The following is a 141,459-nucleotide window of genomic DNA, read 5'->3' on the forward strand; positions in this document are numbered from 1 at the left end:
GTTGAGGCCACAGAGAGGGTTCTCGCTGGATGGCTGTCTTTCCTACACCACTGCTGCCCCCTCCCTCCAGCACAGCCTGGCTGCAGGGACAGCAGCATCGGGCGCTCGGACTCCACGACTTTGTGGGAGCAGCCCCGTAACTGGCATCACGGGCAAAGACATCTGAGGAGAATGCATTTTCGCCTTAAGTGAAGTGAGGAATCTTTTCTCCAGACTCTACATCTCTCTGTGCTGCCTCGTTTCCTGGGGCCATCTTAGCCCAGCTCTTCCCTCGTCTGTGCTGTGAATATGGCAGCCCTTTTGGACAGGAAGGCAAGACGGTGAGAAAGAACAGTGTTCGAGCTGGAACCTGAAGACTTGGGATCGAGCCTGGAGACACTCCCTAACTGTGAGACTGTGGGTTAGTCCCTTGGTCTCTCTGACTCTTAGTGGGCTCATCTGTTCAATGGGGAGAAGAATGCCCTTCTTGTGGGGCAGTTAAGCTCTTAACTACCACTCAATAAACACGAGTATGTAAAAGTGTTTTGTAAACTCAAAAGTGCTAGGTAGGATGAAGACTTATTCTTATTCCCCCACTTTGTCCACTGGTCTCTATTGCAGTCAACAGGATACGCTCCCCAAGGGATCTACTGCAGGGAGGGGGTGGTTGACGAGGATCCCTTGGCTGCAGAGTTAGAGCAACACTCAAACTGCCACCGCCTGTGGCTTGGCTCCTGGGGTTCCAGGGATGAGAGCCCAGGACCCCCCACAGGTACTCCAATGCCTCCAGCACCACCCTAAAGAGCCAACTCTCACCTGGCTCAGTGCCACTGACAAGTCACATGTGGGTGCATCTGCTTGGGAGAAGCAGGGTGATGAACCCTTAGCTGAGAGTCTTGGAAATAAAGACTTTAACTTTCCGACAAGCTAGAAGGTGGTTGGCCTGGGAGAAATTCTGTGGAACATCGATCCACTTTTTTCAACAGGAAACAAAAAGGGGGAGGGAACTCTGGATGGGGCATGGGGAGTGGGGGGTGGGGCTGCAAGTGATAGTTTCTCCTGAGAAGGGAGGCAGCAGCCGTTTTGTAGCATACACCCCCCCCATCTCCCCATTACCCAATCAAACGCTAATCTAGGTGCTGCGGTAAAAGGGATTTTGCACACGTGATTCAAGTTCCCAAGCAAATGACTGGAAGGTATGAAGATGACGCTGGGTGGGCCTGACTCAATCAATTGGAAGCTTGTGAAGAAATGGTTTAGGCTTTCCTTGCAGGGACTCAGGCCTGTGACCAGCAGCTTCAGCTCCTGCCTGTGGTTTTCAGCTTGCCCATGACTTTTCCTTCCTTCCTGCCTGCCCCACGGCCCTCGGCCCTGCTTAGCCGGCGCCCCCACACTCACGTAAGCCAATTCCTTGTGCTAAACCCATGTAATCTACTGTCTGACAGAGCGGGCGCCTGCTGGAACACAGTGCAGGCGGAGGCATGGTGTGAACTAGTGGGGAGGTGCATTCAGTGGGAGGGGCCCCGTGGGAGCCCCTGAAGAGGCACCCAAGTCAGGGATGCGTGGGAGGGTGAGCTCTGCCTCTGTCTGCACTTCCCAGTGTTTCTGGAACTCCTGCCATTTTCTGGCTCAGCAGTAAACACAGGTCCCATCACATTTAAACAGTGGGCGAGACAGGCATGGTGACCCCCTCTTAGACACTCAGAGAACTCAAGTGACTGATCACGCAGCCCATAAATGGCAGACCAAGTCCTGTCTGACCCAGCCCCCAGCTGCACTTCCTGTCTCCTAGCTGCCTTTGTAACTATTTAGTGCCTGTGTGTCAGGTGCCTCTCCCCTGTGCCAGGCACCAGTGCTGGGCTGTGCTGGGGACCTAACAGTGAGCAGTCAGATCCTCCCCCCACCTTCACGGAGCTCTGAGTCCAGGGGCCCTCTCTGGAGCACACGCTGGGTAAGGGCTCATGCTGGACCTTCAGAAAGCTTCCAGTTGGAGTCAGCTTTCCTGGCCAGACCTGGTCGTCCTGAGCAATACCCAGGCTCGCAGCCACCAGAAGCTGCAGCAGAGGTAGGTGCTCTGGGCCTGCAGGAAGAGTGGAGAACTCTCGGGACCAGCCAGAAGCCTGGTGGCAGTCCCCAGGGAAGCTTGTTTGGTTGTGTTCCGTGAACGTGAGTCAAACCCCCCATCTGGCTGGGCTAAGCTGAACCCTGATGGTTGTGGAGACGAGCAAGGCTCCTCTCTGCCTGGGAGGAGCCCTGCAGGAGGCAGACGTGTCCATGACACCCTAACGTGCCATGTAAGGAGACCCCTCTGTGGAGAAGCTCAGGGGAGAGAGCAATTTGGTGCTGGGGGTGGGGAGTGAGGTGGGGGGATTCGGAGGGTGGACAGCTTCGGAGCTGGGGGTTAGAAAGAGCATCTGGGGGGCCGGCCTGGTGGCTCAGGAGGTTGGAGCTCCGTGCTCCTAACTCCGAAGGCTGCCGGTTCGATTCCCACATGGGCCAGTGGGCTCTCAACCACAAGGTTGCCGGTTCAATTTCTCGAGTCCTGCGAGGGATGGTGGGCTCCGCCCCCTGCAACTAAGATTGAACACGGCACCTTGAGCTGAGCTGCTGCTGAGCTCCCGGATGGCTCAGATGGTTGGAGTGCGTCCTCTCAACCACAAGGTTGCCGGTTTGACTCCCGCAAGGGATGGTGGGCTGTGCAAGGGATGGTGGGCTGTGCCCCCTGCAACTAGCAACGGCAACTGGACCTGGAGCTGAGCTGCACCCTCCACAACTAAGACTGAAAGGTCAACAACTTGACTTGGAAAAAAGTCCTGGAAGTACACACTGTTCCCCAATAAAGTCCTGTTCCCCTTCCCCAATAAAATCTTTAGAGAAAAAAAAAAAAGAGCACCTGGAGGGGCACACCAGAAGAGGGAATGAGATACAGTGATACGAAAGTGTGTAGAAGGTAAGAATCTCAATCTCCAACTCAGGGCTGAGGTGAATCCAAGTTTCTCTATTTTCTAAAGCAGCTTCAATTCTCGTTTGTCTCTATTGCCACCGAGTGGTGAAAATTTAACCTTGTTCACCTTGCGGGGATGGGGGGGAACCCTTATCACCTTCCCTGGGACTGTTTTACGTCCTGGGAGCTTATGGAGATCCAAGAGGTGAGGGTGGGGGTTGGGGGTTGGGGGCGTGGGGTGGTAAGGGCAGGGATGGGGGCAGGGACCTCTGCCTTTGACAACGCTGGTTATCTCAGAAAGCCCCATTCCCAGGCTGGCCCTCAGCCTGGGGCGCCTCTGCTCCTTTCACACCAGTGTGAGGGGGCCACTTGGATGTCTGAGAGTGGCAGGCAGTCTGGTCTCTGAGCACCATATGCTCCAGAGGTTTCCAGGGCCCTCCCTGAGAGGGACTGCCTGTGGAGTAGGCTCCAGGCCACCAAACAGCTCTGGACTTCAGTTTCTCCTGTAGTAAAGGGGACACCAATAAGCATGTGGGGAGAGGAGAGAAAATGAGATGGTAATGATACAGGCCAAATGAAAGGCCTTCTCACTACAGAAATTCTCAGTCTTCTTTCTTTAGTGTTTTAACTCCGTTAGTTTCTTAATCGTAAATACTAGATTGTTTTTAACCTGAATCATAGAAATCTCCTACGCCTGCTTTAGATAATGACCCTAACACTTGTGATTCATACTTGTTGATTGTAATCATTGAAGTCTAGTGTTCTCTCCTACCCACCCGTTCCGGGCCTAACTCATGGACAATTAACAACACCCGAATGACTCCTTGCATGGATTAATTAAAATCTCTTTTTCCTCATTCGGGGGCCTTGGGGATGTGGAGGATGCCACAGCAAGGTTGCCAGTAGCAACCAAAGAAGCCAACACTGTCTTCTAGGCAGATCTCGAGACTCCTTCCTCTCATCTGAGATCAGATAGGCAGAGAGTTCCATGAATCCCCCCAGTAGGTAGGGACAGCTCTACGCCCCTGTCCAACAGGAAGCAGATACAGAAGAAAAGACCTCCTGTCCCTCAACTTCCCATAGAGATTTTATGGGGATCACATCTCTCAAGGGGAAAACAAGGCAGACAGAGACAGGCATCAGGTCTCTGCATTCCTGCATAATCCACAGAATGCCGCCCAAAAGACCTCCCCTCTCCACCCAAAACTTCCCCTTTTCATTGTAATTATCTGTCTCTATAGATAATTACAAATGGGTACAAAATACCCAACTAGATTAGACCAGTCATTTGCACCTGGGCAGTAAAGGTCACAACGACCTTCATTTCACCTGGGCCTCATTATACCATCATTATAATATACATATGCCCGGAAGTTCATTAATATTATTGCAACAGACTGAATTCTGGGAAGGAACATGCAAAGTTTAAAAAGATGAGGTAATTGCCTCTTGTCAATCAAGTGGTCCCAAGCCAGGAAAGGAACAGCCCATTCTAGAGAAAAAAGGATAAAAACTCCAAGTCCTCGCCTGTCCAAGCCCTTTGAGCCTCTCTTGAGCCTTGCCTTTGCTCAGGCCCGCTCCAAAGCTCCAAACCCTTTGGAGTGTACTTTCTCTTCTAATAATGGCCCTTGAGCCATTCTCTGTTGCTCGGGTTCGGTCCTATTTCTTTGGAGTGTACTATCTCTTCTAATAAACTACTCTTTCACCACTGTATTTCGATTTCTCTTTCAATTCTTTGCTCGAGACGCCAAGACCCTGGAAACCAAGCTGAGAAGAGCCTACTCCCCATAACTGTAAGGCAAGGGCTGCAGAACTTAGTGCCGGCTGGGACCTTGGTCCCCACAAGGGGTCATTGGTCCCAACTCGCCGGGCCCTCGGGGTGTGGTTTGAGAGGTCTTGTCCCTCCACGCTGGTGAGGGGGAGGGGTGCTGGGCCACCCCCTCTGCTCCCTTGGTGCCTCTGTTCTCAGGGCACTGGTTGCTCTTAGGAGTGTGTATGGGGGGAGAGAGGGTGTTGCAGGTGCCCTTAACGGGGTGTTGGGGATCCCGAGACGGCTCAGCAGGCATTCTAGCGCCTTGCAGTGGCTAACCCTGCTGTCTGGAGACTCTAAAGAGCTGGAGTTTATGTCTCTTCCTCACACTCCATGTTCCGAGCTGGGAGAGTGGCTCATTTGTCTCAGTGCCGCATGACTTTCCGGATTATATTTTCAGCCTCGGTTTGACGTCAGTCTCTCGCTGGGTCCCTAGGGACAGGCTTTGTACATTTCCAGGCCATCGGAGCCAGAGCCTCCCCAACCCCGGAGACTCTCCTTGTCCCTACTGCCACCTCTGGCAGCTCCCGGGGCAACAGTGGGCGGGGCTCCTTAGGAGGCCCCTGGATGTAGAAGCAGGAAGGGGCGGCCAGCTGGTCCTGAGGTGGTGGGCTGTCCTCTGTGGCCCGTGAGTATGAGGGTGGGAGGGGGGCTAGGCTAGCTGAGCTGGGAGGCAGCAAGCTGTCTCTAGGCTGCTCCTTTGCAGACGCTCCATAGACGGGGCCCTGTCCCACCATCGAAAAAGATGGAAGGAAGATAAGGAAATGTGAGGACAGAGCGGGAGAGAAGAAGATGGGGGAGGATGGAAGGTATGAGGGAATAGTGGCAGAGGCAGAAGAACGAAACAATAGCCCAACCATAAATTAACATTTGTGCCTTGCTTTCCCATTTACTTACCTCCTTTAATCCTCAAAATGACTCTGCTGTGGATATTGTTCACAGATGGAGAAAAATTGTTGCAGAGAGACTGTTCTTGGCTCACAGTACTTAAAATTCAGCCCAGCTCTGCCCTCAGCTTTTGTTTTCAGAGTGGAAGGGGCAAGATCTGCTCAGAGCTGACTGTAGGAGCACCTAAAACTTCATCACACAGTGGCCCCAAAATACTGACCAGGGCTTGTGTTTGGGGGTATCTCCATCTTGAGCCCATCTTTGAACTTAGACAAGGGGGTTGTCTGTGCCACTCACCCCAGATACAGTCAAGAGTCTTCAGTTCCAGCTTCTGCCCTAACACCTACCATCTGTGTGACTCCAGCAGTCACTTCACCTCTAGAGCTGGGCCTCTGTTTCCTCTCTGTCTTGTACCTGATAAGTTGACCATGGAGAGAATGTATCTTCTCTCTCCGACCCCCCACACTTGGGGCCCAGACACCCATGCTGCTCGTTATCCCAAAGGCTCTCTGGTTAACACCGCCCTCCGCCTTCCCAAACCAGAACCCTTCGTCCGCCTTTACCCGTCTCTCGCCCTTATCCCACATTGTGGGGACAGAGCCAGGAGTGCAGTTTCCAGGCTCTCGGCCTCACATAGAAAGCTGCTGGCTCAGGTAGTAAATGGCCATCAACTGTGATTGGATGGCCATCAGCTGTGGCTAGTTGACCATCAGCTGTAACCCGTGAGCCATTGGCCACTAATATAACTGCTGTGGCTACGCTAGCAGGAAAATGGGGGCTAGCAAGGAGATGGTGGCTGAGCCTGCAAGCGGTGTAGTGAGGATTGCGAATGGTGTGGCTCCTGCTTCCTGTGTCTCCAACCCAGTCGCCAGCGAGAATATAGTGGTATGACTCCCCTATCTATGGCTCCGTGGGTGTTCCTTTTTGGCCTCACCGTGTCCTGCGTTCTTATGTGGGGAGCGGGAGCAGAGACCCTGCAGGCCACGCCACGTGACACATGGCGCAGCGAGCAGGGTCTCCCTGCATGACACATCCAGCAACTACCATGCTGCTGGTCGTGCCTCCTAAATGCCTCCAGAGTCACTGTACACCTGCTTGGTGTTTGGTAGAAGCTGAAGTGTTGGTTCTTTTTCTTTCTTTTTTTTCTTTCCCTCTTTCTTCCACCTCTCCGCACCTCCCCCTCTCCAGTTCAAGCTGTTGTTTCTCAGTCTAGTTGTGTAGGACACAGCTCCCTGGCCCATGCTGGTGTTATGAGCCTTGCGCCCTCCCCTACCGTCTGAGGCAGTGGGTAGCCCGTAGTCAGTCCGCCAGGGTTCTTTTTCTTCTGAGCCTGTCTTCCTGCTTTGAAAAGTATCAAGTGATCTGAACATGTGAATTGAATACAATGTGATTCCTGAGCCTCCCTTCTCACTTCTTTACTAGTTACAGTATCCCAACACCCAGCCCAAGGGCTTCTAAACAGCTTCTGTCATTCAGTTCCCACTGCCTGGCCGGGTCAGGCTCTCATTGCCCCCAGGGGTATGTTGCAGTGCTTAGACATGTGATCTTGGGACTCCAATCCCAGTTCTGCCACTAACTAGCTGTGTGACCTCAACAAGTTATTTAACCTCTCTGTGCTGCAGTCGCCTCACCTGTAAAATGGGAATGATACTAGATATCACTCCTTGTTATGTATGAGAATTACATGAATTTATATACACAAAATGCTTAGCACAGTGCCTGGCAAAAAACAAGTGTTCAACAAATATTAACTTTTGTAACTATTGCCTGGAATATAAAAATAACCTCCTAAACGGTCTTTTGCTTCCTGTTTTGTCCCCTCCAATACATTCTCCACTCAGTGGCCAAAGGGCTTTCTCTATTACTCCCATGTAGGGTTGCCAGATAAAATACAGGGTGCCCAGTTCAAATTTAGCTACATGTCTGGTCTTTTTTATTTGCTAAATCTGGCAACTCCACTCCATGCTTAAAAATTTCCCCTGGTTCTCCATTAGCTTTAAAAGAAAACCTAAGCTTTTTAACATGACATTCAACTTCTGTGATTCAGACTCCTGCGCTCTCTGTTTAATCTCTTCCCTCCCTATTTCTTATCACCTCCAGCCCCTCATCTTATGCTCCAGCCACCTCCAACTGCCTTCTTAAAAACCCATAGGATGGATCTTAGCATTTTGGAGCTAAGAAGAATCATTGGCCACATTTTTACATGAGGAAATTGGGGCCCAGAGAGGTTAAAGACCTACCCAAAGCCACACAGCAGTAAGTGAAGCCTGTGTCTCCCAGGCCAGCGTTCTTGCTAGTACCTTAAACCTTGGTTCTGAAACACTGAATGCCGCACTCAGGCCAGAAGACCCTCTTGGAGCAGCAAACGTTTTAGGTTTAAAATTCCTGACCTCGGAGGACGAGCATGTACTTCATTTAGGGTTTGGGGGATGCGGGAAGGCCGGTCTGCTAGCGCAGAGCAGTTCCCAGGGGCCAGCCTCCGCAAGCTGTGATGGCTGAGAGGCTTTGGGGGGGCAGAGTGATGACCTGGAAGTGTTTGGGGCTCATATAAGGAGCTCCTCAGGGTAAAAGGAAAGTGTTTCTGAGCCTCAGGGCTGGGGAAGCAAGGCCCTGTTTCCAGCTCTATTCTTGGGGTTTGGCCTGGAATAGCCATTCCTTTCCCCAAATCGAGGCAGCTAAGAGTGAGGACACATTAGGCTGGGGATTCTAAAATAAGCAGAATAATCCTGGCTGGCCCACAGCTTGTGATGGCCCCAGGGACAAACCCAGAGTGAAGGCCATCATGAGAGGAGTGGGGGACACCTTCCCTGCTAGGCTCCCAGGCAGTTCTCACCACTGGACAGTCACCCCCACATCAAACTTCAAGTGGACCCAGTTCCCAGCTGGATCCCCGGGAGGCTTTTTGGCTCTGTTACAACCACTCGATGAAAATATCTCTGTTCATTGCTGGGAACTTGGTCCCACTAATTGACTTGTATCCTGTCCAAAGACTGTGCACATAACCAGCCCAGAATGATGCATCATCTTTAGCAAAAAGATTTATCATGGAATCTGCAGCACCTTCCCATTTGTCTGGAGCAGAAAGAACGAGTCTCCTTGCCAGGAGTCAGTCATCCTTTGTATTCAAAGCAAATTCCTCCATGGTTGGAGGCTTCCTGGGCCCAGGATGAGGCCAGAGGCCAGCTTCCTGGCCATGTTCCCAGAGTCCCGCTGTCTCCCTCTCAAGAATCTCAGCCACAGGCTGCAGGGAGCGAGGCGGGAAGTGGAGCACTAGGTTTACCAGCCCTGAGTTCTAGAACTGACTCTGCCACCAGCTGGATTGTGACCTTGGGCAAGTCACTTAATACCCTCAGGCTTTTGCTTCTCCGTCTGTAAAACGGAATTGGTGATTCCTGCTTGAACGATCTTATAGCAGACATGGGTGAGGAATCGTTCATCACCTGCCTTGTAGAGAGGCCACATGAATCATGGTTGGATGGATCTGGGTCAAATCCCAATGCTGTTGCTTGGTTATGTCACCCTGGGCAAGTTCCTTAAGTTCTGTAATCTTTCGTTTTGGACAATGAGGATACTAAGAAGTGTCTACTTCGTAGCGTTGATGTCGGGAAGACAATGAAAAGATGCACAGGAGCCCTTAGAAGGGGGCTGGTGCAGGTCGGGAGTCAAGTCCTAGCAAAGGCTTTTCTTATAATCCCGCCTCCTGGGGAAGACAGGATGTCTGAGTGGTAATGTCGGTTGTGATAAGATCGGCCCTCTTCTCACTGAACTGCTCAGAGCTGTAGGTGAGGAAACAGATTTGCAGAGGACTTAGTCACCCAACTTGTCGGTGGCAAAGGTGAGCTTCCAACCCATTGCTAGCTGACTCACGGATCTGTGGTTTTTCTGCCACACCACACTGGCTTATAATATTGTTGGAGAGAGTGAAGATGGTCAAGTGAGAGTATAATTGACAGTGAGGATGCAGAAGCCATGGGGCCTGGTGTTTCTCCCACCCATGCCACCTTTTAGCTGTGTGACCACAGACAAGTCACTCACCCTCTCTGTCTCATGTATGTTAGGTGCTTAGTGCAGTAAATGGTGCACAATGATTGTTCTTGTCGTCATTGCCATTAATGGCAGGCTGTGCTGTGTGAAGGACAGCACCATGGCCAAAAATAAGTACTGGCAGAGTTGCCCCAGGGCATCTCGTGGGCAGGAGGGAGTGGCATTGAAATGGGGCTTTGAAGGACAGAAAGGCTTCTGAGGAGCGGAGCCCAGTGGGAGAAGCTTCTAGGCAGGCGGGATGGGGCACAGGAAGGTCCCAGGTGGGACGACTCAGGAAATTCTGGAGCGAATGACACGGAGGCTGGGGACCCGCAAGGAAATGTACACATTCATCTACCCCCAGAGACCACTGCCATTTAACATCACTTTCTGTGTGCCAGACACTTGGTAATCCTTACCTCTAATTTTCACAACTGTAGGTAACATTGTCCCCTTTTACAGATAAGCAACTGAGGTCTCAATAAGCTCCCCAAGGTCACATGAGGGAGGGACAGAATCGGGTCTGTCTCCAAAGCTGTGCTCTGTCTGCACCACACACCTAACACTGACTAGCGATGAGTGAATTTGTGCTTCCACCTAATGCCCCTGCTATGAGCCGGGGGAGGGGCTTATGGAAACAGATTGGGCCCTGTCTCTGGACTCCAGTAGCTGGTGGTCTTGGTAAACACACAGCGTGGGTGCTCCGCTGGTGGTGAAACCCAGAGGAAGTGCGGCCTGCTCACGGGCCTGCACAGGCCTCCCTCGTCAGACTAACTGGTCTCACCTTTGAGGTTGAGGATGGCTATTATGGCCAGTCCGCAGTTGGTGGGGCAGGGGCAGGTGGGGCGCTGTGTCCACAGCTCCATGGAGACTGTAGGTGATGGATAAGGAAAATGGAGCCCTGGGCCACTCCAGCTGCTACCAGCCTCCAGTACGGTGGGTTTCAACCTCCGTGGAGCTTACAGGATATCTGTCCCAAGGCTGGGTGGTGACACAGCCCACTGCTGATGTCTGTGTTTGTTCTCTGTCTCTTTCAGGAATATAATATTTCAAGGCAAGAGTTTCTTTGTCTTCTCTGAATCCGTCTCCTCTGGGACCCTTCACCACTGGCTGCTTGAACCCATGTGACTGAACCATGTGAATCAGCTCTCTGGTAGGCAGCGTCCTATCCTAAGACTTGGCCAGCGTTGCCCCTTCAGCCCACTTCAGTCAGACCACTATCCCCTCCTGCCCACATACCTGGTCCTGTGCCACAACCTGATATCCCCGAGAATATTCCTTCCCTTCCACGCACCAGCTTGGGCCCTCCTCTGCACCTCCTCCTGGAAGCCTTCCCTGACTTCTGCAGCCCACCTTAGACTGAAACATCTCTGGAGCAGACCTTTAACTAGATTCTCTTCTATTTGCTTATCCATATATACCTAAGCAGGGCAGCTCTGTGAAGGCAGGACAGGTCTTTTCCTGCCTTTTCATCACATCCTCAGCACCAAGCAAGAAAGGACGAAGGACTGGGTGATGTTGGAAGGATTCAGCCGGATGGGGGCAGATCTGGGACATTTTGAGCAAAAAAGATTTCCAAGGATTACATCTGCCTTTGCTCGACGCTGCAGGACTTGTCATGATTTCTTAGCCCCTCTCTCCTCATTTATCAGCCAGGGGTCAGGGGCCAAGGCCAGTCCTGGCACAGACTAAATGAGCTGTTTTCACCTTCTTGGAGGCCCTAGGACTCCAAGCAGGTGGGATAACCTGGGAGCAAAGGTACCTGAGTCCCACTCACCAGTCACTCATCTCTGTGGCCCTTGCAGCCACCGCCCAGCGCTGAGGCTGAAATATGTGCAGAGGAGGCTGCTGATGTCACATGCCATCGTTCTGTCCCTAGTGTTGCAAATGACTTGCCATGTGACATTGGACAAGTCACTTTTCTGCACCTGATTTTTTTCGCCTGACAAAGGTAGCGGCTTAGAGGTGCAGGGGAGGTGCCTTCCAGCTCTGAACTTTTGCTTCTCTGACTCAGAATCAGGGATGTCTCAATCTTCCCAACTAAACATGTCCCTCCCCCGAGAGGCAGCTTGGGGAATCAATAATTCTGTCAGAGCATCCTTGCAGGGAAGCTAGAATGCTGCAGTCTCCTCCCAAGACTGGGCAATTTATCTTTATTCATTGTTCATCCTCATTCTCCCTCTCCTCCCTCGTCCCTCCCTCCAGCCCCCTTCACCACCCCACCCCCAACCCAGGATGCTGCAACTTGCGGTGAATGAAGAGTGGCTGGTCATGTGGTCTGGTCACCATGGTGACGGATCCCCGCAGACAAGAAGGTAGGCATCAAAGTCACATGAGAACCCTGGAAAACTGGCTGAGGTATTTATAGTAGCAGGCTGGTGCTTTTATGGAAATGGGTCTATATTTGACTCTGGTATGGAAAGCTCCATGCTGGCCCTGGGGCAAGGCAGGTTTCACATCTGATTCTCCCTCCCGTATCCTGCAGTCGCGGCACACAGCCCCCTCCCTTCCTCTTATGACCTGGCACATTCCCCTCCCCACGCCATACCCAGGTGCTATTGCTCCTACAAGAGCAGACCCCCCCCCCCTTCTCTTTACATTGAACAGGCTTCCTTCACTCTGGGAATTTGGGGTCCCAGAAGGCTGGGCTTGTGGGCAATTGGGGACACCCTCCTTCACCTCTCCCCTGAGTACCAACAAGAGGAATGTTCTTGCGGCTCTCAGTAGATAGTAGAAGATACTCTGATTACTCAGAGCAGTTGCCACTTCTTTCTTCCTTTGAAGTTGGGAGGTAGCTGCTAAAGGGAGGAAGAATACATTCCAGCACAAGACTTGGAAGGGTTCAGCCACCCAGCCCTCCATGGGTGTTATAGCCATGTTCCAGAAAAGCAAGCTAATGCTAACAGGAGCTGTCATTCATTGAGCACTCACTGGATATATGTTATCTCATTTAAGCCTCACCACACCCAGTAATACAGTTACTGCTGTTATCCCCCTGTTACAAATGAGGAGAGGAGCTCTGAGTCAGAATGAGAATCTGTATCTGTCTGATTCCACCGTCCAAGCAGAGTGTGTCTGAATGGAGGGTTGGGAGGGGAGGTGGGGACCCAGGAGAGAGAGGTGGAGAGGGGCAGTCCAGAGGAGCAAGGAGAAATACGTTTTGCTATTTTAATGGATGGGTAAGAATTGCACATCGCCAAAGAAATGAAAGATTAAAACTAAAGTAAGTCCAATACCAAGTTTCCCTTTCCAGGTCCTCCAGCCCCAGTCCACTCTGCAGAAAAGTCACTGTGGAGTTTCAGCCACTCCCTTTCTAGAGATCTCATGTGCAGATAGAAGCAGATATAGATATATTGAATATACACGGTACAGGTATAAAATTCAAAAGGTATATGATGAAAAGTAAATCTTTTTTTCCATACCTGCCCCCAACCCCGTAGTTCCTTGCTCTAGAGGCAAGCACTAGTATCAGTTTCTTATGTATCGTTCCAGAAATATTTTATGCCTCTGCAATACACAAATGGTCACACCCTCTCCACACCATTCTGCATGTTTTTTTCATTTAACAGTGCATTTTGGAGATGTTTCCAAACCAAGAAAAAGAGAGCATACTTGTTCATTTCGATGGCTGCAAAGAATTTCAGTGCATGGAGGTACCATAAATTATTTAAAGAGTTTCTTGTTGATAGACATCTAAATTGTTTCCATTTTTAAAAATTACAAACACTGCTATGAGGAATATCTTTGAAGAATGTCTTTAAACAAACACATGTGCAAAATGAGTCTGTGCTTTTGATAACTATGGTCAATGGGCCGTGGGTATGTGCCTTTGTAATTTTGATAAATATGGTTTAATTATCTTCCACAGAGACTGTACAATTTAACTCTTCTCCCATTAATAGCATGAGTATTATTGATCTTTTTTTTTTAGTGTATTTGCCAACCCAATAGGTAAAAAATTGTATCTCAGTTTTCAATTTGCATTTCTGCATTATGGATGAAATTGAGTATCTTTTTATGTGTGTAAGAACTACTTGTATTTTATTTTCTATGAACTTTCTATTCATATCCTTCTCTCTTTTTCTTACTGATTTTTAGGAACTCTTTGTATATTAAAGAAATACCTCCCCCACTCTTTAAGCAGTCACTGAACAGATATCTCTATCTAAACACCTACCATGTGGCAGGACTTTCTAGGTGTTGAGCATATAGCGTTAGTCTAGTTGGGGAGCAGACAACAAGCAGATAAACGGGAAAGTGAATTGAGTGCAAGATGGTGAGAAGTGATTTGGAGAACAAAACAGAAGGTTAAAGGGAGTGCCTGTGATTATATCATGCTTAGGTCTTCTCCATCCCAAATTATAGTGATTTTTCCCACATTTTTAAAGTACTTTTATGGTTTCATTTAAAAAAATTAGACTTATCAAAGGACAAACTTCTGACTTTAATGATCTTCTCTATTGTATGTTTGTTTCCTATTTCATTAGTTCCTACATTGTCTTTATCATATCCTTCCTTCTGTTTATTTTGGGTCTATTTTCCAAAGTTCTTGAGATGGTTGCCTGGTTCATTGATTTTCAATCTTTCTTCTTTTCTAATGCATCGACTTAAGGCTATAAATATCCCTCTAAATACTGCTTTTGATGCATTCCCGTGGCTTATTTTTGTACATGTATTAATCTTGATATATACACAATATTGATATATACACAATATTGGTATAAGGAAAGTATTTAAATTTACTTCCTTTCGAATGGCCAAACCAATACCATTTATTTAAAGTCTGTCTCCCCCTCCATTCACTTGAAATATAATCAGCAACATTTCCTAAATGACTGGATCTGGGTTCATTTCTGGACTTTGTGTTCTGCCTGATGCATTTCTCATAACTAGGCCCATATTGATTTAAAATTATAGCTTTATAATATGCTTTACTCCTGGTGGGCTAATTCCCCACACCGCGCCCATTATTTTCCCTCCTAATTTCCCTGACTATTCTTGTTTCTTTTTCCATAGATCCTTAGAATCAGCTTGTCTGGTTAAAAAGAAAGAAAGAAAGAAAAAAAAACTAACACCTGTTTGCTATTTTCATTGAGTCATTTTAAAACTATAGATTAATTTAGAGAGATTTGACATGTTTACTATGTTTTCTATTCCAATCTAAGAACATGTCTTTTCTTATGTTCAGACCTCTTTTGGGATCTCTCAGTAGCATTCAGATGCTTTCTTTATGTAGACTTTCTATACATCTTTTAATGTTTATTCCTAAGTACTTTTCTTTTTTTGTTTGTGCTATTGTAACTGAAGCATTTCTTATATCTTCTCACGGGTTATTGTATATCTGAAGGTTATGATATTTTGTATGTTAATTTTGCATCCAATCATGTTACCGAATTATATTCTCTTAAGTATTTTTAGTTGTGAATTATTTCTCAAATGAAGTTTTCAGTCTTTAAAAGGAGAGTGCACATTACATTGAAAAAAACCCCAGGATAGGTGGCTATTTCCTAATTCAATGAGTTAATAAGTGTGAGCTGCTTGGCACATTTTATGAGCTACTGGTCACAGCAACAGTGGTAATACAGCTTCGAGTTTACACAGGGTCTTATCTTATTTAATCCTTACGATAACCCCAGGTGGTTAGAGAACAGATTACACTTTCCATTTCCCAGATAAAGAGTCTGAAGGGCAGAGGTATGAAGGGCTTCGTGGAAGGTCACCTGGCAAGGTAGTGCTGGATCAGAACCTGAGTTTATCTGACTCTGTACATCACACTGTCTCAGAAAAAAAGAATGAGGTCAGTCCTTTTGTGAAGTGAAGGGTCCTTTGGAATCACTCATTTTGATTTGTATTCTGGGTGTGCATGCAGAGGTGTATTTAGTTGGGGCACGCCCCCCCCACCCCCCCCAATAAAGACTCTATGGAGTCAAATTCTCCGGGGCAGCTTTCTAGACCACTGAGAGCCAAAGAGCAGAAGACGGGGTCTGTTCTGCATTTGTGTGGCGCTTCTTGTTCCTGTGAAGAGCAGTCCTCTCCTCTTGTCTGTTACCTCAGTTGCCAGCCTCCTGTTGCCGGGGGAGGTGAAGAACCAAGTAGTTCAGAGATCACTTGAGTCACAACGAGGAAGGTGAGGTGGCCAGTGCCATAAAGAATTTGGAGACCTCTCTCTGGTCGTCCAGGGTCTCTGACCCCTTGCTTCTTCTCTCCTCAAATTCCTCCTCCAGTCTCCCCTACCTCCCCCAACCTTGTTCACCACTAGGTTCTGTCAGACCCTAAAGTGACACATCTATTTTACTGGTGAGGGAGTTAAGGTCAGGACTCTCTTGAAGCTGCTGTGAGGTGAATAGAAATTGGGGTCTCCTCTCAGGAAACAGAGATGCTTCTGAAGGGTTCTGGATTGTTACCTCCCATGGAAGCCTACATAGGAGGTCATAATCGTGCTCTAAAACTTTCAATGCCTCCCTATTACCTTCCAACATAAGTAGAGGCTTTCCATCCCGACATGTCAGGCTTCCACTTTAGAGAATCCAACGCACCTTCTGGCTTTATCTCCTGCTGGTCCCCTAAATGACCCAATTGGATCCAGGCCTGTGAGGTTGGCGACACTGCGAATTCCTTCAGGAGCTTGTCCCCGCTTGCTCTCTATTTCTTTACAGTGCTCCTCTAGCTCCAGGGAGGAAGCTAAATGGACTTGTGAAGCCATCCCTTCACCTGAAAATTATAATTCCATAAATGCAGCTCCAACTTAAGTTAGCTGTTTCGGCAGCCATTTCACATTGTTGCTTCATTTTCATAGCTTAAAATAAACTAAAACTCCAGTAATTTTTCATGTAAACTCTGATGAAGCCGAGCATGATGGATTTTGAGAAAAAACAGAAATGTAACAGGTAATGAACTCAACTGTGCTATTTCTACAAAGATTCTTCCTTGAATCTTTAAATATATATTGAGAAAGAGAGAGTGAGGTAGAGAGACAGAGAGAATCCTATTCCTTGTTCTAAGCAACATAATACGCAGAGCAGAAATCGCACTGAACACCAACTCCAGGTGCTAACAAAGTCCCGTTTTCATTTGCCTTCTCTTATATCTGCATGAAGGCCATCGTTGTCTCCTCACCCCTGGGACTGCTTTGGGGCTTTTGTTAGGCTCTGGCCTATACAGAGGAATGTTATTTAGCTCTGTAACACCTTCCAAATTGTCCTCGTCTGATTTAGAAACCCTGACTCTGAACTCGGCTATAAGCTGACTGAGCTCAGTGCAGTACATGACACAGACTAGTTTTCCCTAAATATGATTTACTTGGATTTCAAAACCCAACTGCTGCCTGTAGGCAGGACCGGGAAGCTCAGAGCTGTAGGAAGGGCTGCCATCCCCCAAGGCTGGCACCTTCAACCAGAGCTGGGTTGAAGGGGCAGCTGCCCACCGTGTCCTGACTCTGCCCTGGGAAGTGCCTTCCCCATTCGTTCAGGTTCTCACGGCTCCCTTCTTCACATATGGCTCAAGTCTGGACAGGTGACTTTCTAGCCAGTGTGCTTTGCAAGGCAGAGCTTCCCCCTTGGGTTCAAAGTTCTGTTCATACTACCCAAGACCCCAGGACAAAGAGTTCTAGCCTGAAGCACCTCCCCACCCCCCAAGCTCCTGGCCCAGCTCCTCACTATGGTACCATCACCATCATCATCATAGCAGCAAGAGTTTACATGTATTAGGGCCTCACTATGTCCCAGATTGGCTGTTATAAATGCAAAAATCTTTTCATATTGTTATACGTGGAAACTATAAAAAATATAAAATCTGTTATATTTGGAAAAAAATCTCATATAATGCTCAACACTCTATGAGTTAACCCCATTTGTATTGTTAACCCCATTTTACAGGCAAGGACACTGAGGCCCTGAGAGGTCCCAAGCTACTGCTAATGGGGTGAGACTAGGAATCCTGGCACCGTGACTGCAGGGGCCCAAGTTTTTAACTACTGCACGGCACTGCTCCCTCACCTGTTTCTCAGGGCTGAGACCTCCGTTTCTCACTCATTTCCTAAGTCAACACCGCACATATGCTCCATGTCTTCTGCTGATTCCAGTGGATTGTAGCCAAGTGGAGTATCAATGGAAAAGCAAATCCCAATTTATTAGGGATGGCAGTCAGGGGCTAGGAAAGAGAGGTAAGGAAAGTGCCATGGATATGGGCCAGCCCTGGAGAAACTTGGAGCTCATGTTTTCCCTTCCAGTTTCCATCTCCCTCAGGGACTTACACCAGCATCAGCCTCTTCCTTCAGGTAAAATTCCACAGGCCCTCGGGGACTGGCTTTCTCCTCAGAGGCCACAACAGGATAACCATCTCTGGCAAAGAACCGCAATCAGCGGAGCATGTTTTCTAAAGATACACTTATCCAGTAACAGAGGCGGGTGGGTACTTTCTTGGCAGCTGACTTTTACTTATTTATTTTTTTATAGGATAAATGCAATTGCTTTCTTTTTTATTATTAGTTTCAGGTGTACAAAACAACATAGCGATTAGACATTTCTGCTGTCAGCTGTGTTTAGATTCTGCACCCTAATTGGATGAGTTTGCCCACCCTCTTTGATGAACTAACACAATTCGTCTGGGAGGATGGGGACCCTATGATGGCTGTGGGAAGAGGCCCGTTTACAGCTCCTACGTCAGGGGTGAGGGCATTCTCGAAGGTGTGAGAGAAGTATGGGGTCACAACCCTCCTGCTACTTCCATCATTATTCAGTAATTTCAGGGCTGTTCCGGTTATTTATTGCTGTGTAGCAAATCACCCTACAGCTTAGCGGCTTAAAACAACGATTATTTTTCTCTCTCTCTCTGTGGGTCATGCATTTGGGAAGGACTCAGCTAAGCAATTTGTCTCTGCTCCATGCAGCGTCAGCTGGGGAGATTTGACTGGGCTTGGAATCTGCTTCCAAGAGGACTCACTCTCAAGGCTGGCAAAGTGGGGCTGGCGGTAGGTCAGGCGCTCAGCCAGGGCTCGGGGCTGGGGGCCTCAGTTCCTCTCCATGTGGGCCTCTCCATGGGCAGCTTGGGCTTCCTCACAGAATTGTAGTTAGGTTCTAAGAGCAAGCACCCCAAGAGAGAGATTGAAAACTACCATTTTCTGATGGCCTGCGTTCAGAAATAGACATGCATCACTTCTCTTGTTCAAGCAGTCACAGATTCAAAGGGAGGGGATATAGCCTTCCCTTCTTGAAGAGAACATGGTCAAAGAATTTGGGGGCGATTTTTAAAGACATCCACACTGGAAAAACTAATAATTGTGCCATGGAGAACAAAGGAAAAGCCATATCTTAGCATCTGTGCGTTTAAGATACTCAGAAACACAAACACAACTAGGTGAACGGCAACTTGGGTTGTTTCCCTGTGTCCTGAGAAAAGCCACAGCCAACATGTCCTTGTACATCTCACTCCTCAACGCATCTGGGGGTAGTGGTCCTGAGGTTCATTTTGGAGAAAGAGAAAAACTAGGAGCATTTCTTCAGGGCCTTTCTTATCAGGAAGGCAGACTTGGGGAGAAGGCAGAAGGCAACGAAGCTAAGCCTTAGTTCCCCCATTGGCGTGATGGGGAGACTAATCATACTTACCGCGTAATATCATGTTGCACAATTTAAATATATTTCTACAGGCTTGGTAAAAGGAAGAATCAGTTTTCTGGCTGTTCAGAGGAGAGACGGTCACTGAGAGCTGCAAGGTTCAAGAAGCCTTTGTGGTGGGAGCCTCTCTTCCCGTTTCCGTCTCAGGGCCTTCACTATGGCTGCATGCCCACTTCTCCATGCGCGCTGTCATCAAGAACAGCTTCCAGGCTTCATCCCCTTTAAGGTGGCTGCAGATTTGGACACTGAGGATTGCCAGTTCCTTCTTGAACTTTTCAGTTTCTTCTGTGATATACATTGTCCTCTCACCTCTTGACTCTTCCTGTCTGTCTCCTTTCCTGACCCTTCTTGCTCCTCCGACACCTTAGAAGTAATCACTGCCCCCTCCCCCCCGAGCTTCTGTCCTCTTGACCATCTTCTGGGTGCCTCCCCGGAGGGCCATCTTTCCGTCTGCTTCACCACCCCCTTTATATTAATATTTATGACCCCAAGTCTGTATGTCTCCAGCCCTCTTTCCTTGGCTTTATACCCATAGTTCTAACCACACGTCATCTATTCTTTCAGCAAATCTTTATGGAGCGTCCATTCTGTATTGAAAATGGGCATGGTCCCTGCCCTGTGGAACTTACCCATACGCCAAGGTGACCATTATTCAGCAGCCAGTCACACCATTATGTACTTAGTTACAATCATGATAAGGGCTACAAAGGAGAGGAAATGTGTACCTGGGAGGCTGACTGAGTTCTTCTCCGTGGTCAGGAGAGGCACAAAGCATTAGGGTCCGAGGGGAACTCTGGGTGAGTGTGCAGGGAGCCAGGGAGGAGGAGGAGGGCGGTGCAGAGGCTTTCCGGCGGCGGAGAGGGCAAATGGGCTGAAGGCTGAGTCAGGAAGGAGTGGGCGAGTAGGAGAGCTGAGAGAAGGTCAGTGCAGGAGGTGGGCTGCAGGGAAGGCCATGGAGAGAGGAGTGTGAAATGAGGCTGAGATGAGGCGGGCCTTTAAAGGGCCTGTTAGAGACGGGGGCAAAACTCTGTAAGCTTGAGAAGGATGCGATCGTATTTGCGCTTCTAAAAGAAGGGACTCTCTTTTTGAGGATGTTTGCATAGCGACCAACTTTGGAGGATGGAGGCAGTGTCTCTCCTGTGGAGGACAGGTTTATTTGATAATAATGATAATAAGTACAACGACATCTGGGGCAAAGGTTGGGCAGTTTTGCTTGCAGCCCATTATAAAACATTGGGGTTTCCTAAGCTTGGAGTTCCTCAGCTTGTGCAGTATCACCTGGGCCCAGCCCCACATTCCTCCCATGGGACTTGGGGGTTAAGGGAAACTGATTTGACTGTGAAGCGCATGCTGCCTGCTGTGCCACGAATAATAAAGTCCTTTGTCTCCGGTCCAGAGGAATCTCATGTCTTCTGCCAGCAGCCATGAAACTCGGGCAGGCTAACTTGTTAGAGTGCAAGGGCAAGCTCTCAGAGCCTTCAGCGTTCATGACAACCGTCCTATTGCCTTTCAGTAGGACTATTGGGACAGCCTGCACCTCCCATCCCTCCCAAACTCCAGTCACCAATGCCAAGGTCCCTTTAATGTCCTCTATAGCAGAGGTAATTCATCCCAGACTCCCCAAACGGCCCTGCAAGGCCCTGGAGCATGGTTCCTACCTCCCTACCTTCACCTCCTATCACCTTCTCCTGCTGCAGCTCAGGTAATCATTCCGCCTGCACGCCTTTCTGTTCTCTTGTGTCTTTGTCCTTGTCATGCTGTCCCCTCCAGACGGATCATCCTTCTTCCCTTCTGTCTGTGAAAGTCCTGTTCACCCTTTGGGGCCAGGATCCTGTCTCACCTCTTCCATAAGGTCTGCCTAGAGCCCAGGCAGAATTTCCCTCTCTCTTCACTGTCCCCCACTTGCCTGGTCACAGGGTCTTCGTCCTTCTGCCTTGTAGTGTGGCTATCTGGGTAAACCCCACTCGGCCTCTCCCAGAGGTTCCATAGTCTCAATCCCTGCAGCCCATGCATACAGTAGGACCGCAATAGACGAGTGATGTACTGAAGTGATGGACTGCACAGGGAATGGTCTTGCAGGAAGGTAGGATGGAAGGGTGGTGGAGCGGCAAAAGAATTCCGAGAGGAGAACAGAGGGAACAAAAGCATGGAGGTGCAAGGGGAAACAACCACTTTGGGTGGGACCGCATTCATGAAGGGGGGCGGAAAGAGATGGGCCTGAAAAGATGAAAAAACAAGGCCCAGGGCTCACGAGGGCCTTGGTCATGGGGACCCCATTACTCTCTGAGGCAGAAGCCCTGGTGACGCCTCTCCAGGGTCTGGATCCCTTGGCCATAGGATTCAAGAGGCTGCTCCCGGGGCAGCCCCTCTCCCTTTCCCTGCCCACCCTCTCCGCCTGCGTCGGCAATCATAGCCTCACTCGCAGCCCCAGAGCCTCGCATTGACGCGGGCCCGCGCGTGAGTCAAGCCTGCGTCACGGCGCCCCGCCGCCAGGGTGGCCTTTCGGAAAGCGAGGGAACAGTGCGCGCTGCGCTCCGCCCAGCTCCGTTCCGCTCCGCAGAGCTGGAGGGACCAGGGAGCAGGGAGGGCGCCACTCGGCTCCGGCTCCCTCAGCCCCACGCGCTCCCTCCGCTGCGGGGCCTGGGTCCCCGGGCCGCTCCCCAGAGGGCTGAGCGCACCGCGGGCGAGAGCTGAGCCACGACCCGCGGCGAGGGCGGGAGCGAGGAGCGAGCAGAGTCTCGTGCACGGGCGCGCGGCTCCGGTCCCCTCCCAGCCCCGACCGGTGCCCGTCGTCGCCAGACTCGGGCTGCCAGTGGGAGGGGCTGTGCGCCCGCGACCCGCCGGGGACCGCAGCTGTTCAGCAGGAGTGCTCCGGCCGGGTCCGCGCGACGGTACACTCGGGACAGGTGAGTCGCCGCCGGTCGCGCCCCGCCCGGCTTTACCAGGTCAGCCACCGCAACTTTAGCTGTTCCAGCCCCGCCCCAGCCAGGAAGGCCTAAGAACCCGGGTGCGAGGCGGCGCTGCCCGGGTATCCGCCCGGCCCTGCAAGAGCTGGGGCTCCTCACGCCGCTCCAGCCTCCGTTGCCTGGTGACGGAGCCCGGAGGTGGGGGGGTTGGCTCCTCCGGCGCATCGGGGGTGCCTAGCGTGGTGCTCACGTGTTGGACACCCGGCTCCAGCTTCCGGGGCTCAGATGGGCCCAAGAACTCCGAAGGTAATGGGGCAGAGCTGTAGAGGCCAGCGCCCGAGGACGACCGGAGAGGAGGCCCGGCTGGTCTCGCCGCCTGGAGCTGCGCGCCCAGGGCGCAGTTCCCGCCGGTCGGCTCCTGCGCCGCTTGGAGACCCCAGCCCCAGCCGCTCGGCTTCAGGCCTGTGACCTTGACAGTAACATTGGCAGGAGAAGCAGAGTGCCCACGCCCGAGATGAATATTTAATTCCCAGCCCTGGGTCTGGTCCTCGCTGAATTCGGAGCTAACGGGGAGCCCGTGCACCCTCCAGGAAAGCGCATGTCAGAGATGGGTGACGTTCGTGGGGTGCAGGTCTAGAGGGGGCGCCGTCTCGAGAGACAGGCCTCAGCCACGTTTATACCTGTGCGCACGGTGCTCTCAGGCGATGCTTGCAGGACTCCAGGGGCGCAGCCGCGGTGGAAGGAAGCCTGGTGTTTCGTTTTAAAGCCCACACAGCCCTGTCAGGGCTCCAAGTGTTCAGAAATCCTGAGGCCACTCACCGTACAGGACTCAGTTGCTGTTAAGAAGAGTTTGTCTTTTTAAAATGAATTTGATTTCATCCGTCTTTCCTTCTTTGAGAAATTTTTTAATGGGCCCTTTGGATGATGGAATTTCTAACCAGAGCTACCTTTGGGGGCAATTCAGCTGTGAAGGCAGGCAGGTGGGGGTTGGGTTGGGAGATTCTTTTGAGGGCAATGCCCTTGTTAACAGGAACTTCCAGAAACTAAGATCCAGTAATGGCTCAAAAAAAAAAAACCCCAAAAGTTTAGTTAGATCCTGTTAGGCCATGCTGGACACCCTGACTGATGCCTGGAGAACAAGGTCTCAGGGTGTCGAGGTTAACAGTGGGGGGCTTCTTGTGTCTTATGTTGTGCTTACATTATCCCGTGGTCTGTGAGGTGGACCCATCATCTGGGCAGGAACGACTTTGAGGTCACATCTGATTGTCCTTGGCTGTGGCCCATCCACGGGGAAATTGGAGGCTCCAGCTCCTCTGCTGGCTTTTTCTCGAATGGAGCATCTGTGGCTAAGTAGGTGGTGAGTTTCAGCGAATCCCTACAGCTCCGCCTGGAGGATGAGTCAGTGCGGGAGGCAAATGGTGCCCACCAGCTCTGACTGGAGTGAGTTTGTTTGGCTGGAGTCACACAGTGAGTTGTGTCAGCTGCTTGTGAGTGGAATGAGGTTTGGTACCCGGACTTGTGAGTGGGAATGGCTGGAGATCCCAGTGTTTGGGGGCCACTGACCAGAGGTGGGCAAGTCCTCCGAGTGAGCTAAGCGGAGCTCAGGCTGCCTGTCTCCTGGGCAAGGGTCCTAGAGCTCTGACCCCCAGGAAGGTGAGCAGGGCCAGGTTGGGGGGAGGGATTGGAGGAGAGCCTGCCAGCGAGGCTCTGTGATTGTGGTCAGAATGGCCCAATACTCTGCCGTGAGCCAGTGTGGGGTGACCTTGGGCAAGTCACTTTACCTTTGGAGCCTTGGTTGCCTCAGTTGAAAAACAGGGATGCCTATGGTGCCTTTGCCGCAGGCTTATTTTGAGCCCAGTGTGGACACATAGCAAACGCGTATTACATGTGAGTTCCCACCTCTTTCTTTAGGGGCCTTATCCAGAGATGCTTCTTTCTCTCCCTGTCCTTGCGCCTTGGTGTGAGAGGGAGTGTGGAGACGAAAGAAAGTGGCAGGGCTTCACATGTGGTTGAGAAGGACCCGTACCTCAGCTTCAAACTGCCCTGCTTCCAACCCTCAGTTCTCCCCAGGAGACCCTGAATGGGGAAGACCGAGGAAGAGCAGGGCTGAAGGTAGAGGGTGGGGGCAGGGCTCGCTGCTGCTGGCTCTGCTGAGTGCCCTTGGCTATCTGGGATAGCTCCAGAGCAAGACTCCAGCACAGACCTTGACTCCTTAGGCTTGTTCATGACTGTGGCCTGGTCCCAAGTTACAGCACTTGCTGGGTGGGCTTCAGGGGTCCCTGCCCTTTGATCACGTCTTGCTATTGCCCTCCCCATCTGTACTATCCATATTGGAGTTGGAAGCTGCAAGACAACTGTCCAGGAGAGATGAAGCTGGCCTTTCCAGGAGAGGACAGGTGTTCCCTGCGTTCCCTGAAGGTCGTGGGTTCCTTGCTTCCTCCTCTGCTATGTATCTAGACTTGGTGCTGAACTAAGATGATGTCTGTGCCTCAAGAGTGGAAGAAGAAGGTGCAGGAAGAAAAGCCATGCTGACCCAGGGGACTCCAATCTGCTCCTGGAAATGCGTGCATGTGTGTGTATGTGGCACATGCACCCTGGAAATCATTCCCTTTCTGTTGGATCTGGCAAATTCCAAGGATGCTAGAGACAGAGAGGAGAGGATTCCTGAGAAGCAGGCCCCTTCTGCCTGTGCATCTTCCCTTCCCTCAGACTCCTCTCCTGTTCAGGATTGCTGCAGCAGGGCAATTCATCATTAATCCCTTTAAAGCTGCTAAGATAAGCAGCAGAATAGTTTAAAGGGAAGATGCACTGGGGCTTTCATTCTAGAACCCGGTCTGAGTTATCTCTCGCTCCCAGACTGGGCCTCAAGAATCCTCACAGACACATATTAGGAGCACTAGGGATGGTGGGGAAAAGCCAAAACTGTCACTCAGCCCCTGCAGAGTCCTTTGACGCTAGCTTCCCTTTGCTGGTGTCCCAGGCTTCCAAAGGTGAAAAGCACAGAACCACGGGTAAACCTGTGTAAATACAAGCTCCTGAACTCAGGTGGGACAGTTATCTGTGGGGAAATGCCTACTTTGTGAGCTTGGAGGAGGGGTGGGTATAGTTCTGGATTCTAGCAGCTCACGCCGTGCTTGGCATGTAGTGCTAACATCCAGCTTTTTACTGAGGCTTCTGCACTGTACTAAGTGCTTTATTCATACACCGTCTCTTTAATTTTCACTATAATCCCAGGAGACAGATACTACTCTCTGCAGTTCACAGATGTGGAATTTGAGGTTCAGAGAGGTTAAATAATTTGCTCAAGGTCACCCAAGGAGGGAGTGGTAACCTGAGAATTTGAACTCAGGTCTGTCAGATTGCAAACTTCCTGCTCTTAACCACTGTGTGTTACGTCTCTATAATAAGTTTTTTTTATAAATGTTTGCTGACCACGTAGGCATTTACTCAAATGAAGTTGTCTAAACATGTGGGTCCAGTTCTTTAAGCTAGTGCCCTGAGAAAGGGGGAACTGAGGCTCCCCCAATGGGACATTGATAGAGAATGAACATACCTACACTTCCGGTTTGGGGAACGTAGTTCATTGTTCCAAGTAGGTTGGAATCCAGAAGATCCCAGGCTCCATCTTGGTGCTTTATGGTCCTGTCCGCCTTTCTCTTCCTGACCTCTGTCTCCGCTGACCTCATTCCCTTCCAGTTTGTCCAAGTCAGGGGTCGGGGCTGGGAGCAGTGAGGGAAGTCAGAGCAGCAGACTGGATGTTGCCCTGAGGATTTTTGCACCTGTACGATCAGGATGGCCAGTCGCTGGTGGGAGCTCTCGTGTGTCAGGTTTCTCTGCTGGAGAGTATGTGCCAGGGACTTTCCAGCAGTTTCTGATGCGACCCCAGAGCAAAACTGCTAACACTCCGGGATTATTTACAGCAGCTGCTGGCATGAGCTGCTGAGAGGGACACTGCTTGCTACCTGGTCTTATCCCCTGGAGAGCCACTCTCCTCACCTTTGGGGCTCTGCCACTTGCGTCCTTGGCTATTCTGGGAAACTTGGCATCTGCTTCCTCTTGCTTCTCCATCTCTATCCTCACTGAGAAATCACCACCACGGAGGAACAGGCCCTTACTGTCCCAGCCTGCCTGGCACCTCCAAACCATCCTGATCTTGGTGGGAAGTTCCTGTAAGTGAGGGCGGATAATGGGCATGGAAGCATCAGTACGCCCCTCACCCCCAGAGGATACACAGAGGTCGTCCCAGAAACCGTCGCTCCATAGGTAGCCATTTTGTGGAGACAAATGGCAGTCCTTTGATAATTCCCCCACACCCACTCCTGCCACGAATAATTTTAAAAATTAAAACATTGTTCATCTATGGATAAATCCAGGTATCTAATATATGTATAATTAGATATTCACTGTGTACAGGAAACTTCCCTGTGAAAACATAATAAGCTCAGGTGCAAGATGGATTACTGCATGACATTATTCTCATGTTCAGAACCAGGTATATTTCGTTAGAGAATAAATCTGGGCCAGGTGAGCCTTGGGCAGCCCGAGTGCCCAACTTGGGGGGTGAAACTTAAAGCCCTGTTTGCTCTGGCTTTTTGCAGCGTGAGAGTGGGGTAAGGGTAGGGCCAGAGGAAATAACGGCCCCACTCCCAGGCCCTGGGGTCATCTCATCAGCTACATTTGTCCCACTGCGCTGCCACTCTGCCTTCCTGAACCTACGCATGGCTCATTTGAAGATGACAAGTGGCCTCTCGCTGTAATCCATCATTTCAAATTACTGCTTTAATTAGAATTTCTGCTGGATTCTGTGCACCACTAATTTGCCACCCAGTCTTTCGGTTGCAAATAGAATTCATTGGCCCACACCCCAAATTCCTGCTGGTTGCATTTTCTCTTTACTTATTAGACCCCTGGGTTCCTGTGGTTTTAAATCCCACGCCAGGTGGGGAGTGCTCTTTGATAAGAGCTACCTTTCAAGAGGTGTGAACAGTCACCTGGGGGCGTGGCTTCATCAGGTGCTGTCAGGTGAGTACATGGGCAGTGAGGATGTGGGCCTTGTGTTTGGGGGGTGGGGGCGTTCTAAAGGGAGGAGAGCCAAGCTCCTGCACTGGGCAACCCCGCCCTGGCTCCCAGAATGGCCCGGTGGGCACTGTCCACGGTCCTGGCACATCGCTGAGGCAACCTGCCTGCTGGTAATTTGGGGACTCCTTTTGAACAGATGGAAGGACTCTCCTTGACCAGTTCCCCAAATTGCTTTATATTGTTGGCTTTGGGAAAGAATCTGGCCAAGTGAGGAGGCTCCTGACCTTAGGGAGAAACGATGGTAGATGGACTCAGCCTCGTGTTGTCTTGGTGAATGAGACGCAGGTGTACCGCTTTGCAATGCAGCACAGCACGTTGGAAAACGTCCTAACCAGTGCCACAGATGGGCAGCTTGTGGACCACAATCGATGATGCCTCCATCCCTTGGAGTCGCCTGGAGTCGCCTAGGATGGTGGCGCCCCCTCCATGTACCCCAGTATGCCATTCCAGTATGCTCTTCTCTGTGTGTTATCGCATGCAAAACATTGGAAAGCACTAGTATATCGGAAAGAACATGGGCTGCAGAGTTGGGGACACCATGGTTGGAATCCCCATTCTTCCACTTCGTGGCTGGGTAATCTTGTACCTGATCATTAACTTCCCTTAGCCCAGGTTTCTTGGTTTGCAAAATGAGAATTACGTTTCATCCCAAGTTATTGGGGGTGTGAATAATATGTGTAAGCATAGTAGGTCTTCAAAAAAGCTTGCTCCCTGCAACTTGTTCCTGACAGGAGTGCTTTTCTTCCCACCCCTCCACAAAGCTGTACTGAGGCTGATGAGACACAAATATTTCTGGTTCTCAGGAAAGAGACATCATGTTGGGACTTTAATTAAGGGTTTCTGATCACTATTCCTTCAAGTGCTCTTCAGCAGTCTTGTGGGTGGCTCAGGTAATTGGACACCCTTGGTTCCCTCTGAGACAAGAGAGAATAGAGGCTTTAAGAAAATCCAGGTCAGAGGATTTAGGCAGATACTGTGAGGACCCATCTGTCACCACCATGGGCCTCCCATGATGAGGGAAAAAGGGAGTGAGGCCTTCACTTGTTGCTCCTGGACTTTTTATTTTCACATCTGATTTTTAAAAACAATTCATGTTCCAAACTGAGACAGTCTCACGGATCTTCTACCCGTCTGGGCCCTTGTGTGTCCTTCAGCAGCCTGGGGTCTTCTATCTCCCTCTTGTTTAAAACCTAATCCTCATCTAACTGTCTGGCCCAGGTAACCATCATCTCTTACCTTCGCTCCTGTTTCTTCAGTTGTACTAGAGTCATCCCTTTTAAAACAGTTGGGTCATACCACTCCCCCGATCGAAAACTGCCAATAACTTCTGGTTAGCCTTGACAGGAAAGCAAAAGTCCTTTCCGTGGCCTGCGAATGTTGCCTGCTTGGGGTTCTAGCTGTACTCCTGTCTCAGTACCTGCTACTCTTCCCTTGCTCAGGATGCTCTAGGCATGGTGCCCTTTTATCTGGTTCTTATACTCACCAAGCATGCTGGTGCTGCCTCAGGGCCTTTGCACGTCCTGTTCGCTCTGCCCCAAGTGCTTTCCCGGGATAGCAACATGGCTCATTCTCTCACCCTAGTAGGTCTTATTGAGAGTTGCTTTCCCGATCTCCCTATATATTGTAACATCCCTGCCTCACTACTTTTATATCCCTCACTACATCCCTCCCTCCTACTCTTTATAATTTATTTATTTGATTTCTTTATCTACATTATAAATATAGTATATGCCTATTTATACACTATGAATTATATATTTGTCTGATTTTTATTTGTCCCTTTGCACTAGAAGTCCTACAGGGCAAGGACTCTGTTTGCTCTGTTCACTGCTGTATGAGAACAGGGCCTGGTCCATAGTTAGTGTTCAGTAAATCTTTGTTGATAGAAGTAAAGGAGAGGAAGGATGGCAAGAGGGAGGGGAAAATACAGAATTTTTAAAATCCCCCACCCAAAGAGAACTTTTAAAATCCCACATTTCAGCAGTATCTCTAGTTCACAGGATTCTCTGGGCTCCATTCTCCTTCAGCCCAAGAGGGAAGAGGGAAATCAGTTGTAACCAAGCACCTGCCTCCCCTGCCAGCCCCCACCCACACTCTCGGGTCCCACGTGCATGTTTCACATCAGTTCTGGGACATTGTGGGACAGGGGGTGGAGGCGCCCCTGTTGCTGGTTGAGCGCATTTCTCCCATGTTCTCACGGGCTTGTGCTGTGCCCCCCGTGTTATCTCATTTTATCCGCATGACAGCCTCAGGAGGTCGGAGGCTCATCCCCGTCTTTTCAGGTTCAGAAGCTGAAACCAAGGGAGGCTGTGTGCTTTCTCACAGACTCCTAGGCAGTGAGTGGCCCCGGGACTCAACTCCAGGTTTCCCTGGATCCAAACCCCGTGGCTTTCCTGTGACAGTGTCGTGGTGGAGAGTCAGGTCCTAGTGTCAGATGGTTGGTGGGGACCCAGGGCCTCCACTTTTTGACTGTGTGCCTTATTTCGTCCATCCCAAGATACATATTTTCGCACATTGCACATCCTGTCCCGATTTTAAGATGTGACTATTAACGACGTCTTAAAGTGGCTGGTGGTCAGGAGGCAGTGGCGACTTCATTGGGTGAAAAACCTTCCATTGACCCTTTCAGGTAAGTTCAAGAAAATACCAGCATTAACAGGCCTCAAGTTCAATGAAAGATAGGTAATTAATCCCTCTAAGCCTCTACTTCTTCATCTGTAAAATGGGTATAATAGTGATACCAACCGCATACAGTTATTAGTGGGGTGAAAGGAGGTAACGGCTGCTCCACAGAGCGGCTCTGCTGTGATGGAGTCCACCCTCAAGACTATCGCCTGTGTGCTCTGACTGTCGTCGTTATTATTACCACACCCACTCTGCCTTCAGAAGTTCCCTCCTCACCTAAATTCAAGGTTAATGCGTCCGTGGGGCGGCCAGGTGCTGCTCTTGCTACATAACCCACGCGATGCATCCCCCCCCATGTGAAATGGTAAAATGGTTTGCCCTGGTCCTACCCGCATTTCCCAGTGCCAGTTCCTCCCCCTCGGGACCATCTGCCCCTTTTCTTACTTCCCTTCTTCCTTGGCTATGAAAACAAAATACCGACTGCAGAGAACACACTTGGAAAATGCAACAGGAAGGTGAGACAGGCAGCAGAAGATTCTACTGGCTCCTTTGCCGGAGTTGTTTGGAAAGGTCCCACCAGCCCCCGGGAACGCTCTGTGCCAAGGCTGGGCCCATCCGGTGTTTATGTCTTGGACGGATCCTGTCTACAAAGTGGAGAAAGTGAGGCAAGAACAGTGGCTCCTTGTAAGAGGCGAAAAGTCAATGAACAATGGCCGAGCAATACCTTAGCTGTAAACTGCTGCTTGGGGCATCCTTGGGGATCAGATGTTCTTGGGATCAGAATATCGTGGCAGAAAATGGGAAAAATTTGAAGCTGGGAAATTAGACTCTAGAAAATTTGGGGGAGCTCAAAAAGCATGAGTTCATCGATTCATTCATTCAGTTGATTTGTGTCACATTTACTGAGCATGCGTAAGGCACTGGCAAAGATGGTGTCAACGGAGATATGGGTGGGAGACCACGACCCAAACCTGGCAAATCTGTGAAATGGAGTCAGAGGTGACCGTTCTGTTTATTTGGCTTCTCAATAAGCTTTTCGTTCTTTCTCCTCCTATCCATGTGGTAAGCAGATGCAGTTGGTAGGTAGGCACTGTTCCCTATTTCACAGATGAATAAGGAACACAAAGCTGGCTTCTAAGTCCTGGGGTCTTCCCCACATGTGCTGCAGGGCTGTGCTCCATTAGAGTCCCCCAGCTGGGCATGCAGACTTCTGGTAGATTTAAACATCTCTCTAGTCAGATCGATTAGCTTTTTAGGCCTGCCTCTTGGTTTCAAAGGCGAAGGCAGTGGTTGGGACTTCAACATGGGGAGCAGGTTGTTCTTGGAGGGTGGGAAGGCATTGACCCTGGAACATCTGTAAGTCTCATGTTTTGTCCTGTGTGTGCCAGGCGCTGGCACTGAGAAAAGGAATCATGCGTGTAAACAAGTACCTATACTAGAAAGCCATATGGTAGAAGTGTAGAATAGTATATGTTACAAGGAGCGGACAGAGAAGGGGAAAGAAAGGGACGTTAATTGGCACGTAGACAATCGTGGAAGGTGTCATGGAGGCGAGATAGTGGACCTTGAGCTGCACCTTCGAAGACTGGAAGCTTCAGTGGGCAGAGGACGGGGAGGGATTCATGCAGGGGAGTAGCGGGTGGGCTGGGAAAGGGAGGGAGGCCCAGTGGAGGAGACGCAGATGTCACAGCAAGTGGGAGTGGGGCAATGTGGTATTTCAAGAAGCTGCCTCTGAAGGCCTAGAAGAAGCAGTGAGTTGGGAACCTGCTGTGGGCATCTAACCCAGAGAAGGTCTGAAGTAGAGCATGATGGTGAGAAAGAGGACAGACCTGAACACACTGATAGCACTTTATGACTTTTGGACGGACCATGAAGGAGGGAGAGATCGAGAACGGTGCTGGGCTCCTGGGCGAGAAAACCCGAGGAGATCCGCCACCAAATGCAGGCCAGGGCCTGTCAGGAGCAGTTTGCCCCAGGTGACTGCCAGAGGTTTCAATAAAACAATTAAAAATAATTTAGAAGATAATTTGTGTCTCTGATAACAGTTTGACCTGTTTTGGGCTCAGTGGAAGCACAGAGGCTCTGAGATAATTAGGAGAACTGCTTGGGCCACCACCGCTTGTCATGTGGAATCCGGAGGCTGTTCAGGTCTCTGAGAAAAAGGGACCCCAACCTTGCTTCCTTCTCACCACAGATTAGTCTAGAATTGGACCTTGGCTGTATGGCCTGGGTAGCTTCTCTGACGACGTAGAGGTTTGCATTTAAGAATGTGTAGCACTCTTTCCAGAGCCTCGAGACCTAAGGGTAGCAAAGCGAGGCACACCCCATGGGACTCGTAGAAGCAAGGCACTGTGGGGTCTGTAGTTACCTTGGCTGCCTGCTTTCCCGGAGATGGTGGCTTCTCATTCAATTCCTCTAGGAGTCTGACTTGGAAAATCAGCGATTCCCTTGAGTTACCTGATACAACCTTCCTGAGTGAGCGATACTCCAACCCCAGGAGGCAGATGCTCAGAGGGCCGGCTTAGCATTCCAGAAGGGCCTCTGGCTGCTGTGGGGTGGAGGGGCTCTGGCGTGGCCCTGGTCTCGAGTGAGTAGCCATCCCCACCTCCTTGAGGTACTCACTGACTGCTGTGCTTGAAAAGTTGTGGTGGCATCCTCAGCCGTCAGGCAGGAGGTATTTTTACCTATCTGCTTCCCAGTAGGGCTCTTTTTTTCTCTTTTTAAAAAGATGCACAGTTTGGCTCTGTCCTGCTTCTCTCACGTGTGCTTTTCTGCGCTGTCAGCTACACCCGGTTGCAAAGTGACAGACGTCAGGGAGTCTTTCCTGGCACTCCAGCCCCTCTGCACTGAGCTTTAAGTAATTGAGGCATTCCTGTCAGAGTGCCATGAGACTTTATCATCTCACGAGCTGCTCGTGAAAGCAACTATACAACCCACCCAGCAACTACCAGTGGGTACTTTGAGTACAGCTGGGCTGCTGTCAAAGCATCCCCACAATGCCCCGGTGAGCTCTCACGAAGCTGGTGTGACAGGCTGAAAAACCTGCAAGTCTAGTGCCTGGAGCACGTCACTTCTTGCTCGCACCCATGTGGGGGCACTCCCTGGATATATGCAGAGCTGAAAGGGACCTCCAAGATTATTCAGACCAACCTATTTTACACACAGGGAAACTGAGGCTCAGAGAGGTCAAGGCAATGGTGCCAGTTTGCACGGTTGGTGGTGGGTCAGGACCAGCAGCTCACTGGCCTCCTGAGGCCTGGATCATGGCTGTCTCCTCGGCCTGCGAAGGCAGGGCCGGAGAGAAATCGCCCCTCCTGGGTGCATCTCTCGTCCTGGTGCTTGTCCCAGGCAATGCTTTGTGGTCGTTGGCTGGGTACACATCACATCTCCACATTCTGGTTTGAAAGCTGACCTTTCACCAGCATAGAAACTCCAGGCTTCAGGGAACTGGGGAGGGAGGTGGAGAAAGGGGAGGTTGTTCCAAGTCGCTGCTGCCACCTCCCCTTTAAAAGCATGGAGCGAGCACAGGAATGAGGAGACCTGGGTGGTGACAGCTGACAGCTGTGTGATGTGAGCCATGCACTGTCTTCTCTCTCTTCTCAGCACGAGGGACACAGCAGCAAACAAAATAAGCCAAGTGTTTCCCCTTGTGGAGTTTATATTTCTAGTGGAAAGGCCGGGTACTAAAGAAATAGATATATAGAAGGGCCAGTGGTGATACATGCTATAAAGAGAAATAACGTGGGGTGGGGGGTGGGGATTGCAAGTGGGAGGGCTGCTATTTGATGGTCCGGAAAGGTATTCCTGAGGCGGGGACATTTGAGCAGAGACACTTGGGAAATGTACGTCAAGTGAGTGACTGAGTGAATGAATGAATGAATGAATGAATGAACTGGGAGCTCTCAAAACCAGGCCTGTCTGACTTCAAAGCCCCTGCTCTCCACCACCAACAACTGTCTTGTTCCTGTGCCCATTCCACAGCAGAGTCTGACCCAGTGGCTTTGGGCAATTCCCTGCCTCTCTCTGCGCCTCAATTTCCTCATATATAAAATGAGAATGTTGCTAGCTAGGGTCCCGTGGGTTTTAATATTTCTAAGTGTCGATTCAGGTGTGGTTACCTGAACATATCCACTGGGCATGGAAGTTTCCAGTCACGACTGCAGCCCCACCCAGTCCCTCAGCTTGCACGTTTGCACCAGCACTTTGCATCCTGCAAAGCTGATGGCACAGCCCTGGGCCCCGTCCCGCAGTGCAGGATGCTTATGTTCGTCAGTGACATCTTGGGAAGAAGGAAGAAGCTCATATTGAGCTGATGCCTGTGGTTTCAGCGATGCTGTTGTGGTATCCTCTGGCTTTACCAGAATGTGCTAATTTTGTCCTTGAGTCTTCCTAGTTTAAAATGACGCTCCCCCTGCCCCCAGCCCTTTCTCATGTTGGTGATCAGAGCTGCTGCACACAAGGCTATTTATGGGGAATCGTGTTCTCCAATGGGTCAGCATCAAGATACATTCTGCCGACTTGCGGAATCCCCTTTGGTTTGCTCCAGTTGTGGCAGGATGAGCAGTAAATCATACCTAATGCGTTACAGATTGTTCTGATCAAATCCTGCTGCAGGCAGAGGACTTAGAGAAAGGCTCTGAGCTGAGGCACCCTGCTGCTTGCAGTTCTTCAGCGGACCCAACCGACCCTTCTTCCTGGCTCTAGTTTTAATAAAAATTCTTGATGTATGCTGGAGGGGAGATGAGGTAGCTAGACAAGCAGCCATCACCTGTGCCTTGGGTTTTCTCCATCTGACTGCCCTAGGGACAGGGACCTGCTGACTGGGGGATGTGGGGCTGCTCAGCCCTGGCAAGACCACAACCACTAGGGGCACCATTTGCTTGTGTAGCATAGGCAGGGCAGCAACTCCCCGGGGAGGCCGAGGACTGAAGGGTCCACAGACACATAGTGCCACCTTGGGGCACCTCCAGGACAGAATGGAATGTTCAGCTGACCCCCTGTGAAGTGAGGTCCCAACAGAGAGCTGCATTTCTTGTAGGAAATTCTGAAGTCTTCCAGGCAGGCCGGCTCTGCCCAGTCACTCCAGAGCCCAAGACCCTGACTGTTCCTGGGGTGGAACAGTCGCTAAAGACTTATTGTCGCCCTGGAATGAGGAGGGGAGGGAAGTGTCACCCGTGAATGCGGTTCGAGGCCTGGCCTGGGGAGGGCTGGCGAATCCCACAGGCCAGCATGGACAGTTGTCCCTGTCTGCCAGGCCTCCCAGCTTTGGTAGCAGGATCTGGCTGGCCATGTACCCTCAGAGGTCAGGTTTTTGCTGGAGTCAGCCAGGAGGTCTGGCTGAAGCCCAGCAGGGAGGGCAGCCGTGCACGCTTCTGCTGTGCAGTGACCTTGCCCATGCCATGCAGGTGGCACATCCGAGGAGAGAACAGACTGGAGCATGGCTTCCAGAAGCAGGTCCTCCTTTAGTGACGTAATTACAGAGCCAGGTAACCTACATCTAGAAAGATGCAGGGCAAGTGCAGGACGGGGTGTACATGTGTTTGATTTGAGATCCTCCGACCTCCTCTTAAGGAGGAGATGCTTTGAAATCTAGCAGAATGCTGGGGTCCTTCAAAGGACTCACTTCCTTGGTGCTTTACTTCTTTAAGGGGAGGCATGAAAGATGGATGAGGCATAGCAGGAGTGGGGGGAGCGTGTTGCCTCCCCCGCCTGTGTTGTGGAGACATTATCTGCTGTAAACCTGTCGCTGAAGGATGGAGAACTGGCTGTTGGCTGCGGTGGCTCTCAGATAATGTCAGTGGTGAGCAATGACCCAGGATTTGTTGGCACCAAGTGAACTCCTCCAGGGCTCTGGTGCCAGAATCCTTAGTGGAGCCTGGTCAGCGCTTCTGCCTGGGGAATGAAGGCGCCAGAGGCCTCGTGTCCAGCGGCCCCACAGTGAGAGCGATAGCCTTTCCCCCCCTCCAATGTTAATAACATCTGGGGATCATCTAAAAATACAGAGAAAGATTCCGTCGGTCTGGAGTGGGCCTGAGCTTCTGCATTTCTAACCAGCCCCTGCGATGCTGCTGGCCCATGAATTACCTTTTGAATAGAAAGACCCTGGAGAAGGCAGACGCTGGCTTTCCTGGGTCCCACCAGGTGGTTTGAGCTCAGTAGAGCACAAGAGGGCTTGGACCTGGTCCCACCTGCACCACCCTGGGCGGGAAAGGCTGTGAGATCTCCACGGAGGAACACTCTTGGATGTGTAGGTAGGAAAGGGAGCACTTATTGTGGATGACCCTTGATTTAGGTTTAAGGTCTGGTGTGGCCTCTTCTGCCCCATTAGGTTTCCTCTTCTAATGGCGCTCGGGTAATCAGGTAAGGCCTGGGGAAACTGAGTCTGCAGACTTTAGGCTCCTCGGGGGCACCCCTGACGGGGAGGAAGGCCAGCTCAATATTCCAAGCCCCTGACCAGCTCCACGTGAGTGATGGGGTGTTGATTTGGTTGTGTTTACCCAAGTTTCCCACCTCGCTGGTGTTGCCAGCTAATTGTCTCCTGCTCACCTGGCTTCACAGGTCCCGGATGAGAAGGCGCTGAGGACAGCCGCGTCCCCCCTTCTCTGTGTGCTGGGAGCAGGGCCGTGTGGCCTCAGTGGCACCAATGCCAAAGAATAGCAAGGTGACCCAGCGTGAGCACAGCAGCGAGCATGTCACGGAGTCGGTGGCTGACCTGCTGGCTCTGGAGGAGCCCGTGGACTACAAGCAGAGCGTCCTGAATGTGGCCGGTGGGGCCGGCGGTAAGCAAGGGGCCGCAGAGGAGGAGCTGGACGCAGAGGACCGGCCAGCCTGGAACAGCAAGCTGCAGTACATCCTGGCCCAGATCGGCTTCTCTGTGGGCCTCGGCAACATCTGGAGGTTCCCCTACCTGTGCCAGAAAAACGGAGGCGGTAAGAGGCAGGCCCGCCGGCCCTGGGGGTGCTCTGCAAGCGGGCTGGGCTGGGAGGTGAAAAGGAACACCCCTTCCCTAGGCAGAATCGGAACCCTTGTCGGTTGGAGGTCAGGATTGCAGAGCAAGACTCCCCCAGGAATCGCTAAGAGCTATCAAGAACCGAGACGGCCTGGGTTCAAGTCCCAGCCCAGCTAGTCAGCTCTCTGTGCAAGTGTCTTCCTCTCTCTGTGCCTCTCTCGCTCTCTCATCTGTAAAATGGAAATAATAGTACTTCCTGCCCCTCAGGATAGTTGGCAGGATGAAAAGAGCTTTGCATGTAGAATACTCAGCACTGTATCTGACACATTGTAAAGAGCAACTGCTGGCCATTGTTTTTACACGCTTACTAGCTGCCAGGCACTGTTCTAAACACTTACTGGATATTAGGCTGAAATTCATGATACTGTTGATATTTGAGCGTCTTGGAACAACCAAAGCACCAATTTCATATGGTTCAACCATCAAATCCCCACCACAACCCTGTCTGAGGAAGGAGTTATTATCACCCTCATTTTAGAGACTGCAAAACTGAGGCACAGAGAGGTTAGATAACTTGCTCAAGGTCACACAGCTAGTCATAAAGTCAGGGTTGAAACCTGGATAGCTTGGCCCCAGGGCCTGAGCATGCTATCACCACACCTACTGCTTCCTAGGTAGGAGGGGCCCTTAGGCCACCCGCTCAGTTTGAATCCCTCTAGTGGATTCTTGCCCTGGTATCAAATCCCTTCTACTCACCAGAGTCTGGGTCTCAACCTGTACTCAGTATGCATCTCAATAGATGGAGACCATGGTGGTCTTTCAAATCCCAGGAATAACCTCAGGGTTGGCCAGAAATGAGACCCAGACTGTAGAGTAGAGGTCCTGGAATCCAATCCCTATAGCCATCGTCTGCTACATTTCCCAAGGCCCTGAGCAGTGCTCCCCACTGTTTAGACTGATGACCTAAGGCTCCTGGAAGCCACTGGAACATCAAAGGAAACCCAGGTGTGTCCCTAAGCTGTATTTTCTAAGGTGGAAGAGGGTGCATTTCTAAAGAATATCAAGTACCTCTGATTCACCAGAAGAGCTGCCCACCCCGCTCGCAGGCCCCCAGCATTGTGGTCAGGCACCCCTCAGTGTGGTGTACAAACCCGCTTCAAGTCAGCGTCCTGGGGTCTAGCTGAGGCGGACGGGCCTGAGTGACGGTGGCGGGTGGCAGACGGCAGGTGGCTGGTCTTTGCTGGGGGACCCTTCTTTGGACAGCACTTACCTGGATGCTTTCCCTGGTTCTTTGGTTAGAGGAGAGAAGCATCCACAGAAGACGCCAACCGACTTCTTTGACACCCTTAAACCCATCTCCCTGCATGTCTTGCCCCAGCAAGGACACACAGGCGAAATACAAAACCAGTGTGGCTGTGTCCCTTTGCTCTCCTGCAGGTCATTTCTCTTCCATTTCCCCGAGCCCAAGACCGAGAGACAGCTAGGTTAAAAGACAGAACCGGGACTCCTTCAGGCCCTCCCTCTTTTTAGCACCAGGATGGGGCTGCTTGTTAGTGACGTGTTTAATTTACATGTTCATGTGACTGAGCAAGTGTGTGTTTAGTGAACTAGATGCTGTTGTGTAAGGCTCGGAGGGTGGCCTCCCTTGGAAGCCTTTCCTAATTAGCTGCATTGGACCCAGACCCCTCCCTCAGCACGTATGGGCTCAGTTGGTTCTGTGCGACGTGAGTGTGTGTGAGACATGTGTGACGTGTGTGTACACACGTGTTGATGTTGCTCATGTGAATCTATGGGTCCTGCTAGCTCTCCCTGGAGAGCGTGTGGGCCTTCTGCTGCCCTGAGATGCCCCCACGCCACATGCCTGAGAAAACAGCTGCCTATTGCCAAGTGACATGTCTTGTGCTCAGGAGATGCTGATGCCCTGGGTTCGCTGGCAGATTGGGCACAAGTTGGGGAACATCTAGGATGCCATGTTATGGGGGGCAGAGCAGTGTGGCTGGGGGTCTTGTGGAGACCCCCAGCTTTTGGGACTTGGTCTGAGGGTGCTGGGTGACCATCAGGGCACGAGTGACTGGGGCTGGTCTGACACCATTTGCCGGACAGTCCGGGCTGTGCCAACAGCGTTGCTAACAGGACTAGGTCGTTGGCACAGCTCTCAGCAGGGATCACTCGTCTGTGTCCAGACATGGTTCTAATTCTCCTGCTAAATGGCCTGTCACTTGGAAACGAGATGGTGTCTGCAGTGAGGCCCAGGACAGCGAGTTTAATTTATCATCTGGAATCTTGAGCGAGATCCATTCTATCCTTTATGGTCCTCGTAGCTACACTCTTCTGAACTGCTAATTTCTCTCCTGTTCCTCCCAATTAGCTGTAGATTAATGGCCGTGCCTGTCAGACCCCTCTCCCTGGAGAGCTTCCAAGCTCCACTTCCTTGGAGCTGCCCAATCTGCTGCGTCAGCATCTGGCTCAGGCACAGGGACGGCTGTGCTCGGGGTCTGTGCCTCTGGGGGGCCCCGTCCATCTGGGCTGCTGCTCTGTGGGTGGGAGGGGTTGTGAACAGGTGTCCCCAGAGTACGTCCCAAGGCGAGTGTGTCTGTCTGCCTGTTTCTGGGCCTAGACTTGTAAGCAGGAGGTGTTGATGGACAACTCGGCCTTAGCCTTTCAGGTCAGGGGAGTCCAGGGGGAGAAGGAGGGTCTCGGTGGCCAGTAGGTCCCACGGATGAGCAGCGCATTCCTGGAGGACTACGAGGACCAGTGACAGTTTGAGATGCTCAGAGATGTGGGTGGGATGGTGGGACCTGACGGCCGGGCCCCCCCTGCTGCCGGGCTGCACACCCCTCTGACACCCCTCCCGCCTCCCCAGGGGCCTACCTGGTGCCCTACTTGGTGCTGTTGATCATCATTGGGATCCCGCTCTTCTTCCTGGAGCTGGCAGTGGGGCAGAGGATTCGCCGGGGCAGCATTGGCGTGTGGCACTACGTGTGTCCCCGCCTCGGGGGCATCGGCTTCTCCAGCTGTATCGTGAGTCGGGGGATGGCAGTGGGTGCTCCCCGGGATGGAGGGAGGCCATTCTCGGATGCAGGGTTTATAGACCAGAGTCCTGGGCCGGGGAAAGTGCAGGGAGGGAGACCCTCCATGTGACAATTGCTTCCAGCTGGTGTCTCAGAGCCACGTATTTCCTAAACTGAGAGTTGGCTCCACTGCCTGCAGCAGGATGTAATATTTGGGATTGTTACTAAGGAGGAAAGCCTGGAGCACATTCACTAGGGGGTGCCTGAGACATCTCAGCTAGAGTTCTCTGGGGACATGTCGACCACCTTGGATGCCCTCTCTGTTTACTAGTCCGTTCGCTTCCTGCGAGGAAGACCCTTCCTCTTTCTTTGGTTAATTGGGCAAGTGGGTGGTACAGGAAGAGGCAGCTCTGGGACCCGGGGTCTCCTTGCCATTTTGCTGTGTGCCATTTTGCTGAGTTGGAGAATGACTCAGACCAGAGCCGACCCAGGAGGGGTGAGGCTTTGGAACAGGGGGAGACAGGGAGACCCCACTGGCCTATTTGGCGAGCTCCATGAGAGCTCTAGGCTAATCCACGGGGGCTCGCTTAGTGCTCTAGGTGAGGACACGGAGCCTCCCTTTAGGTCAAAGCCTGCAGCTGCTCACATCCTCACCTGGGATAAAAACTGGAATCTGCTTCTGGAAGGGCCTGAGGGTTCTGTCAGGCCTGGCAGCAGGGCCAGCCAAACCTGCCTCAAGCAGGGACTGGGAGAGGGTCTGTGCAGCTCCCCCTCTCACGCCGGCATCACCTCTGCACAGGTGGACACAGCCGAACACAGCGCACTGTACTGGGGCTGGCCATGAGAGTGAGTGGGGTCTCCCCCTTGGGCAGAAACACCCAAGGAAAGGAAGTGGGTGTCTCTCTCTCTCTCTGTATCCCCTGTAATGTGTGCTGTTAGGAGTGTCTGCTCCTGCACACTAGGGCTCAAGTGAGATGGATGAAGTGAGGGGCCCTCAGCTGTCACATGACTAGCAGTGTCACTGATGCATAATGTAGCCTGGAGACAGCAGAGACCTGTCAGTATCCTGGGTGGATGCAGCAGGTTCCTGCACATGAAAGCATTGTTTTCAAAGAAACGCCTTGATCCTCAGTCAGAACCCATGCACTCCTATTTTAAATACAATTCTACCGAGGTTAGTTATCATGCTTCGGAGAAATGAGAAGTGACATCTTTTTAGAGACAAGAAATGAGCACTGACATCTTTCTAGAGGCAGGCTGCTGACATGACCCAAGGGGGAGTAGTGTCCTGAGAGAAGGGTGGGCATAGGAAACCAATAAACATCCAGAAACCCTCAAAAAGGGTAGCGGGTCTGTGGCAGTTAACTATAGAGGCTGAGAAGCTGTCCCAGTCTCCATTGCTCCAGGGATAGCTCTGGAATTGGGATCCTGAGTCATCAGGAAATGATGGGGAAGTACTTTAAGCATAGTAGAAGAATTTCAAAGTGGAAAGGATAAGCATTTTAAGAGTTTGCTGCTTAAAGGAGAGAACCTTAATATCTGAAACATTCCTCTGTGGATTCTTGGAATGCCAGATGGATGGAGGATCAGGAGGGGGCGTCCTCCTCCTCGGCCATGTGAGGCTGTGTGGGCGTGGCTGGGTGAGGGTGGGCGTGGCTGGGTGAGGGTGGGCGTGGCTGGGTGTGGGTGGGCGTGGCTGGGTGTGGGTGGGCGGGGTTCCCTGCAGCCCAGGTGAGCCCACACTGTGCCCTGTGCCAGGTCTGCCTCTTCGTTGGGCTCTATTACAATGTGATCATTGGGTGGAGCATCTTCTACTTCTTCAAGTCCTTCCAGTACCCACTGCCCTGGAGTGAATGTCCTGTCATCAGGAATGGGACCGTCGCAGGCAAGTATGGGATCCCTTGAATATGACCATCTGGGAACCCCTGCCAGCCCTGTCCCAGGAAGGAGTCAAATGAGTCTAAGAAGCTTAGGCACACATTTGGGATTTCATCAGCTTGCTGTGTCACCTTGAATAAGAGGCCTATCCTTGCTGACCCTCATTTCCCCTTACGATCTCTCACCAGCCTATCTCAGAGTTCTGATGGGGATTGAATGAACTAGTGAGTGTAGGTAAAACTCTGGAAATTGTGACTTTTCTTTACTTGTTATCAACTACACCGTGTTAATCTAATACCGTTCTCTCTGGAAACAGCCTTAATTTGTGTGCCATCTGTGTAAAGGGCTGGATGATTTATCCCACTTCACAGATGGGTACACTGAGGCTCAGAAGCAACTTTCCTATGGTCACACCACTGATTTAACCAATTCCCAGCTCAGGACCTTCCCAAGGGACTAGAGGCCAGTTCTGCATGACCCTTTGTGCCTTCCATGGATGGACGTGGGCAGGGGGTGGCATGAGTGGGACTTTAGCCAGATCAGTAAGTCCTGAGGTCCAGCCCCAGTCAGAAGCCCAGGAGTCCTCGGGTTCTGCCAGATCGTGACTCACCCAGGACGGGGACAGCCCCTCCCTGCTGCCCTCACTCAGTGGTCCCCTCACCCACTGCTGCCCTGAGTAGGGGTGCAGCAGAGGAAGTGACCCCACAACCTCGCCACTGAGGTCCTGTGTGGCTTTTGCGGCTGTTGCAGTGGTGGAGGCAGAGTGTGAAAAGAGCTCAGCCACTACCTACTTCTGGTACCGAGAGGCTCTGGACATCTCCAACTCGATCTCAGAGAGTGGAGGTCTCAACTGGAAGATGACCCTGTGCCTCCTGGTGGCCTGGACTATTGTGGGCATGGCCGTTGTCAAGGGCATCCAGTCCTCAGGGAAGGTGAGTCTGGAGGGGCCACTCAGAGCCACATGGTTTGAGAAAAGGATGGAGGGCAGGGGGCTGAGAATTCTGGGTTGCCCCATGCTGGGTTCTGTGGGTGATCTTGGCCTCTGGATGGCTCAGGATGAGGACACAGGCCCCCCGAGGAGGTGATGGGGGTGTCACTTGTAGTTTTGTTCCTGGTGGACAGCTCACCAGGACTGGGCTTGTAGAAAATCAGGGCTTTGACCCCAAGCTCCCTCTGTGCTCAGATAACTCAGGCCCACTCTGCAAACTACAGAGAAGGAAAACTAGTAGCAGTATTAACTCAGGGACATTCGTCTAGATCCCAGCCCCTCAGGGTCCCAAGCAAAAGCCCTGCTCAAAATTCTGGTGAAAACCAGCAGCTCACTGTGTGTACAGCCAACAGGCTCTGTGAGCAGGTGGGTGCTAGGAGTGAAGGGGGCTTTAGAGGGCAGCTCCACACTGGCCTCTACAGCTGCAGACCAGCTGAGCCCCACACACCTTCTCCCCGCAGTTCAAATCCCCTTCAAATAAAGACCTTTATTCTTCATCACATGTCAGTATGCATAGACGGCTAGGGCTGGAAAGGACGCTAGAGATCCTGTAGCCCAATTCACTCATTCTACAAATGAGAAAACTGAGGCCCAGAGACAGGAAAGTATCTTGCCTGAGATCACACAGCCAGTCTGTCCCAAAGCTGGAACGAGAGCTGTGGCTATTTGTCTGAGGCTCCAGGCTCTTTACCAGATTTGATGAGCAAAGAAGCTAAGCCTTGGAAAAGTAGCATGGTCTCAGCCGCCACCTCTTCCCTCTCCAAGGCCAAACTTGTAGCTGACAGTTTGTGGCAGTTTGCAGGGGCTGCCACATATATGAATGCATTTGGTCCACAACAACCTTATGAGTTAGGAGTTCTTATACCCATTTTTGTAGATGAGGAGATGGAGGCACACTCCGGCTGAGTAAATAGCCCAAGGTCATGTTGTTGGTAGTGGTAGAGCCAGGATCAGAACTCAGATGGTCTAGCTACAAATATGCTAACCTTTGCATAAGCAGCCTTCCTGATATGTTTCAGTGCAACAAACACTGTATGAGCATCTTCTTTGCATGAGGCTCTGTGCCAGGCACATGGGGATATGGAAATGTGCAAGAAACACATGCTAGAAAATAGCACACGATTTATAATCCCAAGAGGCAGGACCTTCTTCTGATGTTTTTGCTTGGGAGCCATATCTATAATTTCCTGGATGCCTTCTGTCAAACGAGCTCTAAGGACAGGGCAGATCCTCAGGGGATCCATTGGAATCAGGAACTAAAAAGTAGGCAGGAGACACGAAAAAATGAGGGGAGAACAAAGGGTTGCTCACCCCCTTGACTGCCCTTGGGGGTGGGGAGGCCTCAGACCCAGCCCCACCAGCCCTTGAAAGGAGAAAACCAGCCCCAAGCCTGGCCATGCTGACTCCAGCTTTTCTGTGCTCCTGTTTCTGCCTTGGCTCAAGGCCAGACATGCGGTGAGCTTGGCCCAGTGCCCCGGGGTCCCAGGGCTCTGCTTTCTGTAGCCATCAGAAGAGGCTCATGTGCCCCAGCTGTGAGCAGGGAGGGGGGTATCAGCTGCACGAGGGGCTCTGCACCATGGTGGGTCCTTCTTCTCTCTGCAGGTGATGTATTTCAGCTCCCTCTTCCCCTACGTGGTGCTGGCCTGCTTCCTGGTCCGGGGGCTGCTGCTTCGAGGGGCCGTCGATGGGATCCTGCACATGTTCACGCCCAAGGTAAGGGTCTGGGGGCACCGCAGCCCCACTGGGCCCCGTCAGCTTCCTGCCGTGTAGCACTCAGGGAGGACCTGCTATGTCAGGCGTTGTGTCAGGTCCCTGAAGGATGGACTGGGGGCGGGGCATGGGCCCTGCCCTCAGGGTTCCAAAGAGAGGTACAGCACATCAATTTGGGTGAAATCGGAAGAAGCTTCAGGGAGGAGGTGACATGTGAGTCGAGCCCTGGAGAGCAGATGGGATTTCAGTGAACGGCAGGAGGGCATTGCAGTCAAAGGAAGCACATGAACCAGAGTGGAAAAGCACTGGGTATGCTTGAGGGAATGATGGGACCTCAGCTTTGGCTGGGGCATGGGGTATGGGAGCGCTGGGGGTTTCATTGGGTGGACCTGTGACAGCAGGAGCAGAGAAGATGCTAAGAGAAGCTCCCCAGGGAATCCCAGCTTGTACTCAAATCAGGGGACCAATGTTACTATTGTATTAAAGATAATAATAGACCAAGTGGATAGTCATGTCACCCTCACCGTTTCCTCCACATCTCCTGTCACTGAATCCTCCCAGTAGCCCAGTGATGGGAACGAGCTTGACCACTGTGCCCGTTTCACTGGGCTGCAGCAGGCACAGGCACCCTGCCGATGGTCACTCGGGTTTCCTCACAGTGGTCTCTGCCCACCATGTCGCCTTGCCTTTCTATTCCCCTTCAGACCACTGGGCACAGCTGGTAGGAGCCAGTCCACCAAGGAGTAAGATAATTTTAAATGCAGGTTGGAATGCCCCAAGTAATGTAATTAGTAACCCAGCTGAGCAGGCTGGGAAGTCCACCTCTTAATGCCAGCTGACCAACCAGCAGCCAGCAGGGGCCTGGTGAGATCCCAGTCCCCGGGCATGGGTCAGAACCCCGCCAGCTGGAGGCCCCTCAACATTGCCCCCCAGTAGTGCCATAGCACACATGTGCTCACACACACACACACACACACACACACACACACACTTATACAGAAAGTTCATACAGATGACACAAGGAGAAAAATCCAGATCTAGTGGGGTTGGATATCCCCATTTCCCTCCCAACTACCATGCTGTACAACTGTGAACAGCAGCTGGTGTTGGGGCAGGGGCGGGGGTTGGCAACGTACAGGACACACCCCACTCCGTGTTCACCAGACAGCATAAACTGGCCCTTGGCATTCTGGGAAATAACATCTGAAGTTTCTATGGCAACAACCACGGAGGTCCACTTTATGAAACAGTGAATCTCCGGAGGCGTGAGTGTGACTCCCGAGCCACGTGGCTGGCGTAGGGTTGTTGTGAACACGTGATGTCTGACAAGGAAGAAAAAAAAGGAAAACCTGGTTTCTTTGGGGGAAAACAGCCATGAGGAAAGAGCCAACTTTTTATGAATGACTTCAACTGTATTTCTAGACTCATGATCAGTCTAACGTGTTCACTTGAGTCAGTTACATGTTACTGAACTTTATGAAGAAATGATATGCCCCAGAGATGTTCATAAATGTGGAGATTCGTGCAGGTCTCCAGATGGGCCCTGTGGTGGTGTTAGAAAGCCTGGTGTGTAACTCTAGGAGCAGGTAGAACCCATTTGTGAGATTGGCTGCCAGCCCCAGCACATACAACACTGGTCCCCTTTTGATTCAGACACTCTTTTAATCATCTTTTTACTTATGAACTATGTCAGTGGTATAAACATACACGTGTAGTAATATAACACACATTCTTAAGAAATAAAATATTACAGATGCCATAATAGTGCCTGTAGAGCCCACCCTGAGCTCATTCCCTTCCTCCCCAAAAAGATAACCACTATCCTGAATTGGGGATTGATCCTGCTAAGGTATATTTTTAAAAAATTGTAATACATATAGGTGGGTTTATGACCAACATACGCTTAGAGCATTTGTGCCTACTTTTAAACTTTACGTGAAAGGCTCGGAGTATATGCAACCTTTGGTGACTAGCTTTTAGTTTTGCTCAACACTGTTTTGAAATGTATCTATAATGATATATGTAGCTCTAGTGCATCCATTCTTTGCTGCTGTGTCGTATTCCACTGCTGCACTAAATGAAAATTGATGTATTCATTCTCTAGTTGGTAATCATTTAAGTTATGTCCAGTTTTCACCACTACTAATAATGCTACAGTAAACGTTATTACCCAGATCTTCATGCACACGGGTTTCTATATTGCTAGGCTCTATATATTTAGGAGTGGAATTGCTGTCTCCAAGGCTATGCATATCTTCAGTTTTACTAGACGTTGGCCAAATTGCTCTCCACAGCTGTTGCATTTATTAACACTCCCACCAGTTGTGCATGACAGTCCCAGTTGCTCCACATTTGTTAGACTTCAATTTTTGCCACTCAGATGGATGCAAAATGGTTGATGTGCGCTTTGAACAACGAGGGATGCTCCTTTCTAAAACCTTTTCCTGGATGTTCACAGGACGTTCCTGTGATTCCATGTTAGCCTTTGCAGAGGCCAGAGTCTTCATGAAGTGACGCTTAAAGAAATAAATCCAGAAGACCCTAGAGGAGCCAGGTCACTAGAACCAGCATGTGTGGCCCATGGCCCACCTAGCTCCTAACTTTCAGCCTGGATAGAGCCTGTGGGGCCCGTCTTGAGGCCTTGTCCACTGAGCAGTTCTGTGGGGCAGCTCCTGCCCTTGACCTTGGAGGGATGTGTGGAGCAGGGAAAGGGAGGCCTGAGGGCCTCAGAGGCCAAACTCCTTCATCAAGAATCCCCTTCACAGCCTGTGCTGCTGCTTGTTTGAAGCAGGTAAGGCCCATAGTGATGGCTGGAATGAGGGTTCCTACATACAAATCCCTCCAAGTCATCTGCAAAAGAGACCTACTCCCAGAAACGATCGTCTGACAGTCCATACATGGCAGACTACTGCTGCAGAGCTGTGACTGTTCCAGCACAGGACTGGTGAGGTATGAGGAAACGGGGAACCATTTCAAATTCTTGCCCTAGAATGGTGCTATAGCGTGCCAGGGTCATTGCACAGCTGCCCAGGCTGTGCACTGCTCCATACTGACCAAAATGTACATAACGGGTCATGACATTTGGCAGACATGGCAGAACCCAAGATTTTTGGCCAGGACATTTCCGAATCCACCTGAAGGAAGCATAGTCTCCATGGATATGCTGAATGACCTAGAAGATGTTCCCTCCATAAAGCCTTCCAATATCGGGAATAACCCCAGCTGTAGGACATGGACTTTCCCTTTAAGCAGTTACTGAGTGTGACAAATGCAGTGTGGCCAGGCTACCATGATGACCCACTAACACCTTTGATGGGACACTAACTCAAGTTAATGGCTAATGAACTTCTTAGGCCACTTCTTTCCTGATTACTTTCTTACCATGCAGGTAAAAACCAAGTCACGATAGGGTACCACGCAATTATGTGATTCACTCAACATGAAGTGGTGGCTTAATGTAGATTATGGTGGACTATCGAACAAAATTACAACTGGTCACATCCTTTGGCTCAGCAATTCCACTTGTAGGTATTTATCCTATAGATGGACTCACCCACCAGCAAATGATCTGTGCACAATATTGGTCTGCAGCATTTTGTTTTGGTAGCAAAAGATTGACAACAACCCAAATGACCGTCATTCATTTATTTCTTCATTCCAAGAAAGTTCATTGAATGCCTGTTACGTTCTGGGCACCGTTGTAGGTCCTGGGATACAGCAGTGAACAAAGGAGATAAGCTTTCAGGTCCTCGTGGGCCTTGTATGGTAGGGGTGGGAGACAGACAGTGTGAGACAAAGGGGTTGTTGGATGGTGTTGCTAAGGAGAATAAGCAGAGAAAGAAGGATGAGGGGCAGTGGGGAGAGGGGTTGCTTTAGATTGCATACTCAAGGAAGGCCTTTCTGAGAAAGTGACAGACCCGCAGTGAAGAGCTGAAGGAGCAGAGGGAGCAGGTCACGTGGATATTTGGAAGTAGCATATTCCATTCCAAACAGAAGGAACAATAACCGAACAGGCCTTGAGGTTGAATGTGTCTGGCGCATTCCAGGAAGCTAGTGTGGCTGGAACGGGAGGGGAGAGCGGTAGGGCATGGGGTCCAGGGGGAGCCAGATCAGGAGGGTCTCGCAGGCCAGGTGAGGACTCTGCTGTTTACTCTGGGTGAAATGGGAGCCAGTGGAGAGTTCTGAGCAGAGGAGCAACAGGATCTGACTTAGTCTTCGAAGGCTCACTCTGGCTGCCATGGAAAATCTTAGGGGCCAAAGGTGGAACAGGGAAACCTGCTAGAAGGCGCCATCCAGGTGTTAGTATTCATTCTAGGTGAAAGGAGACTGTGGTTGGAGGCCAGGTGATGGCAATAGTGGTGCTGAGAAGTGATCATGTGGGAGATACGTTGAGGAAGTAAAGTCAACAGGATTTGCTGTTCGTTGGATATGAGATGTGAGAGAAAGAGAGGGATCGAGGATGAGTCCGAGGCCTTTTGCCTGAGCAGCTCGAAGGAAGGATTTGACATTTATGGAGATGGGGGAAGACGCTTGGAGGAGCAGGGGAACACCAAGAGTACTGCTTTTTTTTGGTTTGTTTTTTAAAGATTTTATTGGTGAAGGGGAACAGGACTTTATTGGGGAACAGTGTGTACTTCCAGGCTTTTTTCCAAGTCAAGTTGTTGTCCTTTCAGTCGTAGTTGTGGAGGGCACAGTTCAGCTCCAGGTCCAGTTGTCATTGTTAGTTGCAGGGGGCGCTGCCCACCATCCCTTGTGGGAGTTGAACCAGCAACCTTGTGGTTGAGAGCCCACTGGCCCATGTGGGAATCGAACGGGCAGCCTTCGGAGTTAGGAGCACGGAGCTCCAACCACCTGAGCCACCGGGCTTGCCCCAAGAGTACTGTTTTAAGCATAAGGAATAGAGACAGTGGAAATGTAACGGCTGTATGCGATATCAGAGGGGCAGTAGATTGGGGGAGAGGGGTATCATTTTGTAAGGGGTGTAAATGTCTAACTATTACATTGATTTGTACACCTGAAACTAATAACAAAAAAAGAAAAAAGAAAAAAAAATCTTTAAAATATTATAATTTAAGGGAAAAAAAGTACTGTTTTAGACACGGCAGGTCTCAAATGTCTAAAAGGTATCTGAGACGTTGAGTAGGTGGTTGGATAGATGAGTCTGGAGGTTGAGTGGAAGTATAAATTTGGGAGTCAAAGAGTTTAAAGTCATATACCGGTTACAGCCATCTGGACCGTGAATGTAGACAAAGAAGAGGTCTGAGCACGGAGCACTTGGGGACCCAGCGTTTAGAGGTCGGGGAAGAGATGGCTAGTAAGGGAGAAGGAGAAAGAGGAGAAAGAGGAGGACGAGGAAGGAAGGAGATGGTCATTTCAGAGGCAAAGTGGAGAAAGTGCTTTAAGAAGGAGGGAATAGTCAGCCATGTTCAAAGCTGCCGCGAGGTGATGCAATGAGGACTGAGAAATGGCCAATGCACTTGGCAACAGAGGGGTCACTGGTGACCTTGACAAGGGCTGTTGAGTGCTGGGGACAAAGTCTAATAGTAATGGGTTCAAAGGAAAATGGGAGGTGAGAAATTGGAGACAAGTAATAGAGAATACTTACTTTCAGAAGTTTTGCTGCAAAGGGGAGCAGAGAAATGAGAAATGGGGTGTTAACTAGATAGGGCCGTGGGATCAAAGGTGTTATTTCAGAATTTTATATGATGATAAAAATAATCCATCATATATACTTCTGGTGGGAATGTAAAATGGTGCAGCTGCTTTGGAAAAACAATCTGGCAGTTCCTCAAAAGGTTAGTTGGAGTTAGCATATGACCCAGCAATTTCACTCCTGGGCACATATCCAAGAGAACTAGAAACATATGTCTACACAAAAACTTGTACACAAGTGTTCATAGCGGAATTCTTTGCAATAACCAAAAAGTAGAAGCAACTCAAATGTCCATCAACTGATGGATGGAAAAATAAAGGGTCGTACATCCATACAATGGAATTATTATCCAGCCACAAAAAGGAATGAAGTACTGATGCATGCTACAACATGAAGACGTTAAGCTGAGTGAAAGAAGCCAGTCACAAAAGACCACATAGTGTACGATTCCATTTACATGAAGTGTCCAGAAGAGGCAAATCTGTAGAGAAGAAGCAGAGGAGTCGTTGGTCAGGGCTGGGTTTGTGGGGAGGTTGGGGGTGAAATGGGGCAGTGACTGTTAATGGGTACGGGCTTTCTTTTCCAGGTAGTGAAAATGTTCTCAAATCGATTGTGGTAATGACTGCTAAATTGTATTCAGAGATTCAGTTTTCAACATGGCGGGGGGCGGGGGGTGAAGGGGGTGGGCTCTTTACATCTCCAACAAGCAGTTCTCGGAACACCAGCTGGGTGTCCGAGAATTCAACTTTCTTCAACTCGATTCTGACACTATCTACCCAGAGATAGCATCACATTCCATAGGTTAAGGATGCATTCCTACAAGCCTGCCCCCCCCCCCACACACACACCAGATGCCACTCACAGGTCCAGGTTGTTGTTGTTACCTGTGCTTCTGACCAACTGGCTATAAATCAGAGGTTCCCACAAGCCCTTCCATGGGTTTGATTAATTTGCCAGAATGGCTCATGGAACTCAGAGATATTTTACTTACCAGATCACCAGTTCATTATAAATGGATATAATTCAGAGACAACTAGATGGAAGGGATGCATAGGACATATATGGGGAAAGGGAGCAGAGCTTCCATGCCCTCCAGGCGTGCCATTCTCTCAGCATCTCCACGTGTTCACCACCCTGGAAGCTCTCAGGACCTGTCCTCTTGGGTTTTTATGGAGGTTTCGTTACACAGCTATGATTGAGTAAATCATTGGTCACTGGCCCCTCTACCCCGCTCAGAAGTCAAGGGGGTGGGACTGAAAGTTCCAACCCTCTAATCAGTAGTTGGTTCTACTCACCACCAGCCCACATCCTTCGGTGATTCCAAAAGTCACCACATTCACATAACAAAAGACACCTTTATCACTCTCAGCACAGGAGATGCCAAGGGTTTTAGGAGCAGGGAGCCAGGAACTGGGTAAAGAGCAGATATCTTGTAACTCATGATATCGCAGCTGCACAATTGTGTGATATGCTACAAACCATTGAATTGTACACTTGAAAAAAAATCCAATAGAGAAGGGGAAATGGATGCTGTGGGAGAGCTGGAACCCAGTGCTCAGGGGGAGGGGTTGCTGTTAGCCAGGAGCACACACTGTCCCCAAAAGAGCAGGAGGGACCGGCCAGCCTGTGGGCACAGAAGCTGACATCTGAGAAGCTGTAGTGAGGACCTGCTCATTGCAGTTCTCTTCTGATTGTGTCATTTTTCTCTGTGAAGTAAGAAGCAAGGTCACCGCTGTAAGATGATGGAGGAGGGGTTGGTCTAAAGGAGGCATGAGTGTGAAGTAATTGTGTAAGAGGTGGGCAACGCGTGCAGCTCTCAGGGCACGCTGGAGTTTTGGGGTAAGGAGTGAAGTCAGCCAGCATGGTACTTACAACGACCCTGCGTTTGGCAGTGAGTGCTGCTTCCTGTGTGCCAGGCACGGTTACACACACCTTGCCTATATTAACTCGTTTGAACTCATACTGACTTTAGACTCAGGCATTACTCTTACTGCCGTTTTGCACATGGGGAAACTGAAGCAGAGAGGTTAAATAACTTGTCCAAGGTCCCACCTGTCCAGAGGCCCCAGATATGATTTCTCCAGCTGTGTTAGCTGCTTGGGGACAGGCCACCAGTAGGTGGAGGGTTGGATATCACCAGGGTTAGGAGTTTATCAAGTGATGACAGTGGAGAGATGGCAGGGGCGTTGAGAATGTAAGTGACCAAATGATGGGCCCTTGACTAAGCTGGTGAGGAAGGGAAGTTAGGATACAGAGAGGGTGAGGGGCAGAGAAACGCAGGGAGAGCTGCAGAAGTTTTGGAGGCAAGATACTAGAGGGAGTGAGCTGGAAAGATGGGGTGCTTGGGAATGTGGGATCCTTAATGTTGAGGTTCCAGTTGGACACAGGTCATGGCGTGACCGTAGGAGTGGGGGGAAGGACAAGGTCAGTGGAAGGAGGAGGTAAAGGGACCCAGAGGCAGATTGTTGAAAGGGACAGTGATGTAGAGACTGAGTCACCCAGAATGATGGCAGCAATTGCACTGGATAGAGAGGCAGCACACAGCGGACTGGGGGATGGGGACCTGGAGGAACAGGCAGCACCCTGTCCCCCTGCAAGCCCAAATGTCCCAAGCCCAAATGTTGTGAGAAGACAGCCTTCCCCAAAGCCGCCTCAGTATTGGGCTCAGGGTGGAGCCAGGCTTTGCTCAGCCCTTCCCTGCATAGCAGGCTTACCTGGAAGCTGTAGCAACAAGGCAACAAGGAAAAAATGCCAGTGCTCAGGCCCACCCTCGAAGAATCAGAATCAAGCACATCTGATCACTGGGTATGGTGTCCAGGTGGTGTCTAGGCTCTTCCAAGCTCTCCAGGTGATTCTCACATGCAGCCATGCGGGAGAACCCTGGACTCAGAGCAAGACGGTGAGGGACCTTCCAGAGAAAAGTGTGGAGATGGGGGGGAGGGGGGATTTTGCTGATGCCAGACTGAGTTCCAGGGGCTAGGTGGCGGGATGTGGGCAGCTATGGCGGAGCCGAGGCTTGAGTCAGAGCAGGGGACAGGGCCAGCCATCCTGGGATGAAGTCCAGATGAAGCAGGACAACCCGGGAGTCGTGGACATTTTGCAGCAGCTGAGATAAATGGGATCCTTGGACAGAAGGGCCAGGCCTTGTGGTCCCGTAGGCAGACCGTGGGGACAAAGCTGAGTGGGCAGAGGGAGCAGCTTGCCAGGAGCCCTGAACTCTGGGTTCCCAGCTCAGCACACTGAGTGTTGAGGCTGGGGGCCAGGGCAGTAACCCCAGGAAAGTGGTGGCCCCAAGAGGGTGGAGAGCTCTGTAGACATCTCTGGTGTGGACATTAGGAGAAGAAAGGGGAGGAATACACACACACACACACACACACAGAGGGTGCCAAAAAAAGTATACACATTTGAAGAAAGGAAAAAACTACATTTAAATTGTAATACTGTATATATACCGATAACAAAAGATGAATACATGTCACGTTTGACTTCTGCAATGACAAGAGGTGCTCAAAGTGGTTACCGTCAGTGTAATTTTAATACAGTTTTTTTCCTTTCTCAAAATACGCATATGTTTTTTTTGCCACCCTCTGTGCATCTATTGCATTAAATATCATCTGAAGGGAACGTAAGACACCGAAGTCATGGTTCTATCTAGGGAAGGGGAGCTGGGTGTCTGGGATACAGGGATGAGGACAAGGAGACCTCACTGTGGCCCCTTTTGTGCCTTTTGAGTTTTAAAGCATCACTGTGTCACCTATGAGCAGTCACAGTGAGGGCCACACCCGTCTTCCGGGGTGGGCCTGGCACGACCTGAGCTGCGCCCTAGCGTTGGGCATCGGCCTCTCACTTTGCCGCCTCTGGGCCTCGACAAGCAAGCGGTCCTGACCAGTGAGCCAGACTGGCCACAGAGTCAGAGGTGTGCGTTAGCCCTTCGAGGAGAGAAGTGGGGTCCCTGTAAGTCCTAAAGGCCCAGGAGTGGAGTTAGTGGTGGAACTTCTTGACTCCCACAGGTAGAGTACAGCTTCCAAGCAGGATGACGAGGGCAGCCCAGCCTTGTTAGCAGAGGGTGGGCTCTGGAGCCAGGTGGTCGGATCCAGACCCCAGCTCTTCACTCAGCAGTCAGAGGGCAAGTTCCTTGGCCTCTGGGGGCCTCAGTTTCCTCAGTTGTAAGATGGGGTGACCCGTGGTAGCTCCCTCACGGCGTTGTCAGGGGACCATGTGGTCCCGCCCCTAGCATGCAGAGCTATTATTATTTTGGTCTCTTGTGAAGGTGACACTGCTCTTAGGCTATGCAAACCGGGTGCTCCAGTGCCATCTGGTGTCTCGTGGTCCCTTCTGGTTCTTGCACAGGCAGGTGACCGGCAGTGCTAAGGAACAGCGTGTGGGCTCCTGTCATGCACCAGCTCAAGCTGAGCACTCAGCAGCTGCTTGTGGATTCAAAAAGCATCTCCATGCCGCTGAATCAAATGCCATGACACACCTTGTTCCCTGCATGAGGAAGTGACTCAGCCACTATGCCAAGGAAATGGCAGGAGGCCATTGCTCTGTTTCGGTGGGAAAGCCCATTTCCCACCTCCCCTCTTGCAGTCACATCCTGATGTCTGGAAAGGACACTGAGCTCCCTGAGATGTGGCCATGGGTTCATGCTCTGTCGACACTATGATCAGGACTTTGTTGAAATTGTGTGTCATCACCTCAGACGTCTTGAAAGAGCCCCTGTAAGTTCAGGGAACAACAGACATTCAGTACTGAAGGTGCCTGACTCAGCTCCCTTTGAGCACACAGGTCAGACTGTGCCTGCCTGTCTGTTTTTCTCTTGACTTCCCCCCCCCCCCTTTTCCCTTCTCTTCCATGTGCCAGGCATGGCTCATACAAAGATGAATAGCAGGTGGGTTTTTCAGGAAGAACAAAGTGGTGAGAGTACACTATACACCTATAATTCAGGTATTGACAAGAGCTGTACGAGTCCAGGACTGTGACTTGCTCTGCCAGAGGCAGCCAGGACAAGCTTCAAAGAGGAGGTGATATTTGTGCTGGGTTTTGAGGTATAAATTGGAGTTCACCAGAAAGTGAGTAGGAGGAAGGAAATTCCAGGCAGAGGGAGTAGCCTGGGCAAAGGCCAGAGGGAGGAGACCAGGGTACTTTTGAAGAGTAGTAAGTTCACTGCAGTTAGAGTGTTCAGAAAATAGAGTGGGAAAAGATTTTCCAGCAGACAGTGGGGAACCAACAAACATTTTTCAACATGCAAATGACATGACTAGAGCTATGTCCAATTCAACCTGCTCTCCCTTATAAAATCTTTTGCTTCTTTGGAACTTACCAAACTACTCAGAGCCCTCCCACGAGGTCCAGGTTTCTAGCCTGAGGGAAGTGCCTAGGTTCCAGATTGGTAGAACTGTCATGATTGACATCTGTGAACACCAGTGAATGACAATATGCCTTCCAGGCATAAGTAATCCATCCATCCATTTCCAGAACCTTCTGGGAGGATCTTAAGAAAAAAAAACCCACCCAGAAGAGGGGAGGTGTAGAAGTCCTTTAGCAGTGGGACTGTGATTACAGTGGTCCCCCGTATCTCCGGTGGATACATTTGAAGACACCCCAGGGGATGCCTGAAACCACAGATAGTACTGAACCCTATATATTCTAGGTTTTTTCCTATACATACATACCTTTTCCCTTAAAGGAAGCACTTAATAGCTACTTTTTGGCATGTCTGAATCTTGGGGCCATTATTAAGTAAAATAAAGGGTCACCTGAGCACAAACACGGTGATAACCTGTCAGTCGATCTGATAACTGAGACGGCTACTAAGTGACTAACCAGCCTAACCGGCAGGGAGCGTATAGAGTGTGGATACGCTGGGATGAGTTACATCCCAGGTGGGACTGAGCAGGGACGACGTGAGATTTCATCATACTATTCAGAATGGCACGTAATTTAAAACTTATGAATGGTTTATTTCTGGAATTTTCCATTTAATATTTTCAGACCTTGGTAAGTGAAATTCTGGAAAGTGAAACCATGGATGGTGGGGGACTACTGTATTTTGTTCTTTTCTTTATAATCTTTAAATTTCTATTAGGAGCATGTACAGGCAGGCCCCTATTTTCTTATTCACAATGCCCGAATCCAAATAGCCTGGAAAAACAAAAATGTATTTTTTTCTTTCTCCCAGAACTCATTTTGTGGCAAAATGACCTGAACAGATGTGAGGCTATTTATAGTCTTTATTGATGCACTTGGTGTGACTATTCATATTTTGCGGCAAAAATACAAATGTGTTTGATTTCAGGTGGTACCAGACCCCACTGGGGTGGCGTTATGTAATTATGTGGCATATGCACCGTGTTACCTTTCCACAATAAAATTAGGAACAAAAGCCTGATTTCCAAAACCAGTCTGGCCCCATTAGATAAGGAAATGGGCCTGTATTATTTTTGTAATGAAGAAGATCTGCCCCATTTCTCTGGTAGTCCCACTCTCCCATGTTCCACTGTGGCCATTTTAAACCACTTTTACCTGTCTGAACGCTCTGACCTCTCCTCCCAGCATACCTCACCCCAGCGGGTGATTTTTGTCTCCTGCTTTACAGGACAACTGAGTCTTGAGATGGTACGAGGGGGGCTCCATGAGCTAGTGTCAGATGATCTGTGTTTTAGTAACTTCTCTGTCCCAGCTAGCTACTTTGAGCAAGAAATTTCACCTTTCGCCTCAGTTTACTCATTTCAAATATGACTAATAATTCCTAAACCCACCAAAAAAACACACATCTATCCTGACTAGATCAGAGGCATTTTGTCAGAATTAAATGCTACTATGTGCCAGGCATTACTGGTGGCTGTACATTTGATCCTCACAGGCGTTCTGGGAGGGAGACTCTATGATTATTCCCATTTTTCAGATGACAAAACTGAGGGTAGCAGGCATTATCACTTACCTAAACCTTTTCAGCTAATTCAAGATGGGAGTCAGATTTAGACCTGGGTCTGACTCTAAAGCCCTATGCTGTATCCAAGTCATGGTCCATGCCTTGAGAACCAAACAGTAAAAGGAGAACAGAGATGACAGCGCTTTGGAAATTGCCCCATCCCCTCTAGGTTCAGGATCCTGTCAGGTCTGAGGGCAGTTGGGGGTGGGGTCAGGCAGGGGTTCCCTCTCCAGAAAACATCTGGCTTCTGTGCTTCAGTTGGGTGGGTGGGGAGGGTTTCTCTGTGACCGGGAGCATATAGATGTGTATGAATTAATGTTGGGCCCCCTCTTTTTTTTTTTTTTTTTTAAGAAAAAGAAGATTGGGTAGGCCTGAGGGAGATGCTGGGTGCTGGTGTCCTTGTTTTTGTTTTTTTTTTTAAAGCCAAGCAAGCAGCAGATTTATTTAAAAAGGACAGTACACTCTCAAGAAGGTGAGAGCGGGGGCCAGCCAGGTGGCTCAGGCGGTTAGAGCTCCACGCTCCTAACTCCGAAGGCTGCCGTTTCGATTCCCACATAGGCCAGTGGGCTCTCTCTCAACCACAAGGTTGCCAGTTCAACTCCTGTCCGCAAGGGATGGTGGGCTCCGCCCCCTGCAACTAAGATTGAACACGGCACCTTGAGCTGAGCTGCTGCTGAGCTCCCGGATGGCTCAGTTGGTTGGAGTGCGTCCTCTCAACCACAAAGTTGCCAGTTCGACTCCCACAAGGGATGGTGGGTTGTGCTCCCTGCAACTAGCAATGGCAACTGGACCTGGAGCTGAGCTGCACTCTCCACAACTAAGACTGAAACGACAACAACTTGACTTGGAAAAAAGGCCTGGAAGTACACACTGTTTCCCAATAAAGTCCTGTTCCCCTTCCCCAATAAAATCTTAAAAAAAAAAAAAAAAAAAGATGAGAGCGGGCAGGCCCAGAGAAGAGCAGCTCTGCCTCTGGTGTCTGTTTTTATGGTTTGAGATGGAGAGGGTCTTAGGGAGACACTGGTGTTCTCAATTCTCTGTACTGTTGTGTAGGCTGTACACTGGACAACTCTAGGAGCACCATTCACACTGTAGGCTAAGTGAATGGTACACCCTAGAGTCGTACACTACACGTCCTACCTGATGGCTCTGGAGATATTCCTTAGAAGGATAGCCCCACGATAAGCAGTGATACCCGTTAACATGAACTGAGAATGTACTGTGTAAGCCTGTACGTGTATTGTATCTTACCTTAGCTTCACGACGATCTTCTGAAGTTGATACCCTTTTTATCTGTGTTTTATACTTGGGGAAACTGAGGCTCGGAGGGGTTAGGGGAAATGCCCAAGGTCCCACAGCCACCGCTTGTCCCCACTATATTGTGCTGCCTCTGAACTCCGTTGAGGCTGAGGGAAGGGGGTGTGGTGGGAACTCCATTGTGCTTGAATACAACCGTTACTGTGTGTCTCTTGTCTTCCCCTGCCACCCCCCTAGCTGGACAAGATGCTGGACCCACAGGTGTGGCGGGAGGCAGCCACGCAGGTCTTCTTCGCCCTGGGGCTGGGCTTTGGGGGCGTCATTGCCTTCTCCAGCTACAACAAGCAGGACAACAACTGCCACTTCGACGCTGCCCTGGTGTCCTTCATTAACTTCTTCACCTCCGTGCTGGCCACGCTCGTCGTGTTCGCTGTGCTGGGCTTCAAGGCCAACATCATGAATGAGAAGTGTGTGGTCGAGTAGGTAGCACCTCTCCTGTCCTTTCCCCTCCCCGCCCACCCGGCCAAGGGACAGGCGGGCCATGGATGGACAGCCCCTATCTCCCTGGGCCGAGAGGAGCTCTTTGTCCCCAGCCCTGGACCACAAGGACAGGCTCAGCAATGTCTCTATTGAGGGCTGGGGGGTCCTGCCTGGGTGCTTGGCAGGTGCCCCCAGGTTTGTGCCCACCCCTGCCTGCTTACCTGGTCCTCTCCCTTTCCTGCTGCAGGAATGCCGAGAAAATCTTGGGGTACCTCCACAGCAACGTCCTCAGCCGGGACCTCATCCCTCCCCACGTCAATTTTTCCCACCTGACCACCAAGGACTACACAGAGATGTACAAGGTCATCATGACCGTGAAGGAGGACCATTTCGCAGCCCTGGGCCTCGATCCCTGCCTGCTGGAAGACGAGCTGAACAAGGTGCGGGACAGGCTGTTTTTGTCGGGTTGGTCCGCAAGGCATACGCGGGGGTGGGGACCCACACACAAGCCATGAGGGGCTGGAGCTTGCGTGGAGGCCCCAGAAAGCTGCCAGGGACTCCCTCATTTACGTGATAAGCAAGGACCCTCTATGTGTCTAGAAAGGGAGAGAGGAAAGGTAACAGTTCCAACCTCTGCCCTGAGGTCGGCTGAGTCTTGGTGAGGGCAAGAGGCTGACACACGTCACAGAAATCCCAGGGAGTGTACGGGACGACTTGTGCGTTGATTGAATGGGTTTCCTGAGCACCTGTCACGGCCCCATGTCAGGCACTCACAGTGCCTTGTACGTGGCACCCAGAACATAAGTGTTTCCGTGAGTGTCTGCCCCTTGCTGTCTGTCTCCTTTGGCCGCATGACAGCACTGTGAGTTGAATATGAAAGTTGTTCTGATTTTGCAGGTGAGTAACCTGTAAGTTGGCAGCTGGGTCAGGGTCTCACGGCCGGTAAGGAGGGGAGCCGGGGTTTAAGTCCCCATACTCTGAGTCACCCCTTGATGCTTCTGTCTCTCCCCCCGCTGTCCCCATTCTAACTCTCCTTACCACATTGTCCCTCAGTCCCTGGAGGAGGGCAGGGGGATGCTGTCCCCTCATTAATGTCCAGGCCCAACTTCTGACCCCTTGCTTCTATCCTCATTTGCACAGCTGGGACCTTTCAAAGTGACTGTTCTGTTAGGAGGAACAGGAGAGAGACATGCCCACAGGGTCCTAGGACCCAGCTGGTGCCAAGGCTCACAGGGGACAGAGCCAGCTCCCATCAGCCCCCGCTAACCCTGTCCTTCTCCATGGGGCCAGGGAAGGTGACACTCCCTGAACAGTGTCTGAGCCCCACATTAAAAGTTAGCGTCCTTCTCCTGGCTCCATTCTAACGCTGAGGGAGCTGTGTCCGGTACCCTCTGCCCTCTTCCCAAGTGATCAAGAGCAAAAGGACCCTGTCCGGGGAATCCTACCCTGGTTTCTGCCCCAGGTGACTAGCAGTATGAAGGACCTCCCCACCTCCCCCTTCCATGAGACCCTGCCCCATTCTCACAGGCGTGGCCTGGCCCTCTGAATAAAGCGAAGACTGTAGCAGTTTTTTAATGATACAACCTTGACAACATCCAAATGGCAGGGATTACACACTCACCTACTTGGGGAGGTGTTCCCTCACAGTCACTGGACCGTATAGGACAATGTAGAAGTGATGGCAGTGTGTGGTCAGTTGCCCCCGAAGCAGGCACCCAAGCATTACAGCAGTGGCTCTCTACCTCGGCTGCCCACCAGGGCCACCTGAGGGCTTTATGAAACCCTGGTACCCAGCTTATCCCGAACCCCAGACCAGTCAAAGTATTGCCCCTGGGGTAAGCCCAGGCGTTAGTGTTTTTAAAGGCTCCAGTGTGATCCCATGGGGCAGCCGTGGCTGAGACCACTGCATTAAGGTCTGGAGTTCACAGCTGGCAACAACCAGGGGAGACTTCCTAGAGGAGGAGTCCTGAGCTGGGCACGTTTCTCAAAGTGAGCGTCTTCACCTGAATCACTGCAGGTCCTTGTACAACTTGCTGTTTCCAGGCCCCACAGCTGAACAACTCCTGAATCGGTGTTTTAGTCCCTGGGGTGGGAGGATTCTGATGCCCACTCAAGTTTGAGACCCCCTGTCCCAAAACAACAGGATTTAGGTGGGGACGTGGCGTCCCTGTGAAAGGGGGGATTCCTAACGCTCTCTGGGCAGAGAGGCGGGAGCAGGGGCTCCCAGGCTGGGCGTGGGCCCCTCACGGAGCACTTGCCCTTCGCCCCCACCCACAGTCCGTGCAAGGCACAGGCCTGGCCTTCATCGCTTTCACTGAGGCCATGACGCACTTCCCTGCCTCCCCGTTCTGGTCCGTCATGTTCTTCCTGATGCTCATCAACCTGGGCCTGGGCAGTATGATCGGGACCATGGCAGGCATCACCACGCCCATCATCGACACCTTTAAGGTGCCCAAGGAGATGTTCACAGGTAACTCCTCCTGGCAGCCACCACGGGCAGGTTGTGGCTCTGACTTTAGAAAGACTGGGTTCTGACCAAGTCGTTCCTGACCCCATACCCAGAAACCTCCTCTCCCCTTCCCCCACCCGGGACACAGCGGGAGCCTGGCTCTGCCACCAGAGAAAGGCACTCACTAACCAGGAGAAGACTGGTTGGGAACCTGTGCCACATCTGAGCCGAGAGACAGGCCTCTTTCTTTGTTCACGTGCCCCTCTCCTGAACGCCTGCTGAGCTGGCTTGGGCGGGGCTGGCCTCCCTCCCCGCCGGTCCTGTTCCGTCCCTGTCATTCCCAGCCCTGGGAGGCTCCCTGTTTAGTAGACTGGGGGCTCAGAACCTCCAAATCTGGACCCCTTCCCCTGTGTAGGGCTGGGCCTGCTGGAGGGTGGGCTGCAGGCCAGCTGGGGGGAGGGGTGGGATGGGAAGGGCCTGGGTGCCCCCAAGACCCCCGGGCCCCACCTACCTGTACCTTTGCCCTCACACTGGCCTCCCGGCTCTCTGCAGTGGGCTGCTGTATCTTTGCATTCTTCGTGGGGATGTTGTTCGTCCAGCGCTCCGGAAACTACTTTGTCACCATGTTTGATGACTACTCGGCCACCCTGCCACTCACTGTCATCGTCATCCTTGAGAATATCGCTGTGGCCTGGATCTATGGAACCAAGAAGTAAGGAGGCTATGGGGGTAAGGTGGGGACAGGAGGATGGGTCTGTCCCATCTTGACTCCCCAGAAAGTGCTACGATCCCAGGGCTGCTTGTGAGTGCAGCAGGAGGTCACAGAGTCAGTGACGGGACTGAAAGTGCCATTTAGAGAAACTGAGTCTCAGAGAGAAGCATCACTGCTCAACCCCACTTGGGTGGTGAGAGGCAGAGCCAGGCTGAGAACATGAATCCTGACGTCATCCTAAACTGCCCTAAATTACTAGAGCATGTTTTCTGGGTACCAACTCCTCAATATTTTGTGGAGCTTGTTAAGCACCTAGTGGGTGTGAAAGCCCTCATGGACTTTAGCAGCCTGGTCAACAGCTATAAGGTGACCTGTTATACCTAGGGGTGTGAGACGAGGGGTGGTTTGGGCCCTAAGTTTGGGGATGAGTGGGTAAGAGAATTCAGCCGTAAGAAAGGGTTGGGTCTCAGGGCCTAAGCGTCGGGCCGATCTATGCTCAGTGCCAGCCCCTGGCCTCCTTCCTCATTTAAGAACCCATCTGTATTCCCAGGAAGCCCCAGGACTGGGTCCCTCCCACTCACTCAGCAAGGCCGGGGTTCCACTAAGTTCCTCAGCCTGCCCCTCACATGTTGTCTGGACCTGGTCTTAGAATTGGACTCTTGCTCAGGCCCTGATACAACCATCTCCTTCCTGGGAGGGTGCAGGAGGGCTGGGGTGATAAGAGGGGGCACCCCTGTGAGCCAGGGTCGGAACACGCTGACTCTTCTCTGCAGACGGCTGAAACCCCTGTGGTCCTTCTCAGAATATTATCTTTAAACGCTCATGCTAAAATATATAGGATTATACAGGCAACTAATTATATTGAAAATTAGCAAAATAATGTTTCAAATCTGTGATTTAGTAAGATCTGTGTACTTTCTTTTTACTGCATTAAGGTACGAGATCTAGCTGTGGGTCTAATAACACCAGTAATTTCAAAGTAGTGATGAGCATAAATGATGTTTGTAGGTATTTTCAGTTATAATATGATCGGAAAATATCTGAGATTTAATGAGTTGCTGGCAGAGTCCTAAGTACTGTTAATGGTTGCTTGCATTTATGATAGAAAGAAGTGTAAGATTTCAGTTAGGTGTTATTGAGGTAAAGATGATTTTTTAAAACGCCATTCGTGTTTACAGCCTGCCAGCCACCACCACCACCCCTCCACACACACCCAAATCCCCCATTCAGGAATTCCACCCACAGAGCTGGTGGTAGAAACTCCAAGTCAAGGAAGCTTTCTGCCTTAGGACACTAGGGAAGTGCACTTCTACCTCTCTTCCAGCAGGGGGAGTCTAGAGCCAGGCCAGTGTGAGGGGCTGGTGCCTGGCCTGTGGGCTGTATCCCATCCCTGGGTGGTGCGTCAGGGGAGGTTAGAGGAGGACAGCAGAGTCTTCCCAGAGGCCAGCTGGGCCACAGAATAATACACTGGGAGCACTGAATGTGAAGAATGGAAGAGCTGGGAGGGAAGGACTGGTCGATGAAGGCTTCCTGGAGGAGGTGGGGAAATGCACAGACGCAGCGAAGGTGCCAACTCCTGGGCCCTCTGCTGTGCTTGGCAGGTTCATGCAGGAGCTGACGGAGATGCTGGGCTTCCGGCCCTACCGCTTCTATTTCTACATGTGGAAGTTTGTCTCTCCACTGTGCATGGCTGTGCTCACCACGGCCAGTATCATACAGCTGGGGGTCACACCCCCCGGCTACAGCGCCTGGATCAAAGAGGAGGTGAGGGGTGGGGCCCAGAACCCCAGTGATATAGGTACCTTCTCAGGCCTGTAATGCAACCGGTGATAGATACAAACCTTTACAGGGCAACTACTATATGCCAGGCCCTGCCCGGGGCATTGCACAGCTGGTCTGTAACCTTTATAACATTCCGGAGAGGTGACATTATCCCTATCACACAACCGGAGATCAGAAAGGCTAATGCACTTGTCCAGTCTTCCTAGCCCGTTTTCTCTCCATCTGTGTGGAATGGAGCCACCCATCCTTTTCACAGGTGTAGAAACTGGGACAGTGGGAGGCTCAGGCCCTTCACCAGGGTGACCAGCTAACTCAAGTAGCAACCCCTGCTGACCCCACCTTTGCTGGTACCAGGACAGCGGGTGGGATGGGGAGAGGGCAGGAAGCTGTGGTCCTGGAGGTCCAGAGAGGGTGAGGCTGTGGGGTGTCAGGCAGCAGCCCTCACCCCTGTCTGCCCCTAGGCTGCTGAGCGCTACCTGTATTTCCCCAACTGGGCCATGGCACTCCTGATCACCCTCATCGTCGTGGCAACCCTGCCCATCCCAGTGGTGTTCGTCCTGCGGCACTTCCACCTGCTCTCTGACGGCTCCAACACTCTCTCCGTGTCCTACAAGAAGGGCCGCATGATGAAGGACATCTCCAACCTGGAGGAGAACGACGAGACCCGCTTCATCCTCAGCAAGGTGCCCAGCGAGGCCCCCTCCCCCATGCCCACTCACCGCTCCTACTTGGGGCCCGGCAGCACGTCACCCCTGGAGCCCAGCAACAACCCCAATGGACGCTATGGGAGCGGCTACCTCCTGGCCAGCACCCCTGAGTCAGAGCTGTGACCACTGCTCCCAGCCTGCCCGCCTCTCCCCATGACACCCAGCCAGCTGCCCTGTTCCCGCCTGGCCTCTCCTCCCAGGCCAGGCCCTCTGTCCAAGAAGAGGGGGTGTCTGCCCTGCCTCCTCCCTCACTCCAGTCCCAGCCAACTTCTGCTCCCTACACCTGAGTGGGGACTAGGACAAGCTCTGTCCCTCAGTCCAGGCCACCAACCCATCTACCCTCTGAGGTCCTCTCACCAAATTGCAGCCAAATAACTGGAATAATCCAGAAGTTCCGATTCACAGCACAGAGGAGACTCCCAGTGGCCACCTTAGGGGTCATTCCACCCTCCCTCTCTCCCTGTAACCAGCCACTGGCATTCTTTAGGTCTCAGAGTCCTTCTGTGCTGCCTGATGGTGGTGGTGGTGGTGGTGGTGGTGGTGGTGGTGGTGGTGGTGGTGGTGGTGGTGAGAGGCATCGGGGTGGGGTGGGGTATCCCGGAGGCTGCCTAAATGGGGCAGATGTGCCAGAACTCAGGACTCAGACTTGGGGTGTTTTGTTGTGTGAGGCAGATGGTGCCCTGGCAGCAAAAGTGAGAAGGCTCCTTTGCCCCCACCTCTAGGTGGGATCCCCAATGTCCTTGGCCCTGCCTGGGTGGGTGGGGTGTGCTCCTGCATTCTGCCTGGGAGGGCCATGACTGGGCCCAAACCCTTCCCACCTCCGTTAGAGCTTAGCTGTCACCCTGTCCCCTCTCCATCCTGGAGCCCAGAGTGGTGGCCTCTGTCTTTTCCTTGAGAGTTTTCCAGAGCATACTTGGTGGTCCACAGCACAATTGTATGGTTTGGAGCACAACTGCAAAGCACACCCTGTCTTCTCACACCTGGGGCTCAACTTTCTCATTAGCGGCAGCTTCTCCCCTGGAATTGGGGTCCCTGGAGTTCAGGGGCTCACATACAAGAAGCCTCACACCTGGGAAAAGATATCATTTCACTGCCCCTTTCGGCGGCCACTCACCCTGTTGTGTAAGCACAGCTACCTGGTGTGCACATTATGTACGGACACCTTGGAAACCTTTCCCAAGCGGCCTGGCCCGTGGCAGGGAGGCCACAGCCAGTGCTGGGGGTGCTGGAGGTGGCAGGATGGCATCGGATGGAGGCTGGGAGGACTAGAACCTGACTGAAGAGCAAATGTGTAAGGAACGGATGTGCCGATGGAAGGATGAAAGGATGGATGGATGGATGGCAGGAAGGAGGGAGGGAAAGGAGGAAGGAATGATGGAAGGAAGGGAGGGAGGGAGGGAGGAAGGAAGGAAGGAAGGAAGGAAGGAAGGAAGGAAGGAAGGAAGGAAGGAAGGAAGGAAGACTGGCTGGTAGAGCAAACCGCCATCTTTGAGAGCTGTGGTTGGCTGGGCGGGACCAGCCACACTGCTAGGCCTATGCACCTTCACAGAAGGTCCCGAGCCACTCCTGTGACTGACTGCTTTCAGCACTGGACAGGAAAGACTAGGCCCAGGGCTCCCTCCTTCACCTCTTAGTTCCTTGGTCCCCACCTGCTTGCCTGGGGAGCTACCCCCCACCCCTCCATCTCCCTGAGTCACCCCTCCTTCACACCTCCCATTTCTCGCCCTCTCAGAAGTATGAGGGGAGAGGGAGATCCACGTCTCCCAAAAAACATGAGCTTTTGAGCACCATATCCCGCCTTAGGCCCCCTCACCTGACAAGACCTCCTACCTTGGACCCACGCCTAGTCCCAGCCGATTTAGCAACAGGAAAAGCAAGGTCCCAGGAGAGAGGCTGCACTATATATACTCTTCTATATATTCTGTTTCTATTGTATATTCAATCTGTACATGTGGGTGTAAATGCTGTTAAATGACAAACCCAATATTATACCGTGGCTGGTGGACTATTTCCATCCTCAGTGCTGTACAGATCTATTTTCATTGTATATTTGATATATTTTTAATTTTGTAGCTTGTGGCTGGGCCAGGCCCCAGCCCGACAGCCTGCGATGGGGCTGAGCGGTGCCGTCTGCTTGGTCCCCGTGGGCTGTGGAGCACGCCTTGCCTTTTGCTGTAGGCCGGTCCCCGGCCTGGCTGTGTCTACTGTGTTAGTGATGGGGCTCAGAGCTTGTGTGTGTGTGTGTGTGTGTGTGTGTGTGTGTGTGTGTGTGTGTGGAGTGTGTACATACATGGAGGTGAGTGTGAAGGGTGCTGATTTGTGTTTCCCAGTGTTCATCTCGCTGCCCCTCTGCCCCCGTCAGCCTCCCCCTCCTCCTCTCAGCTCTGTCAGGCCAGGCCTCCGGGCAGGGTGCTGCAGGAAGCCCCCTGTTGTGGGGAAACGGCAGGCTTTTCTTGCTGGTGGCTCACTGACCTCACATCACTGGGTTTGCCAGAGGCAGGGAAGGAGGGGCCTTGGAGAGGAAAAGCTCCCCACCCCAATTTGTTTTCCAGCCAGCTTCTTGCTGTGCCCACCCGTCACACCCTCTCTATCCTGAGGAAAGGACGGGTTTCTTAAGATGGTGAGACCCCAAGAAGCGCCTCTCTCCTGCGTTTGTCCTTGAGACAGTCCTGGCAGTGTTCAGAAGGGAACAGCTGCCCCTCTGTATTTCTGACACACACCTCTGCTCGCTCCACAGGGGAGCTTGGTAGCTGGAAGTGGGGTGAGGCCAGGGGGGTGAGGAGCAGGTGGGGATCTGACCAGGTAAGATTGAGCCAGCTGCCCTGATTCCCTGGAGGAGGAGGAGGTGGCCCCTTGTCCCTGCACAGGGTCGTCCCACCACTGGCTTTGGTGCTGTCCACGCAGTGCCCACAGGACTCCAGGGCAGGGCAGGGGCATGGCTGCAAGAGTCCCCCGGCCCCTGCCCTCCAGCCCAATCACCAGCTTCTTGCTCAGGGAGCCGTCTCCGCTGAGGCCACATGGAGCCCGAGGGGGTGGATAGGTGGGGCACACGAGTGGATGCCAGTGTAGGTGGCTTTGCCCTCCAGCAATAAATCTGTGAGACTGTTGCTTTCCTAATGTCAGGAGAAGCCCTCCTGAGTCAGCCTGCCACAGGCCCTAAGCAGGCCTGCAGTATTACATACCGGCAGGGGCTGCCCTGCTGCCCATCCTTGCAGCTGCAACCCGTTCCCCATGGCCCCCCAGAGTGTCTCGTGGTGGAAAAGAGGAGAGACTGAACAGGTTGGAATGTACCTGACTCTCTCCCTGAGTGTCCACCAGGCCCTGAAACGGGCCCTACTGCCCCTTTGCTGGGGCCAAGGAGGAGGGCCCAGGGTCCCTCGTCATCCCTCGCACTGCTTTGTACAGACCCAAGCGCACACAGCAAGCATTACTTTAGGTTCTGGCACAAGCCCAGAACAATTCAAGTCCATGGCTGGCCAGAGTCTTGGGTAGGTCAAGACCACTCAGCCCAGGGGAGGGGATGAGGCATTGTCACCCTGGAGCCCTCCTTCCTCTCTGCTCCCCTCATGGTGTACAATAAAGTGTCTGTTCTTACCACACCCCTCTTGCCTATCTGACTTGCCCAGGGATCGGGAAGAAGGAAGGGGGGAGGGTTGGGGTGAAAGCTTGGATGGGATGGGTGGAGAGGGCTGCTGTGGGAGTTTGCGTGCGGCCGGCTGCTGGCAGAGGAGTTTGGGGAGGATGAGAGCGACATGTATTTATTTTCCTAGGAATTGTCCCGGGTGTTTAACAATGCGCATACTTGTAGCAGGCCTTATTGGGTTCCCAGTACTCCACACATCCAATCTCCTGTGATCTTTGCGACAGCTCTCCGAGGATGGTACAGCTGACCCTTGAACAGCGGGTTTGAACTGCACGGCTCCACTTATACGTGGATGTTTGCCAATAAATATGCAGTCGGAACCTCCATATCCTTGGGTTTTGCATCTCTGGATTCAATCCACCACGAATGGAAGACAGCATTTTCTATCGGACGTTGGGAGGGCCAGCTTATGTGCGCTGTTCTACGCTATTTTATATAAGGGACCTGAGTTGTTCAAGGGTCAGCTGTACTTTGTTGTTCCAAGTGAGGAAAATGAGGCTCCTTCTGATGGGAGGATTATGTTTGGTGTCCACTTACGGGTCCTTGAAGGGGAAATTCCTGTCCTGCTTTGGTGCCAGGGTGGGGTGCGTGGAGGCCCACCTCAGGGAGGGCTGGGGGCTGGGAAGGCCTGAAAGGGAGGTGGGGTATGGCAGGGGATGTGAGGGTTCACGGGGAGCAAGCCCTGTTCTAAGTTCTGGGGGTGGAACCTCTCTTCAAGGTAGCCTTCTGTGGGGACAGAGCCCCAGAAAGCAGTTTCCAGGTTCTCGGCCTCACATAGAAAGGTGCTGGCTCAGGTAGTAAATGGCCATCAACTGTGATTGGATGGCCATCAGCTGTGGCTCATTGGCCGTCAGCTGTAACCAGTGAGCCATTGGCCACTAATATAACTGCTGTGGCTACGCTAGCAGAAAATGGGGGCCAGCAAGAAGATGGTGGCTGAGCCTGCAAGGGGCGCAATGAGGGTTGAGAATTGTGTGGCTCCTGCTTCCTGTTTCTCCAACCCAGCCGCCAGTGAGAATACAGTAGTATGACTCCCCCATCTATGGCTCCGTGGGTGTTCCTTTTTGGCCTCACCATGTCCTGTGTTCTTATGTGGGGAACGGGAGCTGAGACCCCACAGGTCTCCCCGCACGACAAATGGCGCAGCGAGCAGGGTCCCCCGCACGACACCTTCCCTTTTGCATACTTCAGTAGATGGTAAAGACGAAATATGGAATTACCTAGTTTCTCAAATTTCAATCTTAATTATTTATTAAGCACCTACTGAATGCTTGGCTCTGTGAAGAATGGAAGGAGCTGCTGGTAGAGGAAGTGCTTCTTGCATCACACTCAAGGAGCACAGACATTGGAAGAGGCGAGAAGTGTGGCTCCTGTGGGAGGCCCCACACCCACTGTATGCCTCTCTAATCTGGAATGATGCTGCCTGATCTTCCAGAGAAACAGCCAAGGTCCCCCCCAGGAAACGTTTATTTCCTTCTCCTGCCAGAGAAGAAAGTGTTGTTCCAAGAAGAGCCACTAGATGGCAGGAAAACCCTTCTCTCCAGGTCAGTCCACTCACCCTCCTCTCCGATTCCATCACTTACTCCTTCCTTTCTGGGTTAGTTTATTCGTTGAATAAACATTAATCATCCACCATGACAGGCTCTGTGCAGCCATAGATACACAAAGATAAGTAAATCAGCCCCCACTTTCCTGAGTTTGGGGAAGGGACCACCACCTACCACCATCCCCCAACTCCAAATCTCTCTCTCTCTCTCAAACTGGGGAAATGTGTTGGTGCTGGAAAGTCTTTGAAAAGTCATTTAACCCTTTGTTTGAAAGTAACGTTTTGGGTTGAAATGTCAACCCTCCTGCAGGACCCACTAAGAAGCTGTATCACAAGGGCTTGGTTTTTAAGGGAGAATTGAGTCAGACTTCCCAAGTTCAAGTTTAAATGCTAGCTAGGTCTCCTGCTTCCTGAGAGCCCTAGGGCAAGTTATTTAATCCCTCTGAGCTTAAATTTCTTAGTCTGTAAAATAGGTGTAATGAATGGATTGAACGAGATAATGCATATTGCTATGTATCAAGTTACTCCAAATCTTAATGGCTTAAAAGAACCATTTTATTATATCTCATGGTTTTTTAAGTGAGGAATTCAGCAGGGCTTGTCTGAGTGACTCTTGTGGTGGCAACTGAGGTCCCTCAGTGGTATTCGAGTGGCAGACGAGCTGGTCTTGAGGGCCTAAGGCAGCCTCACTCACATTCATCCAAATGGCTGGTGCCTCTGTGGAAATGGCTGGAAGGCTGGGCTCAAACTGTCACCAGAGCAGTGGCTACAACTGGCCTCTCTAGCATAGTTCATCTCTGGGTGGTTAGACTTCTTACCTAATAGCTCAGGGTGCCCAGAGAGTCCGTTTCAAGGGACAGGAGGCAGAAGCTGTCATTTCTTAAGGCCTAGGCTGAGAAATGGCAGAATGTCACTTCTGTCATATTCTATGGGTTATAACATCTGCCCAGGGGTAATGGGAGGGCATGGAGACCCCGCTTGTAAAAGGGAACAGGGCCAAAGAATGTGTGGCTGCCCTTGTAATGGGCCTATTCCAGGGTGCCACGGATCTTCCATCATTGGCCCCTGGGAGGGAACTTCCTCTCGAAGGCACATCAGCTTAGAGACGTAGAACTGGAGCACAGAACAGGTATGTTCTGATGGGGAGGTGAGTGGCTGCATTTAGGCCCCGGGTGGAGGGAGCAGACAGGGAAGAAGAGGACATGCGGAAGGACAGGACAGGCTGCAACTTCTGCTTCCTGTTTGCCCAGGGCAGGTGGCACGAAGTAGATTTGAGTCATAGCTCTGTCACCAGCTGCACGACCTTGGGAAAGTCACTTAATCCTAACCCTCTGAACCTCCATTTTCTAATGTAAAAGGAGGATGCCAATAAAATCTCGTTCTTGCAGAGGTGGTATGAGGAAAAATGAACTTGTTCTGGAATCCCATGTAGAATACAGTATAGAATTCTTTCCATATGGAATATAATAGAAGCTCATTAAATGTTAGCTTCCTCTTGAAACTGGAGGAAGTCCACGGGTCCTGCTTCATTCTGGGGGCCCCATCACCCATGCAATGAGACTTCTCCTAGGGCTATTCAGAAAGGAGATTTTCAGTCTAAAACTCAGTGAAGCCAAGGAAGGGGGTGAGAGAAGACACCGTTTCCAGGAAAGGGAGTATCAGAGTGTGGGGGTCTCACTGACCCTGCACGCCGTCCTGCTCCCTCCAACAAACAGCCACAACCAGCTACATAGGACTCAACCAGCTCGAGCCAAAGGGGCTTGGGGCAGGGGTGGAGGATTCTACAGACCACAGAGATGTGGTGGTTTAAGAAAAAAGGCCCCAGATTCTTTAACACTTCAAGGGAGTGGAGTCTATGTTCTCCCCTTGAATCTGGGTGAGCAGATGCCTCCTTTGACCAACAGAGTAATGGTGAGAGTGATGCTGTGTGACTTCTGAGGCATTCTAGGGGTACTGGTTCTGGGGGAACCCAGCTGCCATGTAAGAAGTCCAAGTGCCCTGAGACTGCCCGTGCTAGAGAAGCCATGTTGGCTGGTGCTTCGGTTAACAGTTGTAGCTGAACTCCCAGCCTCAGCCAGCATCAACTGCAGGCCACGTGAGCAGCCCACAGTGAACATGCCACAGTGAATGTTCAGCCCCGCTGAGCTTCAGACGTCTGCAGCCCCAGCTGACATCTGACTGCAGCCGCACAGGGGACCCTAAGCACAAACTGTCCAACTCAGTCCTTCCTAACTTCCTGACCCATAAAATCATGAGCCAAATAAAATGCTTGTTGGGTTTACACCACTAAATTATGGGGGTAACTTGTGTCACAGCAATAGTAACCACAACTGGGCTCAACCTCCTTGTAGAATATTTGGGGAAACTGAGGCACGGATGGGGGAAGAGATCTACCCAGAATTCCCATGGCCAAGCAGGGGAGAAAACCAGGGCCAAAGCCTGTGTTTCTTGTTCCCAATCCAGTACACCGTCCAGTACAGCTCCCACGCTCTCTCTCCTTCATCCCACTGCCTCATTAATTCCAAGCATGAACTGAATGTTTTGAGTGCCCAGGATGGTGCTAAGCACTGGGAATATACAGAGAAGGATCAGGCAGTGGTCCCTGCCTTGTAGAGGCTGTCACAACCTGACTTGGAATGTCCTGCCACTGTCATACCCTCTGGTCTCAGGTATACTGACTGCTGCTGAGTCCTTGACTTACTTTGACTTATGTGGGAAGAAACCTGGGAAGTGGGGAGAAAATTAGGTCTGTCCCTCAACAACAAACAAGCTATTGTTAGTGAGACAGGTTAGTTAACATGTTGTGAGGCAGATAGGAAAGATCCCTGGTGAAATAAGCAAAAGCCATATCCTGAAACTCCAGGTTCTGGAATGTCTCCCTTCACTCCAGGACAAAGATATGAGAATGGCTTTGAAGAAAATAAATTATCTCAAATCCCTTTTGGCCGGACAAAGGAGCAGATCTGATAGATAGGGATGGGTTCCCGTTAATCCCGTTAGGGGAGGCAAACAGGACAAACCTGGTAGACAATTCCATTAGAAGGCGCCAACCCCCTTCCCCAAGCAGGCAAGGGAAGGTATAAAAGTAAGAACTTTTGCCTCAGTCACTGGGCAACCCGGTCCAACTCCCTTCCTTTCCGAGAGCTGCGGCACTTTACTTTTAATAAACTATCCTCTCTTACAACTCCTCGCCTCTCCTTGGTCCGTGCTTCCATTCTTTGGTTTCATTAGACACGATCCCGGCACAAAGAAAATATCCTACATCATTAGGGTTACTCCATGCCAGCTGCAGTGCCAGCTATGGAGCAGGAAGACAGTGCAGATCTACCCTGTGCCTTGCTGGGTCGAAGTTGGCTGAGTGCTGGGCCTCTGTTATTCCCAGGGCTGATCCAAGAGGGAAGGGGCGCTGGGCTTCTGCAGCATCCAAGAAGAGCCAGAGTTTAATCTGCCTCTCCAGACAACTGCTTCCTCTTTCCCCAGGACACTGCCGGAGGTGGCTGGGCCCATCAGGACTAATTAGCTATTTTAATGAAATGAACAAGTTTTGCTCAGGTCGGAGGAATCCATACTTTTCTAGATGGAGAAATGCTGAGAGCCAAGGAGTCTTGCCAGCTGGGCTCTAAGCTACTGTACATGTGTGTACACGCGTGTGCTCTCTGGACCCAGGCTGGAGCTGTACCCCAGCAGCCTTGAGCAAAGAGGGCTTGGGGGAGCGGTGGGGGGTGTCACTTAACTGGCTCTGGTCGGTGATTTCCATGAACACTGTATAACATGCAGAAAACACAGGGACACCTATGTCATTCTCTACCTTTGGCCCAATCCCAGGCCTAGCTCAGTCTCCCAGAACTCACTGCTGCTCCTTGGGCCTGAAATCTCTCAAGGAGAAAGTGCCTGAAACCTGGCACTCAGTCCCTTCCAGCCCTCTGACTCCAAGTCCATGGGTTATAAGGCTCTGAGTCCAGGCCAGAGCCTGAGTTTGTGGCCTGCATCCTTCTGGTCCTTTCAAGAACTGGAGCATCAAAGTCCATCTTTGGAGTTCCCCAGAGCCCCAAATATACCTTACTAGAATTTGCACAGCAACCCAACCCTGCCTTCAGCCCTTGTGCTGAGGTGTTCTAGCTGAACTCCACAGGGCCCCTTGGGCTGGTCTCTGTGGCCGGGTTTCCCCCAGATTCCTCTTAGCATTTGATTGGGAGTCTGCCTATCTCTGCACGTTGCCTGAGGCTGGGGGTGAGAGGCAGAGTTAAATGAACTGAGGCTTCCAGCCTCCTCTTGCCCTTCTCCCTCCCTGAGGGGAAAAGCCCTGTCACCTTCCTCCCTGCCTGCCCAGTGATGGTGACTGATAAGGGAATTCAATTAACCGGGCTGGGGAGCAGGGCAGGCAGGAAACAGATGCTGGCTCCTTGACTGTGACCTGAGGAAGAAGAGGCCAGTCCCTGGCAGGAGGTAGAATGGCTGGCAAAAGAGGGAGGCATGGGTACCAATAGATAGGACCTTGCCTTGGCAGCTATGGGACCTTAGCTTAGGCCTGGAGCCCCTCAAAACAAGCAGATTCCAAAGAAGGGAGATGTAGAGGAGGGTGGATGGCTCCTTCACCCCCAAATGACAGCCCCACACCAAGCCCCTACAGGGAAAGGGGAAGGGTAAATGGCTTTGATGACAGGCTCTCCAGCTTCCCACCACCAGGATCAGCCTGTTTTCACAGAGCAAGAGCCATATTTGAGGGGCTCTGGAAAGGTTACAGGCACTTGAAAGCCCCCCCATCAGTGTCACTCTGGGATCAAACATTGCCCTCTTTCCCTTTTTTTGGTCATACTTTTATTCCTGGTGAGAGAAACCCATTGTTGCTGATACTTTAGCATGAATTGGCTCCCAGACAGGTGTTCTTTCCTGACAGCCAGAGGACACCATTGGCACCCAGGGGACAAATGTGGATAAAAGGTAATAGTGCGAGGAAAGAAATTTGGGGAATTAGGAATTTCCAACTGCAACTGCCTCATAGTTTTGCCTAAGCCTGTCAGTTACCAAGCTCTTGGAGGAATAGAAAAAGGAGGGAGCAGGCAGATCCCAGATGGGAGAGTTAGGCTGGGAGAGATACCTGAGGTCCTGGAATAAACAGAATCATTTGTCACCCCAGGCCTATCAGCCCCTGTTTCTCCTCATTACCATAGCCCAGGGCTGAGGTGATGTCTGGAGCAGGGTCTCCTACCACCACCAGGGGGCAGCACCCACTCATCCACAGTAGGCTGTCACACCGCAGGCTGGGCAGGGGGCTCTCCTGTGCTTCCTGGGTTCTGTGCTTTGGGGAAATAGCAATGACCTCATACACACAGAACTGATGGAGACAAGCTCTGTGATGCCAACCGCAGCACACTGAACCCCCAGACAATTCCAGAAAGGCCCAGGTAATTGGTTAGCCCACAGCTCTAGAATAAAACCTTCAGCAAGTGATGTGGCCTCTGGAGGCCCCAGGCCTGAGACTGAGCTTCCCTCTCCAGGAGCCGGTGAGTGCGCTGAGTCAGGGGCCCTCGCACCCAGGGCACTTTTACCACACTACCTCTCCCAGGCTGGGCCCTCGGCTTTCCTTGGCTATTCCTGTGTTCTCTGCCCCACCCTTCCAGCTCTCTGACCTCCCCTCCAGGTCTCCTTTCCCCCTGGCAGCTCTCTCCCTCCATCCATCTCCCCACATGCCTGTCACCACTCACAAACTTCAGAATGGAAGCACCAAGAAGGCAGAGATTTACTAGGACAAGGAGGGGAGGTGGGGTTCTATTTTATTCATTGAGTCCCAGTGCCTGGAATAGCATCTGGCATACAGTAGGCACTCAAGAAATACCTATTGAATGAACAAATGACTCCGGCGTGAGATGCGGGGATGGTTTTTTTCATCTCCCCACCCCACTCCCATCAACCTCTCCCTTACTTGGAATGACTGAGTTCAGCCAGCCTGAAGAACGGAAAGTGAGATAAAGACCCCCAAGGACACAACCAGATGGGATTTTAAAGCTATTCATTCCAGTCAATTCTTTAATATCCCTGCTATGATTCTTTCTCACTCTGAATTCTGGTCAGTCCTGGGTCTTCTCTTTTATGCTGAAGCAAACTCAAAGCCCACTAAACTCCCGAATGCAGACATCAAGTCCAAGGGGTGGGGGGGACTGCACACAAAAGGGGTGCCAGTAAATGTATGTTTCTGACCACAGTCCAGGATGGTACCCATCTCCTCTGCTTATTAGTACAGATCATCAAAGATCATCGTCATTTTGGTTTTCCGGCTTCATTATTGATGAGACTTTTGCTTATAATAATCCCTTGAATTTTCACTGGGCTTTTAACCTTTCCTCTGAGCACCCCAGGCCCTTGTCTTGTTTTTCCCAACACAGCCAGGTACTGCCTGATCTAGAAATTGGACAGTACGCAGGTGCCCAGGGCCGGTGTGTCAAGTATCCTCTATTTCTGCCTTAAGATCCTCCTTACATCATCCAAATGGACGTGGAGGCTGCCTGAAGCTGTAAAAAAAAAAGAGGATTAATTTAAAGATGTAGAAGAGGTTCTGGACTTAAAAATAAATAAAAACAAATGACTCTAGAAATTGCTCTTGGGATGAGGCCAGTAAAGTCGATTGGCGCCTAATGTTTTGGACATGGCAGCTTCTCAATCACTTAGCAAACAAGTTCTCAGAGGCAGGCCCTGTGGGAGCTAACAGTGGGGCCTGGGAGAGCTCAGGGTCAGAAACAGGGAGATGAGACATAAAAAAGGCAAAGTCAACTTGCAATGGGTGAAACAACAGTAGAACAGGGAGGTTAAAAGGCAAGTACACGGGCACTTCCTAAGCACCCCCAGGACAACAATGAGGCTTGGCTTAACTTGATCTCTCAGAGACACCCACCCCATACCCAGAACAGCCTGAACTTCAGTTTCCTGCCACCCAGACCAGGAGACTGCCAGCTCCCCCATTCCTCCGTAGAGACTTCGGTGACTGAAGCATTTTGGGCCTGGTTGGGTCTCCAAGGCACAGGCATCTTGGGCCTGGTTGGGCTTCCAAGGCACAGGACGGGAGCAGGGTGGTGAGGAGGCCTCAACACGGTGTCTGGTGCAGGCGTGGGCAACGTCTTCGCGACACCTTCTCTCAACTCACTTTCTTCCCCCGCCTCCGGTCAGCCGCAATGAAACCGCAACGAAACCGCAACAAAGCGACCAGCTTGGCTGGGAGGGGCGACTGGAGCAGCCAGAAGGGGTGAGCGGAGGTTAGAGGTCAGGGGTCGAGAGCGCTTTAGAGTCACCCGGGCTGCAGTGGGAGGAGCTGCGGGCTCGGCGGAGGCGGGGAGCTGGCAGTGGGGGCTATGGTGGAGGCGCGCAGGGGCGGCGCGCTAGGCTGGGCGCTGGCGGCGAGGGGGTTACGCGCCTCGGCTGGGCTCCGCTCCGCGGAGGAAGGCTGAGATCCGCCGCCGGGGCCCTGCAGCGAGCAGGGTCGGCAGCGAGCCGGGTCGGCCCGGTGCCACGCCACGCCCATCCCGCCCCGCTGAGGGCGCGCCCGGGCGAGGTGGGGCCGGGAGAAAAGGCGCCACCGGACTGTGGCGTCCGCTAGCATCGCCGGAGGGAGACGGTGCGCCCCTGGGCAGCAGCCCACAGGCGCCGAGGTGCCCCTCCCTTTGGCCACCTTTCGCCCGCCCCCTGCCTCGAGCCAAGGCCGGCGCCCCGCCCGGAGATGGCCAGACGCTTGGATGGCGTGGCTCCTAGCGCCGCCAGATCGCAGGAGCCCGGCGGCGGGGCGCTACGCTGAGGCTCTCGCTCGGCGCAGCCCGGAAAGCCTGCAGGTGTCCTTGGCGGCCCAGCCACCGCCCGGGAGACTCCTTCGCGGATGCCCAGAGCCCCGCTCCCGCGAGCGGCGTCGCCCCCCCAGCCCCGGGCTCGGCGCAGAGCAGGACGCCCCGTCTGAGGACCCCCCGCCCCAGCGCGGCCCCCGCCGTGCTGCGCCCAGCCTAGCGCCGCTCCCAAGCCGCGGACGCAAGACCCGAGGCTCCCTCCTGCGGGCACGCTTGTTTTCCTGCCGCCGCCTCGCCCTGCGCAGCCCCCGCCCGCCAGATCGCCGCGCTCCGCTCAGCCCCGCCCGCCATCCGTGCCCTGCGCTGGATTTATGAATGGGGGGAAGAGGCCACATGCCGCCACCGCCGCCTCGTGTTGACCGCACGGAGCCTGGGCCAGCGGAGCTCCGGCTGCCGTGAGAGCGTCGGCCCGGCAGCCGCTCGGAGGACTTGTTGCTGCTGCGCTGCCGCCGCCGCCGCCGCGGGGAAGCCGGCTGCTCCCGGGGCTCCGCGCGGTCAGGGAGCGGAGGGTGGCCCGTGTGAGTGTGAACGCCCTCGCGCCCCGGCCCCTCGCCGTGCTCCTGGACTGTGCGCTTCCTGGTATTTTTTTTGGGGGGGGGCGTGTCCCGGGCCGGAGCGTCTGAGTGTCCAGTACTAGCAGGGGAGCGTGTGAGTGCTAGCCCTGCCTTCCCCGGCTCCTCGCAGGGGTCCTCGGCTCTCCTTTCCCCCTCCTGCCTCCCTCCCCGGCGCTGCCTGCCCAAACCCCAACCACCTGTGCACCGGAGAAACCCAACTCCTGTTCCGCGCCCCGGGGGGGGGGGGGGGGAGGCAGGGACAGAGCCACGCCGCAGAGGGGGCCGCCGCCGCCTCCTGCCTCCTCGTCGTCTCCTCCCCCTCCCCGGTCTGACGCTAACTCCTTGGGAAGGGTGTTTGGAGGGCAGCGGCCGCCCCAAGCCGAAGCCCCGCAGCGCTTCTTATGATCAGCTCGGTGTGTGTCTCCTCCTACCGCGGGCGCAAGTCTGGGAACAAGCCTCCGTCCAAAACATGTCTGAAGGAGGAGATGGCCAAGGGCGAGGCGTCGGAGAAGATCATCATCAACGTGGGCGGCACGCGACATGAGACCTACCGCAGCACCCTGCGCACGCTACCGGGCACCCGCCTCGCCTGGCTGGCCGATCCCGACGGCGGGGGCCGGCCAGAGTCGGATGGCGGCGGTGCGGGCAGCAGCGGCAGCAGCGGCGGGGGCTGCGAGTTCTTCTTCGACCGGCACCCGGGCGTCTTTGCGTACGTTCTCAACTACTACCGCACAGGCAAGCTGCACTGCCCCGCCGACGTGTGCGGGCCTCTCTTCGAGGAGGAGCTCACCTTCTGGGGCATCGACGAGACCGACGTGGAGCCCTGCTGCTGGATGACCTATCGGCAGCACCGCGACGCCGAGGAGGCGCTGGATATATTCGAGAGCCCGGACGGAGGTGGCGGTGGCATAGGGCCGGGCGACGAGGCCGGCGACGATGAGCGGGAGCTGGCCCTGCAGCGCCTGGGGCCCCACGAGGGAGGCGCGGGCCCTGGCGCGGGGTCCGGGGGGTGCCGCGGCTGGCAACCTCGCATGTGGGCGCTCTTTGAGGATCCCTACTCCTCCAGAGCGGCCAGGGTGAGTGGCAGGACCCTGGGTCTCCTTTGGGGTCTGCAAGGGGGTGCATGGAGGTAGTAGGTCGGGGTAGGGAGGAGCCAGACCAGACAGACTTACCTTTCCACCAATTCCCCCCTGCGTTTCATGGGCCCCCAAGGGAATCACACCACTCACCCTCTCCCCTGCAGGCCTCATCTAGAGATTGCACTCACTTGATTTACTATTCAGACCTAATCCCAGTTGCCTACTTTGCTGCATCCCCTCCCAGGGAGTGGGGTGCCCTTAGCTGAGCTCTTCTACCCCTTTCTTTCTGCACAGGCCACTTGTCTTCATTTATCCCACCCCCCAGCCCTACCCCCACCCCCAGTCCTCCACAGGGCCGGAGTCCTAGAGAGCTGAAATTAGGGGTCAGGCAAGGTTTAGGGGAAGAAAATGAGAGTGTGTTAAGCTCCTACTCTGACAGGCCCTTGCCTTAGCTACTTCCATATGGACCATCTCATTGAAATCCTCCCAGTAGTTTAGTGTGCTAGGAACTAGGAGTTTTAGAGAAGGGGACACTGGCTTTGGCCTCTTCTCATAACAGGCAGAGCCGGGACCAGAATACAGGCCTGTCGTCCAGGTTTGGGAGAGGCCTTTTTCAAAGAGATAAGTCAAGATCCTGACCCATGCCATGACCCTAAGGCTTCCTGGACACCTGGGATGTCCTGACTTCAGCTTGGGTGAGGGGACAGTTAGACAAGAAGGGCCTGACGTCTGGGCCCAGCAGGCTCCCACAGCCAGTGTGGCCGCCTGGTGATGAGCCCAGATTTGTTGCCACTTCTTTTCTTCCTGCTGCAGCACAGCGTGGCTTCCCAGAAAGCCCTGGTTCAGGGTACTGTTTGAAATGGGTATATGGAGTGGGTGGGTGGCTTAGGTTGATTTAGGCAAGATCTGGTGCCTCCCCCTACTCCCTCCCCAAGTCAGTTCAGTTTCCCTGAACTGCCTTAGGTGGAAGGGAGGAGTGGTGGGGGAGACATACTTGGGCAGCTAGAAAAACCCCTGAAGGATGGCTTTAGATTCTTTCAAAAAAGAGAACTCGAGGGGCTGGTGTCTGATCTCATAGCTGGCAGCCTGAAGCGTGGCTGGGGTTTGTCTGGGAGACAGGAAAGAGCAACATCAGGTATTGGGGCTGGGGACTTCCTCCTGCTGTGGAAGCTGGTCCTTTCACCTCTGGCATCCCAAGTTGTCATAGTAATGAGTCTCAGAGCCCAGCCTCCTTCCGCAGCATCTCCTGTGTTGGGCCTCAACCTGGTCATGGAAGGAAAAGTTCCACTCCCTCCTGCCCCCAGGGGAGGGTAGGAGATTGGGAAATTGGGCTGCAGGAAGGGGCCAGGCTGGTATTAACTGCTAGACCAGGGCAGGGAGGAGGAGTGAGATTTAGCTCGATAGAGATGGAGACAGAGGACAAACCAGGGAGGCAGGAATAAGGTGAGGTGATTAAGGGAGCTAGGCCCTATTTCTGAGCATTCTGGGATCCCTGGGGGCACATATCACCTTCTCAGGTTCTTCCCTCTTGGATTCCAAGGTGCTGTACCATCAGTGACTTTATTTTCATCTCAACTCACTGAGGAGTGGCCCAGCTAGGGGGCTCTGAGTAAGCTCAGAGCCTGGTGGGCCCCTTAAAGTCCTCCAGGAGCCCAAGATTCTTTGTCCTTTTAGGTCAGAGTCACATCAGCCAGGCCATTCCAGTTGAGGTCAGAAGTTTGGGGCCGGGCAGGTGGATCCTTCCCATTGAAACGATGCAGAAACCAGAGACGTTAAGAGTCTTGTCGGAGACACTGAACTAATAGCAGAGCCAGCAAGCCACCCCTAGTTTCCAGCCTTCTGGTTGTTGAGACTGCTGTGCCCAGCTGTATGGGCCTTGGTGGCAGTCATGCCAAAGAGGACGTGCGTCCTGCTAGGCAAGCTTCAGTTGTTCCTGGGACACAAATGAAACTACGTGATTTTTAAAAATTAATAACAACTGCTATTTATTGAGCACTCCATGCAGGTACTTTGCATTAATCTTTAATCCTCGCAATAAATTTGCAGCCAAGGTATTATCCCTATTTAATAGATTGAGGCCGTGGAAGGGTAAACAACTTGCCTGTGATCACACAGCCAGATAGTGGTGGGCTGTGAATCAAAGCCAGGGCTCCCTAATTCCCAAGCCCCTGCTCCTCCCATTATAATATGTTTCCTCCACTAAAGGAGGCTGTTTTCTGGGTGGCGAGGTGGCTCCTTTCTGAGTCTAGCCTGGGAGGTGTTCTGAGGGTCGGTACCTCCTATGGATGACAGAAAACCCAGGAGCAGACAGTGGCATCAGACGCAAAACTAACTGTCATTCCCCTTCAGGCTTGAGGGTCTGAGGTGCAGGGGCTCCGGGGCTGATGCTCCCCCCTCTGTCCCCTGGCTGTGTGCATACCTGCCCTGAAGGGACCTGCAGTGCTGTGGGTTTGAGGCCCTGACAGAGGGCGGAGGAGTAGCAGTCTGCCCCAGGTGTCTGTTCACACAGCATCTGGTTCGAGTAGTGTGTTATGACAGGAGCAAACCAGATACAAACGGAAAGTGACGATGGGAGCCTGTTGCCTAGCTACCAGCCTGGCCTGGGGAGCCTTTTAGTTCAGGCAGGGGGTGCTCACCCCTGTTCCCTTCATTGTGGCCAGGCCCCTGGGTGGTGGTGCTGTGGTTCCATTTCTGTGGCCTGACTTGGGAGCTGGTCCTGTCCCCACCTGCCTACTGTTCTCAGTCCCGGGTAAGGTGAGGGCTCAGCCATAGCGAGGGTGGCTTCCCAGACTAGGGGGACCAGTGGTGGTTTTGGCAGCATCCGGAGCTCTAGAATCAGGCCTTCTTCCTTTTCTGAGGGCAGACAGGAGGTCTGGTAAATGAGAGCCCGGGACACTCCCCCTTCTCACCTCCACCCTTCTGCAGAGGTCCCAGGGGCTTGTCTGGCTTTGGCTCAGTTATCAGCCCTCATAGGGGTGATGGTCCTCCTTTGGCTAAATCAGTAGCTGAATAGAGTTTTCCCATGACATTTCCCTTCTAAGGAAAGGATGTGACACCCAGGATTCCCATTGCCCCCAGAAGGCAGCTGGAGCTGGGTTTTCACATCGAGTAAGCATCTGTTATGTGTCAGGTGTTGTCACGTCTGCTTTCTTCTAATATCTCATCTGGCCCATGTGAGGTAAGGATTATTAACCTCAGTTTGTAGAGTAGGAAACCAAGGCCTGGAGGGGCTTGCTCAAGGTCACACTGGGAGACCACGTTGGTGGGAGAACTGGGATTCAAAGCCAGGCCTCGTGAATCCATGCCTGTACGTGGACCACTGCCTCAGCCGCCTCCTGTGGCTTCTGCCTGGAGAAGGCTTTTGACTTAGAAGGGCTCAGAGGGGGCGCCCCTGCTCTCTTCCTGTCCCTTCCCTTACTTCTCCCTTCCAATTGCAGCTCCTGTCTCCTCACTCCCCAGAATTGCTCACATCTGAGCTTGCTCTCTCTTTTTGTTCACTGTCAGACTTTTCATAGGACAAAAAGAAAGAAGACTTCATGTCCCCTGATCCCCACAGAGGAGTGAAACCAAGGTTTTCTCAGCAGGAAATGCAGAGCTCAGTTCTTTCACCCCTTCCGAAGGTCCCTGGCTTCTCAGCCCAGGAGTTGCCTGGTCGGTGGGCATCATAGTCTTCAGCCTGAGGGCAGGATTCTCTGGTCCTGCACGCCCTGGGCTGGGGAGAGCCAGAAAGCCAAGCCCAGGCGCTCGGTGTCCTGCCTTTCCCAGCCCCCCAGCATGCCCCAGAGCAGCCCCTCCGCCTCCTCAGGGAGCAAGAGGGGTGTCAGGCGGAGGGCAGAAGACGTCCTCCCATCCTACCTGCCCTGAGGCAGCCTCTCTCTCCTCCTGGGGTGGTTTTATGTTTTTCTCTCTGGATCTAACAGACCAACATTTGCCTTTGAACATCTTGTCTCTGGATAATGAAGTGTTTCTGTTTGTCACCCTTTGGGGTTGGGTGTAGAGTGGGGGAAGGGATAAAATACCCTTGGACTGTTTAGGAAAGCTGGAGGAAGAGCAGGCAGGAACAGTCAGGCAGCTGGCCTCTGGGAATGGGGAGCCTCCAGGCCCCTCACTTTGGCCATATGTCACAGTGTTAGCCCGGGATGCTTGGCACCAGGGCACTCATGCCAGCCTTGTTCCTGGGCAGCCTACCTGCCGCAACCTCTGCCCAGCTCCCTGCTGGGGTTTTTTTAGCCTGGGTGATGGTTACCCGATCCCTGGCAGGGGTCCCCACCAGGCTATAGATGTGGTCCACCCTGGAGAACCACAGAGTCTGAGAGCCCAGGTACCTGAAAGGGTTCCTGGGTACAGCTTTGTCACCTCTAGCCCGGTTAAGGGGGGCTAACCGTCTCTCCCCGGGACAGGCTGCCCAGGACCAGGAGAGGGAGCAGGCAGTCACCTTGAAAACATGTATTGAGCACTTACTACGTGCTAGACAATATCTGGAGTCTATAAATACAAAGACGAGTCAGAGGTGCTGCCTATTCCGGAAGAGGGACAGGGCAGGTAGAGTAGGTGGCAGTCGGGGGGAAACCAGGTAACCAGAAGTAGTAGTGGTAAACAAGACAGATTAGGAGAGGCGCCACAGTAGTCTTCCAAAATAAGTTTCATGAGGAGGTAAGAGGAGGAAGCGATAAGTCTCATCTCTGTGTGGTATGGGCTTGGGAGGCTGTGTGCAAGGAAGCTTCTCTGAGGAAATAGAATGTAAGCTGGGTAAGGCCTGCAGGATAATGACTTAGCTCCCTTAAGTGACTTTTAGAAGGAGGCAGGTTATAAATAAATAAGTTTTCAATGTGGGTAGGGCCAACCATGCAGACTTAGGGAAGAGGGGCACTTCCTGGCCAGGGGCCAGCCCGAGCAGAGATGGGACACAGACGGGTGATATTTGGCTGGATAAGTTCTTGGCCCGTGATCTTGGGCTGGACTGAATTCCTTCTGGGGCTGGGACTCATTGGCTCTAGGCAGCTCGGTGGCTCTGAGAAGCCCCAAGTGCTGGCTTGGGGGGAGGGGTGTGGGATTAGGTAGGGGCTGGCTCTGGACACTGGCACCAGAGGGTCCTGGCTCAGGATGGGAGGGGCGGGGCTAGGTTCTGTTCCTAGGGGAGCCTAGGAGAGAGGAGCGGGGTCCCTTAGCTGGGACCTGGGCCTCAGTGCAGGCCCACGCTTAGGAGCCCAGGGACGGCTCAGAGGCGCCTTGCCTGGCTGGCAGACTCCCTCTCCTTTCCTGCCTCTTAGCCCCCAGGGCTGCCCACTCCCCAGCACTGCCTGGGTACTGGGCTCTTGCTTCCCCGGAAGGCTCACCTCCTCATCTCATCCCTACAGAGCTTCCTCTGCAAATATCTTTGGCTGTGTTCTCAAATTTCTCTTCTCCTACACTTCATCCTTAATATAGGTTTTTGGGCATGAGTCTTCTTATGTTTATCTGTCCATCTGTCTCCTTGGTCCTTCCTCCTTGGACGCCCCTCCCCTGCCCCCGCTGGTTGTATTCAGTTTCCAATGATTGGTGTCTGTCACCTCCCAACCACCCCTCAGCCCAGCCTGTGCCAGATTCCTGAGACACTCTAGGCTCTGGGCTGTTTTACAAATATTTCTTTTCATCCTCAAAACACCCCCGTAGGGTAAGTACTACTCTCATCCCTTCAACACATCAAGCTATAGCCTCAGGGCCTTTGCATCACCTGTTACCTCTGCCTTTCTAGCTCTTCTGGATTTTCACATAACTCACTCCTTCAGTCTCTACTTAGATGTCACCTTGGCATTGAGAGCTTGCCTGACCATTCTATTTGAGAGAGCTCTCCCAAGCTGACACGCCTTCCCCTTTTTATTTTTCTCCCTAACACTTAGGGAGAAAAGTGTTTGACATTCTATATATTTTACTTTTTAAATTGTTGATAGTCCCTCCTCTAGAATGTAAATAAGGGGCAGGGGGTGTTTGTTTTGTCTCCTGCTGTTCCCCAGAACCCAGAACTATGTCTGGTATAGAGTAGGTGCTCAACTTTCCATTTTATGAACAAAGATCCTAAGGCTCAGAGAGGTTAAGAAACTTGCCTGAGGTCTCTCAGGCAGTCAGCAGCGGAACCCGACCTCCACCCAGAATGGTGTGACTTTACGTTTCCACTAGGACAGTCCTAGGATGAGCTCGGTAAAGTAGGCTGGTCTCGGGGCTGGCCCACCAGCTGAAACACCTGGGTCTGTGTTCAGCTCTCAGCCAGTCAGTGAGAGGCCCAAGGGGAGCCAGAAGCTCGAAGGAGCAGTACAGAGGCTAGGCAGCCCCTATCCAGGGTGGTGAGGCCCTCCTGCACCCTCCCAGCTGGCAGGACAGGAGCTGCTACTGGCCCACCCAGTCCACACGGGCAGTTTTCTGCATGGGTGGTTTGGACTTCCAGAATTCATGCCCTGTGTCTTCAGGCAATGGAAAGAACTGATGGCTTTGGCTGTGGGAACCAGGGCAAGTCACCTCTGCCCCGGGCCTCAGTTTCTGCATTTGTAAAACAGCAGAAAGTCAATTGAATGGTGTGACCTTTTGAGTCCCTTTCACTTCTAAAATGCAAGGATTTTGTGACCAGGTCCAACTTGCCATCAGAAGCTACACTCAGGGTCCTGGAGGTCCCCACCCCCAACCTCAGCTCTGTCACCATTTATTGAGCACTTACTGTGTGCCAGGCACTTGCCATGGGGAAGCTCATTGAATCCCACAGTAACACTACTAGGTGGGTGCTAGGACTGTCCCCACTTTATGAGAGGAAACACAAAATGCACCATTTACTTGTTGAGTGGCAGGGCCAGGATGACGAACCCAGGCAGTCTGACCCCCGGGCTCCTTAGCTGTCCTTTGCCCTCCATCTTGGCTCTCCTGAGGCCAACATCCTGTTTGGTGGAGGCCAAATGGTAAGGAAGCTCTGAGGTGCACGGCCAGCTGTGCAGGATGGCCCGGTGGGGCCTCAACAGGAGGCTCCAGCATGCAAGGCCTTGACTTCTACCAGGGTAGTGCTGCTGCGGCTGCCACCTCCTGCCTGGCCCCTTTTTTGTCCTGGGAAGCCCCCCAGTCAAGACAGTGTAAGAAAGGAAACAATGTTCCTGCCGCCAGAGGGGAAGGCCTGGTGAAAGGCCCTCATTGCAAGCAGGACCATCTCTTACAAAATAATTCCATTTGGAGAATAACTTAGAAGCGAAAGGAATAATTTGGGCCCTGAAGGGGACCTGTAACCTCGGCAGCCACCTGGGGCAATATGCCGGAGGCCAGGTCCCTGCTTCTATCACAGTTCGGCCTCAGGTCTGCCTGTTTCCTCCGGGAGTGAGGGCTTCCTGGGGCTTGCCTGGCACTTGCTGCCAGCCCTGGAGAGGTCGCCGGAAACTGAGGCCCCGCCAGAGTTTCATCAAGGAGTAGAGGGTTGTCCCCACTCATTTGGTTGGAGGGCCAAGTGGAAAAAAAAAGAGCTCTGAGCTGGGAGTCAGGAGACCTGGCCTCAGTTTGATTCTGAGCTAGTCTTTTGCCCTCTTGTGCCCCTGAGAAATGGGCACACGTGGCTACCCTGCACCCGCCCTCCTCTTCTGAGAGGGTAGAGGTGAGGGGCAAAAGTAAATAGATGAGACTGGGACAGTTCTTTGTTTAAAAGAAAAAAAAGCAAGTGAGTGAACACTGCAGGAATTCTAGGGGTTGCTCTCTAATAAAGGAGCGATGCTTCGTACCCACTGGTTCTGCGGCAGAAGGACCCGTGGGGTGGCAGGTGATGATGGCACCAAAGCAGGCACCTCAGCCCTGCAGGTGCGAGTGGCCCAGACCACACGGTCCTCCCTTCCCTTCCCCTTCTCTGTGCCCTCTGCTTAGCCCCTTGGCAGCTCTTTCTGAACTTGTTTTTCCAAGTCACTAATTAACTTCACGCTCAGTTCCCAGGTGGGCCAACTCTCCTGGCTAACCTTTCCTTGGAGAGAGCAAGTTCCTGCTTCCCATGCTGACTGGCAAAGCTAGGATGTGCTGTCCACAGCCCTTACCCCAACCTCCTCTGCTTTGGGGGGGCGGGGGGGGCGGGGGGCTGCACCAGAATTCTGGGTTCCCAGCATCACCACAGCCACTGGATAGGTGCCTCTACCAGCTCATCTCTGGATTGCCAAGGAGAAACCATAGACTGGAGCCATTTGCCTAATGCCCACCGCAGCCTGTATTGCCATGACAGCCCATTTCTCAGGGGATGAAAAATGAGGCCAGAAAAGGAACTTGAAATTTACCTTCATGGGGGAGAAGCAGGCAGGAGAAACTCCAGGCAAAGTTGTCAAGTGGGGAAAGTGTGTCTGGTCTGCTACCCCTCTTCTGGGTTCTGTCTGATCAGCCTGTCTGTTTAACGATAAATAAGATAAGTCTTACTTAGGTCTTTATTAGGACAGATGGGTGTCTGTCCTAAGCCATGGGGTGAAATAGCAGTCACCAGGGAGCTGGCTGGGAGCAGTACTGATAATTCAGAGAAGGCTTTCCTGGGCCTGTGAATTGTCCCTGCCTGGGAGGTGTGAAGAGAAGGTACAGCCTCTGAAGTTAAGCAGTGCTGAGTTCAAGTGTTTCCACCCCTTCTAGGCTGTGTGACCCTAGGCAAGTATATAAGCTCTCTAATGCTCAGCTCCTCCTTCCTACAGTGGGATGATGAGGCATACCTCATAGGGTCACTGGAAAGACTGAAGGTGATAACACATACAGAGTGCCCAATGGTGGCAGGTACAAAATAGGCAGCCGATGAATGTTCCTTCCCAAAGTTCCCTCCTCAGACTCACTCCTGCTCTGGAAGCCCTGGAGCTGCTGCTTCTTGCTTCCTTTTCCCAGACTCCCCTTGGTGTTTTGCGGTACTGAGAACAAGGTGTGCCCCTCCCCCTCCCAGTGCAGACTCCCAGGCAGGAAAGCATCTCTGAGAGGCATCCTTAGACGGGCAATACCACAGCCAGGTGGCAACTGGGGTGGGGCAGGCAGGGGGATTGCCAAGTGGTTGTAGGGCCATGGTCCCTCACCCAGCTATTTAGACTCAGCCTCTGCTCAGGGAGGAAGCCCACCCCCACCCACCAAGCAAGGGGCAGCAGCATGGGGCGTGGACCCCAGCAATGGGTACCTTGACAGTGGTGAATGGCAGCGCATGAATAACAGATGAAGTATCCATAATTGGTGTAATTACACATGCATTTCATTTCCATTCATAATGATTGGACACTTAAACCTGGCCATTCCTCTGCCGAGTGCCGCTGTCATCATTCTAGCCGAGATCTCAGCAGCTGTCTGGACCAGCCGCTGCCACATTCTGACCGGAATGGGTGCAGTTTATTTTTCTTTAGCGCTCAGTGTCCCAGGAAATGTCAGTTCTTGGGGAAGGGAGGGGTGGTTATTCTGGGCAGACCACCCTGCTTCCTGCCATGGACCGTGTTGTTTTCCTTCAGGCACTTTTCACTGTCTGGGTGGTTGGCTGGCACATCCTAAAGTGAGAGGCCAGAAAGAGGGGCTGGGACTTGGGGCTTGAGGAGGGGGTTCCTAGCTGGAGCTTAATAGGCTCAGTTGGCAGTAAGAGGTCCAGGGCCATTCCCTCCAACCCCCTGCCTTGAGGCATATCCCTTAATGCAGTGGACCTCAAAATTTAATGTGCGTCAGAATTACCTGGAAAGTTTGTTAAAACGGATTGCTGGGCCCTCCCCCAGCATTTCTCATTCAGTAGGTTTAGGTGGGGCCCAAGAATCTACATTTCTAACTAGTTTGCTGGTCCAGGACCTCGCTTTGAGGGACACTCCCTTAAAGTGTAGTTACTCCAAGCTTGGTCTGTGGACAACTAGCCTGAGAGCTTGTTAAAAGTGCAGAATCCCAGGTCCTGCCATCGACCTCCTGAATCACAATGGCATTTTAACAAGATTCCCCAATGATTTATACACCCATGACAGTTTGAGAAGGCTTAAAGCACGACTGGGTTAGAGATGGGCAGAGCTAGGCAGGAAGCAGGGCTGGGCAGCCATTGTTAAGCTGCAGCCTCTGGCTTCTGTGCACCGTGGGGAAGATTGGGAAGTATTGCCTTAAAGCACTTAAGATGGGTAAAGACCCTGTGAGGAGGGAATTGCAGCCCCTGACCGGGTACTTTAATTCTACCTGTCACCAATGAACTGACTGCCTCATGTCCCCACCCTCTGCAAACAGAGGTCCCAGTCCCCGCTGGGCCCACCCATCCCTGTCTGACGGCTGCCCCCACTGTCCACCCCACCCACAGGTGGTGGCCTTCGCCTCTCTCTTCTTCATCCTGGTGTCCATCACCACCTTCTGCCTGGAGACGCACGAGGCCTTCAACATCGACCGCAACGTGACGGAGATCCACCGAGTGGGGAACACCACGAGCGTGCGCTTCCGGCGGGAGGTGGAGACAGAGCCCATCCTGACGTACATCGAGGGCGTGTGTGTGCTGTGGTTCACCCTGGAGTTCCTGGTGCGCATCGTGTGCTGCCCAGACACGCTGGACTTCGTCAAGAACCTGCTCAACATCATCGACTTCGTGGCCATCCTGCCCTTCTACCTGGAGGTCGGGCTGAGCGGCCTGTCGTCCAAGGCGGCCCGCGACGTGCTGGGCTTCCTGCGCGTGGTCCGCTTCGTGCGGATCCTGCGCATCTTCAAGCTCACGCGCCACTTCGTGGGGCTGCGCGTGCTGGGCCACACGCTCCGCGCCAGCACCAACGAGTTCCTGCTGCTCATCATCTTCCTGGCCCTGGGCGTGCTCATCTTCGCCACCATGATCTACTACGCCGAGCGCATTGGCGCCAGGCCCTCCGACCCCCGGGGCAACGACCACACAGACTTCAAGAACATCCCCATCGGCTTCTGGTGGGCCGTGGTCACCATGACCACGCTGGGCTACGGGGACATGTACCCCAAGACGTGGTCAGGCATGCTGGTGGGGGCGCTGTGTGCCCTGGCCGGCGTGCTCACCATCGCCATGCCGGTGCCCGTCATCGTCAACAACTTCGGCATGTACTACTCCCTGGCCATGGCCAAGCAGAAGCTGCCCAAGAAACGGAAGAAGCATGTGCCACGGCCGCCCCAGCTCGAGTCGCCCATGTACTGCAAGTCCGAGGAGACCTCCCCGCGGGACAGCACCTACAGTGATAGCAGCCCCGCTGCCCTGGAAGAGGCTATGGTGGAGAGGAAACGGGCAGGTGAGGCTGGGGGTTGGGAATTGGGGATTGTGCTTTACTGCTCTGGACGGCCCTAAGTGTAACGGGCTTTTATGGGGACAAAGTATTGAGGCCGAATCTCTCTATCTTTTGGTTCTCTGATAACTTCCTGAAGGGCAGGGTCTGTGGAGTGAGTATCCCACCGAACTTAGGCTAGGAGTGGCAGTACATGGGGCTGTAAATTAGAAGCCTGGGTTTCTAATCCCATCTTGGCCACTCAGCTGTATGTCCCGAGGCCAGTCACTTACCCTCTGTCGGCATAGATTCCTCACCTGTAAATTGGAGTGATATTAATATCCTATCCCCCAGACTTTGATGAGGCCCAAACATTTGATACGAAAGTCCCATGACAAGTTAAAACCACTTTACAAATATCAGGCACTGTCATTAGATGCAGAACAGGGCAGCTGTTCTTCCAAGGTGCATCAACACATGAATCATTTCTTTCCAAACGTTCGAGTCTGTTGTCTCCTGGCCTAATAAATGTGATAACATCACGGCAGCAGGAGGCTGCCTTCTGTTCGGCACACTAGTTTGAGTCCTGGGCTCGGGGTTGAATACAGAATGGAAGGGAACCAAGAAGTGGTGGCCCAGACAGTGCTGGGAAAGGGAAGGGTGGCAGCAACTCTTGTCTGTGTCCTGGAAGGGAGGGCCTGAGGGTCTGAACCTTGTTCTTCAAGGATGGGAAAGACCACCCCAGGAAAGCTTGCCTACACCTGAGCCAGGAGATGGGAAAGGAAGTTAGCTTAGCCCTCAGGAATGTGGATTTAGGTGGGAACCTAACTATTGGGTACGGAATGGGCTCCTGAGGGAAGTATAGGATTTCTGGTTTCGGGGTGCTGTTGGGTGCCAGAACATTGGGAAGCTGGGGGTAGCCAGGAAACTAAGGTAGCAGCTCCCCGCTAGGCTCTGGGGCAAAATGGGACTTGTCCTCCAGGGCAGGTACCTGACTTGAGACATTCATCTGTGGCCTGTTGGTGGGTGCCCATCATACGTGCCGGAGCCAGTCATTGCCTGGGGTCATTCAGGGGCCTGGGTCTGCCAAAGACCTTGACAAAACAGCGCCCAGCAGCTCCCGTCCGCTGCCCTACCGCAGTGGTACTCGCTTCCCCAACCCCTGGGTATAAATCTCCCAGCTAGTGCCCCAGGGAATTTCAGCTGCACCCCGAGGCCCATTCAGGGCTCAGAGAGAAACCTAACATCAAATGTGTGAGTCCCTAGGCTGGCTTCTCAGGGTACACTTAACCTTGGCCCTGTAAGCCATGCCTTACCCTGCTTGCCCAACTCTCACTGCTTGCCCACGGTAAGGGCATTACTGGCCAATGCCAAGGCCACTGCCTTCAGACCGAGTGACACCCCCCCACACACACACTTCCAAGGGCCCAGCTTCACCTGGGATGCTCTCTGCTGGAGCAGGGGCTTGGGACCGAGAGCCCGCAGCAGTGGGAGCTTCTTCCCCAGGCCCCTCTCAGACACAGTTGAGCTCCAGGAGCAGAGGGCTCTACATACTTTGGGTGCTTGACTCCAGCTTGGATGCCTGGTGAACGTGAATAACTGCCTTCGGGTGGTCCATTCAGACAGCCGTGGAAGCCACTCTCCTGGTGTAACCCTAGCAGTGCCACCCCTCACCCCCATACGCCAGGCATTCTCTGAGGCAATGGACTCATCAAGTGTCAGCCTGGGCTAGACCCAAGGAAGAAGCAGAGTTGGCCGCCTTCCTGAGGCTGATCTCACAGGGCAGCCTGCAGCAGATTTGGGGAGTCCATGCTTTAGGGCCTTTGTGGCCCCATCTCCCAGGACAGACTGTAGGCTAAGGCGGGGAGAGGGAAACCAGCATCCTGCCTCCAGGCCCAGACCTCCCTGGCCCAGGCGACACTCGCCCTCCTCGGGGAAGTGACACGGTAGGTCTGGGATCTGAGAGACCCCAGGCTCCCTGTGAGGAGGGCCCGGCCAGCCCTCACGCAGCCTCCTTTCTGTCTGTCCTCTTTAGATTCCAAGCAGAATGGCGATGCCAACGCAGTGCTGTCAGATGAGGAGGATGGAGCTGCCCTGACCCAGCCCCTGGCCTCCACCCCGAACCCCGAGGAGCGCAGGGCCCTGCGACGCTCAGGCACTCGAGACAGAAACAAGAAGGCAGCTGCCTGCTTCCTGCTCAGCACTGGGGACTATGCCTGCGCTGACGGTAGTGTCCGGAAAGGTATGGCTCCCCAGGATGGGCAGTTGGGGAGCCCCCACGGAGCTGAGTCGCTCCACTATCCCCCACAAAGCTTGAGGTCACCTCCTCCCCTGAGGCCGTGGCCACCATCTCCTCTGCTTTGGATGTGCCCCCACTTTTAGGATGGGTACCCTGATCTCCCAGTCCTTGGATGTTTTTTAAAATACCTGCAAACATCCCCAAAAGGTACACAGAAAACCCCCCACCGCACCCCCCACCACCCAGGAGCCACAGGGAAGATACGTGCTGAGGGTGAGGGGACACAGGACCAGGGACCCTGCCCCTCCCCTCCATTGCGTCACCTTCTCGTCCCCTAGTTTCTGCTATGACCTCCAGGCCTGGCTCCCCAGGGCCACTGCCTGCCTTTCCCTCAGCCGCCCTTAAACACACCTGAGGCTTCTCCAAGTAAGGAGCCCCAGGAGATGCCAACAACATTCCGGAGTCAGGGTAAGAATGGGGTGCTGGTGTGAAGTCTTCGGAGAACCTGGCACGGGACCACCTCCTGCATCCTACTGGGGGTCCTAGAGTCCAGGAGGGGCTGACCCAGCTCTGAGAAACCCTGGGATGTGACTTGAGTAGAGCCAGAGGGTGACCAGGGGGTGGGGTGGGCAGGGAGAGCGAGTCCCCTCTGAGGTGTGTTGTGAAGGGTTTGGAGTGTGCAGGCGGGCAACCCATTGCCCCCTGTCAGGGAAGGCTGCGGTCCCATCAGCAGGCCCCAGGCCCACGCATCCAGGGCAGAAGTGGGCGGTGGAGTGAGGGTTCCTGGCCTGAAAGGGAGGCAGGAATGATCAAGGATGGCTGGGAACCAGGGACCGCCAGACCACGTGCTCCTTTTGCCCAGTTCCTGATCACTTTCTGTCTTTCTTTCCCTGTCCTGTGACCTAACCTCCCTAAACACCTTGCCTAGTCCCGCGATTAATCCTGAGTCCTCCCCAAACAAAGCTCTGCCTTGGTTCTAAGGCCACTTCTTAATCAGCCCTTTTTCAGCCCAGTACCCTGTTCTACTTCCCACTGTTCCCAAACCCCAGACCAAGATTGGGTTGAGTGAGGCAGGGACAATGGCGACTGCAGGAATAGCCTGTGATGCCTCTGTCCCCACAAGGGTATCTGTATCTTCTGGCCTGCCCAGCCCATTCAGTTTCAGAGCCACCTACCCAGGCCCTTTCCCTGGCCCGCTCAGCACCACTGTTTCCATGGGATCCCCAGGGCTCCCTGACTCTAACCAGACCCCAGGAAGTGTGTGTCAGCTTTGCTGGGCATATGTGCTGTTTGGTGACAGAAACAGGAGCTATGTATGATCTGGCAGCTGGAAAGAGATGGCCCAGAGGCCCCAGCTAGCGGGCTGCAGACGGATGTGCTCAGACTGCGACACCCTTTCCTGTCCCTCTGGTTCACTCGTGGCCTCTGCATGTCCCTCTCCTCAGGCTGGGGAAGTATCTACCTCTTCTGCTCCCCACCCCAAACATGCAGTGGCTTCCACTGTGTCCTAGTCTGACCCAGAGCCCTGCTCTGGCTGGAGCAGGCTAAGTGGACGGCCCAGAATGTGAGGCGGAGGGGACCCCACCCTTGCTTTCTTCCCAGCATTGTGAGGGGATCAGGGGAAGAAGCTGTGAGGGTGCACATCAGAGGAGGAAGCATGACATATGGGGAGCAGGTGACCCCTGGGGAAGGGGTTGCACGTGTGTGTGCATGGGGCCTGCGTCCCACCACTATGTCTCTCTGGGTGCCTGTGGGGTCCGGCTGCTCTATTTTCAAGATGCCTCCACACTGCTTCTTGGCAACAAGCATGTAGCTCAGCCAATTAGAGTGACCTTCGAGAGGGAACAGGTGGGTTGCCGGGAAACAAGCTCTGCTAAGCTAGCATGACAGTCAGCATCGCCAAACTCCCAGTGTGCACTCGGCAACTTTTTCCCATGCCAGACCGTGCTACACTTCTCTACACTTGGGCTGCATTTAGGACCACGAGTGAGTGGGCCCAGGTTTCCTCCAGCCACTGGCTGGACCCCGTCGTTAGGCTGTAGCTGCTCAGGCATCAGAGAACTCCCTGGGAAGAAGGTGGCAGGTGTTAATTGGGGCTTCTTAGGGTCAAGAAAGGAGGCTGCAGGGAGTTGGGGGAGCACTTTCCTGGGGTTAGGGGAAGCACAAAAGTCAGCTGGGTGTGGGGTCCTGGAGTCCGTTCTCAGGACCCCAGGTGACCCAGAGACCAGGGAGCCTTTCCCAGGTGGGCCTGACCCCTCTACCCAGCCCAGGGCCGCCTGCTCTACAGGGTTCCCGGGAGCATGGATGCCATGGAACCGCTCGGGCGAGCAGGATGCCCCTCTGACCCCTGTGCCTTTTCTTCAAGGCTGTGCAAAGTCCCGGAGTCTAAACAACATAGCCGGAGCTGCTGGAATCAGTCTGGGGCTCTCTCCACTGGCATCGCGATACAGCTCGCCCTACCCTCCGAGAAAACTCCTGCTGTCCCATCCTTTCCCCCCCCTCACCAGCCCAGCACCCAGACACTCAGCCCCATAGCTGCACCCTCGGCTCTCTTGCCTCTGGGCACATAAGCTCGCACAGCAGGACCAGGCACACTCATGCTCGCCAGCCCTCATTCCTCCCGGAGTCTGAGGGAGCCGGGCAGGATGCAGGCGAATTCAGGCCCCTGAACCTCTCCGCAGCACCCCACTCTCCAAAATGCTCAGGTCTGGGGCCTGAGAACAGGGGGAGATGACTCTCAGGGTCCCCCCTCCTGAGCCAAAGGTGCTGGCATTCTCACGACCCTCTGGGCCCTGCCTCCCCCTCAGGGTCCCATCTTAATCACAGCAAATGCATTTCCATTTCTCGTGGCCTTCAACCAGTAACCAAACAGCCTGCAACCGAATGTCTGTCTGTCTGTCTGTCCATCCCACAGCAAGGAAAATCAAGCTGTCCTGTGGGGCATCGCAGACCAGCAAGGAAAATCAGGCTGTCCTGTGGGGCATCCCGGCTGGTGTCCAGGGGGCTTGTCTCCTCAGGGGAGCTGTGCCACCCTGGGAGAAGAGGCCTGATGTTCTCCAGCTCTGGCCTGGGGCACACGTGGGGGGTTCCATAGAGTCTGAGCCCCAGGATTGTCTTCCTGGGTACAGGGATGTCTCTAGGGTGACACCCTGCAGCTGAGCCCAGCACCCCATCTGCGCCCCGAGCCTCAGCACCTCTTGCCACGCTGCTTCCTCTGCTTCCACAACAGTTTTGCTTCCCTCTCCAGTTTTTCTTCCCTCTCCGGCTCTCTCACACTCGCAGCCCAGCCTCTGAGTCACCTGCCGCTCCCACCCAGCCTCTGCGCTCTGTATTGCTGCCAGAGACGGAGACTCATCTAATTTCTATAATTAAGTGTATTCATTTACCTAACGAGCCTGGGAGCACAACAGGTTTGTGAGTCATTGTGTGAGTAGGGGTGCACTCTGGGCAGGGGCAGCTGAGGGGAAGTGTGGGGACAGAGCCATCCTGCCCTCACCTCCTCTTGCACAGGCACCCTGCCACTCTCAGGGAGGGCCAAGCCACAAGTGGCCCCTCCCCCAGCCGTGCACAGCACAAGGCACTCCAGGCCCTTCTCAGTCCTGGGACCTGGGGACGCCTCAGCCATGTCATTTCCTGTTTCACCTGATGGGAATGAGACCTGACAGCAGAGCCGTGCGCCTAGCAATTTTTAGAGTCAGATTATGCAATTTTGTCGAGGGAATGACTAAGTAAGGGCCGTGTCTGCTCCTTCCAGGGTGGGCAAAGAGAGGTATACAAGACAGCGTTCGGGAGGAGGCTGAGAAATCAGGGGGCCACCCCAGAAAATGAACTGGGCAGCAAGGTCAGATCACTGCAGGGGTACCGTGAGAATCCCCATTTCAGTGCCTTCTTCAGCCTTCAGTAGTCCCTTCCAGAAAGGTCTGTTTCAGGTGAGTGCTGGGAGAGCCCAGCCCTCCTGTGGTCTCTAGGGCCTGCGTCCCACTTTCTCTCAGAATTAAGTATTCTCCTAAGGATCGAGACGATAACGGGTGTCCATGTGACCTCCCTTCAGAAGGGGCTTTAAGGGACAGGAACAGGAATGGCCTGTGGAGCAGGATGGAGACGCCAAGCACCCTCTCCCTCACAACCGAGTGTGAGCCCAGCTGCTCCTTCGTGAGGACAGATTCAGTTCTGCCTCTGCAGGGCTTCCTGGCACCAGAGTCCTGGCTCTGACTGGGACCCGATGAGCTAGGTGTCCAGTTTAGCACGGGCACCACAGCTATTTTCTCCTCTGACTTGTCTTTCTGGTTCATGGAACTGAGGCAGTTATTTCTGTGGCAGCCCTCAAGTTGTCAGGAGCCCAAGTTTCCACGGCACCCACCGCCTCCTTCCCTCTCTCCTCTCCCACAGGGATGGGCATGCTCAGGGCACCCCCATGGTGGGCACAGATGTCCCTAGGCGACCTGATGCAGGAGTATCAGGCTGGAGCCCCTAGGGCCTTGGGAGAAGGGCTGCCACATGGCCCTCCCTCCCGGCTCTCTGGCTTCTCCAGGACCTAGCTAATGGGAGAGCTGAGTAGGCTGTCTGCCCTGCTCCCTCTCAGGACCTGGGCCTTCCTAGTGCCCTAAGAAAGGGCAGAGCAAGTCCTGGAGCTTACAGAGACCCACCATACACCGAGTTCTGCCTAGGGAGGTGGCTGCCTGAAAGGGCCTCAGGCTCACCAGGCCTTGGGCCTCCCTCCTCGGGGAAGGCTACGCGATCCCATCTGAGAGCACAGTTTGCTTTCCCTTGGATCTTGACTTGGACCTGTACCCATTACTTTGGCTTCTGGAAGCCTTTTCTCTCTAGCTGGGGCCCAGCCTCTCCTGGCAGAGCAGTTAAAGCAGCCCAGTAGGAGTTACTAACCTTACCTTCCAGTTGGTAGCAGGGCCACTGATAACCCTAGAGGCCACTTCTCAGCCCCCAGGGCTTCTGAGAAGAGTGGCTGTGAGCTGGAACCAGAGGAGAAGGTGCCTCTTCAGCCTAGAGCCTGGGCTGCACGAGAGTTGGAGGGGAGGCTGCGTACCAGCCTGAGGGCTGGTGCTGCCCTTTCACAGAGCTTCCTGAGAGAGGAGAGCCTCTTCTGCCCCGGCCAGAGAGTATCACCCCCCAAAATGTCTGACTCCCTGCCTGCCCAACCTGTGCCTGCACTGGGAAGGTAGGGGAAGTTCCCTTCCCAGGCCTGTGGCATCCCAGGCTGAGGTGGGATTCCCAGGAGCCCTCATGGATGGGTTGGGTTTTTCAATATGATGATATTTTCTGGCCTTCTCTCCTGAGATAGGCACATTCGTCCTCCCTGACCTTCGCCTTCAGCATTCACCCGGCAGCCACTGGGACTCTGTTCCTGCCAGATTGAGGAAGGGGGGCTGGGGACGCCATAGACGCACACTCAGCAGCCATCTTCAGCCCTCTGCAACAGGGGAAGAGCCCCAGCTGGTGGTGGCAGGTGGAGCTATGCTGGGGGGAGCCCAACCTGGACAGGCAGCAGCTTGGGTGACGGCCTGAGGGTTCCAGGCCAACCAGGTCAACCACTGCTACTGCTCCATGCCAGGCTGCAGAACCCTCCCTGCACTGGAGCTTTGAAGACTGAGGACTAGTGGTTCCTGCAGCTCGTTACCTGAGCAAATAGGCAGATGAGCTGTAACATCACCTTGTGAGTCTCCTTGTCCCAGAGCTGGGTCAGCAGAGGGATGGTGAAGAGGCTCACCCCATCCGTGCTCCTCCTGGCTTCTTAGCCCTGGGTCCCCACGCCTTCCAGCTCTGCTCCTGGCCTACTCTCTAGCCCACCGCCTGTGGGTTGGCAGCTGCCTTCCTTCTAACATCTCATTCTTTTTTTCTCCCTTTCTTTTGCTGAACTCCTTACCCCGCCAGAAGGCAATGTTGAGCCGAAAGCGTGCGTCCCAGTGTCTCACACCTGTGCTCTTTAAACACAGAGACCTGCCAAGACGCCCTCTCGTCCAACTATGCCCAGGCTGAAGTCCTCACTCTCTCTTAAAGCGGCACCAACGTGAGAGAGACAGGCAGACAGACAGAAATCCAGAGGCTTAGGGAAACTCTGGAACCCAGGCAAGAATCACTGGGAAAGACTCAGCTATCCTTGTGTGCACAAGACTGATGGAAAACCTCCTGTGTGACCCTCGGGGCCCGGAGCCATCTGGGTCTGACGTTCTGTTCTGTTGTAAATTGAAGAGATATATATGCACATATAGTATCTATATTCATACATACTATACTCTTGTGTGTAGTGCACGTGCTATTGGTGGTCTGTCTTCTTTGTTAGGCTATGTCTCCCCAAGCCCTTGCCCCTCCCCCAAGTCCACATTCCCTTCCCTTCGCTAATTCCTCGTTTCTGCTGAACATGTGTGTGATATGTCCCAGGAAAAGTGCACTTGGGAACTGCCGAACTGGGTGGTCCCAGGCTAGACTCTCCCTGTTGGGGGTGTTACTCCTGTGGCCCAATGGCCTGTGGAAGGCCAGGTTGCCCCCAGGGTCATTGCTTCACTAGCTCCACCCCACCCCAGATTGGGGTTCTACCTCCTACCCCACGCCCTAGTTGTGGGGGGACTTCCAGGGGCTTCTCTGCAGCTTCTTCCACTCCTCCCCCCACCTTACCTGTGTTCTTGACTGAGGAGGTGTTTGTCTTTTTTTCTTTCTTTTTTTTTTTGGTTTTTCTGTCTCCTTCGTCTGTTTGTTTTCAACGATGCTGCGGGCAGACAGGCAGGGAAGGGGTCTGTCTGCCCATCTGGCTCAGGGGTCTGAGAAGGGGAAGCCTCGGGCGAGCGGAGACCAGTTGCAATACTGTACTTCCTGGCTGGTGGCCAGAGGATGTGTGCAATAGCAGAGGCCAGGTGACCCTTTGACCTTGGCCTCTGCCCCTCCCTCGGCCCTCCCTCCCCACTTCCCACCCGCCCTGCCCCTCCCTGATGTTGGTCAGTCCTTTTGTAAAGCTGTCCCCTCGTGTGTGTGTCTGAGGCAAGCCCAGGCTGGGGCCCTGTTGCCCTGTCTGCATGCCTTGACTATCATGCTGTGCTCGACCCCCAATAAAGACATCTGGAGCGTCCCACTGCTCCTGCTGTGTGAGTGACGGCTTCCGCCTCTCCTTTCTGGCTGTGTCTGTGGGGACTTCCCTGGGCTTCCATCCCAACACCTGAGAAATGCAACACCCTCCTGTCATAGCCCTGCCCCCACCAGGAATCATCCGTGCAGCCCAACTCTCACACTTGGAGCTAGACACCAATGCGCAGAAGAAAAGATTTGCCCGAGGTCACATAAAGAGGACTAACCTGGGACCCCTGACTCCCAGGCAGATTCTGATCGCCACTGCTGCTATCTGACCCCCCTGCCATCACATGAAAGAAAAGACAGTGGTTTGTTTTAAGGAAGTTCCTTGTATTCCTATTTGTTTGTGCGGGGGGCCTCCCCTCCTCCTGAAATCGCACCATTTCTATGTGGGCCAGGGCCCTGGGGATGCCCAAGTCATTTCGATGACTGGATGGCTGATGAACTGAGACCAACAGGGACTGGTGGCACAACTGGGACCACTTAGGGCTGGGGAATGAATGTCTCCAGGGCCCAGAGAGGATGGGGTAGTGGGAAGTGATGGTCAGATGTGGTCCCTCACTATCATTGCTTCCCTCCCCCAACACACACTCACATAGGGGCACACGCAGGGCTGGATTCACGGGCATGGAGCCTGGGCAATTGTTCAAAAGGGCCCCACACTTGACTTAATGCTCAGCTGTCACCGTCTTGAAAGGACTAATAATTATTGAAGAAAGGGCCCTGAGTTTTCATTTTGCACTGGGCCCTGTGAATTACATAGCCAGGTCTGGGTGCATGTTTGCCCTTTACTCTTGTCTTACCCCAGGCATAATAGAGTCATAGGGGCCTCAGTTTGAAGTCTTGACCTGCCACTTACTAGCTGGGTCATTTGGCACAACTCACGGAACCTCAGTCTCCCTGTCTGTAGAATGGGGATAATGGCCCCTATTTCAGAGACAGGAAGTGTAAAGACCTGGCAGTGACCTAGGCCATACAGTAGGTGCACCATAAGTGTTAGTTCCTGCCTCTCCCTTTTCCAATAGCTCTCAGGCTTTCCCCCCACAAATTTCTGAGATCTCCATGTCCAGCCACACTAAGAGGACGAGCACAGTAGGGAGCAGGGGGTGAGGACAGCAGGGCCAAGGGGAGGAGATGCAAGGAGAAGCCTTTTCCTGAAGCGTAAGGGAAAATTGGGCTTGGAGCCTGGGTCCACAGAGGTAGGATGATGGCAGGCAGCCAGTTGTCAATTAAAGATAAAAATCTCTCCTCCGGCAGCGGAGGACAAATCGTCAGGGCTGCGGCCCCCCCAGACCGGAGAAAGCCATTTGCAGCCAGGCTCGCTTCAGAGAAGCTTGGCCGGGCGATAATGGGATGGGATGCACTGCTGGCTCCATAATGATATTACGCATCACGGCCCACATCCAAAATGGCTGTGGTTTTTGTTTGTTTGTTTGTTTGTTTTTGTAGATCAGTATGGAACCATTTCACGATGAGGGGCCGAAAACCCATCACGCAGCCAGGGATACTAAGTGCCAGGGTGATCCTGAGGGGGCCCAAGGAGATGCAGCTGGGGTCCTGGTGATACATGCAGACCCCTGGAAGGGAGAGGGGTGATGTGCAAGAGGGCAGAGAGTTCAGTTCAGTAAGAAGCAGGAGAGTGTCCCTCCTCCCACCTTCCAGAAACTGCAGGCAGTGCTGTCAAGGAGGGTCAGGCTCTGGCTTCCTCTGGTCCCCAAGCTGGAGGGGAGCCCAAGCGAAGAGCTGGTTAAAAGAGCAGGACACTTGTGATTGAGACTGACTTCAGGAGTCAGACTCAGCTTCGCGTCCTGGCTCCGTCACTTCCACTTGTGTGACCTTGGGCAAGTTACTGAAGCTGTGTGACCTATTTCCTCCTGTGTAAAATGGGAGTGACGGTGCCGTCAGCCTCCTGGAACTGCTGGGAGATCTCAGTGAGGCGGGACCTGCAGAGTTCTGAGCACAGCGCTTACCGTGTCATCATTGCTCACAAATACTGGGGGGAGGGGGAAGATTTTGAAGCAGTTCACCCCCAAAACATGACCAGTTTGGTGTGATGGCTTCACCTTTCAAGTAGGTGCTGTGAATTCACCTCATTTCCGTAACGCCCTTCTCTCCTGGTGTAAGACTCGGCAGAGTGACAATACCAAAACAGCTAACATTTATTGAGTGCTGGGGGAATACCTCTAATGCGCCTAAAAACACATTCCAAGATTGGTGTTGTGGTCATCCTCGTTTCCCAGAGGAGAAAACTGCAGGGCGACAATGTCAGGTCACGGTTCCGAGGTCACACAGCCAATAAGTGGCAAAGCTGGGATTGGACCCAAGCGTTCTGGTGCGATGGGCCCAACACTTGGCGGCTATCTAAACAGAAGGGTACTTCTACATCACAATGTTTTTATTTCCTTAATCTCGGTTGATTCCCATAGCAAAGATATAGTTTTCCTTTTTTATAGATAAGGAAACTAAGGCTTGAGGAAGTACGTGACCTGATCATGACCCTCCTCCCCCCCATAAAAGGGAGAAGGATGTCTTCTCAGGTTTCATTAATTAATTACCCCGTTTCCCCGAAAATAAGACCTGACGGATAATCAGCTCTAATGCGTCTTTTGGAACAAAAATTAATATAAGACCCGGTACTATATTATATTATATATTACATTATATAATATAATATTTATTATATTATTATATTATATTAGGCCTGGTCTTATAGTAAAATAAAACCGGGTCTCATATTAATTGTTGCTCCAAAAGACGCATTAGAGCTGATTGTCCGGCTAGGTCTTATTTTCGGAGAAACACGGTAGCGGGAGGTAACACCCAGTTCATGGAGCGATTGGTTTCTTCCTTCTTCAATCCTCTGAGTTTTATTGTCTTCCACTCTGAAGAGGGTAACAGTGGGGACTGGTCTGGAAACCAAGTTACAGGAGGAGCCGCTCAGCCTGGAGAAGACTCAGTGGAAATACCCACCTTCAGGTATTTGAAAGGCGTCTGAGGAAAGTGGGTTTAGATTATTCTCTGGTCCCGGAGAGCAAACCTGGGCCCAACAGGTGGAAATGTTAGGAAGGCAGATTGGGTTAAAGAACCTTACTTTTTGTTGTTTTCCTTGCCCTCACAAATTTAACACAGGGTATTGAAATCATCTCATACTCAATTAATAGGGCAGTGCCCATCATTCTCCCTCAATCCCACTCTCCTCCCAGGAGGTAACGCTGTTGACATCTGGTTTTGGGTCCTTTTAGGCCTTTGAAAAAGAGATGCTTTTTAACAAAACTGCCAAGTAGGAACAGGCTGCGCTGTGGGTAGAGACGCTGGATGACCATGTGCCCGAGGTCTGTGGGAAGAATTTCTGCCCAGTGTGGAAGGTAGAGTTAGAAGACCTCTTCCAATTCTAAAATGTTCTGACTCGCATGGGGTTGCCCAGCTAGTTAACGGTGGAGGCAGGCCCAGAACCCACGTCTTCTGAACTGGATTCCGGTAAGGTATTTCCCAGCATGATTTTCCCGAGTCCTTAACTCTAGGTGGAATTCCCTGCTAAGACTCTCCGTCCGCCTCTTCCCGGCCAATCCTGGATGTACCCCAGAGTAGAGGCCGGCATTAGTGGTGCATCTAGTCCAGAGTGACCCGGTGGATACCCTGGGCCTGGGTTGACAGCACGTACCCAGCATCCTCCCCTGCAGCCTCCCGGGGCCTGACAGGATTATCACAGTGAGCAACTGTCTTCCTTTCCCAGCTCCAGGCCCTTGTGTGTGTGCTCTGCTGCCCACACAGCAGGTAGTACGTGAGCTGGCCCAGTCACCTGGGCCTCTGGTAACCACACCCGTGCCCTGGACAGCAAATGTTGCTCCAGAGGCTAGCAAGGGCTGCTGGGGACTCCAGGACCTGCTCTCTCCTGGGCAACCTTAGTGGGCCCGACTACAGCATCAAGGTCTTAGGAGAGGGAACCAGGAGGAGGGCTGTGGCTCCAGGTCAGAGGAGTCAGGAACCTCTGCTGTTGGTGCTGGAAGCCTCTCCTTTTTTCCCCACAGAGGTATGGGGCCAGCCCCCGGCCCTCTGCCATATTTGCCTGCTTCTACCGTGTTTCCCCGAAAATAAGACGTAGCTGGACAATCAGATCTAATACGTCTTTTGGAGCAAAACTTAATATAAGACCCGGTCTTATTTTACTATAAGACCGGGTCTTATATGATATAACATAATATAATATATAATATAATATAATATAATATAATATAATATAATATAATATAATATAATATAATATAAATATAATGTAAAATACCGAGTCTTATACTAATTTTTGCTCCAAAAGACACATTAGAGCTGATTGTCTGGCTAGGTCTTATTTTTGGGGAAACAGGGTAGGGCTACTCCATAAGAGTCTCCGGGAACTGCTTTTGGTTGAGTTAGGGACCCTGCTTCCTAAATCAGCAACGCGTGGTGAGGCGAAGGAGGTGGTTGGGGGGTGCGGGGGGGAGGCCTTCCTTTCTCTTTCCATACACTCTTTTCTAAGTGACCTCATCCACTTCCGTTGCCTTAAACACCTTCCAGACACTGCTCTCCATGCTGAGTGGACAGCGACCCACATAGCCAACCCCCTTCCCCTTCCCACTCTCCACATCCACTCACACCTACTGCTCGGCTCCTTATGGCGCCTCCACTGCTTCCCTGACCCTGGGCTTTGATTTCACTCCTCTGCCCCCTGGTCCTCCCCTCTCTGTATGCTCATGCCCCCAAAGGCGGAGCCAGACACTGGGGCATCATCATTAACCCTGCCCTCTCATTCCTTAATTTACTTACTCACCATGTATTAAATCTTTATGAACTGACTGTAGTGTGTCCTGGGGAACCAGTAACGCACAAGACCAACAGGATCTCTGCCCTCGTGGAACTTACATTCTAATGGGAGAAACAGGCCAAAAGACCAGTGGATAAAAAGTACGTGTCTCTCCCACCCACATTCCAACGCGTTATCAAGCTGTCATTCCTCGCTCTGAAATGTATCTCGCATACTCTCCGTCTCCCACTGTCCGCACTCCTGTACCACACTTGGGCTCCACTGACTCTCACCTGATCTTGCTGGGTCCCATCTGCCCTCTACCACCCAGTACCCACCTCGCAGCCGGAGAGAGCACTTCTTAGAACAGAAGCCATATCCAGTTACTCCTGCTGAAACCCTTCAAAGTAAAGGGGGGCCCTCAAGGCCTGCTACATCAGGCCCCCTCTGGTCCCTCTCTCTCAGCTGCGTGAGCCTTTCTCTTGCATACTGTCTCTTTCACCTTCAGTGGTTTGCATGTGCTGTTCCCTCAGGCGGACCACTGAACCCCATCTCCCCCTGACTCCCCCTGACTTCTCACCCTTCAAGGCTTCTGGCTTTAAATATCACTTCCTTGGTGAGGGTCCCCCCGCACCCCCGTTTTTTCATCACTGCCACTGGCTCATTTTCTTCATGGTACTTACACCCCTTGTAACTGCATGTTTGTTTATTGCCTGCCTCCCTGTAAGGACCTGGGCCTAGCACAGTGCTAGGGGTTCCATCAATCTTTTATGAATGAGTGAATGGGCAGAGACGGCTCTGCTGAACTCATCCAGCCTCCCTTCTCCCTCCCAAGCTCTGGCTCCAGCTGGCTGCTTCTACCTCACTTCTAGGACATTCCTGGGACTCCTTGGGGAGCAATGGGAAAGCTCTTCCCTTCGCATTATGCATTTCCTGTCTAAGAAAAGCAGAATAATGAGAGAGAGAGAGAGAGAGAGAGAGAGAGAGAGAGAGAGAGAGAAGTTCCCATACCTTTCTCTTCCTTTGGAACTTGGCGGTTCTACCTGGTACTTTGTGGTTTGGGTACTTATAAGATTCCCCCTCCCCCATGATGAGATCTCCTGTGGCCCTGATTCATCCTCACTCCCCTCAGGGCCCAGCGGCTCCAAACAGAGTAGGTGTTCAGGGAAATGTTGGAGGAAATGAAGAAAGTGATAGAAAAGGAAGAGATGAGGGAGAGGGAGGGAAGATGAAGGGGGTGAGGAAGAGATATACGGAAGGAGGGAAGTGAGGCTGGGGCATGGAAAAGAGGAAGGGAGAACCTGGAGCCAAGACTTGCGCAGCTCAGCATGGCCCTCAAGACAGACCCCCCACTCACACCCACGCAGTCTTTCCTGAACTCAGAGCCTTCTGATCCGGCCCAGGCCTCCCGGTGGGACTGTGGGACTCCTCCAGTGGCATCCTGACCTCTCAGAGTACAGACCCTGGGGCCACTGGGGTGTGATTGCCTCTGAGGGGACCCCTGCTGGGGCCAGAGCTGGGATTCTTTAACCCATAGCACAACTCTATTCCTACTGTCCTTAGAGACTCCCCCTTAGCATGTCCCCGAATTCCTCTTATTTAGGCCCCCGTTCCAAGGACGATTACTTTAAATTCAGTATCAGTGATCAAATGTTCAGAGCAAACAAACAAAGGGAAACAAACAAAAACACATTTTCCTCCATAGCCTCAGCCCTTGGCCCCAGCCCATCCTTACTGCCCAGACTGGGCCAGCTGCCCCTTGGGAAGACCAAGGTAAGCCCGGGAGGCCCAGAGAAGCTGCTTCAGGGCTAGCCGTAGCCATGGTGGCCCTCCCTGGGGTGGTGGCTCCCAAGTTGCTATGGAGAGCAGGGTTATGTCACTGCCACCACTACCAGCTTGGAGAAGCTGCCCCGCGATCCTTAACACTGCCTAGGCCACTAGCTGGTCAGCCTGGTGGCCAGCCTGTGTCATCCTCTCTACACACCAGGCGACCACAAGACCAAGTAATAGGAGTCAGAACCAGCCCCTTCCCAATCCCTCAGCTGCATCCAGTCTCCTGCCGCCTCCCCTGAGGGCCAACTCTGTTTGTACTCCCGGCAAATCGATTAGACACCTCAGTTCTCTCAGGACCCCACTAGAGGTAGCAACCAGCTCCCAGGGGCCCTGATGCTGGAATGGTGAGGGTAGGGGGTAGGTAAGAAGGCTCCAGTGGGACCGCGCTCCCTCTGGGCCTCTGTGCTGGAGTGTGACAAGCTGGACATCCCTGGTCAGGACTAGAAAATTGGTCTCTACTACTCTTCATCTCTCTTCTTGGGTTTTTCTCTCCCCTTGCCAGGGGCTCTCACTAACTGCCATCTCCTTATTGTCCCTTAAACACACATACACATTTTCAGGGTCCTTCTGTCCTCTTCAACCTCTCCGTTTTCTAATCCATGTGTAGGAAAGTATCTAGTGTCAGTCATCAGTACTCTAGTATAAATTAGGGCCCATGTAGGTTGTAGATTTTATTTTCCAGGACATGGGATTACGAGACCTCTCAACCTATGGAATGCGAGTTTTGTTCTCTGAGAGGGGAAGTCCTAGCACCAGAGAGCTCCAAGCAGGGTAGATAACGTTTTTGTTCTGAGGAAAAAGAAAGCAGGGGACTCCTTGTTTGAGTCAAACCAGAAGCCACGCTTCTATCTCCCACTCTGTCCCTCACAGGCAGGGGTCTACAAGTAGTTTTGGCTTGGCTCTGATGAACAAAAAAGAATATATAGAGCTCAAAAGAGAAATCAGAAGTGATATGCAATACGAGTTACCCCGAGACAGAAGATCCTCTCTCCTTTTTGTTCCCGTCCTACATTCCAGTATTGACTCTTCTGCGTAGCAAACCCTTATTCTTTGCCCAAGGCCCGCTTGACTGTCATGTCCTCTGAGACGCCTTTCCGGACTCTTCGTTGATGCTGTCAGAGCACCTTGTATTATAGTACTGACCACAGTGACAGCCTGTCACTTGTTCACGCATTTAATGAAGCTTCACTTATTAACACTTTATCTCCTGCTCAGTGCTCAGTGCTCAGAAACTCAGCGATGAACGAATGAATGAAGGAATGAATGAATGAGTAGAAAACGAATGAGTTAACTGCTCACCACTGATTTGTTGCTCACACCTGTCATCCCTGCCTGGGCCTGGGTCTCAGAATTTATCGAGAACAATCCCTGAGCTGCTGGGCCTCTCCTTCTACCACCCTGCCAGTGTGTGCCAGCCAAGGCTACCTCCCCTTCCCACACCATCAGTGCTTCCAACCATAAGCCCCCACTCCCCTCAGCGTCCCTGGCTCTGACAAGCTGGGTCTTTCCTGGGATTCATGGCTTCAGCCTGGCCTTGGGGTCCACTTGGAACAGAGAAGCCTGCGAAGCTGCCTGCTCCGGACGCTGCCACCTGTGCTTGGGGGCACCTCCGCCCCACCGTCCACTCCTCTCTCCCCCAACCCCAGTGATCAGTAGCTGCCCCCAAGTCTTTTCCACACACACACATGTGAGCCACTGGGTATGACTGCCAAGGAGACAGGTAAGAGCACCAGAGGAGAGGGGGGGGGATCTCAGAAGAGTAGGAGGAAGGAGAGGAGGGGAGGTGGAGAGGAGGGAGGGAGGATGAGGGAGAAAGGAACAGTGGAAAATAGAAGAGTAGGAGGGGAAAACAGGCAGGAGCAGTGAGAGAAAAAGCGGGAATGGGAAGATGAGAGGGAAGGAGGGGCATGGAGGAGGGACCAATCCCGACTGTGGATCCTAAAATGAACTGAACAGGCTGGAAATAGAAAAGCTGGGCGAACCCAAAACGCTCTGTTTGGGTGTCTGCTGAGCAAGACCATGAATGAACAGAACTGGGGGAGCAACTCAAGCAAGGACTAGATCATTTCACCTCAGAGGTAGGTCAGCAAAGGAGGCATTCATTTCAGCCCAGCCCAGATTAGTTGGGGTTCTTTATCGGAGGATGTTTTCTTTACGTAATCATTATTTTTAACAGGCTGGCTTGGTGGCTGGATTAGCCTGATGCCACCCTATGCGTGGCAGGTGGAAGGTTTGGGTTACTTTGAAACCAAGACCACGCAGGGTTTTTATTCTAACTGTGGATGCTGCTGACTTCAGGAGAAGAGATTTTAATCCACTTTCCAAATGGAGATTTAGGAATCTGAGCTGTCTGGTGGAATACCACTTCCCTTATTAGAACAAAACCCAGTTCTGGGAAGGCTCAGGACTGGCATGGGGGGGAGGGTCTTGCTTTTCTCAGCCCTCCCCCCGCCAGAGCTCTACCATGCTTTTTGATAACCTCACTTGATACCAGCACAGTTCACCCAAGCCCCCTGAGGCTCTGCCACAGCTGGCCTCCTCCCCTGACAACCGGGGGCACCACCTTTATGCTCCCTGGCCTCCTGCAGCATAGCGCTGTATCTTCCTCTGCTCTTCCAAACACTTTCTCTTTCCTCACCTAGGCCCCATGGAGACTCCTGGGTTGCAAAGAGAATTTGCGACTCTCAGGGCCCATGAAACCCCTAAAATCGCAGCCAAAATTGTATGTATGTGAGGGTGAATGTACATTTTCTAGAGACAGGATTCAGAGCTTTCGTCAGATTCTCAGAAGATTTTTGTGCTCACCCCCACTCCAATATGAATAACTGTCAGGCTAGACGTTCGAGGTTGGGCTGTCATAGGCTGTGGAGATAGCTGGAGCCTTGTGGCCCCTGGCAGCTGCTTTTTACCCCAAGGAGTCCTCCCCTCTATGGGCTTTTGCTCCATCATGGGTCTCTCTAGAGTTCAGATCAGCTCTAACTTGGGAAGGAATGTGGAGAGAAACCAGGGGGCTGGAACTCTAGCCTTGCATCCCCCACTGGCTGTGCAGTTTTTGGCAACGTGTTTGTCTTGGCTGAACTGCAGTTCTCCATTTATAAAATTGGGGATAATACTGCCCATCTTAGTAGGTTCTCACAGGGTAAGTGTGCCCCACTTAGCTCAGTAACTGACATTTCATAAAGCTTCATTTTCTTGCTTCTTTCTTTCCTATTTCCCTTCTTTTCCTGGAGGAACTTTAAGACCCTTTCCAAATTTGATAGATAGACTCCACTAGGTAAGTAGAGGACCTTTGAGAAAACCTGAAATGGGGACAGAAAGAACACAAGTCACTCCACAGTCATTCCAGAAGGGGCTGGTTTAGAGCTGGTGGAGGATGGAAGAGGAAAATCTGAATAAGCAGAATGTCTCAACTGTGGCAGAGAGGCGACTGTACCCATATCTGATATTTGGGACACAGATAGATATCAGACTGGATTTTGGCTTTAACCCAGTACCTGACATTTTGTAGAGCTCATTTTAAAGCATGAGGCTGGGGGCTGGCAGGCCGTTCCTCAAGTTCCAACTCAGTTCCTCTGCTGCTCTGGGCTTCAGTTTTTATCAGAAGATGTTCACATGAAGCCCGAGCTGTTGATTGGTTCATGGCAACAATCAAGGGGAACTCTTATCTCCAAGGAGATTAGATCAGAGTTTTCCTGTTTCAAATGGACCGTTAATCCTGCACACGGTGATTATATAATCCCAAGTAGAAACAGGACCTTAGAATTGTCCGCCTTCAATAACTGGCAGCTTAGAAACGTATCAGCCAAAAGGAAGCTGATCTGAGACCGCTTTGGTCCCTGCCCCCATTGCACATGCGTGCAGACATCCCCAAGAGAGACGCTTGATTAAAGAAGAGCCATCCTGAAACCTCTCCTTTCCCACAATGCCTCTCCCCTTCCTCTCGGCCTAAAGTAGCTTGTTCTGTGCACTTTAGGTAGAACTACCCAGAAGTAAAGCAAGTCAGTTTCCTCCTCTCTGACAGTGACGAGGTGGGGGACCAAGGAGGATATTTCAGAAAATCCAGGACTTCTTGGTTCTTTGTACTACTGTGTTTCCCCGAAAATAAGACCTAACCGGAGAATAAACCCTAGCATGATTTTTCGGGATGACATCCCCTGAACATAGCCCTAATGCATCTTTTGGAGCAAAAATTAATATAAGACCCGGTCTTATTTTCGGGAAAACACAGTATGTATTTGTGCCTGTTCCAGCTTTACCTGCCCGTGTTTGACCCACCTCTTGCAGGAGTGAGAGACCAGCATGTTCGGGAATGCCCTAAAGTATTCTGAGCTTCTCAGATGTAAAGGGCCGGCAAAATCACAGCAGGGTCTTCACCATGTTTCCCCCAAAATAAGACCTAGCTGGACAATCAGCTCTAATGCGTCTTCTGGAGCAAAAATTAATACGTGTAAGACCCAATCTTATTTTACTATAATATAAGACCCGGTCTTATATTAATTTTTGCTCCAAAAGATGCATTAGAGCTGATGGTCCGGCTAGGTCTTATTTTCGGGGAAAGAGGGTATCTCTATCCAGATGATAGGGATCAAATGGTCCAAACCTGTGTCCTTTCTTGCTTCACTTGGCCAGCAGCTGAGTTCTTGCCAGGCCAAGACCTCTCTTACCCTGTCCTAACCTGTCCCAAAGACTGCCAGGGCATGAGCTACTAAACCACCAACCCATCAAAGTCATCCTGCAGCCTTGCTCAGATCTCAGAGGCCATCTTCACTTTGTCCTGACCTCAGAAGCCATCTTGCATCCTTTACCAATGGTTTCTTCACTCTGCATTTGGGCATCACATCTGTAACTTGATGCCTAGAAAATATTTTTAGCTACCAACCATGATGCAACCTTCACCCCATTCTCCACCAGGGTGATGAGAGGATAGGGAACTGGAAGATTCCTCCAGCCATAGGGCTAACGGCTCCTTGAAGGTCTTCCTAGAGACAAGTCTGGTCACATCCCTCCTTTTCTGAAAATCCTTCTACGCCCTTCTGCGATAATGGTGAGATCTCTCCATGTAGCTTCCCAAGATCCGTGGCCATCTGGTACCAGCCTGTCCGTACCCCTCCCTCCCCACACCCAAGCAGGAGTGTTCTTTGAACTTGTGCTTTGTCCTGCTTTGGGTCACACTCTTCCCTTTCCTTTCCCCATCCTTTGTGAAGCCTTTTCTGATCCACCCCATCCCACTAGCAGAATTGTGTGCCCTCAGGGCTCTTGATACATCTGTACAAGAGCATTTGTTGTACTGGGTGTTTACTTGACTGCCCTGCACAAACCTTTTACCTTAGCTTGGACTCCCTTCTCCTGTACCCCTGCCAACTAGGATCTATGTAAATATGTTAGGAAAAATCTGAAATGTAGGTACTACCAAGAGGATGACTATGTGTTTCTTCAATGTCATCCTGAAGCTTTGTTTGAAGATTATTGAATTCTCTAGAATTGTGCTATCAACGTACAGCTATTGAGCACTTGAAATGTGGCGAACGCCACATGTCAAAATGACAATAATGTGGACACATTGGGGTAAAGAATATTATTAAAACAAACTTCACCTGTTTGTTTTTATTTGTGTAACGCGACTACTAGAATATTTTTAATTATACATGGAGCTCATATTATATATCTACTGGACAGCACTGCTGTAAGGGATGATTTCATTGTTTGACTGTGTCATTTGCTATTATTAATGATGGGCTCAGACTGTGAAGTTACATGTGAACTTGTCAGTTTTTGTCTGCTAGAGACTCAAATGATTTTTGCCCAATAGGAGAGATCTCGCCAGTTTTATTGCCCTGTAGGACATATACCAGATTTGTCTCTAACTTAAAAAAAAATTATTTTGATCTGCCTTTCCTTTAAATCCTAGTTCCTTAAATGCTCTTTGAACCAGCTTTATCCTTTATTGGTTCCCTCATTAATTAATGAGTTCGATAACATGTTTGACACATGTTCATTTTATGTCTGTCTGAGACTCATGCTTTTGACGTTTTGGAAATTATACTTAGATCTCTATCTCTTATCTAGTTTAAGAGTAGAAACTGTATTGTCAACATACCTGTATAAAAGAGGGTCTCGATAAATGTTTGTTGAATGAATGAAAAGCACTTGCTTGGCCTTGGAGCTTATGTTTAAACGGCCAACCACACTTTGCAGTGGGATACCTTTCTGCCATATGCCTGGGGGTGGAGGGATGTGGGAAAGATGAGACTCTCTCTTCAGGACCCCAAGCTATTTGGGTGGTCACCATGAAGATTGCCCAGATCCCAAGGGGATGCTGGCCAAAGCAAGTCCCTTCAGTCAGCTCAAGGGGAGGTCCTCCCAGCTCGCCCCCACCACGGTGCTGCTGGAAGCAGGGCACCCAGATAGGTTTCCCTCCCTTTGCTGCCCCCCCTGGTCTGGGCTCTTGCCAACCTCAGCGCTGTGAAGAACCCACCAGATAACTGACTGCTCCTCAAGGTCTGGACAAAGAAGCAGCTTTGAGCTGGAGGTCAGTAGCAGTGCTGACCTCAGAGCCAGGTCCTCTGGGGACTCTGGGAACATCTCTGGGTCCTGAATCCAGGCATTTGCAAAACCACGTCTCTTCCCATTGACCTTCCTTGCTGTCTCCACAGTGGGGATGGCCAGCTGGCAGGTAAGGGTAGAAGTTGATTGTGAATTCCTTGAGGGCAGAGTTTGTCATTTATATGCCTGGCACCTACTAAGCACTTTGCCAGGCGCACAGGGGATGCTCAGTGAATGCTAATCTACTCTCTTCCCTCTGCCCAGCCCCCGCTTCTAGCCAGCTTCCTTCTCATATATAGACTTTGTGGCCTCGACAGAACATGGATTCATCAACCTCCCTTCTGGGGGTCTGGGCTGGATCATTAGGCATCACTCTCAGGGGTGGTGACCTTTTAGAAGTGTCACACCAAGCCTGCCCTGGTCCACTTTCCTTATAAAGGAAAGAGAAGTTCGTAGAGACTGCTGCTGGAGACGGAGAATAAAAACAACATTTTGTGTGTGTGGTAAAATATACATAAAATGTACTATTTTTAAGTGTAGACTTCAGTTGCATTAAGCACACTCACATTGTTGTATAACCATCACTACCATTTATGCTCATAACTCTTTTTATCTATAAAACTGAAACTCTGTGCCTGTTAAACAACAACTCCCCGTTCCTCCTCCCCCAGCCCTGGCGACCACGCGTACGCTTCCAGTCTGTTTGACTTAGACGACTGTGGCTGCCTCCTATAAGAGGGACCCTGCAGTATTTGTCCTTTTGAGATTGCATTTGCAAAATATCCTCAGAGTTCATCCATACTGTGGCATGTGTCAGAATTTCCTTCCTGTTTAGGCTGAAAAATATTCCATTGTGTATACAGTAGTCCCCTTTTATCTGCAGGGAATACATTCCAAGACCCCCAGTGGATGCCTGAAACCTTGAATAGTACCAAACCCTATATATACTATGTTTTTTCCTATACATGCTTACCTATGGTAGATTTAATGTATAAATTGGGCACAGTAAGAGATTAACAACACTAATAATAAAACAAAACAATTATGACAATATGCCATAATAAAAGTTAGATGAATGGTATTGGGACATTATTAAGTAACATAGGGTTACTTGACCACAAGCAGTGTGATACCTCGATAGTTTATCTGATAACCGAGATGACTACTAAGTAACTAATGGGCAGGGAGCATATGTAGCACAGCACAGAAACGCTGGACAAAGGGACCATTCACGTCCTGGATTGGATGGCACGAGATTTTCTCATGCTACTCAGAGAGGTGCGAAATTAAAAACTTACGCATATGAATATTTTATTTCTGGAATTTTTCATTTAATACACTCAGACCATGGTTGACCACGAGTAACTGAAACCCGGGAAAGCGAATCAGCGGATAAGGGGGGAGGGGTGGGAGTGTGTGTGTGTGGACAGAGCCCCAGAAAGCAGTTTCCAGGCTCTCGGCCTCACATAGAAAGGTGCTGGCTCAGGTAGTAAATGGCCATCAACTGTGATTGCATGGCCATCAGCTGTGGCTAGTTGGCCGTCAGCTGTAACCAATGAGCCGTTGGCCACTAATAACTGCTGTGGCTACGCTAGCAGAAAAGAAAAAAATGGGAGCTAGCAAGAAGATGGTGGCTGAGCTAGCAAGAGCGGATTGCAGAGAGGCGGATGCCGCCAGAGAGAATATAGTGATATGACTCCCCTACTTATGGCTCTGTGGGTGTTCCTTTTTGGCTCACCATATCCTGCGTTCTCTTGTGGGGAGCGGGAGCTGAGACCCCACAGGCCGCCACGCATGACACATGGCACGGCAAGCAGAGCCTCCCGCACGACGAGCAGGGTCTCCCGCATGACAAATGGCGCAGCGAGCAGGGTATGGTGCCGGCCAAAGCTCCCCAAAGAGCAGTGGAGCAGTTTGTGGGTATGAACACTCAGTCACAGGAAGACCAGGAGGAGTAGCTGCCGGAGAGCTGGACCCCCGTGGAGGGGTGGGAAGACGTGGATGGTTCCCCAACCAGCACAGGCTGGAGAAAGCGAAGGTCGTTGCGGCCCTGTGGCCTGGGAAGTGCTTGCTGAGGCAGCCCGGATGCAGGACTTGTAGTCCCAGGAGGAAACGCTTCCTGAGTCCTCCATGGGAGCTGAGGGTGAGGTCAAGGTTGTCCTTCACCCCCAGGACAGCCCTGGCGAATGACTATGGACTATGGGGAATTGCCTTCCATCCCTAATTTAATGGACCGCTTGACTGTTTGCTTGGGAACATATCACCATGTAGTGGAACTGGCGGATGTTTGCTTTTGTGTCTTGACCAGCTGCCATCGAGAACATGTAAGCACCTTGACTGTGAGTCGCTGTTGTTCCAGCACGATACCCTGAGAGGTCCAGAGAGAGTGGCAGTGCCCTGAGAGGCCCTGGCTGTGCCCAGGGAGACTAGTGGTACCCTAAGAAGCCCAGGAAGTCTGGCTGTGCCCAGAAGCACTGGTGGTGCCCTGAGAAACCCTGGCTATGCCGAGAGAGACTGGCTGTGTCCAGGATATTGCATTCACCTCCAGGCTCCTCACACAGGGCCCCTTGCGGAAAACGCTTGTGGCGTAGATTGTGAGGCAAGAGCCTGTAGGGGTGGAGTGTGGGGGCAGAGCCCCAGAAAGTAGTTTCCAGGCTCTCGGCCTCACATAGACAGGTGCTGGCTCAGGTAGTAAATGGCCATCAACTGTGATTGGATGGCCATCAGCTGTGGCTAGTTGGCCGTCAGCTGTAACCAGTGAGCCATTGGCCACTAATATAACTGCCGTGGCTACGCTAGCAGAAAATGGGGGGTAGCAAGAAGATGGTGGCTGAGCTAGCAAGAGCGGATTGCAGAGAGGCGGATGCCGCCAGTGAGAATATAGTAGTATGACTCCCCTACCTATGGCTCATTGGGTGTTCCTTTTTGGCCTCACCATATCCTGCGTTCTTATGTGGGGAGCGGGAGCTGAGACCCCACAGGCCGCCCCATGTGACACATGGTGCAGCGAGCAGGGTCTCCTGCACGAGTGTGTGTGTACCACATTTTGTTTATTCATTCATTGGTTGATGAACACTTGGGTTGCTTCCATCTTTTGACTGTTGTGAATAATGGATATACGGATATCTCTTTTGAGATACACTTTTGGTTCTTCTGGGTGTATACTAGAAGAATTGCTGGATCATATAATAACTCCGTGTTTAATTTTTTGAGGTAAAAGCAACATTTCTGAGCATCTGTGTTGTGCTGGCTGTGAGTTAGGCCCTTTCATGGTTCACTTCATTTAAATCCATGCAACAACCCTATGGGGTGGAGATTATTGTCTCCACTTTACAGAGTGAAGTTTCCAGAAACTAAATCACTGGCTCAAGGTTATAGGTAATGACTGACAGTCAAGTTTGGAACTCAGGTCAGCTTATTCCAAAGCCACACCCTTTCCAGGCAGCAAGCAATGAAAACAAATAGAGTCCTCAAAAGGAGGGGCCACACCTTAAAAGTTTAGCAGCTAACACTTTTCCTTAATTAACAGTTGCGAGTTTCCTGGAAAATAAGACCTAGCCTAATGCATCTTTTGGAGCAAAAATTAATATAAGACCTGGTCTTACATTATATTATATAAGACCTGGTCTTATAGTAAAATAAGACCGGGTCTTACATTATATTATATTATATTATATTTATATTATATTTATTATGTTATATTAGACCCGGTCTTATATTATAGTAAAATAAGACTGAGTCTTATGTTAATTTTTGCTCCAAAAGACACATTAGAACTGCTTGTCCGGCTGGGTCTTATTTTCGGGGAAACACGGTAACACCTTAACAGAAATCAGTTGCTGAGAGAAAAGGGTCATCATCCCTTCCCCTTTCCTCTTATCAAATCAAACACTGCCTTCTAGGTAGTTCCCAGACACAGTTCCTCTTTTCCAGCCTCTGACCCTTCCTCCTCCCTTATTCTCTAGCTGAGGCCCACTCCGCTCAGCTTAAGCTCATCTCTTCCCAAAGCCCCAGGGGCAGGGGTTGGGGCTCCCTCCTTGCTTCCAGGCCTCCCTCCACTCTGCACTATTGGTTTACACACTAACCTCCTCCTCACCTCAAGCTCCGCAGGGCACAGTTCACAATTGCCACTTTTTATAACTATACTTACCAGTACCTGGTGCTCTGTAGCTCTTGGAATCAATGAATGACTCATTCAATCAACGACAGTAGGGAAAACAGGAACCAAGAAAGAGAAAACCAGAAGTATCCGCTACTTCCCTATTTGTGTAAGACCAGGCTGTGAGTTGCTCACAATCATTTATTTGCCACATTTGGCACTACTGCACAAGCCTGCACCATTTTGGGGTTGGAAAATCCCAGGAAAAATGACGGAAATTATCCTCTTGGAGAAATATACCCACATGGTTGGCCCAAGGAAGGAGAGGAGGGGCCTTTGAAGTCAGTAGAGATTTCATGTCTGGAGGGCAACTGTATCCTAAGGGGCAAACCATTTGTGAGACCTGCAGCAAAATGACTCATTGGTTCTTTCCTTTGCCTAGTCACCCACTTACACCCAGAGGGTGGAGGGGCTGCCTGTCTATTGAGAGGGCTTCAAGCTCCACAGGCCATGAATTTGAAAATGTGTAACAGAAAGGGAGAGGAGATGTCAATGCTATTGGAGGGAAAAGATGGAGGCTATTTGCCTAAGAGAGAAGGAGGTACTTAAGTGACTTGGTCATTCATGATTAATGATGACATTACTTCAGGTAATTCTCACATCACTCCCAAGAGACCAGCAGGGCAGTTCACCATCCCATTGTGCAGGCAAAGACAACAGGGCAAGGAAAGGTTAATGCCCTCACTGGCTACTCAGTGAAAGGACATTCGATACCAGTGTTTCTGTCCTTGGTCCAGGGTCCTTGTCACTCCATGCTGCATCTCCTGACCACTTGTATATTTGGGGGGTCCCAAATTAGGGGGACTTTGAGACTAAGCCCACAATAGTGAGCTGTCGGGCTGCTCCAGGTGGCTCTTTGAGGACTAACCATAGGAAGGAGCAGGGGTGGGGGAATGCTCTGGGTCATCGGGGGCCTGTGCAGCCCCCACCCTACCCCACCTTCACTCTTCATCCAGGTGACCAGGCCCCAGTGGCTTTGGCAGCTTGAGTGCATGTATGTACCTGACCAGGCATTGGCAGAGGTGGCCTGGGGAACTCAAAGGTTTTGTGGCTAGAGGAGGACGCCCAGATTCTGTGACTCAGTGTGCCTGCAAGAAAATAAATCCATTAAAGTGATTTCTTTTTCTTTCTAACAAAGAAACAAGGCTGACCATTCATCCTTGGATGACAAAGGACAGCCCTCTCCGAGTTCCTTCCCTGCCTTGCTTATAGCCTTTAAACTGGTCATTTGGGTTTAGGGGATGAAAGTCCTCCTTGCATGGCTGTGACTGCCTTGGTTAACTCAAGTTAACTGTTTACCTGGTTAGCTCAAGCCTGGGAGGGATGGAGAGAGACTTCGCTCCCCACTGGGCTTTCCCTCCAGGATACCCGGAGCATTCAGAAATGCTGTCCCTTGGTCACAGCAGGAGAGGGTGGAAGATTCAGCTCAGACCCTTCCCCTCTGCTCAGAAAACCCCCCAATGCCCCACCTCCCTAGTGTGGGCACATCACCACATTCGCTGGGAATTTACTCTGCTAATATTTCATTTACATTAGCTCATTCAGTGCTACACCACCTTCGGAGGAGGTGTAGTCCCCTCTCTAAAGATGACTAATCTGAGGTTCATAGCAGTTATTTTGCGTGGGTCAGGCAGCTAGTGAGTTGCAGAACCATGGCCCGGATCTAATATAATCTTCATACAGGTCATTTCAGGTAGGTATTGTTGTCAGCTTTTCATAGGTGAGGGAACTGAGACTCAGACAGTCTAATGGAGCCGTCCAAAGCAAACAACTGCTAAGTGATAGATATAAAATTGGGGCCCAGACCTATGTTTGTAGTCTTAGCTCCCCCCTGCCTCAGGCAGACCGTGTTCGCTCACACCACCCAGAGCGGGGCCCCAGGCCTTTGCTCACTAGGTCTCTTTCATCCTCTCTGAAAGCTCTCTGAAGCTGACTCTGAATATCTTCACGTTCCATCCCTACAATTCAGTTTAAAATGCGCTTACTCCAAAGAGCCTTCCAGACACTTTGTGCCCTTTCTCTCTTTCCCATCTCCTCTTGCATTTACTAAACAGCAGGACACTTAGTTGTGGTCTGTGGTGTGTCCTCAGCTCATTTCATGGGGTAGGCCTTGTTCCTGCCCCCTCTTGCCTTCCCTAAACAATCACCACCAAGCACCTGAGATGTCACATTGCTTACAGCCCTGAAGGTCGACTCTAGATGACCTAAGGAAGCTTCCTGAGGCAGAGGCCACCACTGTTGTATCTGCCACATCACCTAGCACAGTGCCAACCACAGAGTAGGTGTTGATTAAATTCCACATATTTGTAGGTTACTGTTCAAATCGTTTGATTGTCCCTGATCTTGATGGATCTTCCTGAGGACCTGGCGAGGGGGTGTGCAGGCTCCGAGGGCTAGCCATAGCTAAGGTGCTGGCTGGTTAGTGGGACAGGACGACAGCATCTCAGACATGCTTATCTGCGTGTAATGTTCTTTCTTCTGCCTGGGCCACAGACACAGAATCAGCTGTGTCACAGACCGATGTCCCTGATCAGCTGATTTTCTCCCCTGTTTCTTCTGCCTCAGAGCCATGAGAAGGGGGCTTCCTGGGCTCTGTTGAAGGTGTCGTCAGACCGGTTTTGAGGGCCGCTGGAGTCCGAGGGTGGGGGTGATAAGAAGCATCTCAGGTGAAGACTTTTATGAGTCCACCACCTGGCAAGGTGAGGTCCTGGTCCAAGAGAGGAACCTCCCAGAGCCCCCCAAAGGGTTCATGCCAGTTAGGGGTCTACAGGTCCCTGTCTCACCCCGTGGACATGCAGGGAGCCACTAACAGGGACCAGTGATCAGTTACAGATCAATCCGCATGTAGCCAAAGGATCCTCCCTCAGCAGGAAGGGAAAGGAAAACCATCAGAGACCTTCTCCTGCCTCTGGGGAAACAGGAAACAATCAGGGCAGAAAGAGGCTCTATTGCTTTGCCCACAGAGTTGCAGAAGGAACCAGAGGCAGAGCTGCTTCCGTTAGGCAACAGATACCCCCATCGGGCATGTCTACAGCTGCTTTGGCAGGACGGAGGATTAGGTTGCATGGAAGCATTCTCATCTCAGCCAGACAGCCCGAAGGATTTGGGGTTCACCCCAGAGCCCAGCCCCCTTCCCCTGCTCCAAGCCAGCTAGTCAGCCACAGGATCTGACCGTCTGAGGCGCAGGAGTGCGGTCAGGGTCATGGTGGCACCTGCATGGGACCTGATGCGTCATCTGTGGGCTCCTCGTGTGCCTGCGTGGCACATGCTGTGTACCCTAGAACAGTCCCAAAGAGCCGTGGTCACTTTCCATCCCTCCATCTTGGGCTCATCTGCCTTGTGGACCAGACTGGGGTTGGACCTGGGACTGGGGCTGAATGTGTGACACCTGCTTTTTGAAAGCAGCCCTGGCACAGGCTGCTTGTTCTAAACTCTGCACAGCTTCCTGCTCTGGGAAATGCAGACTTAATTGAATGACATGTGCAGGGATTACGGGAAGGAGAGGGGGTGTGGGGAGGACTGTCTGTCGATCCTGCCAAGGAGACTAGGAATTAATTCAACCTGTCACTTTACACTGAGGACCCTGAGCAGGTGTCAGTGGAGTGGTCACCTCTTCTGTCCTGAACACAGTACCTCACAGCCTGAGCACGCTCTTTGCAGAGCTGGCCGGAGCCTCTGGGAGGCCCACCGAGAGGGCTGCTGCTTTGGGGTAGCAGAGGCCACAGCTGCAACCGCACCGCCATTTAGTTCCAGCCCATTTCCATGGTAGCTCACCACCTGCACTGCCATGGTTATTAGTACAATAGTCTTTAAGTTGGGAAGCTCACTGTATAGCAGACATCCAGGCATACATGTAGCATGTCTGTACTTTCAGGGATAAACCTGATTTCAAACATTCTGTGAACTCTGGTGAGAGCAGGGAACATACATGCGCTCTTGTTCCCATCAGCAATCCCAGTGCTGACACAGAGTCGGGAACAGAGTAGGACTCAATGCATGTTTGTTGAATGAGTAAATGAACAAATGCCCGGATCATCTGAGTTTGGCCAGCACGCTCACTGGTGCCTTGCAGGGATTTGGGGTTCAATGCGCTCACTGCTGGCTGTCCCTCCAGACCCCCTGAGTTTCCTCTCAAGAGATCCTCCCCACTTCTTCACCTTCTCTCCTCCAACATACCCCCCACCACAAGACCTGTGCTCTGCAATTTGACATGCAGCATCCCATTCCAAGTTCCCAAAGATAACTAATATTAGCAGGTCAGAGTCCGCCAGAGGCACTTGAAGATGCTTAGCCTGGCTGAAGAGCCCCAGACAGAGCTGGGTGTATTTTTAGCTCTTTGGGTATCTAGAAAGGTATTGAGATGCAGTCGTTGTTACAGACACCAGGGCAAATCAGTATTCTGCTGTTGGCCTCCCCACACCAGCCGTTTCCATTGGGTGTCTCAGAAGCAAGGGTTGCCACGGAGATTGAGTGCCAGGGCAACCGAACTTCCTGTAGGGAAACAGCGGCCCAGGTAGAGCTCTGGGCCAATGGGAATTTAGGAATTCCTTGGATGGCCACAGCTTCCTCCTGAAGGCAAATGAGGGCAGAAGTCCCTGGCATCCTCAGAAAGTGTCAGCCAGGAGACGCAAGACGCTGTCTCTGGAACTTGGTTCAAAGAGGGACTGATTCTGTGTCTCCCTCATACCTGCCATAGGACTGGACGCTCCCTTTTCCTTTGCCCAAGTACTTTGGCCATCCCAGAAGCTGCTTGGCAAGGAAGGTGTCAGGGCCATTTTCTAGTAGAGGCCAGTCCTGGCACATAACCTAGAACATAAGCTTTGCGTGGGTCTGGGGAGGGGGCGGGGGGTGGGTCATCCTAGTCCTGGAGCCATTGAATTATAGTAACTCATTCTTCTGGATGCCACTGTGTAGGATTATCTTCTTTTATCCTTTCTATCCAAGGAGCAGCCAAAACAGGTGGCACGGTTCCCACTTTCCTCATTCATTCAACAAACATTTCCTGTGTGCCCGATATGCTAGGCAACTGAGATGAAAAATCTGAGGCTCCAAGAGGCTCAGTGACCCACCTACAGTCACAAAGCTAGTAAGATATGGAACGAGAAGAGTACTCAGCTCTGTCCAGGCCATAGACTCAGAGGGATAAGGATGCAAAGCAGTCTTAGCATCTAGCCTGACCCTCACGATTCACAGAAAATAAGCAGGCCTGGGAGAGCCCCAAATCTGCTCACTCAGGGAGTTCGTGGTAGAGCAGGGCCAAGATTCTTTTGCCCGCTGTTCTTCACATCACCCAAAGCTCTTTCCGGAGAAACGTGCTGCCCCAAACTTTTATTGGACACTATTCTGTGTCAGGCACTGATTCAGCTAAGAATTACTTTTAGTTGTTACATAACAGAGACGTGACCACAGGGACTTACACAAACCAGGGCTTTATTCTCTCTCATAAGAGAAGTCCAGACACAGGCATTCCAGGACTGTATGACAACTTGACAAAGTCATCAGGGATGCAGGTTCCTTTTAGCTTTCTGCATCGCTGTCTTTAGCACACAGGTTCGATCCTAAAACACCCAAGATGGCTGCTGGAGTTTTAGCCTCATAGCCACATTCCAGGTAGGGAAACAAGGAAGAGAAATGTCTGCCCTGCCTCACCCACTTTCTCATTAGGAGTCTTCCTGAAAGCCCATCTAAGTTCCACTTGTAACCCATGGGTACTTGTTGCAGGGAGATTGAGAAATATCATCTTTTACCTGGGCACATTGCTACCCTAAATCAAATTGGGGCTATGGTAGGAATAAAGAATGGGAGAATGATTTTGGGAACAACTAGCAATTTCTTCTTAGGCGCTTTGCTAGCACTGTATTAGTTCTAGATTTATGAAAGATTTTTATTTCCTGCTTCTTAAAACTTTTCTGTATTTTCTAAACTTTCTGCAGTGTGTGTATATTTACTTGACAATGAGAAAAAAAAAACTAATCATCCACGTAGGTGATTATTAACCCTGCCTAGAGTCACCTATGTTAGGATACTTTCATGAGGACAGTGCACAACGTTCTTAAAACAGTATTTGAAGAAATTTAATATTAATTGAATTCATTTTGAATGAAATCTAGAGACTTTGTAGATGTCGTCTTTGGAAGAGGCTTGGAGCACAAGTGGCAAATCTACCAAGGAGCTGGAGAAAATCACAGCTTCATGCCAAGCCAGTTCCCCAGCCCTGAGCCTCCCCCGCCACCAGCCTCCAGCCTCCAAGCTCATGTTGTCTGGGAGTTCCTCCCACACACAGTCTCCTCCACGCTGAAAGCCAACGCTGGGCGGCTGTGCCCGCCTGAAGTCAAGCTGAACAGCAGAGGTGGATTCCGTGGGTCTGCCAGGGAGGCTGAGCCTTTGCACAGTCTCTCACAGATGGCTCTGGTTGTTTATGAATTGGAGCTGTCCTCCTCAAGGGCCCGTAAGGTAGGTCAAGGACATGGACGAGCTCCACAGTAAACCAAAGCCAGGGCCCGGGCATCTTGACTTCTGCCACCCCCCATGGAAATATTTCAGGAATGAATCGTGGGCCAGCGCAGGGCATGACTGGGCACACAGAGAACCCACTCCAAGACTTTCTCCCCATGTGGTGCTTCTTGACAATATTTCTAAGTAGTATGTTGTCCCAGGCACGATGAACGTGTTTTTGAGAGGGAGTCATGAACAAGCAAGGGTCAGTCTATTCCTTATGGACTGAAGCATGGGTGGTTCATTCATGAGATGAGCTCAGACACCCCTAGAATCCCAGAATTCATTCCCCCCTTAACCTTTACTAAATGAATGCCAATTTTATTTGGGAGCTGTCGCGTGCTCAGTTGAAACATCTTCTCTCTTAGGCTCACTGGCAGAGCCTAAGGGCTGGACAATAAAATAGAGATAAACATCTCTGTGGAGGCTGTCCATCCCTACACACAGGCAAAGGTCCAAGAGGAGAAGACTGCATTTTGGCCTCATCCATCCCCTTCTTCCTGCCTGGAGTAAGAAAGAGATGCCTGGGAATGAAGCAGCCATTTCATGACCCTGGAAGGGAAGCCTCGTGCTAGGTGGCCAAGCAGGAATCTAGAAGGATCTGAGGTCCTCCATGACTTTCTCGGCAACATCCTTGCAACACTACCCCCTGACTTCTTGTTACATGACAAAAATAAAAGCCTGATTTGGGTAACCTAGCATGGGTTTCTGTTACAGGAAGCCAAATGCAATCCTAACTGATGCCCAAAGGTTACCAAAGAGCTGTGCCATCTTTGTGTGATGGAAGCCTTGCCATCCAACATGGAATCTGTCCTGGTCCTGTCGCCAGGCTTGCTTCCTCTGCGCTTGGAACCGGTCCAGCTCAGATCAGACCACCCCGTTTATCAGGGAGAGGAACCATGGCTGCACTCTCCCAGCAGAACTCCCAGCAGGCCTGGGCATGCAGCTCAGCCCACGCTGAGTCCTCCCTTGTTTGCTCAGCTGTATAGCTCACTCTCGGGGAAAGTGAGGAATGAAGTCCCATGCACGGCTGCTACTCCCCCCATGGGAGAAGGCAGCATACAGAAAAATGCTTCTTGGTTGAGGAACCTCTGAGAACTAAGAACTTTATCCTCCCAAACCCAGCAATAGAATCTTCTCCCTCCCCATTTCAAACCATTGAGGGCATAAGACTACTGCCTGCTCACAGCCCCATAGATGGTAGATCTCAGTCCTTTGACATCTGTAAGATTTCAAGGCTTTGTAAGGAGGAAGTGACGATTATCTGTCAGATTTTTTTCTCAATTCACCCAATATCTTTTCAGTGCCAACACTGTATCTATATAATCTTCACAAAAGGAGCAAATAGCTTTAAAAGATTCCTGTGGAGACATCTGGATTAGAGATAGTATCAATAATTCAAACATAAGAAACAGTAAGAAAACGTCTGGCATGACCTGTCTCCTTCTGGATAAGCTTTTTATTAACCATATTATGCAAAAGCAATGACAATCTAATTGGATCTGAGAAGAAGTTGACAAAAAATTCAACACTTTCAAGGTAATTCCCTAACGGATAATTGACATTTATTATTGTTAATGAAGGTTGTTGACCTAAGAGTTTTTGCCTCAGTATGTTAGCTAGTGATAGCAGAAGGCTTCCTGATTAGTCAGATATTTAAAAATTAAGCAGCCAGACCATGAATGTAAAATTTCTCACTTATTTTATTGATGCTTACAATTATTTCAATATTTATCCTAGTATTTAACAAAATTTCATTAAATACAGTGATAAACGTATACAAGAGTCTTTTGGTGTCTCTTAGTAATTGCAAAACGGAAAAAGCTTCCTGCCGTTAGGGAAACACTTGCTTTTTCTACCATGAAAAATGGCTGAAATCATACATGAAAAACAGTATGACAACAAAAATGCAATCTTTTTTCAGTAGACATTATTGAAAGATATATAGAAAACATTGTTGACAAACAAATGAAGAAACAAAAACTCATAGACACAGACAACAGTTTAGTGGTTCCCTCAGGGTAAGGCTGGTAGATGAGGGTAAAGGGGATCAAATCTATGGAAAGAGAACTGACTCTGGGTGGTGAACACACATGTGATATATAGATGATGTAATACAGAATTGTACACCTGAAACCTATATAACTTTACTAACAATTGTCACCCCCAATAAACTTTAATTAAAAACAAAAAAGAAAACATTGTTGAAAATTTTAAGAAATGAATATTAAGGCAAAGAATACCTTAGAGGAAGTTTGCTTTATGTTTGATTAAAAATATAAAGATTTCTAGCACCTTAGTTAATGGGAGTTGCTAGAGTTTGTCTAAATACTAGAAATACAGGAGAAAGAACTATTTTTGAACCACTAAAGGAAAGATGTGTGGGAGAAGAGTAAATGGCTTCTTTAAAAATATGCGTTTTTAGAAAACGATTGACGAATAAAAAGAGGAAAGTGCGGTGAGGTTATAACCACTTAATGCTCATTCACTCATCAGCAAAGAAGTTAAAGCCAGATGTGCACGAAACATTAATGTTGTCATTGATGTTGTTAATTTTATAAAAAAATAAGGTCTTTAAAGTATAATAGAGTCTTTATACCACCTTGTAATGGAATGTGGAGTGACCAAGAAAACCTCTCATGTCACATAGAGGTTCCCCAGTTTTCTCACGGCAAGTACTTAGAAGGGTTACCAAACGGAAAGATAAATCACATGATATTCTTGTAAAGACAAATGTTCCATTTGTCATTCTCTGTGATGTCAGATTTTTTAAATAAGTACTCTTGATCTGCCTCTTCTGGATAAATGCTTTTATTGTCTCTTAAAAAATATACTCGTACTAAAGAAAGGGCACTTGAAAACAGATGTTTGGATGTTTCCATTATTACATAATTTTGCCCAAAGCCCAGCTTATCATACCTTTAAATCTCTCACATCTGTACTTAAAAAAAATTAGACACAGAATTTTCTAACTTGTTTTAAAATCTTTTACATGAGACATCTCCTTAGGTTTTTTTACTCCATTTTATTAAAATCATTCACATATAATAATTACATGATATAGAATGAATAATTATAAAAGTGTTTCTTTTTGCTTAAAAGAACAGACTTTGGGTGTCTCCGCATATGTGATGCTTATTGTATATTGCTTTATACTGTTGCCTGTGGGATCCCGTGGGAGGGTCTTCTGCCCCAACAGGAAGCTAGGTGACTGTTTCTTATTCTCCTCTCGCTGCCTCTCCTCTCCGCTGCCTCCCTCACCCTTGACCCACCTTGACCCAATCTTATCATTGCTCTGCAGGTGCCACATTTGTTATTAGGAATAACAAGTTCAGGCCCGCAGGGACTTCCCTGTCCCTTAGCCTACACTTTGAGACATGTTTATCCTACTGTGGTTCCCTCAGGGCCACAAGATAAACTCTACCTTCTATGCATGCAGTACGGCTGTGCTTTTGCCTGACCTGGTCTCTATCAACCTGGTCAAACCTCAATTCTTCTATGAGAGCCTTCCTCCTCCCTACTTATCTGAGATCTAGGTTTGCACCCAGGCCCTGCTCAGATCCCGTTTCTTCCTGGCACCTCTGAGGTTGTGGCCTCGCCGGTTCTCTCCGGGCTGTCCCTCCTCTGAGAGCTTTCCTAAGGCACAAATCTGCACAACTAGGCCCTCTGAGCACTTATCATGTTGATGTCCTGTGTCTCCAACTAGACTGTCAAACCTGTAAGTAACAGACTGTGTGGGCCCCCACATAGCCCCAGCACCGAGAATAGAGCCCCCTGAATAGCAGAACATGCTGTACTCAGACCCCGTGACTTACCAGACAGTTTAACTGCTGAACACAGTAAATGCTCACTGGTGGCAACGTGACATCTGGGGTCTGTGTGGTGACTTGTCTGCATCTGTCATGTGCATATTTTTCTATGGTGGAGGGAGTGGCCAGGGGCTTTGACCCTAGAATCGCTGCCTACCTGGTGGCAGAGGGAGGTGGGGTCAGGAGAGGTGGGGCTGCTCAGCCTGTCCCGGGGAGAGCTGGCTACCTGAGTCCAGGGAATGAGGAATGGGTGCTGGTTCGTCCCTGGGGTAAGAGTTACGGTAATAACTGCTGTTCTGAGCCAAAATACATTTAGTATATTAGACATCCTGGGAGGTTTGGGCGCATGAGGCATGCTTTAAAAATACATAAGAATTTAAGTTTTTTCCACACCTGCTGGGGGAACATGTCCACACGTCTGGGCTAATATTAGGGCTGTTTATTTTCTATGGCTGACATTTCCTCGGCCATCTAAGATTCCTGCTGCTGGAGATAGAATGACTGGTATTTACTTTGGCACCCTTGGTCCAGAAAGGATAACCAAGGGTAAGTAGGAGCGCAGACAGACGCCCAGAAATATGTGGACCACTCCAGGGCCATCATGTTATTTCTGGGGTTCGAAGTGGCCCAGTAAAGGAGCCCAGTCAGAGGGGGACATTTCATGTAGAGGACTCATAGTTCAAAAGTGAAAATTTACACATAGAATACAAAACAGCTCTTACAGTGGGGAGACTACTTTGGGAAACAAATCAAGGTCTGTAAGGCAACAGTTTCCCGTCCCTAAAACAAAACCAAACTCTTCCAAACTATAAGTAAGGAGGAGATGGGGGAAGGTGTCTTCATTTGTGCGGGGCCACTTCACAAGCATCGCATTATTTCTGGGCTTTGTCTCCCCTTTGAGTACAAAGCTCCTTCATTTTCCCTGAGAGAGTGGGTTGGGAAAAAAGTCTCTCGTGTTGCCCTTAGTACAACTGAGTCAGGTTGGAATTCTAAAAGGGACTCAACATAAAAAAAAGGAAGAGAGAAAAAAACAGTACAAAAACAATTGCTATATCAAAACATAATTTACTGATGCTATACTAGCACTTTTTTGACTCTCACATTGAAAATCCCCAGAAAAATCTCTCCTTTATAGTGTTTAGGCTTTTGCTAGGCTGGGAGACTTGGAAAATAGGTTTGCAAGTGGCTGATGAGTGAACGGTAGAATTCTCAGTCTTCCTGGGTCTCCAGCAACAGCAGCAAAAAAAGAAAAAAGAAAAAAGGAAAGCCATCCCCACCTGAAGGACAATTCCTAGTCATAGAGACATAGGCTGCCAGAAGGTGTAGCCAGAAGCCAAAGGGGTTTTTAGGGAGGGCTGCCTAAAAACCAGGCCCCTCTCCCAGGCAGCATTGGGCATGGTCAACGCACACTGTTCTCCTGGCTGCTTTACTTCCTCGGATTACAAATACTTATGTCAAGGTGTTAATCCTCACTGGTTTGGGGAGACAGCTCAAGTAGACAGCATCCATTTAGCACCAGGGAGCCTATTCTGGGCCCCCAAGAAGAACTCAGAGCCAAGAGAGAGGTCCTGGGAGGTGGGTAGACCGTCTCCTCCTAAAAACACGGAGACACTAGGTTGGTGGTGCAGGGGTATTAGCTAGGGACAGCACGGGGACTGGCTTCCGAGCTCTGCCTGAGGACAGAAGGAGCACTATTAGATACAGGCAGTCACGCTTCAGTACAATTCCCTCAGTCCCCCCAACAGCCCTGTGAAAAAGGGGGAGAAATAATGAGCAAGAAAGTAAGTTAAGTGGCCCGTCAGGTTTGGGCAGCCCAGATTCTCACATGGCTGCAAGGGTAAGGCTGAACTGAACTGAACAGACCTTGAAAGGTTCATGGCGGCAGGGCTGAAACTGCACACAGGAGGACCGAGTAAGGAGGGAGGGGCCGCAGTGCAAAGCGAACCAGGTCCCACAAATAAGTGCAGCCCTGGAACCGGCTTGGAAATCCTTGCAACTCCTCCAGAAGCACAATCACTCATTGCTGGTAACCCTTCCTGAGTCCTTACTCTCAGCCAGGCTCACTCGAAGCACTCCAAATGGGACAACTCCTTTATCTCCCCAGGAGACTCAGGTTAAACCATTTGTCCAGGGGTACAGAACCCATAAGTGGCAGGGCTGGGATTTGAACCCAAGCAGTCTAGCCCCTGTCTCTGCTCTTGACTACAACAGCCACAGCTGCTGTTGCTATTCCTGGCCCTGATTGGCCCCTTTGCTAAAATTCATTCATGGTGATGGGCCCCCTTTCTTCCCCTGAAGTTCTTAGCATTTGTAACCCCAAGGACCTCAATACCAGGCGATCCCTGAAATCAGGGGGTCCCTAGGCACCTGAGGACCCAGGGCTTGATGCACCATTGTCATGGAGGTGTTTGCTTTTTTTGAGGTCCCCTTACCATCTCTGGGTTAGTTCTCTTGGGGCACCCCACTCTGTCTCCTTGGCCCGCTGGGCAGGCTGAGCAAACATCATCTGTCAAGGGGCCTGCAGCAAAACAAGCTGTAGCAGCCCCAGAGGGCTCTGTAGCTTCCCTCTAGCGAGCAGCCCGTGAGTCCCTTTGGGCCGTGCCCTTGGGGAGGACGGCTCTTCCTCACTCATTTGCTGCAGTGGGCTCAGGCACCTGTGCAGGGTGGGTTGTGCTGGGGAGAGGGGCACTGGCTTTCTGGGAGCTGAGGGGCTACTGGGAGGAGCCCGCGGGGTGTAGAGCTGCTGCCAGACCCCGTTAGGCCTTCAGGCTGCTTCTCGGCCAGCATCTTTGCTCCATTCCAATGCAGAAGAACGTCGTGTTTGCTTGTTTGCTATTTATATTGCAGTTGCTGTCTAGGGGTTTTCTTTGAAGCAAACTGGTAAGCTTAAGACACATAAGTACGTTTCTGGCTCAGTGCTGTGCTCACACATGTCGGTTCCGCTGATCATAAGGCCCGTCCTTATTCCCCCACTGCTTCCACATCCTTCCTGAATCTGCACATTCCAGATACCACCAGCGCCCCCACATAAACACACTCCTAAATACATTTAGAATCTGGCTGCTGCTTCCTTCCCTGAGCAGTGAAACTTCATTTCAGCCTGTCAGAGGAGGAGGCATGCGCTTAGCCACTATCTCATTCTCTTCCTGTTAGCAGGACGTGGCCATCTCCATTCAGTCACCATTTTCAATCCTCCTTGCGGCACTTCCCATGTCCCTCACCCCCAGGACAGCGCCACCTTATAAGGAAGCAAATGCCCCCTAGACCTTCCTGCAACATAGTATCTAAACCGCATGTTCTTTTTTTCCAGTCAGTTTTATGGAGGTATAATTTACACAAAGTAAAATACACCCTTTTTAGTGTACAGTTCTATGATTTTTGACAAACATATCCGGTCACAGAACTGCTACCACAATCAAGATCCAGAACAGCTCCATCACCCCCAAAGGTTCTCTCGTATACCTTTGTAGTCAACCAGCCTTTCACAACCACCAGTCTGGGTGGATTTTATTTTTCCCCTCCAGCTTTGCCTTTTCCCGAATGTCACATAGATGGAATCTGGAGCCTGGCTTCTTACACTCAGCCTAATCTTTTTGAGACTCGTCTATGTTGTCGCATGTGGCTGTAATCCATTCCTTTTTCATGCTGGGTAATGTTCCCAAGTACGAATGCATCACAGTTTATCCAGTCACCAGTGAAAGGATGTTTGGGTTGTTTCCAGTTTTAGGCAAATGTGAGTAAAGCCGCTATAAACCATTCATGTAGAAGTTTTTCTGTGGACATATGTTTTCATTTCTCTTGGATAAATACCTAGGAATGGGATTTCTGAGATGTAAGGTACGTATATATTTCACTTTTAAGAAGCTGCTCACACATCCTCAGCAGTATTAGGTGTTGTCACTTTCCCCAACCCACCCTCCTTCCATTTTACAGATGTGCTACAGGATACTTTAATGAACTATTTCTGTGTTTCTTTCCTGCAAGTGGCAAGAAATGGAATTTATTTATTTCTATAGTTTACATAGAATACATCAAGGGCAGGAGCTCAGTAAATCTTCATCACTTTACAAGTGAATAAATGAATGAATGAATGAATGAATACTTTCCAGGTTGCTTGGCAGTCTCTAGAGAGAGCTTTTCTTTTCTTTTCTTTTCTTTTTTTTTAAGATTTCTTTTATTGGGGATATTTGGGAACAGTGTGTTTCTCCAGGGCCCATCAGTTCCAAGTTGTTGTCCTTCAATCTAGCTGTGGAGGGTGCAGCTCACTGGCCCATGTGGAAATCGAACCGGCAACCCTGTTGTTCGGAGCTTGCGCTCCAACCAACTGAGCCATCCGGCCACCCCTAGAGAGAGCTATTGATGCTCCATCATTCTCATCTAGAAAAACACTGATTCGACCAACTCCCTTCCAGCCATGCGGCAGTACCTGGCCTACCTCTGTCCTCACTCCTTCTTGAAGTCATGTCACCCTCAGAGTCTCCTCTCTGATCCCTTCCTCTTAGGGTGCTGCCTGCTGCATTTGCCTCATTCCTTTGGGAATACACTGAGAGCAGACAGGGCCTTTCCCTCCAGATTATGGCCAATGGATCCCCTAGGGAACAATCTATTAGAGAGATGTAAGGAGTACAGGATTAAGAGGAAACTATTACTGCTGCCTGGAAAGTTCAAATCAAAGCCAAGGAGCTGAGTGATGATATACTGACACCTTGGTGGACTGAGAGAGAGGCAGCCCAACGCCCGATGAATCTGATGAGCCACATTCATCGCGAGTCCTGTGAGCTGTCCCCGCAGTGTGACTACTGCTCTTCTTTAGGGAGATAAGCGGCTCATTGGAGAAGGTGAGTGCAAACCAGAGGGTGAACAAGTGAACTCCAACAGACATGGCCTTGGCCTGTGGGGGAGCTCGGGATGAAGAAGACAGGCAGAAGCACTACGTGACAGGGGACACAAGGTGGCAAGGCGGGGAGGGATTGCCTGTTAGAGCAGCAGGCCTGGGTCCTTTAACCCAGCCGCACAGCCTCAGAGGGCAGCAGCCAGTCAGGGCTGAGGGCCCGACACAGGATGCCTGGCCTAGCCTGGTGGCCAGAGTACCTCTGCATTCCCTGCAGACTGGCTCTACGGTAGCCTCAATTCAGAGTTACACATTCTGGGATGACAGAGGAATCTCTTGATGTGCATTTCGTAGACTTAGACACTGGGGGACTGATTGGAACTCTCCTAAAGGATCTTTTCAGGAGGGCTTGGGGGCATGTGGAAGAATGCGGAGGGCTAGAATCCTGGAAGAGGGTAAAAATAGGCAGAAGAGCAAAACAATGAATGACTCTCCAGAGTCAAGGGCATTCTGTTCCCCTTGTGCAGCCTGGCAAGGGCCAGACACCACCCAGGCACTAGAGACATTGAGCAAAGAGAAGAGAGAAGTTAAACCTTCAGAGGTGGGGTGGCTGTGACTTCAGGGCGTGGTCCTGCTGAGGTGAGGACGGCTGGGTGCCGAAGTGTGGTCTGGGTAATGGCTGGTGAAGAGATGGTCAAGAAGAAAAGAGCCCGAGAAGTCATCTACTCCAAATTTCCTCTTCCTACAGGTGAGAAATCTCAGGCCTAGGGTGGGCCAGGGGCTTGCCAATAGTCACAGAAAAAGGAGGAGAGATAAAACCGGAACCCAGGCCTCTGGACTCTGTTGAGAGCCATTTTGAATCCAGAATCCTGGCCGCTCATCAGAACAATCTGGTTTAGAAAACTTCTCTTAATGAGCAAAAAGCTGAAAATTTGAAGCCAGGCTCATTTGAGCCCAGATCTGTTTGGACCAGTTCATTCCCATCCAGCATACCCACACTGGTGTAGCCTCTGGCTACAAGGCTTTAAACCTGAAAGTGTGGTACAAACGGACTCCTTTATCCTTCTTTAGAAGACCATTCCAACAAAAAGTGGGCTAGCTGCTCCTGGGAACATTTAGGCCGCGTTCTGCCCTGAAGCACACAGCCATGTGGGGCTGTTTCTAGTTTAGGGTACGGCAGAAGGGGGTAGGCTATGGAGTTGGGGTGGAGACTATCCCCCCACATGCTTGGGGAATCTTCCTTTTTGCTGATAAAGGTGACCCAGGGAGGCAGCTGGTGGTGGGGAAGAAGGCTGTGCTGACACATACAAGACTAACAGTGCCCTGGCACTCACACCACACAATTACCCATAATTACCCTACATTTCTCTAACTTACCAACACAATGACCAGGACATATCCCCTCTTCCTGCCACACTTGTCCCTAAAGTTGCGGACCTTTGACAACCTCAGAACACACCTAACATATAGTTTTGTTCTGGGGTACCTGGATATCTCTCTCTCTCTCTCTCGCTCTCTCTCTCTCTCAGATCTATCTTAGTCTACTGAAACCCTACTGAAAGGACAGGCCCAAGCTGCCATATGTGTTCCTGTGAAACCCCAAGCTATAGCTAATTAGATCCTGTCTGAGTGTTGACCAATCTATTGGCTGCTCAGTAACCAATCAGATTCACCCTCTCGAGAATTTTAAGTAAATGCTACAGAGAGAACTCAATCAGAATCCAAAAGTTATGGAGAGTTGGGGACATCGCCACACACCAAAGTTATCAGGAGGCACAGAAGCTTCTTGAGTGAACTGAAGAGAGGAAAATGGCACACACGTGTAAATAGATGAGACACCCTGGAGATCCCAGAGAAAGAGAATCAAAGGGAGTATCTGCTTTGAGCCCTAAGAGTTCAGATTTCCCAGATCCAATTTCCCAGAGAATGGGTTGCACTTTATTTCCACGAGCTGCATTGTAACTTTACCATAATTATCTCTTTTATTTTGGCTTGCATGAGTGCTTTCTGTCCTTTGCATCCAGTAAATCCATCCTAAAAGGCCTTTATCTCCACGTAATCTGATTTCATGTATTATAAAAATGATCACTCCCGAATCTCTCTGGAGTTGGTGGTGGTGTCTGTTTTAGTCTCCACAGTTCCCATGACAATTACCTTGGCAGAATGAAAGGTCATTAAGAAGCTGAGTGAAGAGAAGAAGGAGGAAAGCTCCACTTCTGTAACTGCCTAGGAAGTTTCCTGGAGAAAATGAGCTCAGGAGCTGAAAGAGAGCATCGAGTTAGAGTGAGAAAGTGACTTTCATTGACTTGGCTTGGTCCCTAGAGAGAAAGCACCCTGTTTCTTCAAATGGTTCCTTCATTCATTCCATAAACATTTATTGTGCGCAAATGTGGCCTGACCCTGGGTTTGGTGCTGAGGAAACAGAAATAAGACAGTTTCTCTCACACTGTAGTGAGGGAGACAAACACGTGAGCACTTGGATGGCTGGTAGTGCACCTCAGCTTTTCTTATAGTCTGCCTTTTATGAGTTATTTATCTCTGTATTGGTTTCTTCTGCGACATGAAGAGTCCAGAAAGAACAGGGACACCTCTCTCTTCCCCCATTTGAGACTCACGCTGAACGTGGCTCTCAGGAAGTGACTGGAGAATTAATTGACTAGAGGGTCTGGGCTCTGGGTTTGAACTGTATTTCTTCCCGAAGTCCACTGATGGCCACCCTGGCCCTGAGGACCAGCAAATCTTGGAAATACGTGTTCCTGGGTCATGAAAGGAGACCAGGGAGTGGTGAGGATTGTGGGTAAAACCACTCAGATCCATGTTGAAGAAAGGACGCGAAGTACATGCCCTCTGGGCGTGAGTGAGAGATGTCTGCAGAGAGGTGGCTTGGGACTTAGAGATAAAGGCCCTCTTCTGGGAGCACAGCCAGGAGCAAAGCCAGTTGTCCTAAAGTTCCCTGAATGCTCGAAGTTTTCTGAGGGCATCACCCAGACCTGAGCGTCTAACCAGGAGCAGAGAGGCCCTGAATATTCTAAAAGGATATTAAGCACTGAATGCGTGCTTTGTGAGCTGTACACGTGAAGGATGAGTTAGGGGAAATGCGGCGGTGAACAAGACCAATGAACATCAGCGTCTCTATCCTTGTCAGAAAGTGAGGGAGCCCTGAGCAGCCCCCGTGGGTACCTGGACTCCTTGGTAAAAATTCTCCTGGTGCAGAGATGTAGGTCCCAGGTTCCCTCCTGCGGTACAATATATTGACCATTAAAAGCATAAACCAACTTTGTGTCCCCACGTTCTGCCTCAATACCATCCAAGCAACTCTTGATTCTAGGCTGTTTGGAGAGACATTTCTCAAGAGAATTCTGATTTACCATCCTCAGTCTCTTAGGAGGTTAGTTGGCATGAGTTAGTCCTCTAGTGCATCTAAATGCAAGAGCATCATCTTTAGGCAGTGAGAGCAGGACATTTTGTATTCAACACAGCACAGAAACAAGTGTCCTAACAGCTCCAACAGCTTAATATCTCGTACAGAAATAGGGCATCTTGTCACCAAGCCAAAAACAAACTAAAGATCGACAAACAGAGAACTGCAGGGGGAAAGCTGACAAAAGTGAGTTGGTAACAGGCAGTTCTCCTAATAAGTTCTCAACGATGCTGAGACGTGTGTCGTGTATTTATTAGTATAGCTTGCACATTTTTAATAAGTTGGAGACTCAAGTTTAGATGAGTTAAAAAGGACGTGTAAATTGTCCTTTTCTTCTGAAGCCTCTGCTTTCAGCGTTACCTGCCACCTCACACCCTGGCAAAATCTAAATTTAGCATTCTCCTCTTCACTATCTCAGCCATCACAGGGGCTTATAGTCTCTTGATAGGGGTGGTATTATAAATGACGTCAAGAAAGAACACACCAGAGGGTAAGGGGGGTGGGAGGGGTGGGAGATGAAGGTAAGGGGGATCAAATATATGGTGATGGAAGGAGAACTGACTCTGGGTGGTGAACACACAATGGGATTTATAGATGATGTAATACAGAATTGTACACCTGAAATCTATGTAATTTTACTAACAATTGTCACCCCAATAAATTTAAAAAAATAAATTAAAAAAAAAAAAGAAAAGAAAGAACACATCATTAAAAATGCTCAGGGCCAGCAAAATGCCTTTAAAATTGCTTGTTTTTTAGCTGGAAATGTAAAACAACCTAGCAGGAGCAACAGGAAGGTAATAGAAATGTAATGTGATTTATTCCCTGTGCCACTTTTAAGGCCATGGGCAACTCTGGGCTCTCACAAATTAACAGTGGGATGTTCTTTTCTTTCAGAAAAAGAAACTAAAATTTATTAGTGAAATGCACAGCCCATTTCTTCTCAGTCACCTTACCCTCCCCTGAACTAGCTCCTCTGCTAACACCTTTGGAGATCTTCCCTTCCAGATGAAATCCAGGTTCTTCGTTTCCCTTCGATACCAAGACCTGTAAAGTCTGCTATCCAAGGCAGCAAGACTGCTTTGGGAGCTGAGAGTGACAGTGTTTCCATCTCTAACACCTGGTACATTTTGTTCTAAACCGATTCCAGGAAGGTCTGAATGGGAAGCAATATTGTGAAAGGCCCCAACTCAAGCTGCCCAGCCACCCCCCTTCCCACCCCCACAAGGAGAAGGTACAGGAACAGGGACCTCCTCTGATTAAATGTATGCTAACTCTAAAAGTTGTTACATAGTTGTACTGTAAGTTATACGATCACATTAGGGGCATATTTACAAGACCCTTTCTTTGTGTGGAGGGTGTCACAGAAGAATTCTCCAGAAAGAGTCCCCAAAGAACAAATCAAAATTACCTTGGGCAGGACCCCTCTCTGCACCTGCATTTCTTTATCCATAAATTGAGATTATCTGAGTCAGTGTTTTTCAACCAAGGTGCTTTGCTCCCCAGAGGACATGTGGCAGCATCTGGAGATATTTTTGGTTGTAACAATATAGGGGAGTGTGCAGTGCCACTGGTATCTATGGATGCTGCTACACCCTACAATGCACAGGACAGCCTCTTGTAAAAAAAAAAAAAAAAAAAAAAAAAATTATGTGGCTTAAAATGTCGATGGTGCCTAGACTGAGAAACCCAGGAATTCATGATCTCTATGTTGCCTTCAATCTATAAGAATGTCTACCCTTTTGCATGAGTATTAAAAACCCACATGAGCGTGTATTATTGGGACCTCCTGAGTTTTGATGGCAAGGCCCAAGGTGCTTGTCTCAGGTATCAGGAGGGAACCCTACTTTTGTCTCTACCTCCTGGGGCTCACCTTCCAAGCCAAGATCCAGGGCCATCTGCTGCCACCTATGTGTCATCCCCAACATCAGCTGAACATTTGTCATCCAGGAAGGCATTTGCAGTTAGAGAAGCTTGATGGGGGTGGGGACAGAGACCTGATGGTGTCACTCCATCATTTGGCGAGCTCGTCACTGGATTTTTCTCACTGCCAGATTTCACTCATTATCTGGTGAACTCTGTTTCTACCTGTCAGGCGCCCAGAACTGTGATCTTACTTCACTGTCCATTTCTTTCCTCCTTTGGGACTTACGTCTGGCAGCTCTAAGGCTCACCTTCCTCTGAGCTGAGGACTCAAACTCTTCACTTCCCCCTGGAGACTTGGATTCACAGTCCCGACGAGGTTAGCAGGATGCAAGCTGTGAACTTTTATCCCAAGATCTGGAATGCAAGGAAATGTTCAAGGTGCATATCAGTGGAACCTGTGGTACTACCTCTCCCTCCTGTACCCATGGCAGACATCACTAATAAACTACAAATCTTTTCCCCCTTGAACCGGAGCATGGCTAAACAGCCTAGCCACCTCCAATCGATCAGAGATGGAATGCTACTTTTAACCAATTTGCCACCCCAGTCTCTAAACCATTCAAATGAAGATGGCAGTGGTTGGGAGAGGCAAGGAGATGAGACCCTCCACTAGATTATAAGTTTCATGAGGGCAAGGACAAGGCTTGTTTCATTCACTAGTCTATTCCATGTTACACGAGGAAAACTCAATACAAGTTTGTTGAGTGAAGAAAGAGTCCCCCAGTTTGTAGTTTCCCTATGATGCCTGGTGGGCTCCAGGGGCTGAACGGGCTCTGATCCACAGCTCTGGGCTAATGCTGGATGGAGCTGTTCTGGGGAAGGAATGAGGACAGGTGACTTAGTGAGCTCTACTTTCAGGTACATAAGGGACTGCAGGAAGGATGGTTTCCATTATTTTGAAAAGAGGGAAAATGACTGAGTGAGAGCTTTGAAAGAATCTGGTACTCGTGTAACTTCCCCACATTTACTGTTTTTTATTATCCCTTTCCTGGTACCCTGTGGTGAGGAGAGGGCTTTAGGCATTTGAAGCTATCATTTATTGAGTGCTATGTTCTAACAGCCATATAAACATTAACCCACTAGGTGATCACAATAGGTCGGCTCCTTTGACCCCCATTTCTCAGACACCAAGGCTCAGAGTAGTTAATTACATGCCCAGATGCTCAGCTTGTGGGTGACTCAGCTCAGATTCCACCCAGGCCATTGTGCTTCCAGCGCTGGTATGCGCAAACCCTTCAGAAAGAACAAGTCTGGGTGTCAGTGCTTGGTGGCTACAGGGTGGACGGAGACAGAGGTCCATTTGTCTGCCAAGTTTGAGAAAGGAGTGACAGAGTTGCAGCTGAGGGTCTGAGACCCGTAAGGAAGACAGAAAAAAGCCCCAGGGTATTAACCTACAAAGCCCCAGGGTATTAGCCTAGGTAGGAAATCAGTTCTCAGAACCCAACTCTGGGAAACCCCCGGGGGTGGGGGGTGGGGGGTGGGGTGGTAACTTAGAGGTCCAAGATCCCCTCGTTACTGTCCCATCATCCCCTACCTACTATCTACCATTCTCTAGTCCACTGCCCTTCCCATCTCTTGCTTGTAACCCCCACCATTAGGGCTGCCAGAGTTAGCAATGAAAAATACAGGATGTCCATTTAGCTCTGAAATTCAAATCACAAGAAATAATATTTTAGTATAAGTATGTCCCATGCAGTGTTTGGGACATACTTACACCAAGAAATTATGTGTTGTTTATCTGAAATTCAAATTGAATCGGCTGCCTGTATTTTATGTAGCAATTCTATCCATCATTTCTGGTTTAGGGATCCTCCATCCACCCTCTGCTCCTCTGCCCTCTTCCCCAGGGGAAACTCCTGGCCCACACAGGCCCCTGAGTGACTATGCCATGTTTCCTGCCCAGAGCTGCCTGGTGACCTTCACCCAGCTTCGCCTCTCCTGGAGGCCTCCTTGAAGCAAACCGCTGCAGCACACAGACAGGGCCCTGTGCATCCCTACACATGACTCTGTAGGAGTGACAAAGGGGCTTCTGGCTGGGAAAGCAATGAAGCTAATGAGCCAGGAAACGTTGCCTTGAGGTGTGGAAACCAGCCTCACTTCCCTGGCTCTGGGCCAAACAATCATTTAAAGGTGTTCAGAGGGTGGGTGTGAGGGGGATTGAAAGGAGGGTGTTTTGTTGTTGGGTTTTCCCCCCAGACTTGCCAACTGCAGACAGGATAGGTTAATGAGCTGTGGAAGTAGAATTCACCCAGGAAATGATGCCAGGCTGCCCACTGGGGCCTGTTCCCGAAGGCTGTAAAGCTCTGGGCTTGGAGCGGGTAGATACCGGAAGCTCACTGCCTGCGGGGGTGCTCCCACCGCTCCGTTCAGACAGAGCCATAGAGGGAGGAAAGGGCTTGGCCTTCAGACAAGAGCCCCATCCCTTGAGGAAGACAGGAAGGAGGACCCAAAGGAGGGAGGAGGAATGAGAGGAGCCATTCTTTCTGTTCCCCACCCCCATATGAGTGCGTGCGCGCGCGCGCGCACACACACACACACACACACACACACACACGCACTGTGGGGACAGAGCCCCAGAAAGCAGTTTCCAGGCTCTGGGCCTCCCGTAGAAAGGTGCTGGCTCAGGTAGTAAATGGCCATCAACTGTGATTGGATGGCCCTCAGCTGTGGCTAGTTGGCTGTCAGCTGTAACTAGTGAGCCATTGGCCACTAATATAACTGCCGTGGCTACGCTAGCAGAAAATGGGGGCTAGCAGGAAGATGGTGGCTGAGCTGGCAAGCGGTGCAGTGAGGCTTGAGAATTGTGTGGCTCCTGTTTTGTTTCTCCAACCCAGCTGCCAGCGAGAATATAGTGATATGACTCCCCTACCTATGGCTCCGTGGGTGTTCCTTTTTGGCCTCACCATATCCTGCATTCTTCTGTGGGAGCGGGAGCAGAGACCCCGCATGCCACCCTGCATGACACATGGCGCAGCGAGCAGGGTCTCCCGCATGACTCCCCACACAATACACACACATGCTCACAGCACAGGAGCTGAGAAGCTGGTTCTCACACCTCTTCTGCTGCTCAGAGTGAGCCAGTTGCTTCCCCTGTCTAGGCCTTAGTGTGTTCATCTGTAAAATTCAGAACAGAATCTCTCAGGCCTTGCCTGAAACGGCCCAGGAGTTTGGCATCCACACAGACAACAAACTCCCTGAGGGCAGGGCTTGGCTTCCATGCCCAGGGTGACTGAGCGCCCAGAACCCAACCAGCCTCTGTGAGGGTCCAACAATGCCAGCTCCTTCTGCAGCTGCTGTCCCTAGACCTAGAGACTGCCCACAAAACCAGAGGCCTTTCTCAAAGCGTGAGTGGGGACCAGCCCAGGCTGCTCTGGCAGAGCCTGCAGGAGGAACCTTCTTCTGAAGTCAGGATCCTAAATTCCCAAGCAGGTCACCCTGTGGGCACACTGTACCCCAGTGCCTGGGGACCAAGCAGGAGACCTGGCAGAGAGCGAGGACACATCTGGCAGGTAACTCCCAGGGTCCCACCCCGTGAGTCAGTCACACATTCAGAGCCCGCTGAGAATGCCTTTCGATGTTGCTTAATTAAGCCATCTGCCCACATTAACTGGTAAATTATCTCAATCACGCCCCGAATCCCAAAGGGGAGAAAGAGATAAAAGCGAAATGTCTGTCATCCCTTGAGGAGCTGGAGGACCCTGCCTGCCCATGTACTTCTCCCTCAGGGAGAGACAGCCTCCAGTATTTACAAAGCCTCCTGCCTCCCCCAAACTCTAACTCTACTTAGTGCCTCACTGTCTCCTTGTCTTCCTGGGGAGAGGACCAGGGCGCACGCATGTCTGGCCAGGCATGGGAAAAAACATGAGAGCCTTTCTTTGTTTGTTTTCCCTTTACCTTGGGGTACGTGAGTGCCTGTGACACTGTTCTCTTCCAATAAGCCTGTGTTATTTGGGCTTATTTTATTTTATTTCATTTTTAGCTCTTTGTTCTGAGGAGGGAGCCCTGTGCTCTCACAGGTGAGGCATGCCTAGCAGGGCATCACTGAAGTGACCTGTTGTGGGGCAGAGCCCCAGAAAGAAGTTTCCAGGCTCTCGGCCTCACATAGACAGGTGCTGGCTCAGGTAGTAAATGGCCATCAACTGTGATGGGATGGCCATCAGC

General features: G+C 51.4%; 2 protein-coding genes and 1 long non-coding RNA gene across 5 annotated transcripts; all 3 read left to right on the plus strand.

The window, feature by feature from the left end:
• The first annotated feature begins 1,225 nt into the window (after positions 1-1,225).
• On the plus strand, positions 1,226-14,280 carry LOC109446811 (uncharacterized). Its single transcript, XR_012491927.2, has 4 exons — positions 1,226-2,044; positions 10,682-10,797; positions 11,850-11,959; positions 13,214-14,280. It is a non-coding gene; the product is annotated as an uncharacterized LOC109446811 (long non-coding RNA).
• Positions 14,281-21,743: 7,463 nt separating this feature from the next.
• On the plus strand, positions 21,744-67,971 carry SLC6A17 (solute carrier family 6 member 17). The gene is made up of 12 exons (XM_019730477.3): positions 21,744-22,161; positions 36,424-36,794; positions 39,678-39,835; positions 41,584-41,710; positions 42,454-42,635; positions 44,294-44,404; positions 58,480-58,721; positions 58,970-59,162; positions 61,000-61,192; positions 61,724-61,883; positions 63,485-63,647; positions 64,127-67,971. Exons 2-12 carry the CDS (start codon positions 36,509-36,511, stop codon positions 64,493-64,495), a joined length of 2,184 nt encoding a protein of 727 aa, XP_019586036.2. The 5' UTR covers positions 21,744-22,161; positions 36,424-36,508; the 3' UTR covers positions 64,496-67,971.
• An 8,976-nt stretch (positions 67,972-76,947) lies between these two features.
• On the plus strand, positions 76,948-99,525 carry KCNC4 (potassium voltage-gated channel subfamily C member 4). Of its 3 annotated transcripts, none has more exons than XM_019730476.3 (4): positions 76,948-79,017; positions 89,279-90,215; positions 92,224-92,430; positions 98,379-99,525. In XM_019730476.3, the coding sequence occupies exons 1-4, from the start codon at positions 78,343-78,345 to the stop codon at positions 98,438-98,440; spliced, it is 1,881 nt and encodes a 626-aa protein (XP_019586035.2). In that variant the 5' UTR covers positions 76,948-78,342; the 3' UTR covers positions 98,441-99,525. The 3 variants fall into 3 exon arrangements, with proteins under 3 accessions (XP_019586035.2, XP_074174467.1, XP_074174468.1); XM_074318366.2 differs by having other exon boundaries at positions 76,960-79,017; positions 94,793-99,525; XM_074318367.2 differs by having other exon boundaries at positions 76,963-79,017; positions 98,317-99,525.
• Positions 99,526-141,459: the final 41,934 nt, after the last annotated feature.

The sequence above is a fragment of the Rhinolophus sinicus genome, chromosome 7, assembly GCF_057876585.1.
Source record: "Rhinolophus sinicus isolate RSI-liver-muscle chromosome 7, RSI-T2T, whole genome shotgun sequence".
Classification (NCBI taxonomy): domain Eukaryota; kingdom Metazoa; phylum Chordata; class Mammalia; order Chiroptera; family Rhinolophidae; genus Rhinolophus; species Rhinolophus sinicus.

Excerpts from the sequence above, each read along its gene's own strand:
- SLC6A17 (XM_019730477.3), top strand. The coding sequence starts at position 36,509 with ATGCCAAAGAATAGCAAGGTGACCCAGCGTGAGCACAGCAGCGAGCAT. Across the intron at positions 58,722-58,969 it reads AATGAGAAGTGTGTGGTCGA|GAATGCCGAGAAAATCTTGG; the intron begins GTAGGTAGCACC and ends TTCCTGCTGCAG. Across the intron at positions 63,648-64,126 it reads GCGCCTGGATCAAAGAGGAG|GCTGCTGAGCGCTACCTGTA; the intron begins GTGAGGGGTGGG and ends GTCTGCCCCTAG.
- KCNC4 (XM_074318366.2), top strand. The coding sequence starts at position 78,343 with ATGATCAGCTCGGTGTGTGTCTCCTCCTACCGCGGGCGCAAGTCTGGG. Across the intron at positions 79,018-89,278 it reads ACTCCTCCAGAGCGGCCAGG|GTGGTGGCCTTCGCCTCTCT; the intron begins GTGAGTGGCAGG and ends CCCCACCCACAG. Across the intron at positions 92,431-94,792 it reads TGACGGTAGTGTCCGGAAAG|GCTGTGCAAAGTCCCGGAGT; the intron begins GTATGGCTCCCC and ends CTTTTCTTCAAG.